Genomic DNA, 141066 nt, shown 5'->3' on the forward strand with positions numbered 1-141066 from the left:
CTAGTTACATACTCAGTGTTTACAGCTTTCCAGGAGTTCACCAGCAAGCATAGCTAATAGATGGTAACAAAATGAATATACTGATGTATATACAGAACCACAAATACACTGTTTTTAATGTGTGTTTGTGTGTATATTCTGAGAATTTTTAACTTGAAAAAATAGTTACCCAATATCTGTTGGCAATGAAGTCAATGTAGACCCTTACACCCATCTAGTGGTTACAAGAAGAACTGTAGGTTTTCACATCCCTCTCAGTCCAGAGCAGATGGTGCCTTCTCTCTCTACATGCAGTTTTCAATTGTGCACCACTCTGGCGAAGTTTCAACAAAGAGGAGGACACCATAATATGGAAACCTGTTAAATAATAAGACTAAAAATCGAATAAGCCTATATTATTTTGTTTACGCCCCTGAGCAAGCAAGATTTGGTTGTTGGTAGGTCTATGTCATATTCTTACACATTTGAAGTCTAACCTTTCCCCTGCAATGTGGCTCTGTGTAATCTTTTTAAGAAATCACATAGAAAATATGTAGAACTTCCCTGTAGAATAATTTTCTGCAGAAAAAAACAGAAACAATATTCATTTAGTCATCATAAACATTTGGGGCAAAATATCCCACTATGTTCAATACCAGCGGCATGAATCAGTTTTGGGCAGGCAAAATAGCCTTTTACATTGTAATGTCCCTTTATGCATTTTTGGTGGTAAAAAGGTCAAATCTTGTAAATCTTACGCTGCGGAGTGATATAAAGTCATTTTGGGGCAACATATCCCTCTATGTTCAATAGGCAGACAGTGTATGTCCCTTTACATGTTTTTCAAGTGGTAAAAAGTACTGGTTGAGGTCAAATCTTGTAAATCTTACTCTGCTGAGTGATATAAAGTCATTTTGGGGCAAAATATCCCTCTATGTACAATACCAGAGGCATGAATCCGTTTTTGGCAGGCGAAATAGCCAGATTTTTACATTGTAATGTGCCTTTACTCATTTTTCAAGTGGTAAAAAGTACTGGTTGAGGTCAAGTCTTGTAAATCTTACTCTTCTGAGTGATATAATGTCATTTTGGGGCAACATATCCCTGTATGTACCACACCAGAGGCATGAATCAGTTTTTGGCAGGCGAAATAGCCAGATTTTTTTACATTGTAATACGCGTTTTTCAAGTGGTAAAAAGTAGCCTACTGGTTGAGGTCAAATCTTGTAAATATTACTCTGCTGAGTGATATAAAGTCATTTTGGGGCAACATATCCGTCTATGTACAATACCAGGGACTGGAATCATTTTTTGGCAGGCAAAATAGATTTTTACATTGTAATGTGCCTTTACTCATTTTCCAAGTGGTAAAAAAGTACTGGTTGAGGTCAAATCTTGTAAACCTTACTCTGCTGAGTGATATAAAGTCATTTTGGTTCAATACCAGAGGCATGAATCAGTTTTTGGCAGGCGAAATAGCCAGATTTTTACATTGTAATGTTTCAGGTGGTTAAAAGCACTGGTTGAGGTCAAACCTTGTAAATCTTACTCTGCTGAGTGATATAAAGTCATTTTGGGGCAACATATCCCACAATGCCAGGGACTGAAATATTTTTTTGCCAGGCAAAATAGCCTGGTTTTTACATTGTAATGTCCCTTACGCATTTTTCAAGTGGTAAAAAGTCCAAGTCGTTTGTGTTCTAGTTTTATCAGCAAGGTTTTGCAAAGTGGCTCGTCTATCAAAATAAATGATTTAACCTGTATAGCCTACGTGTTATTCAACGCACTATTCACTACACTGAGAATTGAGGACGTATAGGAAAACCGAGGCAAGCATTTGTGTTACTAAAACTTGACATATAGCCTAGGCAGAGCGATAGATAGAACAGTTATATCTATCGCTCTGGGCCTAGGCTATATGTCAAGTTTTAGTAACACAAATACGTGCTTGCCTCGGTTTTTTTAATGCGCTATGATGCACTAGGCTATTTTTTGAATAAAATAAACTCCCCTTTTCAAAATCAAGATCGCTGTAATCATTTGCTGGCCTCAATTGGATCAACATGATTTGTTTCTTCTTTTCCATTCAAAGTTACAGGGGTTCTGACCATCAAATCATTTATTCTGTGTATTACTATCATAGACTGTAAACAGTCACTCCTCTGTGGCGACAAGTAGGGCGGAACCAAGTATCCGTACTTGTTTCTGTCGGCTCACTGAAGCGGCGTACAGGCGGGGACCTCAAAAACCGGACGCTTCTCATCCTGTCATGTTTGTGTTCACACTCAGCTGAAAGAAGCAGCAGTCTTTACTAAACGGTACTGTAAACAGCGAAAGGGACGAACTGCTCTGCGACAGAAAGAGGGTTGCTTCACACATTATGGCGTCGAGAAGAACATCAACGATGCCAAGTGGTCTGAAAAATCCCACCACCGGCGCCAAAAGGTAGTCCTTATCCCTCTTGGTTTGTTTTTGTTATATCGGCTGCTGGCCTGTCTTTTGCCGATTTGCGGACAGTTTACTTTTTGGGATCATTTGACTCTGGACCAAATAAATGGCCAACGAGAAACCTAAACGGTGAAGTGTACAACTAAAGGTCTACTGTTGTAAATTGTAGCAATAAAGTATCTTAAGGCTGGCCAAGAAAATGTCACGTCTGTTTGCTAACTTACTGTTGTTACTTTCAGCTCGAAAAGTGGGAACAATGCAAGTGAAGCCAACAACAGTGGAGCTGGGAAAAAAGTTGTTAAACGTAAGTTCATTTCATTTCATTCAACTTTTTCATACTATTTATACTTTTTAAAATATTTTAATTTTTTTGTCCTTTGGAAATACATTGAAACAATCAAAGTCCTTCTAGGTGTTCATATTAGAACGTCTCTGAAACAATCTTCAAACTCTTCAAATCTTGTGCTTCTTTGAACCTCTTAAACTTCAGCATAGTTTCTGCTACAGACTTCATTCGACTTTTAGCTGTAGACAAACTTTTAATTTATTCCTCTTTTACTCAGCGTATTTATATCTTAAACAGTTTCAGATTTTTGGCAGTTTTTAAATCCTTCAACTTTTTAATAAACTCTTTTCCTGTCTTCATTAAAGAAGGGACAAACAAGTACATCAGTATCATATTCATTCTGTACCTGCGCAACTTGTGGTTTCCACAACACAATGTAGACATACCAAACCTTTTAGCAGATCTAAACACAGTTAAATATGGTTCAAAAATAAAATAATCTTCAAGAATTGTACTTTAAATGCTCAACACTTCCAAAGGGGAGTTCCTCATATTTGTAACATTATCAGTACCATAGATATAGAAACGTTTCTATATCTATGATCAGTACCACCTGCTTTTCTATTTTTTAGTCTTTTAATTATTCGCTGTATCTCATCCAAAGTAAACAGATCAGTTAGCCTATGTGTTCATTTGTAGGGAGGATGACTTGTCTAGGGTTGAATTGCTGTTCTTCTGGTGTACAATTAAAACTTGAGTTTTGGCTCAGTTTCTTAAAATATTCAGCAAAAGTTTCTAGTTTCTATACATGCACTAAGTTGCCCTGTATGTATTAAACTTAAAATTGCATCTGTTAAGAGCTCTACATTTAGGCTAATAGCACAAATAGCTTTGCTGGAGACTTCTTGATAAATGCTCACATCTTGATTCACTTTTTGGACCTTGTTGGACTTCTAAAACTTTTTTTTAATGATCAATATTTAATTATTTTTGTTGTGAAATTTCAGCAAGTGGAACAATAGTCAAGTCTCGATATATGCAGGCTGCTGAGAAGACATCACTTTCAAAGGTATAGCTTCTGTTTTTGAATTTCTTTAAATTGTTTTTACAGTTCATGTGTTCGTTACTCGTGGTAATCAAAGCACATTAGGTATTGTTACTCAGGAAGTGGACCTGGAAATGTTTAAACGATGAGTTAATATTTTTCTTTCTGGCCATCTTGTAGATGCAGTTCATATGATTGAATTTTTCTTTGTATGTTACTGTCAACCTTTTGACATTACATGTTTGTATCTTATTGCTTCCTATAACCAATAACAGAGTAACTCACTTACAAATGAGTCTGTTGCTGTGCCACCGAGACCCTCCTCACCTAAACCCAGTGCGATCAGACCAAAGGTGGGCATTCCACCAAGACGCTCAATGGCCCCACAGGCTCCATCATGTAAGCACTCCCTATTCCCTATTCAAAGGGTCTCTTATTTTAGGTGTAGAGGCTTTGTTGTTGATATTTGGCTTGTGTCGTGGTTCAGTCAGTTGTTGATATCTGGCATATCTCCATCTCAAGAGTCTTAACTGAACCTGTAATCTATATCTAAATGGGCTTTAACATATACCATTTGTCTGTTCTTGTTTTCTTCCTTACAGCAATGTCACGCGAATCAGTGCTTGGAAAAAGTATTCTGCAGTCTACGTTCTCAGATGGACACTGTTTTCGACCAGATTTTGATATTTCAGTCATTAAAGGTAAAATTACTTGAACTTCTGGATGTGAGAAGTTAATATAATGTGACAATATGATAACTATTTTCTTTTGAATCTCTTTAAGAAAAAACGATTTCAGAAAATGCCACTGAATCCGAGAGGGACCCAGAAATCGAGAAGCTGGATATAAAAATGCAAACTTTACTACTGACATACTTAACGGCTAAGGTGAGTTAATCAGTTGTAGCAGATGTGCTGAAAACTGCTGTTCGAGATTTTATCTTAAATAAAACTAGCAGTTTTCACTGACTTGTCCACCATGTTGTGTGAAAAATAAACTAATTTCCATAGTCGTGAATGATCTGGTTCTGTCTCTCATGTTTGAAGATGGAGCACAATACTGCAAAGCTTAAAGCAGAGGCAGAAAAGGGGATTCTGCAGGTGATGGAGGAAAAAGAGGCTCTGCGTAATGAGGTCCATGAGAAGAAGCGTTGCTACCTGCTCGCAGAAAAGAACAGGCTTGGGAATGAGCTGCTGGATTTGCAGGTCAGAAAAACTTCTTTGTTGTGACCTCTTTTTTTCAGTGTTATTACATTTTCAATCCAATTTGTGATTATAATGACAGGCAGATGTCACATGAATGCAACCTACTTGCCCAGCAGCAACAATCATAGCATAAAATAGCAAAGTGTCTCATCCACGAACCTGCTTTTTTTTCTTGGATATTATAGACAATTAAAAATTAGTATTGCAACCACTGCTGGAGACATTTTGCTGTTTTTTTTTACTCTACTGAGGCTTGTTAGGCCACAACTGTACTGACTGGATGAGGCCCCATCAAAACTGGTAGAACTTCATAATTGCACAAATAAATGTACTGTATGTGATTCACATCCTAATTGTCATCATAACTGTGTACTAGATTGCCGCTCTGACTCCTGTAGTAGAAGCCATCAAGCCGTTCACAGAGGACTACAAGTGTTTTGGTGCTGCTGTGGACGCCACCCGACATGAGCTGCCTGTCAAGAATTTCTACATTGATGGAGACAGAAGAGAATTTCTAGGTTCGAGATGCTATGTTTAGTTCCCGTAAAAATCTAATGAGATTTGAGTTTTTGTGTCTTACGCTAGAACTGATGATAAATGTTATTGTAATCATATCCACCTGCATCTACCCATTATAGATAAAGCTGAAGCTTCCCTCAAGGAGAGTGAGAAGTTGCTGATGGAGTGCACAGAGGGAGATCATAAAGACAACAGCACCTCCCTAGAGTGCCTTAGGGACATGAAAATTACATCAAAGGACATCAGTCAGCAGATGTCAGGGTAGGCATATGCAGTATATAGAGAATACTGTGTATATATATGTACACAGTGTTTTGATTTGTTCTTTTCAGATGATTTTGCTGCATCTAATGTCAGTTATCTGTCAGAACTGTCTCCTTTAAATGGCTTAAATCTGTGGTTGAAAAGGGATAAAAGTTACTTGATTTTGAAAGAATCAAACCCTGGCTTCACCTAAAAATCCATTTTGCTACTGATTAGGTTACTCAGACATTGGTCTTTTCCATCTTTTTTCCCAGTGCAACCTCAGAGCTGCTGGAACTGTCGTCATTGGTTTGCCGCCACAAGATCCATGTCCAGCAGGTCATTGAGGAGGAGTGTCTCGGCACCGCAAGAACCCATGAGCTCTACTGCTCCAAGCCGTGAAAGATGACACACAGCAAGGGATATGCAAGATATGCACTTTGATAACCCACTCTCCATTTACTCCAATGTGAACACATTTGTCCCATTTGTCTTTTACGTGTACTGTCTCGTTTCTTTGCAACTGTATATTAAGAATTTGAAATGTGGAATAATGACTGATGTGCTTCTAACGAGAAAGCAATAAATGGTATTCTAGTTTGATGTTTTGAGTATTGCAAAGGAAACTGAGTCTTACTGCAGGATGAGACAAGTTTCAATGAAATCTAAATAAAAGGTGAAGTGAGGATGCTTAGTAAAAACATAGCACAGTGACTAGTACAGGGTTCCCACGGGTCCTTAAAAAGTCTTAAAAAGTCTTAAATTAAAATCTGGGTAATTAAGGTCTTAAATTGTCTTAAATTTACTGTAAATTTGCTATTGGTATTAAATTTCCAGATGGCGCATTTAATGCCGACGGAAAAGCACAGTAGTCGCCCGTAAAACGTCTATTTGTTTGATCCCTGTTTGGTCCGTGTTTTTTTTTCTCTCCGACTTTTTATGCATTTATTTTGAAAATACAGCTGGCGAGAGACAGGGAAGGGGGGGGGGGATAAGGAGGATTGACAAGTCAGGGTTGGAAATTCTCACCCGTTACTGGATTAAAAAAAAAAAATCGGTATCGTAACTAGGGATGTCCCGATCCGATATTGATATCGGATTTATGTCCGATATCAGCCAAAAAAACGAATATCGGATTATATCGGACTGCATCTAAAATCTCCGATATAAACGCTCCGATAAAAGCAGTCCATTATTCCGCTCCAGCACTTCTGTCCCATATGAATAGGTGACTCGTTCACACTCCAACACAGTAGGTGGCGGTAATGCACCTTAATGTTGGTGCGCCGCTGCAGCATGCAGAGATCACGTGATCACAACAACAACAGCGTGTGTGCGATTCATCAAGGAGAAGTGATGTCGACTGTGTGGCACGTACGTGTACACACACACATACACACAGACACGGGTGCGTGGACAGGTCATAAACGGTAAATGCGCTATATTGCTCTAAATGTACAGTTCACATTAACTACCGACGGGGTCGGTGGTCGGATTCTTATGGAGGAAGACCAGCTGGTCCACATGTTGTGCCGTGTTAACAGTGCTGAAGCCAGAATTAAATTAACGATGCTAATTTCTGTTAGCCCGTCTGGCGTTTCACATTATACGTTAGCATTAAGCTAGCAGGATTTATGCTTAGTTACTGGCTGTGTGTTTTGAACGTTGTTTCAAACGACGTGGGTTTGATTAAACATCTTTGATGCTTAAATATTGCTGCTTAAATATTGCTTTACTCCTCTTTTTATTTTATGTATGCCATTTTTACTGTAGGGCAGGCTAGCCTATAATCTTCAATTTGGAGTGACAAATAAAACGTTGAAGCAAGAAGATTTTGCCTTTTGTTTGACACTTATGTAATTCAATAACAGTTGTAAATAAGGTTTATTTTTTAATATTTTACAGTTCAAAAGTAAGCTCACTACTGTCTGTCCCATAGAAGAACATGACAGCAGCAGCCTGTCAGTCAGCAACAGGAGGACTCTCCTTTGTATTAGAATTTGAAAAATATAAATAATCGTTTTTTTTCACCACCCCTAATATCGGATCAATATCGGTATCGGGCCGATATTGAAGGCTGCAATATCGGTATCGTATCGGAAGTGAAAAAGTGGTATCGGGACATCCCTAATCGTAACGACACGTAGGCCCAATATGAAATGAGCGTGAGAGACAATCGTCCGTGTGTCACCGTGTCAGCTGTTTAGTGACTGTGTGTGGCTGGCTGCGTTGTGTTTCACTGCTGACTTCCAAGCAGCTAGCCTATAGCTATAGCTTGTTGATGTTTAGCGCTACCTGGAGCAACAACAACAGTCGCTGCAGCTTCTACTGAGAGCGAGTCAGTAACGCACGTGAGACACACCAACCGACCGCGCACATGTCGCGGACATCGTCAAACTTCTCACACTGTTAAAAAAAACGACTGTTGTGTTGTGTGACGGCAGATACAGAACCAGGTATTTATTTAAAGTTAGAGAGGGAGAAGGAGCGAGGTGAGCCGGGGGAGGGAGGGAGGGAGGGAGGGTTGTGTGTGTGTGTGTGTGTGTGTGTGTGTTGTTGACTTATGCAGAGTGGAATAAAGAGCTACTGTGGTATTATCATACAGTGAGCAGGGCCGTTGCTAGGAATTCTGGGCCCCCTGAAAGAATACTAAAGTGGGCCCCTGACTTTTCCACTTTTTTTTAGACTACGTATTATCATTTTTTACTTAGCCTACTTTGTTTTGATGCAGCATTACTATGAGTATTAGTCAGGGTCTTATGCAGAAAAATTCAGTCATAAAGATTAGAATACTGGGGGTTTTTTGTGGGCCCTATACATGGGCGCTGGCCCCCTAGAATTATCATCACCTTTCTACCTATACAACGGCCCTGACAGTGAGAGTTTGATGTTATGATATGTCTTACAATACTGCAGTGAATATCACAGGCTTGTTATTGAGGTATTGTAATACTAGGGATGTAATGATATGAAAATCTCACAATTGCAAGGTTTTCATATCAGAAAAATAGTGGGGTGATACAGTTACTCTACAGTAAAATTAAATGTGAGTGAAGAAATAGAGCATTTTCTAAATATTTTATGTGGTGGTACCGTTCCGTTCAAAATCAAACAAATTACAGTACAAATACCACAATTGTAGGCTACACTTGCAAAATGGTGGCGGATAAAAACATTGAGTGGCAGGTAGAATTTAGGAACCCCCCCCCATCGTTCATGTTGCAGTCACTTTACCTTGGACCATGTGGGAATGTGGGTAAAACCCATTTTTCGATTTGCATTTTGGTCTTAAATTTCATTTCAAGTGGCATTAAAAAAGTCTTAAAAAGTCTTAAATTTAACTTTACTTAAGCTGCAGGAACCCTGTAGTATTTATTCATTAATTCCATCCAAAGTGTAGAGTAAAAAAACTGAATTAAATCAGTATTTGATGATAAAATGCGTTGTCTTTAAACATAATTTGTTATACAACAGACTGAGTGTTTTGGGTCATTGCCTGGTTTGATGTTGTTCAGTCCAAACTTTGCATTATGTGGAATCATGTAGACCCCAAGAGGAATAGCTACTGCTAGACAAATAGTAATGGGGATTGTAATCACTAAACACCTGAGGCAAGAATCACAAATCAATTTACTTATCATTTTCAGAGAAGGGTGAAGTCCAATTTTAAATGTTACATTGTAACTCCAATTTGTGTTACCATTATTATACACTCAGATAATACTTTATTAGGAACACCTTATTCAAGCAATTATCATCATGGAGCAGCAGTGCAGTGCATGTAAATAAACAAGTTGGCACCATGAATGAATAGTTTACAAATCTGCAAAAAATAATGTGACATTGAAGACGGATCTCAAAAAAGTGTTTCCAACATCTTGTGAAATCAGGACAAGGAAGATTTGCGGCGGTTAGTAGACGATGTCTCTCAAGTGCCCCTCTCCAGCTGTGACCAAAAAAAAAAAAAAAACACAACACCGGACGTGACGTTAAAGCAAAACAAGCAGGACAGATTCCCATTGGCTGATGTGCTGAGGAGCCCAATGAACCGCAGGAGAGCGCCTCGTCGCATGTGAGTGCAAACATGAGCATTTTCATATAAATTCAAGGTTTTATAGTAACTATATTGAAAGCCAACGCTTTTATTATAGTTTTGACAACTTGCTCAGCGGAACATGTGAGTTACATCTGTATGTTGACGCGGTGTCGGCAGCGCGTCATGTGTCGTCGTTAGCTAGCTAACTGTCGGCCACCGCTAATGGCTTCACATCAACATTAGCTCTACTACAACTACACAGTGACTAGCAACATCATCACTGCTGTCATCACCGATTATGGGCTATCACAGTTAACTGAACAGTTTGCAATTTGAGCTTAATTAAGCACTTATTGCAATGACAGTAACGTGAGTTACAACTTAGTTCGTAGGAAATAAAACAGGCGTGATCCACAATATATAAACAGACTTAAAAATGTATTTGTGTTTGAGAAATGTCTGATGTATGTGCAAAGGGACCAGATGAACACAGTCAGAGCAGGAGCCACTCATTTCTTTTTCTTTTTTAAAAATTGTAAATATAAAGCCCCCCTCTAACCCTAACCCATTTATCTACTTTGTTTGTAAACTATCTCTTTGAAATGTCAAACCTCATTAAAATATATGGATTTATTTCCTCAAACAGCTCTCACTCACAGAGGAGGGATGCTCCAACAGGAGGAGAGTGGAGGCAGAGGAACCAGGAACAATGGCGAGGCCAAGACAAAGCACAGGTGAGACAGGTGGAGGAGAACGAGAGACTCAGTGATGCACAGGGGAAAGAGACAGTCCCCAGGGGGACTTGCCAGACCATGTGCCCCGCTCACGAGCTGCGAATCCGTGAGACAGATCATCGCCTTCATCATTTTGAGATGTTAGCAGGCACAGAAAGAGATCGACGACCCAGGGGAGACCCCTCACGTTCTGTCAAGGAATACTCCAGACCGGCAGCTGGGAAAGACTCGACGAGACCCAGCGACCTACGTCCACCTGCCGTGTTACTGAAAACTGTGCGTTATCTCATTGACGACATCGCTGCCAACCCTAGTCTGCACCCATGGACTGAGGCTAGTATTTACATTTCTGTTTTGCACTCCTCCATCCACGCCTGTAATGACTGTTAAAACATAAGTGAAGTTTGAGTTTATATCTAGCTTTATGTTTACACAACACAAGCTATTGGTATGTGTTGCCCCCCACGTGAATACTCTCTGTGATGGTACTCGGGTCAGCTAGAAAATTGTGAGTGACTGCCAATTAAATGTGAAGGAATTAAATACCTAGTTAGGAACATCAAGCATTTCAAATTTAGCCCTCATGGCTCATGTGTGACTAGCAGAGGAAGGGATTTGTGGTGTTAAGGTATAATCTAACCGTAACTCTAATTTCATAAAAATCAAACTTTCTAATGCACATATTCTTTTATTGTGAAAATATACGCACATCCCTTGCTTGGGGTGCTGGGCCAAAGGGACAATAGAAAAGAGAAGAAATAGCCCGCACAACCTTTACTGACGTCAGTAAAATATTCTGGAGCAAAACTAGGTTGTGCGGGCTATTTCTTCTCTTTCTTCTTTCTTCTTTCTTCTCTTTTCATATTCTTTTATTAAAATGAATCTTCTCTCATGCCTTAGGTGTACGGCTTTGTTTTTGATCGGCTGCGTGCTGTGAAGCAGGACATGATCATCCAGAGGGTGTCTGGGTTGGACTGTGTGGCCATTTTAGAGCAGACAGTACGCTTCCTCATCTATGCCTCTTATCGTCTCTGTGGCGAGCAGCTGCGGCTCTACGACCCACGCATTAACGACACGCACCTACAGGAGAATCTGAGCTGGCTGTTGGATTGCTATGCAACTGGAACAGAACTGTATCCCAACCAGGAAGAGTTTCAGGCTCTTGGTCTCCTATACAACTTGGGTTGGTTGCTTTAAATAATGGTTAAAATGATTTTTTGCATTTATAGATTTGTATCTGAATTCAAGTGTTGTATTTAAAAGCACAAAGATGAGTAGGTTAATTTTGAAGACAAATACTACTAGTCTGATTTTTCACACAAAAAAAGAAGAGATTGTGTTACTGAGATAACTTATACAGAGGTAGGTACACTACCAGTCAAAAGACACCTTCTCATTCAATGCCTTGTCTTTATTTTCATTACTTTCTACATTGTAGATTCCTACTGAAGCCATCAAAACTATGAAGGAACACATGGACTTATGTAGTAAACACCAAAGTGTTAAAGCAGAATGTGTTTTAGATTTTTCAAAGACAGCTTTGTACACTCATCCCAAACCACTTCAGTTGGGTTTAGTGTTATGAACACTTACTTTTGTTTTTATTAGCGTTTTTGTGTTTACAACATAACTCCATATGTGTTCCTTAATTGTTTTGATGTCTTCAGTAAGAATCTACGATGTAGAAAGTAATGAAAGAAAAACCATTGAATGAGAAGGTATGTCCAAACTTTCGACTGGTAGTTTATATGTAATTGCAAATTACAGTCTCTTTTGTGCGCAGCAGATTCATAACGCCTACTCTTGATGTGTTCTTACAAGTTTGTCTCCTAAAAGTTTTTTTCTGGGATCATCTCTCCATGTTTGCTCCTGCAGGTTCAGCCCGCGCAGCTCAGCACATCATGGAGCTCCCTGAGCGGCTCCGCAGCACTCCTACCATCAAGCTCGCTCTGTCAATCAACCAGGCCTTTCTGGAGCGTAACCCTGTACGACTGCTGCGTTTGGCACAGAAGCTGACCTTCCTGCAGTGCTGTGCGCTCCACCGGCACCTGGTGACGTGCCGTCGAGATCTCCTGCTAATATTCAGCCACGGATACAGCAGCCGTAACTGTCGCTTTCCCCTCGACAGACTGGCTCAGCTCTTGTCTCTAGATGCATCACTGACAGCCCGACTCTGTCAGGCTTACGGACAGGAGGTCAACCAGGACAACCAGGTGGTTTTCTCCAAAGCTGCTTTCACTGAGCCTGAACAAGGGAAGCTGAACTGTAAACTCTATCACAGCATGGTGGATGAGAAACAGAGAGACCTCACTGTTGTGAGTATCATTCACGGCTGTGCGTGAGACAAAGCAGTACATGAATTAGTCATACGAGCAGTGCTTTATAATTAAATGTTTAAACCTCTCCACAGGGAATTCACAATGCTACTGACAGGGATTTAAAGACATGTTCAAGGACACTTCAGCAGTGCAGCTGTTTTGTGATCAAGTACTTTCATTCTTCTCTTGTTATCTTGTTTGATTTGAGCCTCGGGGGTTCCTTTCAAGTTACCCAATGCCAGTATGCTTTACACATGAAATGCTTCAGATTCTACATGTTCAGGTCAGGGATTTGGGGTCAGGGTTGTGTTGTTGCTGAGCCAAGGATGTACCCTAACTGAGAAAAAGTTCCCTCATGGAAATACTTTTTCTGTCTTTACTTTTTCATCATGCGATGTTCTTTGTTTTAATATTGTTGTTCACTGGTTTTATTCATTTTGATCAGTATTACAGAAAACATGCTGGACCTCTACTGTGCAACAGTGTTCATTTTTTCTTTTTGATGCAGTACCTCAGAAACATTTCAATAAATTTTGTTACCTGAAAGAGAAATGCTTTGGTCTGGAAATTCCTTGGTAAAAGCGCATTGAAGCCCGTTTACCAGGTGAGGGCAGCAGATATCTGTACAGGATGTCGGCGAACTGCAACTGCTACAAAAATAAGAGACTAAACAAGAGAATCCTGCTTCAGGTGTTTTGTGTTGTGATACTATCAGAAGTTATTTTCCTTATAACAGATTTTTGATGATTTCCAACGCAAAAAGAAGCCGGTTGCATCCGGTAGATCTCTTTTTCTTTTACTTCTTTTCTTCTTTTCTTTTTTTTCTGAGATGTCAAACTGAACCAGAAGTAGGCTATGAGACGTGCAGGTATCTTGCAGTGGTCTGAACCGCAGACTCCTTTACACTGGGGTTAGTCATGCTCTCTGCAGCAGAGACGTGAGAGGAGGTATTGAAGTGAATGAATCGCAGCCTGACGCTGATCTCCTCCTGACTCGCTGCTGTTTGTAGGAGCGGAATTAAAAGAATAAGAGGAAAAAGAAAAAAGATCGACCGTTTGGGGGGAAAAAAAGTTACCAGCAGGAAGAAGCGAGGGAAGCGAAGAGTTGCACGGAGTTAACATGACAAACACTTCTTTACAGTGACATTTTCTGCGCGCTGGAGTGGGAGGACGCTTACAATTTGTAATGCTGAAATATGAGAGAACGGAACCGGGGCGGGTGAAGGCACATGGGAGAGGACTATCCGTGTACTCTGGGCTCTAAAAGAAAGAAAAAACACACACACATACACGGTTTGCTTGGAACTGGATTTGGCGAAGTGGGATGATTATTACAAAAAAAGTAGATCTTTGTGATCTGGAAGAAGCTCTGCACACCTATCACGGCAACCAAATCTTCAATGGATAGATACAGATAGACTGGGAGGGCTGTAGGCGCACGCAGACTGTTAAACTTTCATTTATCTTTTCATTAAGAGTCAAACGCTCCAGCCTCCTTCAGAGGAGAGAGACGGATTTCCTTGCAGGATCTCGGTTACTGGGGCCAAAATGTTGCGGTTGTCTTTGACAGCTTTGAGCCTTTCATGGACTTTGTTGATCTGCAACGTGAGCAGAAGTTCTGCACAAGAGAGACAGTAAGTAAAGCCAGTGTTGAATGTGCTGCAGTGCTTTGTGCTGGGGCTACTACAAGCATCGGAAATTCACTTCAGCTACACTCCTCCAGCTATGCAAGAAAAATACTGATACTGCTCTAGATGTGACCTGTTGTCATAGCAGCGTTATCCTTTTCATTGAGATACACGCAACAAGCATCTTGATCATTGATCTGTGCTATTTGCTGCATCTGCCCTTATCTGTCACTGTAGTGTTTCCCATCATTGTGCTATCACACCATATTTTTAATCATGTTTTTCCAGATTTTTCACTCCAATAACATGTTGTGATGTTGGACTTGAGAGCATAGAGGAAGCTTGTTGCTGCATTTCATGTTGTGATTGCTGAATATAGGCTACACTGATACTGACAAATATTACAGGTAAATTCATGGGCTTTGACAATGGTAGGTTTTATTAGGTTTATTATTCCTGCAGAGCCAGGGGCAAAAAGGGTTAAAATTGACTTTTTGCCACTTCCATGCCATCAGTCAGGGCCCTGTTTGTTTAATCCTGACCTTGAGAATTGAGTTAATAGTGAGGATTTGTAAACACTTCTTCCAGGATCTCCAGGGGGAGGTAAGGAATGCAGCTAAATGTAGAAAATAAACAAAAAATGACCAGATTACTGACAAATGCAGGCTTGAGTGAAAGTGGCTTATATCAATGTTATTTATTGATATATTCTCAGCTGAGGGTGAATTTCGAGTGCAAAGCAAAAGGCTGAGGACACGAAACCATGTGATTGAAGTAAAAAAAAAAAAAGAGCAAACTGTTAAGGACTTCACCTACAAAGGAGAACACAAATCCTTCTCAGGCACTGACCAACTCTCAGCTGAGGACAAAAGTTGGGCAAAAACAACGAGAAGTTGAGTACATTAAGCCATGTGACTGAAATAAGCATGGTCTCCACCACCTGATCCGGGCTCATCCAAGAGCTGGTTAAACTCACTGTAGATCAAACGCACAGAGTCAATTTCCTCGTATTATCTTCCTTCTCCCGAAGCCTTATTTTCCAGGGGATTTTCTCATGACTTTCTCTCTCAGGAACTGCAGTTGCCTCCGGCTGTAATGCAGTAGTGCTGTAATGCCAACCACCTGATCTTTCTCTCAGGCATGCAATTGGGTTTGTGCTAGAGGCTTTGCTCACTCCTAATTTGTGTGATCTTCAGTTAAGTTTTCAGTGAGTGAGTAGGCCTGTTTGCCTCAAGAACTAGAGTTGGAATGACCGATTTAGTATTGGTGTTTCTCAAATCGGCACATGCTCACAAATAGTAGAAGTAACTGAACACAACACATCATTTGGAGAATGCTTATATCATCTGCTCCACACCGAACACCTACCATACCACACACTCTTGAGTTGGTTGTGCAGGAGGACTCTGGATGTTAACAAGAGCTCCTATTATTCTACCTTTGTTACCTGGGAGATATAGCCCCTCCATGCCAGATGATGATATTCTTTCATCCAAATAAAACTTAAATTGGGCTTTTTTTCCCAGACTGTTTATAATCATCAAAGAATGACCTTTGCTCTGTGACCTCAGTGACAGGCTCCTTCCCTCAATTAAATGTCAGAGTGGCTGTGTGGAATCTCAGTCGTTATTTTTCAAAACAGACGCCAAGGCTCTGTCAGAGGTGCCAGACCACCCAAAGAAAACACTAGAGCAGAAAGCTCATTGGCCAACAGGTACCGTGTCCCTGGTAACCGTTGCAATTAAACCTGATCTCGCTGCACAAATCCACGTGGAATGTCCCTGTTTGTATGTGTGATTTGTTGTGTATGCGTGCATGTGCAAGTGTGTGTCTGTGTGGGGTGAGAAAGAAATGTGAACTCAACACTTAATTCACCTGTATTATTTGCGGAAAGCCATTGTTACAATTACACAGCCGTATTCACCGACAGTCAGGAGTGGTAAGTGATATTTGTGAGGATTTGCTTCTAAAACGAAACCAGTGATGCAGGACATGTTCATCCATATTCCTCTTCTTGTCCCTCTGTGACCTCTGACCTTTCCTTTATCACTTGACCACCTCTCTCACTGCTTTGCCACTTCTGCTTTTCCTCCTCTGTGTGCACTCATATGTCCTCTGTTCTCCTTTACCATGTTCTCTCTCTTCTCTCTACCTCTATCCCCCCGCTCACATCTTTCCTATCATTTTCAGGGGATATTTGGTTGCTGCGCCCTCGGTGTTTCGAGCGGGCGTGGAGGAGAGCGTGAGCATAACCATCTTCAATGCAAAAGCAGAAACCCGCGTCCAGGTGCAGCTGTCGGTGAAAGGACAGACGGTGGCACACGGCCACGGCTCAGTGCTAGGTGAGGACACACTCTGAAGCTAAGGTTACACTGGCACAATGCATCACTTTTGGAAAGAAAATTTGCAGTAACAAATTGAGTTATGATACGCCTCCTTTGTGTGATTTATTCAAGAGGACGTTGAGATCATACAGGCATTGATGCTGACAGAAGCATGCAGAGGAGCACACACACAGCTTGAGCCTAATTGACCTTTGCCCTTGCTGTGTGCTCCTGACCAGCCGGGCTTTTCGTAGATATTTTTCTATGATTGGAGGCATCAGTTCAGCCCATCCCACCAGCCACTTAGTATATACAGTGTGTGATTTGTTTGACAGCACCGTGAATAGATGGTGCTAGCTCTGTCTCAGAGTGGCATGGAGACAGGTTGCAGCTGGATGTCCTGCTAACCCAGGGCAAGAACCTCCAGGGGAAAGTGGGCCACAGTGCAGTATCTCTACTGAATATTGATAGCATTATAATGATGATTACACGGATATGAGTGTGTGGCAACCTCTGAGGAAATACCACAACATTAAACAATGTCATTGTTTCTATTTTAGACAAAGGCAGCGTCAAACTAAAGGTGAGTCTGTCTGTGCAACTTAGTTTGCAGTGTCCTACAGTGTGTGTGCATGCTGCTTTCCAGAAACGTTTAAAATGCACTTCGCTGTTTAGCGGTGACAGCTGCACAGTAGTGAGAACCTCTTGTCCGTTGAGTGCACATTCCTCAGGCAACATGCAAATCAACACTAACATTATTTGCAATGCAACATCTGTCTCTGCTCATTCAATGGGAATAAGGTAACAGCCTCAATATAATATGCAACAGCTGTTGACGTGCATGTATGGTCCGCCGCCCCCGAAGGCTGGAATAGATCAATCTAGTATGCACGACTCGATTCTTCCCCTCTGTCTCTCTCTCTCTCTCTCTCTTCCTTGCCTGCTCTCCCCTCCCTGTAACCTCCACCCTCATTCTCGTGAAATACAGTCATGTGTAGTGTGCAGTGTTATAGCTTGGCATCTTCCTCTGTTGTTTAAATGTAGCTCTTTTGTTATTCTGTCGCTTTTGTTCCCCTTAAAAATATTTAAAATGTGAAATCAAGGGGAATATTTTTTTGTAATTGTGTGTTACTACAACAGCCGAGAGTAAACATTTCAATCTGTCCCCCATTGACCTAATTTTACTTCTGGTAAATTCAGATCTGATTCCGCCTGTGTTTGCTTTTATGGTTGCGTGTGTGTGTATGTGTGTGTGTGTGTGTGTATATATCACCAGGTTCCCTCTGGGCTGAGAGGCCAGGCCCATCTAAAGGTGTGGGGGAACCGTCACCTCACAGAGGGAGGCTACATCTTCCACAACTTCACCACCGTCACAGTGGAGAGCAAGGGCACAGCTGTCTTCATCCAGACGGACAAGCCTGTCTACAAACCCAAACATAAAGGTTCCCTCATAGTGCACCTGGTAGTTAATCAGTTAATTCCTGCACAGAAAGCAGAGAATTTAGGCTCATATTTAGGGTTTTGTAAACAGAAAAAATTCAGTCAGTTTGAAATGCTGCACTACTATCACTATTATACCATGTCTTGCCTGGGATGTAACTTTGCTTGCATTAGATTTGTTGATCTGAGGGGCTGACAAAAATAAACAGCTTTCATGTTGAAATGATGTAAACCGGCTATATTTTACAGTATCATGTTTCTTTTTCTGTCTATAGTGCTGATTAATGTCTACACAGTCACCCCTGACCTGAGGCCAGTCAATGACAAGGTAAATAAAAAACTGCTTCTTGCAAATAAAATCTGCACATTCGCTACATGCACTCCAGTACACTGTAAACGTTACACACCAATCAATAGCAAACAGACACACAAACAATAAACAAATGAATACCAAACTTTACCCAAACTGCATAGCTGTATAATCTTTATCACATCTCTAGCCTTTACGACAACTCAATATTTAGTAAAAACACACTTTTCATCTCTAATTGCTGAAATTAAGAAGAGAAACTTCTGAGTGTGGAGAAATGTACAGTCACTTATTTACAGAAGCCGAGCCAGAGTCATTTCACTTGGAATGTTAGCAATGGCTCCAAATATACTGTGCAACTGTGCAGACAGATGGTTTATTGATGTTTGCAGCTATAAAGGTCTGCTGCTGGTAAAGGGCAGTATTCACTTTCACAGATGGATGATTGTTGGATAAGGAAGGAGTGAAGTGAAGCACTGGGAAGAAGCATAGGGTCCTCTCTAGGCTTTACATTTCTGTTATCTAATTCATAACATTCACCCCTCTCCACTTCTTTCTTTTTTTTTGCAGATTGAAGCTTATATTTTGGTGAGTGGAGGCTGGCAGGACCACCCAGGGTTGGCAGAGCCACGTCCGGGAGGGGACAGTGGCAATTTTAGTTCCCAGTCTGGCTGGAGATTACAGAGCAGAAATCAAGGCAGCTCACCTAGATAACAGGGTGCTCTTTGGAACAGTGCAAGGATAAACAACATGAAAAGAACCTCTTCTCTTCTCTTCTCTTCTCTTCTCTTCTCTTCTCTTCTCTTCTCTTCTCTTCTCTTCTCTTCTCTTCTCTTCTCTTCTCTTCTCTTCTCTCTTCAGCCCCCCCCCTTAACCCCACCACCCACATACAGGTCAAATAACAAGCTTCTGCTTCATAAGACATTTTTTAGGATGCCCATACGTGCTTTATAGTTGGCGACAAACACATGCAACCTCTTACCTGCGTCACATGTCACATGAGGAGCAGCAGTACACGTATTTTGGAGTCAAGTCTCTGGGTCAAGATCAAGATCAGTTTAATGACTCAAACTATTTCAAACATAATGACAATATAAAAATGTACAATGTCAAGTCAATTTATTTTGAAATAGCACCAATTTACAACAGCACTTTACAGTGCCTGGATCTTTTCACAACAGTAATTACAGAGACCCAACAGATCCCAACAAGAGCAAGTGCCCATGACAATGTGTAATCTTAATACTGTTTTTTTTTGTTTACCCCAATTTGATCTTTCAGGATCCAAGAGGATCCAGGATGATCCAGTGGAAGAGTCTTAAATCTGTCTGCTGTGGTAAGCCACATGCTCTGCAGTATTTATGCACCATCATTGTATATTAGCCTGTATCTTGTGTCATTGCAGTGTTTCTCTAGGTAATAATAATTTCCATTTTTAACTTATGATTATTGTAAGGTGATAGGTAATTAGTTCATCCTGCATGATTCATGGCTGGACAGTGATTGTTACCGTCATATCAGGAGCGCTAGTCGGTACATGGTAAACGGCTATCAAGCACACAGGCACTGAATGTGTTAAATACATTTTTCTCTCTTGTAGGGGTTGTGAACATGAGTTTCCCTCTGTCTGACCAGCCAATGTTTGGAGAATGGTTTATCTTTGTGGAGGTGCAGGGCCACACCTATAACAAATCATTTGAAGTGCAGAAATACGGTGAGAACCTGCACATGGACAGTTGTTTGCATAACAAAGAACGAACGTCACCGTTTGGATGCTCATTGTCGTCACAGTTGTGGTTTTTTTTACATCTAGAGGTCAAATGTGAATGTACTATGTTTTTGTATTTAGTTCCTTTCTGCAGGCGACCTACAAAAAGTTAATATTTGACATAAGAGGACTGCCTTTGTAGAATAACATTATTTTATGCATCCAGCAAAAAGCCATTGATAAGCAATACAGATATAATGCAGGAAACATCCATTAAAGAAAGTAGATCATGTAACTCAAATGTAATATTCTGTTGCCTCCTTCACAGTGATGCCAAAGTTTGAGTTGGTGATAGATCCACCACGCTACATCCGTGACCTGAACTCATGCGAGCAGGCCACTGTCAGGGCCAGGCAAGTCACTGAAACTTCACCATAGATTAGATCAAACAAAAGTCCATGTGGTCTTTTGGGAGGGGAGACTGCTGTTTGGCTGACCATCCACAAAATGTAGCTTAGCACCTGTAACTCTGTTATATTGCATTCATTATGCTTTTTTAATGTTCCATTATCTGTTGACCTTAGCTGTCTGACATGTCAATGTTGCAGGTATACCTTTGGGAAACCAGTGACAGGGAAGTTAACGGTGAATATGACAGTGAATGGAGTGGGCTACTATCGTCATGAGATGGGCCATCCTGTGATTAAAAACATGGAGGTCAGTTTATTTATTCCTTGAACAACAGAATTGATCTGGTTATAAATTCATTAGAGATTGATATTGAAACCTTTTTTGTTGATTGGGCCCCAGGCACATTCACAATACCAGATCACTCCTCTGCTCTTCTCAGATCAAAGGCTCTGCGAACTTCAGCATATGTGTCAAAGACATGATGCCTTTGGATGTAGCAGACCACTTCAGGGGCACAGTAAGCATTTGGGCGTCGGTGAGCAGCATAGACGGAAGCAGGCAAACCACGTTTGACGATTCAACACCCGTCCACAAACAGCTCATCGACATCAAGTACTCCAAGGACACACGCAAACAGTTCAAGCCTGGTCTGCCTTACAAAGGGAAGGTGAGACCACAAAAAAGTCTCTGTAACTTGTTTCATTTGATAAATCAGGATAAACCAAGTCATTGCTGACTTGTCTGATTTGTGCCTTTCCACCACCCACCCCTTACACTCTCCTTGTAGATTGAGGTGACCTACCCTGACGGGAGCCCAGCTGACGGGGTGAGGGTGCGTGTTAAGGCTGAGCTCACCCCCAAGGACAACGTCTACACCAGTGAACTAATCTCTAAGGACGGCCAGGCCAGCTTTGAGATCCCTTCCATCCCCACTGCTGCCCAGTATGTCTGGCTAGAGGTCAGTGGTTGTAGTGGCAGTCGTTTTTACATGCATGCAATATAAACAGGGTGAAGTGAGAAGCTAATTTCAAGCAAATATTATGAAGAGTTAGAATGTTTTGTCTTTGTTTGGCATAGACCAAGGTGACATCTATCAATGGAAAGGCAGTAGGAGACCAGTACCTGCCCAGCTACCTGTCAATCAGCAGCTGGTATTCTCCAAGCAGGTGCCACATCCAAATCCAGAGCCCCAGCGCTGCATTCAAGGTAAGTGTTGTCCATTTGAATGTGGTGTGTTCTATATCACCGCCACCACCACCATCAGGTGTTGAGTTTGTGTTGGGTTCAAACTTTTTGATACATTGCAGTGCTACAGTGTATTGTCCATGAAATAGTCACAACAGTACAATTGTATCTTTCTGTGTGCGTAGGTCGGCCAAGAGGCAGAAGTGGCTCTCAAATCTACCTGTCCCTGTAACTTCACTCTGCACTATGAGGTGACATCCAGGGGGAACATCATCGTATCGGGCCAACAGCCGGCCAACCTGACAGCCTCACATCGAGAAAAAAGGGCGACAGTCACCTTTGACAAAAACGTTCACACCACCCACCTGCCTCCTCCTGCCTCCGGTAAGTACTTAGATCATTTCCTTGGATCATTTAACAGCTGCATGTCAGTAGAAAAATAGATGCATAGCAAACCCCTGCTCTGAGCAACATCAGGTGATCTCATGAAGATTTTACCCTCACCTCACTGTGCCTGGTGTTGCAGGCTCCTCCTCCCAGGCCGAGATGGACAGCTGTGTGACCTATCTACATTTCCCTATTAGCCACAGCATGGCACCACTCAGCCGTCTGCTGGTCTTCTATGTGAGAGAAAACGGGGAGGGAGTCACAGACAGCCTGCAAATCCCTATCCAGCCCGACTTTGAAAACCAGGTTTGGAAAAAGAATAAAACAGATTCTCTTTTTAGCTATCTCATTTATCCAGAAGCATTTCTGTATTACCTAGGTATCTGGTTTATTAACACAAACTGAGATATTAATGATTAACTGGCAACAAGTTTCCAAACATTGATGTTGTTGGATATGTAGTTAAGATTTTTTTTATATACAGTGTATATATAAAACTTACAGCATTGTATAACACTCATTAAAAACCTGGGGGGGAAACGTTGCAGGCACTGTATACATTTTGGAGCTGAGTGCAAGTATCCATGCACCAGCTCTGTCCACAGTGTAATGTCTGTAAACAAACAGCTGTGTTGGCCTGGGAGAGATCCCCAGTTCCTGCCTGCATTAGGTGGAGTTAACTCCCTGAAGTATTTACAGCTCCCTGGTATGCCATTACAACACTGTGTGTGCGTGTGTGTGTCGGAGGAGGGGGTTGTGAGGGCATGATGAGACAGAGGCCATGCGGGCCGCAGGCAGATGAGTGGGGTCGTGACAGGAGAGGATGACAGGTTACGGAGTGGTGAAAGGAGGGCAGCGGAACCGATTAACGGGGCTAATTTGTGACTGCGCATTACTGAAAAACTGTTTTGAAGTGTGAAAGTTTATGGCCGACTCTCACCATCCCTCCTCTTTCATAGGCTGTAGTTTTCCACTCCCTGTCCTGTCGTTTCCCACCATATCTTACTACTCAGCAATACTGAACTGATGTTGTTCCAAGTGACACACAAATTGCCTCTTAGGCACTGTCAGGCAACACTGCCAACTAGTGCTGAAACTATTTGGTAAATTTGAGGGACAGAAAATGAATGACAACACTTATTAATTAACTGGTAATTCATCAGGTGCTCGGTTCAGCTTTTTAAATGTAGAGTTCTGTACCTTTTTTTGGTCCTGTATATCATTCTGTTGAGCAGCCTTTGTCAGACAAACAAGCCTTTTGAAAAAGACTATTAAGCTATGCCGTGATAGGCAATGAACTAATAAATCCAAAAATAAAATTTTAAATAGAAATACATGAGTAGGAACCCTGGTGTCTAAGACTGGTTGAACATCTATGTACAGTTTTATGGCTTAGAGAAAGTGCATGCTTGCCTTTACACTGTTTTCTTGCATATCAGTTGTGTATCCTTTGTTGGCTGGATTGCAGGTGTCTGTTTCCTTGTCAACGAATGAGTCCATGCCAGGCGACCCGGTGACCCTGCATGTACGGGGAGAGAGGGGCTCCTGTGTTTGTGTGGCCACTGTGGATAAGAGTCTTTACCTGTTAAAGCCTGACTTCCAGCTCAGTCCTGACAAGGTTGGTTGTACTTTTAGTTTATGGTGATGATGCACTATGATAATGTCCACTTTAGAAGAGTGGTTTATCTGAGGGACTTGACCTTCATCCAAAAATGTATTGTTTCTGTGTTGTTATATTCTACTATTGTGTGTGCAACTGTGTGTGTGCTAACATGGACGTGTTTCTTTTGTGCAGGTGTTCAAGGAGCTGTCAGATTTTGATGTTTCAGATGCCTTTGGCATTCCTAAAGATGACGGACACTTCTGGTGGCCCGGGCTGTCATCAAAGAGACGAAGACGCTCCTCTGTGTTTCCATGGCACTGGGACATCACCAAAGACGCACGCTTTGCTTTCACAGTGAGAACACACACTTACCTAAAAGGCCCACTGTGATGGTACAGGGATAAAGAATAATAATCTTAATTTGTGTGTGCGTGTGTGTTTTTATTTCTCTGTATGTTTAACACAGGAATCAGGGCTGGTTGTGATGACAGATATGGTGAGTCTAAACCACCGGCAGAGTGGAGGCATGTACACAGACGAGGCTGTTCCTGCCTTTCAGCCACACACCTCCACCTTAGTGGCTGCCATGCACTCTCGCCCCACAACCAGGTAAAGGTCCTGCTACACAGATATTGTTTTAGCAAAAAATCTACATCAACATCAAAGGCAGTTTCTGCCTCCCAACTAGCAACTCTAAGATGCCTAAAAGTCCAAATATTGTCTTGTTCCAGCTGCCTTAATTGTGGCTTTTCGAAAGTTTTCTTAACTGATATAAAAACCCTAAAAGGTAAAAAAAAATCGCTGCGGGTAAATATTTTCTTTAATCAGAAAGTTGCTAGCAAAACTTATCAGATATAACAAAGTTAACTATGTGCGATTGAACCTTAACAGAGGGTGAGCTTGGTTGGATTTAGAGGATATACAGTTATTGATGTTCATGTATCCATTGTTTGGTTTAGTCATTGATGTGAATGCACTGTGATGATCTTTGACTGGACCACACACAGTTTCATGGTCATGTACTTCTCTAAAAACAATGAATTTGAAACCAAGCCCATGAGAAACCAATAATTACTTCATGATTCAAACAATTATAAATTCGTAATACACATTTCAATATGTGTCATGCTCGGGTTAAATGAGGTCTCAGAGTTTAGCAACGGACAAACAGAGAAAACATGACAAAATAAATGAGTTTTGTCAGTTTGTGCGTATTTTAGGTCTACTCTCAGCAATGTTACGAATACTTCTCATTCAAGAGATGAACATTAAACACATAACATGATTCAGAGAATGTCAGTGTGGAATTCAGGATAATACATTTTCCAATTATGGTGTTGTTTTATTGTGAGCAGCTGAAGGCTTTTATTGATGTCAGCTTGTGTTTTGGTTGCAGAGCAGAGAAGCGGAGGCGTACATTTTTCCCAGAGACTTGGGTGTGGCACTGCCTCAACGTCAGGTATTTAAATCTTCATATAAATATTTCAGTCTCATATGTGTGTCACATGCCTGTGGCTACGTGGATGAGGTGCACCACACTGTCTTAATCTGTCACAATCTAAAATATTTAGAAGAGTTGAACAAGGCAAGAGTACATGTACAATAAACTGGAAGAGTAAAAGGGCAAAGGATACACAAGTACAAGAAAAGATGGGAAGTGGGGATAAAAAAATGAATGCTGCAAAAGAGAAAGTGAAGATGAGATGACAGATTGTTGGGGGACGAAAGGAATGAGAGAGAGGAGAGGAAAGGTGCTAGTAAATCTGTATGCGAGAAGATGGATGATCCATCATGTAGCAGCATCCAAGATTTCCCCCCTCTGGGTGTGAATGTGCCTCATTTAAATTGGGCGATCTTGGAACGGACTGTCACTTTCTCAACAGCTCCTTCCATTCATTTTCAGCCAATATAAATGAGTTGCCCATAGATTTCCATATGCTTGATTCCTTTGGATGGGACTCCAGCTCTGCCTAATTTCCTGTGAAGTCCAAAGCTCTGATTTCCCTTAAATGTCTATTGAAGTGGATTTTGGGCAACTTTGATCAAAAGGAATGGGCGTACATGCAGTTTTTCAAGTTTATTACACCCTGTGACCCTTTGCCAAGACCAACATTAAATATGTGTTGCCAATAATGATCTCAGCTCATTCATTCAAAGAAGCAGATTGGGTCAACACCTGACTGTCCCTCACACCTATCTGTTTTTAGAGTGTTTGCTGTAGTTACACCGGTGCAGGTGTTGGTGTTGACCCAGGTGTTGCCAACATAAAAGAAATCCACAGTGTTTCATCAAGTCCAGCTTTGTAGTCTGCAACCTTTATTGCTTAAATTAAACCATGAAAGGATGTTAAACTCTTTTTACTTCCCTGACACTCAAGTTGTATCTCAACATGTGTCACCGACAGCTCTGAAAGCGGGGAAGCGGAGCTGCGACTGGATGTGCCGGATTCAATCACCACCTGGGTGACAGAAGCCGTTGGCCTATCTGAGGAGAAGGGGCTGGGCTTAGCAAAGAGAGTGGAGCTTCGTACCTTTAAGCCCTTCTTTGTCGACTTCACGTTGCCCTACAGCTTAATCAGAGGGGAGCAGACCAAAGTTCCCCTCACCGTCTACAACTACCTGCCAATGTGCGCTGAGGTAAGATGATGAATGAGGGGCCAAATGGACAGGAAGCAAACTTGTCCAGCCTTCACAAACAAACTCAACTGAGTTGTAGGGTTGGGGCAGTTTTGGTTTACTAATTTGTCGCAGTTTAAAGGGCCTTATCGGAGCTTTTACATGTTTCAGCTCAGACACTTCAAATTGTGTATAATCCATTGAAATGTCAATTAAAATCTTCTTTTTTTTTTTTTTTTAAAGTATATTTTTTGGCTTTTTGCCTTTATTATAGCACAGTGAGATAGACAGGAAAGGGGGAGGCAGAGAGAGGGGGAATGACATGCAGGAAAGGTCTGCCCGACGCGGGATTCGAACTGGGGACGCCTGCGTTGAGGACTGTAGCCTCTACATGGGGCGGCCGCTTTAACCACTGCGCCACGCACCGCCCCATTAAAATCTTATTTTTCACAAAAAAAATAACAGAGATGAGTTATGACTGTTTTGTAAAGTTGTACTGTACAGCTGCTTTTCAGTTGGAAAAATGAATATGTGCTGCTGACTCTACTGTGAGTAATCTCAGCAGGTCTTGTTGTGGCAACAGATAGAAATAGATATTATACTTACAGCACTGAAGATTTGTTGATGTCCACTCACTTTTACGTCATTTCACTTGTGACACTTTTGACCCGGGGTAACATCTGGCAGGATAGTGTTAAACTGTGTGTGCGTTACAGTGGTCCTAGAGTGTTATTGGCCATTGTCAGTTGAAAGGAAACAGTTAGCAACTCCCAATGTGTCGCAGGAGACACATTCAGAGTCAACATCCTTCCTGGAGCAAGAAGCAAAGTAGTACATGGTAAACAGACCATTTGAAATTGGCAGAGAGGGTGTTGAAAATGATAAAGAAAAGGTCTTCAAGTTGGAAAAATGGGATATAGTATGTGGCATTAAGAGAGTAGACAGTAGTAGAAGAAGAATAATATTAAATATTAAAGTAAGTTTAAGAGTTTCTTTTTAGGTTTGTTAAGTACAAAGGTGTTGGAAATAAAGATTGTGGATCACAGAGAAGACTGAGCATCTTTGTTGGGGCTAAAACATCCACACCACTGTTTTTATTTATTTTGTATTAAGCAAAATCGGTGTGGTCGAAACATAGTGAAGAATGAAGCTAAAGGGTTGTTGATTAGATAACTGTAGGTAAGAGGTACTGGAAACTGTGTTCAAAGGAAGCGCAGGTTTGTAATGTGAAGATGTGAGATTAGCCCAGAAGTATGTTTCAGCACTCACTTTGAAGAGCCTTCTGAGCTCTATCTTGGCCTTAAATGGGTCCATCCTGCGCTCCACACAGATGACATCATGATGTTTGCAGATGAGCCTGTTAAATGGCTTGTGCGTGTGCTGCCCTGATGTCATGTTAGGTGAATATGCAAACCAGAATAGCCCTTCTTTTGATGTCCAGCCTAACAACATGTGATTCCTATATTTTCTGCCGTGTTATTTACGACTTGTGGATAAAGAACAGTTAAAAGATCCCTCTGCTTTACTGAGCCCTCTGTGAAAATTGGACGATGAGTGGAACTTAATCCTTCAGGGAGCTTGAGAAGCATGAGTCAGTCAGCATGGAAAATTCACAATGTGATTTAAAAATTCTCCCTTGCTTTCAGAGCTTTGAGGGGAACACGCTATATGAGGGAGGGGGGTGCCTGGCAGAGATGATGTCACTGTAGCCCTGTCAGACTCTCCTCTCCTCTCCTCTCCTCTCCTCTCCTCTCCTCTCCTCTCCTCTCCTCTCCTCTCCTCTCCTCTCCTCTCCTCTCCTCTCCTCTCCTCTCCTCTCTCACAGGTTCATGTTAAAGTATCAATTCCAAAGGGCATCAAGTTTGTTGGCCATCCTGGAAGGCACCACCTTACCAGGAAGAAGTGTGTTGCACCAGGAGAGGCTACTCCCACATCGATTGTTTTGTCTTTCTCTGAACTGGGATCTGCTAACATCACAGGTACCCCAGCAAAATGAACAGTTATTCATGACATTTGTCACCTTTTGTATTGAGTGGAAAAAAAAACACTTCGCTGCAGCTATGATTGCTTATTTTGTCTCTATGTCATGCAAAGAAGTAGATTATTATTTAAATTAAGCAAACAAACAACATGTCCCAAATTTCTTTGTTTTAGCTTTAAAGAGAATGGCACGGCTCAGTGTTTGTTGTGAATGAACAATTGTTCATGTAAACAATTCAGATTAGTGCATTCTGCATGGCGAAAGTAGCATTATTTGAATTCTTAAGTGGTGTGGCACTTTGACCAGGCCGTCGGTCCCCTCAGTGTGATGCCTTACAAAGAGCCAAGCCTTTGACTCAGGAGAGCTCTGCTGGCCAAGGAGCTGAGCTGTGTGTGATCTGGTCACCCACCCAGAGTTACAAACAGTCCACTCCAAAGCGCATGTGAGAACAAAGCAGGCCGGCAGTGGGGGAGCAAACCAGAGCCGTGCTGTGGCACTGAGTGGCATGTTGATGAGTTTGCAGGTCACTGGCGGTCAATGGGCCCCCCATGGCCCCACTCCTAGTCCCCTGGCCCCTTGTGTTTCCCTCTCAGTACACACACACAAAGAGACGCCATTGGCACAGGGCCACATTTCCAATGTGCTCCTCAGCAAGAGAACTGGGAGTCCTCTTACAGACGTGTTTGTCCCGTGTAATGTATGTTATGAGCGATGACCACAAAGACAGTAGAGACGAGGCCTCGTGACTTCACAATCATGTTTTAAGGAAAACCCTAAATAATTTCACTTTTAATGATAATTTGTTGCCATGGTGATATTTTCATCCACCTATAAAGGGTGACTTATACAGCCTGTGCTATTAGATGGATGCTCCTTCAGATTCAAATTGGCAAATATGGAATCATTAGTGCACAATCGTCTCCAGCTGAAATGTAGGTTTGAAATCTCCAGTAACATTGTCAACCGTAGTGTGTCAAGAAGCTAGCAAGTGGCTTGCGCTGACACTCCACAGACACTCAAACACAATCAAATTTGGTGATACTGTTCCATGACAGAAATGAAAGAAGAAACACTGATTCTGTTCTGCGTTGCCCGATAGCTCGTGCCATTGCCTATAGTGAACCAAGCTGCTGCTCAGATGGACTCCAGACAGGGAAAACAAGCAACGATGTGGAGGAAAGAAGGATCCCAACGGGCCTGGACTATGTTCGCAGGACAGTCCTAGTGGAGGTATGAGGGCTGATGTTGATCAATGTCATTTGCTTTATGTATTTTATTTAAAGATTAAAGTTTAAAGTTAGAATTTATTTCCCTTATTCCCTTAATGTACAGTATGTCACTTGTCCTTACTTATCCTCATCCTTTCTCTTCTCCTCATCCTCCTTACAGCCAGAAGGCCTGCCTAGAGAATACACATACAGTGTCTTCTTCTGTCCCAATGGTCAGTGCAGACACAGTCTTCTATCATATATTGATATAGTATTGCACAGTTGGCTACATTTTAATAACCCTGTGTGCCTGAGTCTATTTTGTATTTCCATTGTCAGAGAGGATCCACATTTCCACTCCCAACAAATATGAGTATCAGTATGTGAAAAAGCCGGCCAGGATGAACCAGTTCCAGGTTGCAGTGAAGACCCACAACGATGCCCATTTTGCTCTCTCTGCCAGCCCCCACGACAGTGCAGAGATGCTAGAGATCGTACTTGGGGGAAGGCAAAACACTCGTTCCTGGATCTCCTTGGGCAAGATGGGCGAGCCCCTGGTCAGTGCTTCCACACCAGGCATCCTTTCCTGGGACGAGTTCCGAAGTTTCTGGATCAGTTGGAAAGGAGGCGTGGTACAGGTAAGAAAATAAAGGGACTGTAGAGGAAAATATTCTCCTCAAAGTGTAGAAACATATAAAGGTTTTGCACCAACAAGTGCAGCAGATTTGTGTTAGATCATGAGTGGACTCTCTGACAGAAAAAGAGGAGGGTGAAAAACACTCAGCAGGCCATGGGGTCTGTGTGTTAGGAGGACTGGCGCCACTTTTACTGGCGTGCCTTCCGGTAAGGTCACGCTTAACGGGCTGATGTCACTGAGGACACTCGTTGATCCATGGCCTGGTGCTCGCATGGCCCTCTCTGGCTGGCACGCTGCCTCCCGGCCCCAGCCCTGGCATTAGCTTTGCACCATTCACCAAAGGCAGCAATTAAAAGCCTGCAGAAGAGCAATGCACATTACAGTCCAATAGGATTCATTTATTTTCTTGGGGACGATGGCATTTTAGGGTTAATGAGCTGTGGGGCTTGGCCATGCATGGTCTTTGGTTTAATGTGATTATGAAGTTAAACTCCAGTACCAGGGAGGAAATGCTCTCTACATGGGTCTGTTTGTATGTTTGTGTTTGTGATTGTGTGTGGGAGGTGAGTGAATCACACTGGCGTCACTAACACTTGGCAGAGGGACGTTATTAGTGCTCAGTGTGAGGGAGTCCAAAAACAGCACCAGTTGCTTTCTAAAGTGGGTTCACTGATTCGTAATGTTTTCTTGTTGACTGCTGTCTGTTTGTGTACAGTTCTACTTGTGTTCTGATCCTTACAGGGTGCAGCTGTGGCATCACAATTGAATACAAACAAAACAATATGATGGGCTTTTAATTACAAATGTTTATTTCTCCAGAGGTGTTTTTTGCTTTAGCCTGTCTGCATTACTCTCTTCAGGTCGGACATGGTTTACATCCATCCAATGAGTCAGTGATCCTCCACTGGGCAGGCCAGATCCCTGGACAGGTTTGACTCTTTTATGACATTTATACACTACTTTACTTTACTTTCTGTTTGTTTTTTTTGTTTGTAATGTTTATTTTGAATATGAAAATAGTAAAAGGCTTCCTGATTTGCTACTAAGCAAATTCTTATCCAGCACAATATAAAGTGAACACTGAGGAAGCAAAAAAAAGAAAAAAAAGGAAAATAAGTGACATATTCGAAAAGGAGTGAGAAGAAGCATAGCTTGTTAGCTCTCACCCCTATGTCTAGTTAAAATATACATGCATATCAACACATATACACATACATACACATATACACACGCATACATGTACATACATACATACATACATACATACATACATACATATACATCATCACCATGCCGTATCAATTAAGGAGTAATGCAATAGTCATTAATGATCACTATCCACTGTACCTGCTAAGCACCATATCTTTGTACATTTTCATAAACCGGCTGATATTTGGACTTTGCCTGAGGTCTTCAGTTAGATTGTTCCATAATTTGACACCAGTGATAGATATACAGAAACTTTTCAGAATTGTTCCTGTTTTTAAGATTTTTAATTTATGTTCCCCTCTCAGTTGATAACTTCTCTCCCAATTCCTAAATAAATTCTGAATATTTTCTGGTAATTGTCTATTTTTTGCCTGTAACTTCCCTTCATGTGATTGAGATAATGATCTGTTTGTTTGTCCATCCAGGTGCGCCACATTGGCTTCTCAACAGGCTGGGGCTCAGTCGGAGAATTTAAGATCTGGAGGAAAGAGGACTCTGATGAGAACCACAATGAGGCCTTCACTCTGGGGGTCCCTCACAACATGGTTCCGGGATCTGAGAAGGCCACTGCATTTATGATTGGTATTATTTCTATGTTCTGAGACACACTGACTATTATTTCCATCATTTGCTGTCTTTGAGTGGAACTAAAATCCAGTTCATTGTGTCTGTGCGTGTCTCTGTGCACCTGCATCAGGTGATGTCATGGGGCCAACTCTAAATAACCTTGACAAGCTGTTGCGGCTGCCCTTTGGATGCGGGGAGCAGAACATGATCCACTTTGCCCCTAATGTCTTTGTTCTCAAGTACCTACAGAAGACGAGGCAGCTCAGCCCTGAGGTTGAGAATGAAGCAACCGACTATTTACTGCAAGGTAAAGGAAATACAACCCGAGAGCATTCAGGTTTTCATATTACACTCTACCCTTAAAATGTAGGCCTACTGTTACGCAAATGTATCCTTGTGGATTATACACGATTCCCATACACACACACACAAGCACGCACACTTTCTGTTGCTCTCTGTATTTCTTATTCTGTGTTTGGGACACTTAACTATTGATCACTCGTAATTTAAACAAATTGTCTATAGTCTGTGAGTGAATTGTTTTCCTTGTTTTTCCACCATACTTTGGATATTTGGATTTGATTGCAAGCAAAATAGTTTGAAAGTTGAATATTTGCTGTAAATGTTATTTATTTGAAGCTCAGTATCAGTCGTGCTAATTGAGATATCAGATGTTTACCCAAAGATACGCTGCATTCCCAAATCCCTGCTAACACTTAGCTAGCAGCAGTTAGCTAGCAGCTGTTTGAGCAGAGGAACCAAGAGCGTCAATGAAACTCTCAGATTGTGCCATGATTCTCAACGAGTAAAACCCCCTCTTAGCCCAGCTGTGCACCAAGTGGGTTCATGCCGAGAGGAAGGAATGTCCTCTAATTGCTGGCACAGTGTATACTGTTGTTGGGTTTTCTGGAAACTATTGGAGTCAAGTTTACCTTGGATAATGGATTTTGTTTGTGGAAGTGTGGATTTCTTGACAGAGGAGTCTTGGCCTGGCTGGAACTCAATACTCCAGATCATGGATCGGAAAGAAGCTGGATGTTTTTACTCAGTTACCCAGACCAGGCTTTCCTCCACCCCCTCTGTTTTCTCCGCTTACCCATTGTAAAGATGACTCACCTTCAGAAACTTTCATTTTTCCTAGTGTGCTATACAAGGGGCAGGCCACCCCGCGGAGTTGTGTTCATGCCTCAAATGGCAAAAGTCGAAGAGTTATTATCTATCATCCAGGTATTGGGAAAAAAACTGTTAAGGTGACCTCAAGTTGACAGAATTGACTAATCCAAAACACTCATGGAGCAAATTTCTAAAGTGGAAATTCATAAAATATGGGAACAAATGCATTATTATTTCCATATTAGCCATATTGTTTTGTTTAAGTGGCTTGTGCTTGAATCGCCGTCTTTGATCACAGCGTGGAGCACCTGGACACCTTTGTATAGTTAGTCTGTTATAATTGCATAATCACAATGATGAACACAAAGTGCTTCATCGTGTGCACAACAACAACAACAAGGCCATATATTTAGGTGCAGCTCAATGCAATGAAATGAGAATGAAGTTCTCATTATTTGCATTCAGTTTATTGCATCTCTGTTCCTATGTTTGCACTTATAAAAATACCGACCCAAAGTGTGCAGCCTTTAGTGCTTCATTCTTCAGCCCAGGAGGTTGCCTCTTGGTTTACTCTGAGTATATCATCATTCTTTTCCTGCAGTTAGTGTATGTTTATCCCATAACACACAGAGTGCAAGAATTGTTTGGAATGTTTTTTTAGTCTATTATTTTAACCCAGTGTCTGGGGTGATGGATAAAAAAAATATGTTGAGCTGAATTGCCTACAGTCTTTGCAGGGTCTCTAAAATCTGACAAAGTGTATAAACGGTTTAGGTAATTTCTCATTTCCTTTTCTTTTTTTAAAACTATTCTTGCTCTCCAATCACCTCTCCTATTCGTTATTCTTATCCAGGCTACCAGAGACAACTTACCTACAAACGGCAGGATGGATCCTACAGTGCCTTTGGAGAGAGGGATTCCTCTGGTAGCATGTGGTAAGTCATTGTCGGGGTAACCGTTCAAGTTTACACGACTCATACCAGCCAACTACGTTTAGCTGTAGTCACATTCTTCAACTTTAACTAGGACATAGACTACAAGCCAAGGCAATGAAGTTTTTATCAGCATCTCAGTACGCTGTGCTCAAATGAATCTATTCATGTTGGTGTGTTTAATTCACTGGTGAGTTTTTATTTCATGTTTACACTCCCTGGGGGTAGGCAGGCAGACAGAATCATCTCATAATATTTATAAAACTGAAATCAATGCTCTCAATGGGGAACTCCACTGCTTGGATTTTAAGGCCCATGCACAATGTGCATACCTTGGGTTGATTTATGAGCTGAGGTGGGTATTATGATATTTAATAGAGCTAATACTGTGAAACAGCAGGTTACATAAACGGCAGAGAATCGTAAACAAACTGCATAATTGGATCCCTGAGGTAGGAAAAGCTGTCAAGATTTATTTTCAGTTAATCAGGGTTCATATCCGTCTCACTGAGTGGACCCATGCTGTTTTGGCCCCACAGACATGCTCTTAATGCCACTATTGGAGACACTGTTGTAAGTTGTCTGGAGCCACTTCACCAAATGGCTCTCTGCTCTTTTTTTGACATGGCCTACAAAATGTGAAAAGAGGTAGTGCATGCCTCTTAATGACTCACTACCTGGGTGTAATTGGTAACATTAAACTGCCATGGAAACCTTGAACTCTTCCCCCGATGACTGTGAGAGGATATGAGGATGTAACAAGCAGTGGTTTGGAGTTTTCCTTGGCGCCCGGGGCAACAAGTGTGGGTTGTGGGCACAACACAGATGGTGAACCTTCAGTAAACCTGCATCAGACACTTTATGAATCCATCAGCAACATGTTTGCATCCAAAACAAGCCCAGCTTTTGTTTTGGTTCCAGAGTTCACAAGTAGAGCAGCACATTTACTGCCTGCTTAAAAGCTCCCGTAATGCAGTGTTAATGTATTCCAGCTTGTAAAAATGTATCTGAGAGGAAATTGACAGGATGTGTCGAAAAGATTGAACATAATGACAAGGGCTGGCAGTAATTGTTCGGTGTACAGTGCTGGCCATCTCTGCTGCAAAGGCTGCTAAGAGTGCACAGAGTGGGCTGAAAGTTCACTGGCTTGATGTAATTCAGGAGCAGGCAGACACTGACTAATAATGGGAGTTATAGAGTAGGTCCTCATCCCCACGCCCCCTTTTAATGTTGGTTTGAATGAAAACTGACGGCCATTCTGCAGACATAGCAATGCAGACTGAAGGGAATGTCGTGGTTGGGTGTGTATTTGTGCATACAGTGCATACATAGGTTATTGCCCTTCTTGTGAATAGCTTTTATTTACTGTTTGCTTCCTTATCCCCAACTGTACTGTAGCACTTTAAACCCCATAATTTACAGTAAACCTAATCCTAATTACTTTATTTTTGAAAGTATCGATTTAATCTTTGGATTAACTAGTCATTTCATCTTCTGCTATTATCCTAATGAGCTTTTTACACACAAACAACATCCCAGCCCCAGGTGCATAAACTCTATCACTGCACCTAAAGACAAAAAGGAAGGACTGTCTGTTCTTCCATATTATCCAACAGAGAAATATGTGGTCAAAACTAAACAAAAACAACTAACATTTAACAAACTTGTTAAGTTTTGCTCCTTCTTTATATGATTATCTTTAAAAGTGGGGCAGTATATTTTTTCATTTTCTCTGAAGTCTCAGTCCTGGGCTCTCTACATGTTGAGGCTGGCATGGCATTTGTGTCTGCCCAAAGACTGATCTGACAGCATTAGCGGGGTTGGGGGCTGAATACCAGAGATTGAAAGAACTGATATCTGCTGCAGTATTAACCTAATATCTATTTCCAGTCCTGTGCCAAACTGAAAAAAGCCACTGTGTCTTCCTTTCTTTTGGTATCGCCTGGCTATAGAGATGCATTCCTAAAACTAAAGCTCTCTGTGTGTTCACTAAAAATATTATCATCTAAATGTGTCACTAAGCAATTTGGAAACATAAACACATCCACCAAAGGATCTGCCACATTCTACTAATGTTTTGATTTTATTTCCCCATTTTGGTTACAATAGTAGCATAAGTAGCACCTGATCCATGATGTCATCCCTAACTCTAACCCCTTGTTAGTAATACATTGTTGTAATGCACCTCTGGGTGCTTTCTGAAACAACACATCAGCGACATCTCGATAGTTGAATGCAAAAAAAGAAACAGGAGTCGGGAACACTTTCTCAAAGTCCAACTCATAACATTCCCCTTTAAGCTTATCAACCTAGGCTTTATCATGGAGCACAAAATACTTCAGATCTCCCCTTTGAAGTGTGGAGCTGGATATGGGTAGCTCAGAGAGGGGATCTGGGAATGAGAAGTAAGAAAACGGGAGAAAGAAGAGATGGCGGGGTGTGTGGGGGGGGTCTGGAGAGCATGACCCCAGTCAGAGGCCGAGTGGTGGAAGTAAGCCTGTCTATTGCTTCCTTCCTTCCCCAAACTAAATCATATTTACACTTTCCAGTACCTTTCCTTGGGGCCCGACATTTAAAGCCTGTGACACGATATTACTTAACATTATAAAAATTCCAACAGGCTTGCGGCTTCATCCCTATTTTTGTCTCTGGGGAGGAATAACATCCAGGTTTCAGCCAGGGAAGATTTAATGTTTTGCTTTATGAGAGCAAAGTTCTTTTTTTCCTACTCATCTCCCCTGGTGCTCTAACTTGGATCGCACACTTACTTACGAGCTGCGTTGAGAAACCAGAGCATGACCTGTTTGTTTATTTCTTCATTTCCATCTTGTGTTTCTGTCTTTTTATGGCAAGCAGCTTTGCCTCATCCTATAAGTGCATTGTAGTCAGGAGTGCTGTAATGGAATGTCTTGCTGTCACTGAGGAGTTGTTGTTCAAAGACAGCAGCCTTCGACCACTACCAGGAGGTCTGTTGTTTATGGATGAGTGTGTGTTTATTAGCTCAGCCTCGTCCCCTAGGGCTGACCTTGGCCTTTCCCCGTGATTCCCCTGGTTCTTCTCTACCGTGGCCCACTAAAACCATGCCTCATAAACTTTCAGTTGCACTCCCAGGCCAGCCAGATTCACAACCTTCGTCCCTGGGATCCGTGTTTGTATAAGTTGCGGAATGCTTTTGGGGAATCTCCAACTCACATGCAGAAACATACTTGATTGGCCCGTGTGAGATTTCACATCCTCAAGAGCACAGCTGCCGTATCCTGTAGCGGTGATCAAACCCTGCCGCACCCATCTCCTCCCCTCCTCCCTTCCTCTCTTTTTTTCCCCATTTCATCAGATCTGTCTATACATACCAGTGCTCTTGACAAAAACATCCCTCCATCTAAACCTAACACTATCGCCCCCCATCTGTTGACAGACTTGAAAGAGTGTGTTTGGTTGAAAAACCTTGTCACTCCGTTGCTTTCAAACTCTTGATATTTAAGTATTTTTCAGGATGTGCCAGCGCATGGTTTAAAGAATCTTTGACTGTCACTCCTTTCTTACCCTCACCTGTCTTTGTCTACCTCACCCCCCATCCCCCTCCACCTCTCGTTCCTCTAGGTTGACAGCGTTTGTGCTCAAGTCCTTTGCTCAGTCTCGAGGTTTCATCTTCATTGACCCAGAGGAGCTTCGAGCGGCCAAGTCCTGGCTCATCAAGCATCAGCGCGATGATGGCTCCTTCCCTGCCATGGGACGCATCCTCAACAAGGACCTGCAGGTAGGCCGGTGTCTAATTGGATGGAGATCTTGTTTTTCTCTTGTTTTTTTCAAAGATTCTTTAACTTAATTGTATGAACCTGGCTGCATATCACTGGATATTGATGTTTCCTGTGTGTACTGTCAGACATATACACTCAGGACAAGTGAGCGCTGAGATGTTTACAAAGTTTCCTTATCTGGGGAAGCCACTTTTAAACTGCCTTGCAATTTACATGGTTTCATTAAATGTATGTTAATGTTTGGATGAAATATTCTAAAGACTTGCATGAATTTTGCAAGATGGAAACCCGTACCATTTGTGAGAACAGCTGAAAACTAATGTGTGTTTTTATCCACAGGGTGGGATCCATGGGAAGATCTCACTCACAGCCTATGTGGTCGCAGCTCTCCTGGAGACGGGGATAACCACAGAGGTAAGCACACAGACAAAAACAGTTTGTCAGTGTAACCACAGACACTCCTTAGAGTTGAGCTTTTGATGGACCAAATAGTGTTTTATTTGGCAGCAGTTAAACCCATGTAAAACAAAACAAATCAAAACAAAAAAAAAGTTCCACTCTGCCTTATTTGTCTGTGCTGTAAAATTTGATTCATGGTTTCAGTGGATTAACAGGGGAAAGTCTTTTAACACGCAACACGTAGTGAGCTACTTGTCCCACTTTAACTACTCACTCCTGTACCCCATCCTACCAGACTGGGTCATGTGTGGACATATCACTGCATTCCTGATAGTTGTGAAGATGGATGTGCTGGCAGTCAGCCTACTCATATTTGTTATGCCCCGGTGCTGCTAATCTAATATCTAATCACGTTTTGGACTACATCAAAAGATTTAGGATGACATGTAGAGACAATTGAGTCCCCTGAGAGACACCCAGGTTACATTCCTCTCTTTATCCTCCCAGTTTTCTCCCTTGTTGATCTACTTTCCTCTCTTTTGGCTTGTTTTTTTCTTTACTCTCTTACTAATCACAATCCTTAACTATTTAACAACTTCACCGTGAGAGCCGCTCAGTCGTAAAATGTTTTGAGGCATTCTGCTCAGATTGTCCACAGCTTGTGTTGGAAATCCCTGCAACATAAAAGGCGCTAAACATCTGATTGTTTTTGTCTTTGCGCTCAATTTGTCTGCATAGTTGACTCTTTATTTAGCATTTCCTCCCCCTGGCTCCTCTCCATCCATCTGTCTCTCCTTGTTTCCTCTGCTATCTATCCCAAAGGGCCTCTTCTGAGAATCTATCCTTTTACAACTGATAAAAACTGAAAAGGTATCCTTCACATCAAAGCAGAACCTCCACCCCCCCTCCCATTTCACTTAATTAAAAGATGACTGCTGCAATTACAGTGAGTGGCTCTGGAGGCCTATCATCTCATGGATGAGAGGGAAGGTCACATCTGCATGAGATGAAAGTCGACTCTCAACTTTTTAATGGCCAAAATGAATGTTTATTGAATAACTGTATCTCAGCAGAGGAGTGGGTTTGTGAGTTTGGACAGTTTAGCCTCTAAACGGCTGAACACTGACAGAGATGATGTTGACGGTGTGTGTGTGTGTGTGTGTGTGTGTGTGTGTGTGTGTGTGTGTGTGTGTGTGTGTTTTGAAAATGTATGCCAAAGGTCATGCCATGTCAGAAGCATATCCACTGATCCCTGCAGGGAAATTACAGTAGATTGCTGCAGCAGATAAAACAGAATAGGATAAAAGGAGAAAGTCATTACTGTACAGATATGAAACACACTGCATCTTTTCATTCACTTATACCATAATGTTGACAGTTTGAATGTAGCAAAATTTTGGTCAGGTTTAAAGTCAAATTTTAAACTTCACAGCCGTTTGTATTGTGTTTTACTACACTGCCCATGGAGCAATACACTATCACAATAGGATTCACAATTTTCAGCTTTATCAGCTGAGTGTGACTGCTTTATTTCAGCTGTGTATTGCATTGCAGAACTTTATCTATCAACACCACAAATTAAATAATATTTAGCATGGGTATTTACTTAAACTTAACTTAAAAGACCTTTATTGTCCTTGCGGAAAATAAAGTTTTTTAATAATCCCTGTATAAATATTCTCCTGTTCTCTTGTATGCACAGTAGTTTGCAAACAGGGCAAAAGGATCACAAAAATAAACCATCTTTGTAGTTTTATTTCTATGTAGTTTGGCACCTTGATAATAGGGCTAACTGTAAGTGAAGTTTTGAATGATTTTTTATTATTTTAACCAGTCAAAAATGGAGTAATTGTGAATTTCAAAAGCTTAAACAGCACTTGTGGGACAAGAAATGTACATAAATAAGTTTCTCCAGGCCTGCAAGTTTGCCAGCAAATAATACTATTTCCCAGAAATGTCTTTTATTTGGAACAATACCCAAACTCTGTCTCTGACATGTCGTATAAGTTGTTGATCACCACTACGACCACATCTGTGTTTGTCTTACATGCTGTCCCATCTGATCCAGGAAGAGAAGGTGGCAGTAGCCAAAGCCAAGGATTTCCTGGAGAGCAACACCTACTCTGCCGATGACCCATACACCACGGCCCTGTCTGCATACGCCTTGGCTCTGCTACGAAGCCCTTACGCCCCGCTGGCCTTGCGCCGCCTCAACCACATGGCCATCACTCAAGGTACCGACACACTCATCACTGTGAGCAACATGATTAACAAGCCACCAGAGGCTCTTTCATTCAGAGCTAAGCAGTGGACAACAGATGTATGAAAAAGGTGACAAGCAAACACCAGATGTTGAATGTAAGTGGTGTGTAACAACAAGACTAATGCACCGTTTAAAAGATCAGAGTGAGAATATGCAGAAATGTTCTTCTATCAGGTCTTGACCACAACACAAAGGTGGTACTGTTTTACAGTTTCATTACTGCTGTAAGGCTGCACAACACAAGATGTAGGCCACAAACTGTTGTGAAAGTAGCCGCTGTAGTGCTCAGTAGTTCAATCCACTCCTCCCTTTTCCTTTCGTTTTCTTATCTCACTGTTGGTTTCCTTTGGCCATTTCCTCCTCTTCCTCTTGACTGAAACTTTCTGCGAGTTTTTGCAGATTTGACCGTGTTGAGGGGAATACAAAAATGTTCTTAGTTGATCATAATCATTTTATGTGCCAAGTACAATGAAGGCACAGGGCTTGGTTGCATAGTTGCTGAAAGATTCAGACAATTAGGATAATGATACAGTGAGTCATATGATACGGGATGTTCCCCTTGCACCCTCTCTGTGTTAATCTCCCTTTGTTTGTCTGGGTAGATGGACTCACCCACTGGAGTCTGACAGGCAGCACTATGACAGATGAGGACACTTTCATGGGCTTCAGTGATGGCCTCTCTCAGTCAGGTACCGTACATCCATTATTATTACCTCTTCATTGGAAATACTTGGTACCCATCTGTAATTCCCCAAAATGAATTAAATAAGAGTTTTCATATTTTCTGTTATTACTCCAGTGGTGTCAGCAGAGGTGGAGATGACAGCCTATGGTCTCCTGACCTACACTCTCCTGGGCGATGTGGCTTCTGCCTTGCCTGTGGTCAAATGGCTCTCCCAGCAGAGGAATGCCCTGGGTGGCTTCTCCTCCACACAGGTAGCCCCGTATCTCAGGCTACACCTCTTTCTCTTTCTTGAATCAAACACTTGTAGCGGCATCAATAAAAACTTGATTTTTATTTCACCCACTTGTGGCAGGACACGTGTGTGGCACTGCAGGCCCTGTCAGAGTACGCCATCCTGTCGTATGTGGGAGGCGTCAACCTCACCATCTCACTGGCCTCCACCAACCTCGACTTCCAGGAGACCTTTGAACTCAACAGGGACAACAAGAAACTCCTCCAGAGTGCCAAGGTAATCACATCCATGGAAACAGTGAATAGTGTACATACTTGGTGGTGTTGTGTTTTTTTTTTATGGCTGGGCTGCTCCCTAGTATTTTCTATGCAGATGAGGAACACTTCAGTTTGTTGAGGCGGACAGCATTGTTTCAGCATTCATTGCCAATTCTACCATTGATTGCTGTTACTTCAAAGAGGACATGTCACTTTAGTGAATCCCTTGAACACTAATGCAATTTAGAAATGTTTCCCTCTTGATTACAGTGATTGATGAGCAACCATGTAACAGAGCCACACTCTGGCCCTGCACATTAATCTGTGTTTTCATAACCAGCTGTTTGGTTGCCAGAACCTTTTCACACTGCCAAACTAAATCAAGCTGGATTTCCCAAAAGCACCTAGTTGGTCTGTTGATTTAATGGCTGTGTTTTATTGCCCTGTTTGCCCACACGTTACAAACTTGACAGTGTGTGCACAAACCAACTTTTACCCAGGGCACTGTGGTGCTAGGTTAGCACTGCGCTGTGTGTAAAAGTGCTCCGCGAGCTGGAGTGGTTCAGGTGAGAGTGCAGTATGTTCTCTCTGCCGGGCATGTTCCTCCGCTGTGATTAGTGGTGTCAGCTTAATTGGGGGCAATTAAGCCTGCTGGTTAGTAGCCAGGGAACCACTAGTGGCAGTGCAGCAGCCTACAGCATTCATTCACTTGATAAATGACTCACTCACCTCTCCTTGCCCCCTCTGACTCTCTTTGTTTCTTCTCTTTCTTCTGTCTCTCTCTTTTTTTCAGATCCCCAGTATCCCCACAGGCCTTTTTGTGAGCGCTAAAGGAGAGGGCTGCTGCCTCATGCAGGTATTGTAGTGCTACACACACAGGCTTACACAAACAGACACATTTTCAGTCTTAAAAATTGCTCAAAAAGGAATTGTAATGTTATGCTTACTTCTCTGGCTCACAGCAAGAATCCCCGGCAGGGGAGAGTCAGTTGCCGTCACCTCATAATGCCCAAATTCCTCCCTGTAAATTGGAGTAATCTGGTAGAGTTTAGCCAGTTGTTTTGGAATGTGTTGATCATTCCTGTTGATTCCTGTGGTCCCCCGGACAGGATGCTGTTTACTTCTACCTTGTCACTGACAAACAAAAAACCCTTTCATAAACAGTGGGAGTCATTTTTCCTCTTTGTTGGCTGACACTCTGCCCCCTCATCCTGTCACCCATGTTTAAATGCTTTCTTTAAATCTAAATAAGGCATAAATGAAAAAGCATGCCTGATTAAAGTGGGATGTTTACAATCCTGTTGTTGGAAACCAGTGTGTGAGATATGAGTTGATTCGACTGAGGCAGAGCCAAAGAGAGCAGCGGATGTTGTCTTTTGCGCCTGAAATGTCTTCCAAGTCGTTCTCCTCAGTGTTTCTCACTCGCAAACACACAGTTTTTTCCTTCACACCTTGCTCCCTCTCTACTTCCCTTCCATCCACACCTCTTTGTGCGTCAACACACATCTCTGACAGACCCTCGGGCCAGCAGCACCTGGGCTCTAATGAAATACAAGAGTGGGGCTATCAAAGAGACCTGTATGTGTATGTGTTTGTAGACAAACTGTACGTGATGAGTATATGTCCTGTGCCTCCGGATGATTATGGGTGATTATTTAGTAGCTTTGCGAAGGATTCAAATCACACTGGATGATTTATTCAAAATTTGTAGAGTTCTGGCAGTAATAATCCTCTGTGAAATTAAAAAGAGCGTCAAAGCAGCAAGTTGTCCTCAGGCTGAAATAGTAGTCTGCTGAATGCATGTCTTGTGTCCAGTGAATATGATTTGTGGTTTATGCTTTAAAGTGCTGCCTAAGTCTTTTTTTTTTCTTCCTGCTTTCCTCGTCTCTTCAAGGCCGGAGGTCCTAAATATTTGAACTCTAAGTAGTTTGTTGCCAATCTTTGATGCCAAAACTTGTGTCTTTCACACAACTGTCAAGAAGTTATTTAATTTGTTTTCCTCCGTACGAAAATATTATTTTATGAAATAGCTTCTTCTAACACATACCAAATATTTGGCAAACAAATGAAGACCTGCTTTGATAGCAGACACTGTGACAAACCGTCTACACAAGGCGTTTGCTTGTTATCAGCCATATCTACACAGGACAAAGTAGAACCAAAACCAGTGTAAATGGAATACCTTAAGTGGAAGACCTAATAGGGAAATGTTAACAGGACTCAGTTACACTAATTACCTTCACCAACACCAAACCTTGTAGCAGAAGTAGAGGGTAAATTGGTAGGATTCATTCTCTGTGGACCATGAATGTTGAGCCAGATCCTATGGTATTCTGTCCAATAGGAATATTTAGCTTAAAGCCAAAAATGTCAGCCTGCAGGTGGTGCTAAAGAAAAAGTTGGGGAATCAGCAAAGTCAGTAGTAGTTGCTCTGTTTGAGAATCTGAAGTCTTGTCGAGAACATTCGTAAACACTGTGGTCCCTCTGCTCTCTGTGTGTCTGTAGATTGATGTGTCGTACAACGTACCTGACCCAGTGTCTAAACCAGCCTTCCAGCTCAAAGTGGACCTGAAAGAACCATTTCAGAAGCGTCACCCGCAGCCCCCCTCCTCCTCATCATCATCATCATCATCTTCCCGTCATCCTTCCTCACGTTCCAGGAGCCGCGCAGACAACCGCTCTGAACTCAACCGAAAGCGCCGGGCACCCATCGACGACGATGATCCAGCAGCTCACCAGGACAAAATGGACTTCCATATCTCCCTTGAAGTTTGTGCCAGGTAGAACATGCTGTCAGTACAACAGATAAAGATGTGGGCCTGTGTGCACAGCTCAACTGCTCACAACAACAAACCCTATCTTCATCCCAACCCCCAACTCTCTTGTCTAGGTGGCTCCACTCAGGCTCCTCCAACATGGCCGTCATAGAAGTACCTATGATTTCTGGTTTCCGAGCAGATGTGGAAAGTCTAGAAAGGGTAAGTAATTGCATTAATGCACACACAATGTGTTTGTCATACTGGCTCAGAGATTGTTCGGTCCTGCAATACAAGTAGTCAGGTAGGTGGCTAAACTGAAAGAAAGGTAGAAAGAAAGACAGATGCATCCACATCTGGAGGCCATTTGATGGGAAGCAGTACGTCATGGAATTTATCTGACTCCGCCTGTTTCCTTTGGAGACCCCAGACACATGTGTACATGTTCACACCCTTACAGGATGCGTCCTTAAACAAACACACACATACTTTGGATATGAACATTATTTCTGCAGCACAGTGGAAAATGTTCTCATGTAAATATTTATCAGAGCAGGAAGCAGTCAAGTGTTTACCTGACATTCCCATCATTGTTGTTTAAAGTTGTTGTAGAAAAGAGCTCCAGCAGACATCCTTCAAACGGGGACATGTCTTATCCCTCTACATTGGCAATGTGAAGCTCTTTCAAATGTCTGACTGGATGTATATGTCTTCGTAACATTTGCGGTCATGAGAGTGGTCATTAAGATGAAGGTCCTTTTTATGGAGGTTTTTTAGGTATGATGAGATAAAGGCCAGCCAGCTCAGTCCCTGTGGAGTTACAATGTCTCAGGGTTGGAGGTCATCGGGCCTCTCTGGGTCCACAAGACCAAACACACTCACCTCACTGGGCCTCATGAGGTGCAGGCTTAGATACAACTTGCTTTAGTTTACAAAATACAGACGAAAGAAACAGATACTGTAATAAATATGGGGCTAAATTAAAACACTGGGAATGGTAGGATATATGAGTGAGTTTAAAAATGGATACACTGATGCAGAGTGAGTTAAAAAAAAGAAAAAAAAAGAAGGTACATTTAGGGGCTGGATCCAGGTCAGCTCCCCAGCCACCCATCAGAAGCTTGTCCCTCATTACCAGACAGTTATAGGGTCTTAGTCTGCAGGCTTCCACCTCTAAAAAAGCCACCTCTCTGGCTACCTGGGGAGATGTTAAACATGCACACACATACATGCACACATATACTGCTGTGAGTGTGTCAGTCTAGGCTGACCTGAGATGTAGTGGCTAACAAGCTCAGTTTACACCCCTGCTGGCCTCCCTTGGAGTTTTACTGCTGCCTGCCCGACTGCCACTTACATTCCTCAATTTATGGTGGCAAGCTTGGCTTCTACAGTCATGTCTAGTTGCTTTCACGGATGCTGTAGTCATGAATGATTAGCCCAGTGACTGACTGGGAGCTACCACAGCCATGGCTTCTTATCACCCAATATAATGAGCTTTGTTTAACGACCCAGAACGCACCGTGGGTATAACATTTGAGCTATGGGAGTTCGTTGGCAATTTTTAGTTGCTAGATCGACAAACAATGCTTTTGTAAACAGAGACCAATTGTATAGTGTGTGTGTGTGTGTGTGTGTGTGTGTGTGTGTGTGTGTGTGTGTGTGTGTGTGTGTGTGTGTGTTTGAGAGAGAATGCGTGTGTGTGTGTGTGTGTGTGTGTGTGTCTCGGTGGCGCCAGCTCAGGCTGAGCACCTCATAAACCACTGCTGTCCAAAGGCTACCACCTTTGACAGAATGAGAAATCCCCCTTTGGGAGGAATTAACTCTGCTGGCTCTCTATGTACACACCCAAATTTGTATTAAACAGCATTCTCATTACTCATTCATACAATCATATTTACTAGAAATGGTTATACATGTCTAATGCACGCATACTTTAGGGTACAAGGTTAACGAAATAGCATAACCTCATTTAGTATTTACCTTTTGGTAAGCTATGAGCACTTGTTGATTTCAGCTAACTGAAGTCCAGTATAACGTAAGTCCATGATTGGAATCATCATTTCATGGTAGATTGCAGTTTGCATTCCAGTCGCGGTCGACAGAGCACGTTCAAATGAAGACCATGTGGATCTGACACTGTACAACAGAGTGTGTTTAGTTACACCTCAGTTATGAACTGTACATGTAGGTAAAGGGAAGTACACGAGTTGAAGGATCTATGACAGCTGGCATCCAGGACTGTGTAAAAAAAGGGATGCTTTTTAGAATCAGCATGTCCAAATGGCTGGTGGAACCATGAGGACGTGTTAACCCAGCTCTGCTTCTATCAACTTGGGGATTTTGTTCTGTTTAACATGTTAGATTTAATACTTTCGTGAATAGTAAACCCTGATTAGCATGGGGTGGAGCTGTCCAGTCTACTGTGGTGCTGATTAGTGTTCATGTGCATGTCCATGGAAGTACACTCAGGTGGCAGTTTATTAGGTACACCCAGCTAAATCTAATGCAGTGCAATAACTCCCCCCTTCATGAAGATATAATGTTTGGCGTTTCTTAAATTTGTTTCAGATAAATCAGCCAATGAAGATGTGTGTTACATATTGTCATGAGTCTTTAAAAAGGATAACTCCCACCATGAAGGAAATAAATAACACACGCACAATACAATGTTCCAAACTAATTCCAGGGCCAAGGGAAGTTAAAATCAAGTGTGAGACAGCTACACAGCAGATTAGCTTTTGTCCAGTTCTGTTTGTGTGTTTTTCTACATACTGAGCCTGATGTACTTGTGTCTTCCTCAACAGCTGCTGATGGATAAGAGAGTGGGTCTAAAGAGATATGAGCTCAATGGAAGAAAAGTCTTGTTCTACTTTGATGAGGTGAGTTCAATCCTGATTCCTCACTGCTGCTGTCAGTCACAGGTGGGCACAAAGTCTACTGAAGTGACGGTGGATGATGAGAAAATAACTCATCAATGTTTGCGCAGGGTTGTGGGGGTATTTTTTAGCACGTGTGAAAGTGTTTTAATGTCCACATTTTTGTATATTGTACAGATTCCCAGCCAGTGTATGACGTGTGTGGCCTTCCAAGCTGTCAGGGAATACATTGTGGGCAAGACAGCACCTGTTCTGGTCAAGATCTACGACTACTACGAACCAGGTGTGCCTCTGATGAATATTTTAAGTACTACTCTTTAAAGAGTTACAGAGCAGGAAAAACGTCTAGCTCAGCATGGCCTCTTTTTTTTGTGGAAATTCGAATTTTCGTTTTAAGTTTATGACCTAGTTATGGTGAGCGTCATCATTGTTTTGTGTGTGTGGATGTGTGAATGTGCCGGTGTGGGTCTCTGCTTGTCGTGCAGCCTTCGAGGCCACCCGCTTCTACAACGTCAGCGAGAGCAGTCCGCTAGCACGGGAGCTGTGTGACGGACCTACTTGCAATGAGGTGGAGAGTTCAACCAATCAGTGGATAGGTGAGATGTATTCAACACCCTCAATAATACCCAGACTCCTTTGCTTCCTTCAGTCTCTAATTTATGTTTGTTTGTTTGTGTGTGTGTGTAGGTTTTGTGCAGGCAAACCAGTGCAACAATGTGTTTGGCTGTCTGGAGGAGGAGCAGTTTGAGCGTTGCACTTGCTACAGGGACTGTGGTTATGATGGGGAGCCAGTTTGTGGGTCAGATGGGCAGCTTTACCAGAACCAGTGTCAGATGGAGGTGTTTGCCTGTCGAAATGGGACACGCATCAAGCAGGTTCCACTGTCCCAGTGTCCTCACAGTAAGCGCCCTCTAATCGCACAACACCTGACACAATCTGGATTTTGATCCCACCTCAGTCAGACTGCATAATTCTCTCACACTGTCCCTTGCACTACTGCAGCCTAGACATCTCAATCTTCACCCTTCTGTCTATCTCACACAGGGTCAGATAGATGATGCTCTGCATGATACAGTACAATTAATCACTGTTCTTATTGAAACACCAGCAGGATGAACAGTCTTTGTGACCGAAACTTCTGTCATCAGAGCCCCAACAATGAACCCGTATTGAAAGTATCTTTTCCTCTTTGCCATCTTGTGGTAACATCAAAAACAACTGGGCCTGCTTAGCATGTTTATACCTGGCACAGATTGGATGTTAACTGCTTAAAGGGACTTTTAGATCTATGAGAAAGACATCAGTAAACAGTCAAGTCTGGTTAGTTTTATTTAGATAGCGCCAATTCACAACACAAGTTATCTCAATAGTGTCAGATGATGTGGATGACTGTTCGGCTCATGCATTAGTGTAGGAAAGATGGAAAAAAAATAAGGAGCAAGTGTTCCTCAGGTGACAGAGAATGTAAATGCAGGATGTGATCGCAGCGTGTCAGCAAGAAAAGTCTGTCGACAATTACATAGAGAGGGATATTATAGTAGGGCTGCAAGTGCATAAACCCGTCATTACAACGATGATTGCACAGTTGAGAGTTGAGTGTTGCCAAAACCATAGACACATTGAAACGTGGAAAAAGGAAATGTGGTCAGATGATTTGCTCTTCAACATATTTTTCAAGAGGAGAGCATGTGTGGAAGACACTGACGCAGGGGTAAGAATCATGATAAGTCCACATGCGCAAAGAACCATTCTTAAATCAATATAATAGTCGACTAGCTTGGATGAAATGGTTTCTCTGACTTTATTGTGAAACAACCCCAAATTTCAGAAGAAGTAAGTGTTTGGGTCTCTTCAGGAACTCTTGAGGCCGTGTGTATCTCACTGGACAGTTAGTACATTTCGTCTGTTCGTGTCTTTGCTCATCTGTGTGTGCCATGATCTGAGCTGTGGAAACAGCTGTTCAGGTGTTGAGCTGATTACTGGATGAGTTTTCTGAGGAGAGCCACCCCCACACCGCAACCCCCACGCCCCCCCACCCACCCCCACCCTCTCTCGCTCTCTGCTGTATTACAGGGCTCTGTCCAAATGACAGAGTGCTTTTGTCCAGCCCTTTGAAATCCTTGTCACATTCCTTTCCGACGCACAGCCCAACAACAAAGGAGCCTTCATGTTGTGGAGCAGATTGGGAAAGGACATAGACAAAACTTTGGTGGGAAAAGACCTTGGTTTGTGCCAAGTGGTTCATGCTGTGTAGATTATCAAAAGAATTGTATTTTTGTTTAGCCTTGTTTGTTTGTGTATGCTTGTGTGGGGGACATTCATGCCACCATTTCCCCGTTCTGAAAAGGAAAAAGATATAATTTGTTTCCACACATGGCCCCTGTGGCCATGGTTTGGCCCCTGCTATTTTTGGAAAGATTTTAATGCAGGCCTCTGTTGAGACAGAGTGTACATCATTGTTTTGCCAAGAAGTGTTGCTCAGTGGGGTGGATAATGCTTCTAGGCAGTATTTAGATTATGTAACACTGAAACTCTGTTTACTTCATTACTATTTTTTTATTTTATTTTGTAGGTACCGTGGCAGCCACATAAACGTGAATAATCAAACATGTGTGTGTTTGTATTTCCAGTGAAGACCACAGTGGAGGCGAAGGAACCAACAGCGAGCCAGGAAACTGAGCAGCCCTCAGTGCCTGTGCACACAGGTAACTCCATCCACCACACCTTTACCTGCTTATACTGCACACAGCGTTGCTTTACCTCCCTCCACCATACACTCTTCTCATAGGCTTCTCCGTATTACCTCTCCCCGCCTGTCACTCCCTCTGCCAGCTGAGGCCAATTGTACCCAGCAGGAGAAACAGGACTTTAATATGCGAGCTACAAAGAGTCTGTAGCATGTTACATCTGTCTCTGAATCCTTGATACCTTTTGTCAGTTATTTATCATGTGGAGAATGGGAATTCAGGAGGGCAGGGGGAAAAAAGAATGAGAAACAAAGAGATGAAAGGATGTGTTGGGGGTCTAAACAAGGAAAGGGAGTCAGCTAGTGACAGAGGGATGAGTGGGAGACAGGATGAAAGAAGAAAGAGAAGAAAAGTGCAGGGTCGAGTGGGAGAAGGGATGAAATGAAGAAAGTAGAGACATAGATGGGGTGTGTGGCAGCGCATTCCCCCGCCGCCACATCATGTCTACAATCAGTGTGATAAATAGGTGGATAGGTTTCACACTGCAGGCTCAATTGTTGCCGTGCCATGAGCTTAGATCAGCTGCCACTTCCAGAGAGGCAGCCAGAGAATTCCTGATAGGATGTTTGGCTGCGTGTGGAGGGAGGATGTAGCTGTGTTACATTTGGCAATGGAAACACAAAAAGGCAATGCAGTCGTTCAATTGTTGTGTACGCTGTGCATGCGTGCTGTGGGTGGATGTGCATGGATTGCATGCGGTAAATGCTTGAGCTATTGCTGATATATAACATTAAAGTCTGCCTATGTGACTGTCTGAGTTGTGTACAAGTGTGTGTCTGTGTGTGATGTGGCACAGCCTGCACTGACTTGTTTCCCAGCCTGCAGCTCCCAGTAGCTGCAGCTCACAAAGCGGCTCTCAGTGAAGCAGCTCTCAGTTAAAGGTCTCCTTAGTACAAAAGCTAACACTCATCACAGGAATGCTCTTGTGCACGCACGCACACACACACACACACACACACACACACATGTATATATCCATAATATATATTACATTTTATACAGTGGGGTTCAAAAGCCTTAGACCACTTTAGGGGCCAAGACAATTTAGACCCCACTGTTCATACATATATATGCATATATACTATATATATTTATATATATATATATATATGTTTGTATGTGTATATATATTTATATGTCATGGATATTTGCAAACATGTATACAAACACACATACAGTGAATACACCCTCAGACTGGTACACTCTGACCTACAATATGATAACCGCATGGGTGATTAGATTGAATAAGCACTGTAAAAACACTGTCATTGTAAACCATTACAATGTTGACGACATGCCCGCTGAGTGCACCCAGAGTGTAATAGGTGAAGGTGGGTTGTGCCAAGGAACTGACAGTTTCCACTGAAACAGTGGAGGAAGCTGAAGCTCTGGAATTAGCTTCCATGTGCAGACTTGTCTTATTAGTGAACTTGTACTAAAGGACAACATACGGTATAATGGATACTCGCAGACTTGCAGGCTTCAGCTGAGCTGGATTCTCCCTATCTCGTGCATGCTTTTGGTCATGCCTAAATTGCCCACTTTAAGAATCAAATGTTTACATAATCTTTTTGGTTGTGTGTTGGAACTCATCATAAAGTCTAATGTTTACCACAACCTTTTGAAGAAGCAAAATCTGATTGTCTGTGGTTTTTATTGAACGCAAATCTAAAGTGAACATTTAATAAAGCCATACATTTGTGCAACAGGGTGATTTTGAAGTAGCATGTTTTGAGTTTCCTCAGCATTTTAGGGATGGAAGGACCCCTACTGTCAGAGATGGGGTACTGCTGCTGAAGATGTTAAGATGTGCAGTCTCCATTCAGATATTAAATCAAGTGGCTGTCATTGCATCCTATCAGATATTGCAATCAGCCTTTCTACGGCTGGCTACGTTATCAGGGCCTTATGTCATTCTGTTTCATGTGTTTTGTATTTGTCACCTTTACAACCGATTTATCTCCAGGCGAAGAGGAGCAGGGATCCATGGCAGAAGTGTCCTACTACTCCTATGAATACGACCCAGATTCAGAGCCTTTCCTTGCCGATGCAGAGGGAAGGGACCATTTTGACCTTCCTGATGGTGCGGAGGACGTTGAGCAGAAGGTGCTCTTGCCAGCAGATACCCAGCTACCGACACTGGACACAAAAAACACCCCTGAACGATGGTACGAGTAGCGGCATCCTTGTTTGTGTTTGTCTCACTGAGTCACTGGAATTCTGTTATCTTATCATGGTTTTTAGACTGGAACTCATGTAGATCAGAACATGTGAGGAATCGGATCTATGGCCCAGAGTAAGACTAAAATATACATACACCGTTGCCCATAAAGTTTTAATAATATTCTTTTTACCTCTTCTCATGAAATGATTGTGACAACGTGATTTATTCTTGATATATAAATTGTATGTCTTCTCAAAACGTTATTGATCAATCTCTTCCAAACATATCACTGTGAAAATTAAACCCCAATAAACCTTTACAATAGGAATAAAAAGAGTAATGTGTCTGAAAACAAAATTATTCCAATTTATGGGCAATAGTGTATATATATTTGTGTATAAATTTATACACAAATATATATTTGTATATAAGATAATTATATATAACTGAACTGAATCTCTGATGTGAATGGACACTCTTTTGGTGCTCTGTTAAGCATTTATGGACGCAGGACACTGACTCTGGGACCAAATCAAAATAAACTATAGTTCAGTGTTGAGTTCAAGTTGATTTTGATATGAGAAGCAGTGCAACAATGTGGCTCAGTGGTGTGTGGATTAGTACTTGTTGGGAAAAAACTGTGGAGGTCAAATGGCACAGAGGAATGACGCACACAGCAGATCACACAGGAAGTACTTAAGATACTTCCTGTATTCCATTGTTGGGTTTATTATTTTCATGGAAATAACTGGGATCTCTAAATGGTAACATCACTGGGTTGGAGGTAGACTTATGGATCTAGTCAGGTATGACATTTGGTTATTGATAATAATCTTAAAGAAGGAGCTGTTTGCTGTTGGACTGTTGAGTACCACTGTCCCTCCACAGGTTTTAACTACAGATCAGAGAAACACATTTTAATAAGATAATCTTTAACTGAAAGATTGTTCTTTTTCCTGTCGTCCACAGAAACCCTCACAGAGTGAAGCCATACCCACCTCCAAATTGTACATTATTTGTGAATATGCTAGTGAATGGAAAGAGAAGAGAGAGACTTGGGACTTGCTCAGCCTGAGAGGAAGAGATGGTGGGGTCTGGAGAATGAGAGTGTGACTTTGTATGCGAGTGCATGTCATTAGGTTTTAGATTGTTCTGAATAGTAAAGCGGATGCATTTATGTGTGCGTGTGTCTATGTGTGATTGGACGTGAGAGTGTGTGTGTGTGTGTGTGTGTGCTTGTTATTAAGATAGTGTCCTCCAGACCTTTATTTTTCTTCCTGCAGACTCCTGTCCCAATAGGCACCATAGCGTCTTTGTTATTCACTGTACTGCCTTTATAATCACTAGAAGAAATAATCAAGTATTTATGTTTGTAATTACACCTGACTTTAAGCAAAATATTTTGTTATATTTTCTATCTGTGGTATTTATTTGTAGTTAGAGGTCATATCATTTTATTTTTATTTTTTTTTCTGTCATTGCCTGCCCATACATTCGACTTTTCACCCTTGTAGTTCTTTCAGTTCAAACAAGAGATACAGTATGTGCTATCAAAGGCATTTTTTTTCTTTCATAGCAAGCTTTAACCCAATTATTGAAATGTTTGCTGAAATTCTTGTGCTGGTATCCTGCTGGAAGAAGACATATGCTAACCATATGCTTTACAGAAACATAAGCTGAAATGTTTTTCATTTTTGAGATTTTTGGGGGCTTTTTGCCTTTATTAGACAGCACAGTAGAGATTGACAGGAAACTTGCAGACACACAGAGAAAAAGAGAGAGGGGGGGAGGACTCACATGCAACAAAGGCCTCTGGCCGACTCAAACCATGGACTTTACACTTACAAGAGGTGCGTCTTTTGACCAACGGTGCACAGGGAGGCACCAGCTGAAATGTGTCAGGAACTATTGTATCAAGACATGAACATCATCTACTCTCAAGTCACCTTTCACCTTTACCTACCTTGAGATTTGATTGTACAGTTCATAAGCTATTGTGTTGTTGTTTTTTCTTGTTAAATTTTTATTCGTGAAGCAATCAACTAAAAAATAAAAAATCAAGAATGAAGTTCTGAATTCCTGTAAATGTACAAAATTTGATTATAAATGTAGCCCCGATTCATATCATGATTGTTCTTTTTCAAACAAACGAGAATAAAATTTGTATACAACCCAGGGTTTTCATTTTTTTGGGATTCATTCCGTGGTCAGTTAGCACAGAAGACTGTTTCTGCACTTTGCTATCACACTTCCTCCTCCTGTTGTTTTCTCTTTGTGTAACTGTAGCAAAGCAAAACCTCTTCTCTGCAGATGCATGCAGCACAGTTCATTCCCCTGCTCCCACTAGCACGGGAGCTCCATGCAGTTGTTTATGAAGGCTGTGTTGCTCCATTTCCTTTGAAAGGCTAGTTAAGTCTGGAGATAATTTCCTGCCAGCAGTGAGCTGTATTACAACCCCGCTGCTTCAGAAGGCCCTCTGCTTTGATAACTGACTGTCTGACTCCTGGCAAGCTCCTGTGTGAAGAGACAGAAAGCATACACATGTGCATATCAGTCTGCACTGTACACACGTCTTAAACTTGGAACGTGCATCGTGTGTGTTTGTGTTAGATTTGGGTTACCAAAGCAGCCGCTGCAAGAGAGTTCAGGCCTGTTAAAGTTTAATGTTTGTTTTCTGCACATGTCACTTGTCGACCCTCTCGGTTTCTTTGGCCTCTGGCAGCCGGCAGCTCAGGCCTTACTGTAAAATGAGTCCTTCAAATCCCAACTACAAATTATTGCTGGGATTAGAGAAGATCAAAGAGAGCTACAGTGTAGTAGCATCTGGGTAATTGCTTTGACTTTTTAAGGTTGCTAGTTTAATTTCCAGCGGTTTATTCCAGCTGTGTTAGCAGTTTATGACTACATCAATGAGGCCTGCTGAATGAAGGCAGTCAGCCTGTAACTGCTCCATGTGTGCTGCACTGCATCTAATCCTGGAGGAGAATGCACACAGGCAGCACTGTGCATGCAGGAAGATAAACATGTATTCTCTCTACATTCCTACTTTCATAGATGTAAAGAAGTGAGTGTTCACCATCTAAGGTCAAATTTGAGGTAAAGGTTATGGAACTTCTTCACAACAAACACACTTCTCTGAGGGACAGTGCGGTTTACCCATCCAGTCTGAATGGAAAAACTTTGTTGCTGTTGTGACAATGAGCCAGCAGTGCAGGGGACCTGGCAGCAGCAAGCTATCCGCAGCAGTCTCCGTAGCAACTACATGCATGGCTGAAGAGTGATACTGCAACTCCACGCTGTGATGAGCAGAAAGAGTGAAAAGAGAAAGGCGGGAGAGGAGGATCTTGGTTTCATGGTTTGCAGGGGGGGTGGGAGGAGAGGAGGTTGGGGGTGGGGGTGGGGGGGGTTGCGTTACATGAGATTGAATCGGAGTGATGACATTGTTCCTAAGGAGCAGCTGAGTGCACCTATACATCTACCTCTGTGGAGAAAGGGCCATTCACCTGTCAGAGCCACCACGGATGGAGCGTTTGGATAAAAGGACAAACTGGCAGATGAGAAAAAACCCGATCCAGTGTGGAGACGGCTCTGCTGCTGACACTTTGATGTCTGTTATAGGTCTCATGTTTCTTCATTGTTTCAGAGGAAATTAGGGATTGATTCTGGATCAGCCAGTGTTCTGGGTTTCACTGTTTGCCAGGGCGTAAGTGATGCTGGAAGCTGGAGCTACGAGACTGTGATGAAGTTAAAGAAAGCCCACCAAGTAGAGCATGGATTAAGGAGTGGAGGTGCTCCTCTGATGACTTTCCAAGTATGTAACCCACCTCATGTCTGGCTGAAAGAGGGAATTACCTGTGGTAAGGTGCAATAAAGATTATACCTTTGAGTGTGTTTTAACCATAAGTTTAGCACTGGTCAATCTATATTTTCTTGTGTCTGATTGTTTCTGTAGTTTTGCTACCATTGAGCGATTCTTGAAGCATTCATCACTTCTACACAGAATCAAATGGAGAAAAAATATCCAGCAATTGCAGGAAGAGAAAAAGGTAACTACTTTTCCTGATTGCATAAGTTCCCTTGAGTAAAATTTGAAACCTTGTTATAAAGACATGATGAGTATCCTTACCTGTGTCCCATCTCACTGTTGGTCGTTTGGTATCTTCAATCTAAATTCAAAGGGAAACAGCCACGTGAACAGAGTGGAGAGTTTCTCAGTGTGCAAACCTGCCAGGACTCGTTTTCATTCTGTGAAAATATGCTACCACTCGCTCTTCATGTGCACATGCCACTGAGCACTTGTATGCTGATGTAATGTTTTTCCCCCAGGTTGTGTAGTGATGTTGTGTGCTGCTGCCTGCAGCACCCTCCTGCTCTCTGGTAGATGTTTGTCAGACCCTGAATGCATAACAAATGACAAAAATCAGACGCAGTCGTTTCATTACCAACAGCTCCAGGCTAATTGGCTGACAGGTGTCTCTGAAGGCAGAATGATGATGCAGCAGCTCAGTTTTGGTCATGTAAAATGTCAATTGTTTTATAAATCGTGTTCTTCTACAACTGATAAAGACATTGAAACACACTGCTTACACTGATCCTCACCTCTGTAGCACATGAATCTGCAGTAGGACCACAGCTGCATACATACATTACATTATTCTCCCTTTCTGTAGATCTGTCATTTGTAGGCATGTAATGTGTATGTAAACATTGTGTGAGTAAGTGTGATATTTCCCCCTCCGTCTCTAGGGCCAGGTCCTGGTCGCTATGGGCTTCCTCCAACCATTGGATTTATTGGTCATGACTTCACCAAGCCAACAAGCCCTGCCTATTCTTTCCATGGGAGGACAAGTGACCACAGTGAGACAGATTTTCTCTTACTTCTAGATTTGCTTCAGTGAAATCCTTTATTATTAATCCTTGATGTAATTAATACCTGTAAGAACTTTGATATCAACACTATATATATGGTAAGAGCTAAGAAAGCTAACAAATAAAAATAATTTCTCTTTTCAAGAAAGGCATTAAGTCAGAGTAGGGTCAGATGAGAACCAGTAGGGGGAGACAACGCTACATTATTCTGTACTTATTTCTCCCCTTGGGTTTATCAAGCAATTTAGGGCCATTGCAGGATCAAACCAAACTGACAGACTTTATGTTGAATTTAAAATAAATGTTTACTTTCCCCAGTGTACTGTGTTGACTCCAGTCCAGGCCCTCAATACCATGTTGATGCAAAATTCACTCGCTTTGGAAAGGATGGCACACCTGCATACTCAATGTTGGGTAGAATGAAAGCACAGCGTAAGTTCCTACTCATGCAATTAAAAGCAAATATTTAGTTTTAGTACACATTTCTTTACTAAATGTTTAAATAAAAGGGATTTTTACTGTCAGTTGTGGCTCTGCAGCCATTAGAGTACAAAAACCAGTTGTTCTTGACACTTCTTGAGATTCAGTCAGCTGCTGCAACTGAAAACTTTGACCCTACTAAGTGCACTCAGCCACATGGTGTTAACGGTTTCTATCATTCAACTGCTCTCCCTTCTCCAGAGGAGTTATTCCAAACACCTGGACCTGGTGCATACAGCCCTGAGAAAGCCCCACCCGGCAACGTCCAGCGGAGACCCCCATCCTACACGATGGGCTCTCGCACACCGTACCGCAGCACTGACGCAGTACCTGCTCCTAACAAGTACTGTCTTCCTCCGCTCATGGGCCCTCGAGTCCCAAACAAACCAGCCAGTGCAAGCTACACAATATCAGGTAGCTATAGCACGGGCGGGCCATCTGTGGATTTAGCCAAGACACCAGGGCCTTGCAGGTATAACAGTACAGACCCAGGTGTGTATTTACGGAGACAACCTGCATTTTCCATGCTGGGACGGCACAACTTACCCAGAGACGCCACTGAGAAGCCTGGTCCAGGGACGTACAACCCAGAGAAAGTGACGGCTCACAAGGCGCGGGCCCCTGCCTTCTCTCTGGGAATCAGACACTCAGAGTTTGTCACCCCACTTGTCGTCAATGTTTCTGACTGAACATCATTCACTTGAAGAAAATGACAAACAATCATGTAATGGTTGGACAATATGCATGAACCCTTGAGAAGAAAGTACATTTTATTTTGTTCTTTTAGCAACAAATAGCTTGTTGAATCAACCATGACTCAAAATGTATAATATCTAGAAATAATATACCGGTATGTACATAACACAAACATAAAGAGCAGAGAATAGGAGCATCATGGGCTTAAGATAAATAAAATCCTATGCCTATATGACAACACAATACATAAATCCAATGAAATGACATCAAAACACATTAAAAAATAACAATACGGGTTTGACCAAAAACAAACAAACAAAAAAATATACAATTGACAGGCAAATTTTCACCTTCATGTAATTTATAATCATTCACAGTGGAATCAAGATATATGCCTCTCATTACCTCTGAAAATTGAGGGAATTTGAAAGAACAAAAACAACAATATGACTAAGGGTTTTTCCTACACAATACATTAGAACAAATGTAAAGATGTATATAGGAGAGATGTATGGTCCCACGAAGACAATACATGTCGGCAAAGATGATAGCAGGCATTTTACAGATGCTTCCCATTTAATCCTTTGGGAGAGGCCTTCTGAAAAGCAGTATATGTGGCTCTGGAGAGGAAAGCAAAGATGTATATAGTTCAGTGGTTTTGCCTGGCACACAGCTCCATGCCCATTTAAGTTTCAGCACAGTCTAATGGGACATGGGAAGAGCTATTAGGTAAAGCTCTTATTTCTCATGCTTGTAAAATAATAGTGGACTACAATGTAAGAGATGACTTAAGTTGAACAAAAGGCTCTAACTGTCTGATTTTGACCAAAATGTGTCTAAGTCTTTTATGTACAACATGTCCTTGCTGCATTTCTCCAAGTGTATTTCCTTGCTGAGCTGCATTGGGTTGATTGTAATATAAAATGTCATTTTATAATAATAAAGTGAAAATACCCAACAGATTGCATTAATGCAGACCGACCATGTGGTAGCTTTGACAAATTTATGAGACTTTTGTTCCCTCTTTTTCCTGGTCCAAATGCTGAAAAAACATTTCTTCATGATAATAAACTAAAGGGATGATTACAGCCAGCATGTTTCCTACTCACTGTACAGGTTTGAGGGTGTTGTTTTAATATACATTTTCATGGTCACTTACCTGGTTTGTGGATCATGTAGTGAATCCAGCCCTTGCTCTGTTGCACCCCGAGTCCCCTCCACTCCTCCTCTGTCATCAGGTGGGAGGAGGGCACCAGTTTAGATAGCTGCTTTGGAAGCACTACATGCCTACGTGAAGACAAATAACAAAAACGTTAATATTACGTCTAACGTATTATAGGACGGACGGCAAAGTAGTAAGTTAACTTAGCGTCTATTTCAGCTAACTTTAACGCAATGTTGACACCCGAAGCCAGTTTACAGTGATGGTGAATTACTTGTTTATGCATTCATTTCTTACATAAACCTTCTGCAGTAACTTAAGTTAACTTAGCTTAACGTCGTCCCCTCAACGTTCAAGCCTAGTAGCCACCTGTAACACGGGCAGCTGATAAGTGGACCAGGTTGTTGTTTTGATTATCAGTGAGATGCTAACGCTAAGCTTAGCTAGGTTATATACTTGAGGGTGACTTGTAACAAATTACCCATAGTACAAGACGTTACCAACTGTAATACAAGCAGCATATCTTACTAAATCTTACTGTAGTTTGACACAAGCTAACTTAACTAACAAGCCCCTCGACAAAAAATAACGGACCTCTGAAAACGTTGACGTTATCAAATGTTAGCAGTCATACATACCTGTACTCGAACTCCTCGTCGTTGTACTTGTCAGAATAGTGAATTTGCTTTTTCGACATCTTCAGGCGACGGTAGCGGTCACAGTTGGAGTCCAGAAAGCTGTTTTTTAGGTGATATTGAACAGTTTAGCTTACTTCTCCAGACGCTTACGAGCGCAACAAGCTGCTGTCATCTGCCGCTGTTTTCAGACAACGATTCAAACCCCAACGGCTCCCCGCAGTCCCCGGATTGGTCGAGGCAGGATCCCGCCCTCTCCTAGATCGTCTACGTTGAAGACGGTGAGGCACTCCCCAAGACGGAGATACGTTACTCCGTTGCAGAAGTACAAAGAGGAAACATTATTCCTTTTAAAACTTACATTTCACGTGTCATCTCAAGTTTAGATTCTGTGCAAATTGAGTTCTAGGTGTTCGGACGGAAGATATTTAATGTATTTGAAAAAGGTTTCTGGTCTTTGCAAGAAGTTTTTCGACAGCGAAGAGAGGCTGAGTGAGTGGTCTTCATCTATTTATACTCTCTGCTACGCTGCAACTCTGGCCGCCCTCGACGTTGGGGATGAGCACGTGGTGTTTAGTGTTTAGCAGCAGAGCGATTGATGACTCTCGTGTCTAGTGAAAGCTGTGGATTTGTTTTCCAAACATAATGCTGATTTTCACACGGTGTTTACTGGAGGCCACCAGTTTCTCCTTCATGTTGGTTTACACAGCAATAGAGAACACAGCCACCGCTAAAGAAGTTTTATTACAGAAGTGTGTGCTCTGTTACCAAGCATGAACCAGGTAACTCTGAGAAAGGTGTCAGTTTAATAAATATTGCACTTATTGCGGTGTTATGTTTGTGAAATTATTGTGGCATATATGAGAAATTGTTGCCACATTTAATTGTCAGCCTATGTCCTTATTTAGAAATTTGACACAATTGAGTTGCAGTGTTGCATGTAGAAATAAATAAATAAATAAAAAGATCTGAGTATCTAAACTACAGTCCTGACTTCAAGTATGTGGACAGTTATTTTTTGTTTGTTTATGTCCACACATTCAATTTCAAATAAGATAATGGATAGATAGGCTACATTGAAGGGTTAAGTCTCATCTTTGATTTGTAGGTCTGCAGAATTATGGAGCTCTGTGGCACAGAAAAACTTCCATATTGTGGGGCATTAATATGTGGTGTCTAAAGTTAAGGAGTTCAAAAATGAATGGACTCATACACATGAAATCAAACTTCTCTTTTGTAATCTTTTGCAATGACAGCCTGAAGTGCACAGACATCAGCTGATGCCTTATCTTCCCCGGTGATGTTCTTCAAAACTTCAGGCTCGTCCTTGTTGTGAGGATTCTGTCTTCAGAAGATTATGTAAGTAATTAAAAACCTTCTTTGATAGTGATAATTTCTTGTTGGAGTGTCTTAAAATCACATTTTTGTCATTAATTGTGGCTGATGAAGCAAAGAAATATTAGAACCTCTCAGTTACACTTTGTGATAACATTTTGTGATGCCATATCTTAAGGATTTTGATTTTATGGATCTTTTATTCAGAGACGGGAGAGGGATTTGTTTCCTTATTTTACATTTTATTAGACCATAATCTAGATAATCTAGAATTAGACTTCTCTTATTGGAAACATTTTTGACCTAGGTTTTCTAAAAAAATGTCATCATTATTGTTGTGACATAACATTCAGTGAAAAACGTAGTCATTGTTTATTTTCTCTAAACCTTACATGAATATAGATTTACTTTTCTCTGTCAATGATTTTGTAAGTACAAACCCTTTTTATATTTTAACCAGACTCTTTAGGTTGAGGTTTATGCGCTGCAAGTGACATGTGTTGTTGCTCTAAGTTGTAATCACTGTTGTCTGGGTAACAGCTGCTAATGAGTTGTGGTGTATTCGCAGTGTGATTTGTTCCACTTGTATATGCAAAGTAGCCTACTAAATCATGGGCTAAACAGGTTAACTCTTAACACGCAGAGAGAAACGCAGTGTGTAACATCAAGTGCAGTCGAATAACCGCTGTTACTCATAAAAAAGGGGGCAATGAGGAAGGCCGGTTACATTTGTCAACATGTATCGATTGCATCTGGTATATCAGTAACTTATTATAATCTGTAGTAAACAAACAAGAAGGGACTGGCTGCCTGGGCGAAGGTGGGATGGCAGTGGTAGTGTCATAGTGTTTCTGAGTGTGGTTTATGTGAGTGAGTTTTTTTTAGCTGTATTAGAGTTTCCTGACTAGTGAAATTGAATTGTCATTTTTAACAATAACTGCAGCTTTTTTTATTAGTAAAGTCATACACAGTTTATCCCTGAAAGAAGTCATTGGACATTTATTGGGCTGGATCTCATTTTCATCCATTTACTCTTCAGACCCTGACATACAGGTGAGCATCGTGTCTCTATATATTTTTGAAAACATTACAGTAGAATTTGGTTTTGTTCTGTTCAATACTGTTCTGAATCATATTTTTCAAGCGAGATGTTCTTGAGCCACATTTTGTTGGACAGAAAACAAGACACTGCTGTCCAGACTGGTTATGGGCCTAAACAAATAGTAATGACTTGCTTGATTGAATTTAAGCTATTGACAGGAACATAATGAGCCTTTCCTTGTCTGTGTAGGTGGCATTATTTAGTCAGTACATTACCCCCTCCTTTGCGAGTAACAGATCACCCTGTCTATTGAGTTATGTCACAATCACTGCAGACATTGTTTTCTCTTGTGTCCTTATTACATTTAATATCAGTTTCTGTTTATTTATTTCCCCAACAAACGGAGTAACCTTTGTTGTCCTCATGGATCATTCTCTAACATTGGTGTCCTTTTTTAATACCTTCTGCTCACTCTTACCTGGCTGTGTGCATGATTTGACCACTGCAAAATGGAGGGAAAAAAACTGTACAGTGCAAATCCCCGCTTAACCCGCTTTGTGCTTCACACTCAGAACCTTGACCACTGATGCATACCTTATGTCGCCTTTGTGCAAGATGGGGAAATACATTTGTGAGAGAAATAGAAAAAATGAGCAAAAATTATTTGATTGGGACTGAGGAAAAAGGCATGAAGGAGGGTGCTGTCGTGTCGAGGGGCTAAAAGGATCGTGCTGAGATGGCTGATTGCTCTCTGGAGGCGCTGGTGGGAGGGAAGTTGGGAAGAGGATTCAGACAGATGGGACAGGGTGGATGTTTTCAGACATGTAGTCCCTTATGAGTGTGGCTGCACTGTGTCTTTTGTTTAAAAAAATGTGTGTGTTGCTATGACAAATGGAATTCCACACCCACTGACTCACACTTAAACTAAGTGGATGGCATTCATCCCTGTATTTATTCTGAATAAACATTAATTAACATTTATTTTTTTTAATATAGCCAACATTTATTTTTTTTAATATACTGTAGCCATCTGAGTGTACTGCTGTAGTATATTGTGTTAATTTTTGTGCACATTACTATAGAACCAAAATATATAATGTTTATTGCTTTGATTGAAAAGTCAGTCAAACACAATGCAACCTTAGATATGACTCAGTCTGTGTCAGTCCGAGAAATTACAGTTTAACGTACACATTTTTCAAAGTGATACTATAGACATTAATAATTTACTGAATGTCCCTTGTGCACAAAAATAGGTGCTCTGCAGTGTGTGAATGTGTGTGTGTCTGAGAGCAGGGTGGTTCAGGCAGATGTGTTTTAGCTAATAGAGTCTGAGAGCAGCTGGGCAGGGCAGGGCTAATAGACCAAATGACATCATCCAAAGAGAGAGAGAGAGAGAGAGACTGGGAGCGTAAGAGCCTAAGGCAGTGAAAGGAGGCAGGCCAGCTCAGATAGAGAGGAGAGCGGCATGCGAGTGGGACAGTGTGTGCGCGTGAATGGGAGAGGACCAGACAGCGTTCAGTTGCCTTTACAAGGATATAGGACCCCGCCTGGAAGATTTTGCATCTAGTTTTCCCTCCTCCTTCCATCACACCTCCCCCCTACCCTCCCCTTCCCCTTTTCCCCTTTCCCCCCTTCATCCTGTGGCAGTTATCCCCCCTCTCAGGTCCTGCTTCAGGCGGCTCCTCCGGGCATGCTCCTTAAGCCAAAGTATGGCCGCTTTCGCAACGAGTCTGTGACCTCCTCCGACGACCTGATGCAGAGCTTAGCCATGAGCGGCAAAGTTGTGGCCACGCCGGTAGTCCCTTCCTCCACCCCGAGCCTTCCTCTGCCTCCCCTGCCTCCTCTGGATCCCAGTACCAGGACCTCCTCCTCTGCCGGGGCTGCAGCCCTGGCTGACTCCCCTTGCCTGGATGGGGAACAGGATGCCACCACGACCTTCTGCATGCTCATCCCTAAGATGCCCCAGTGGAAGTTCTCCAACTCCCTGCTCAGCCGGAGCCCGTCCAACTCCAGCTCCAGCTCCAGCTCCAGCAAGGACTCGGGCAAGGCAGCAGCGGCTCCTTCCCAGGCCTCTGGGTCGCCGTCTTCGACGTCACACAGGCCCAGTGGGACCTCAGCCAGTGGCCCAGTGGCCAGTCTCGCAGCAGTGCTCAACTCCTGTGACCCTGTGTGTGTCACCCCCTGTTCCCTACAGGCCATCCGGGGGCAGAGAGCGGTCTCAGCAGCAAACTCTTCCAGTCCAGGGGGGCACGGATTTGGGGCCGCAGAGGTCATGGCGAGCCCTGGTGGTTCCAGCAGCTCCAGGTCAGGACTGAGCCGCAGGACAAGGGTGGAGGGCATGTGGCTGGGAGGAGAAGACTTCAACCAGAAGGGCAGCTTCATCCACAAACCCTCCCAGGGCTGGCTGCACCCTGACAAGAAGATAGCAGGACCAGGAGCCTCTTACATTGTTAGGGTGAGTCAGTGGCCAGCTTTTATTTTTCAAATGTATGTTATATTTCAATTGCAAAGGAATTTAAGCATCCACTTCATTCAGAATTGTGTTGTTTTGTAGCTATTTAAAAGAAAGAAACTGAAGAACTTTTTTTTTCCAGGTGCTCATTTATAAACAAGTGCCTTCTCACAGGCACCAGTGAATGCCAGATATTGATGACCCTCATTTAGGTTTCTATGTTTGGGAGGGAAACAAAAGGACACCACAGTGCCAGGCAGTTTGTTATGCAGCTCATGTGGCAAGGGCTGGGGAATACATAATTTAATCCAGATAGATAGCCCGGTGTGGCTGGTAGGAGACTGCGTCAGGAGGATAATACACAGGCAGCATATGGGGAAAAAAGATAAACCACAAATTATGCGTTATGTGTCCGCTGCACTGTTTGCCATAGGTTTATACAGCAAACACTACCTCAAACAATATCCATCTGTTTAGTACATGTAACCTGTGTCTGCTGGTAAGCTCCCACCTTAAGCGTGTGGGAGTGGTGCTCTTTGTGTGGCTTTGTGATTGTTTACATTCATTTTGTGTGTGCAATGAATGAGATATTATCCTAAAATTTGATTTACAACCTCTCAGCAGAGTCAACCCTGCATAGTTGGCATGATTACAGTCAGTTTGAGTAAAGCTTGTATATATTACACTAACTCTCTGTGTTTTGAATAAGATCGGTCTACATAAAGAAATGAATGGCGAGTTAGTTTATCCCAACCCAAATAGATAACGCTGTGTTATTAGGAGACATCTTCATGTGTGCTTGTGATTTGTGTTTACAAAGGGGTTACCATCCCAAGCAGACTGCTTGACGTCAATGTCAATAATCTCCCCTCAGCGATCCCCCTCACTCCAGTTCCTCTCCGCCCACCCCCCACCTCCAACTCTCTCCCACCCCCACCCACCCAAACTAATGACATGCTCTTGATTAGCGCAGTCTGGGGCCCGAGCACGCTTTCTAATGGCATTATACAGGCACCATTCATTCCTATATTCAATTACATTTAATCACAGTCATCTGCATCATGTGATGTGGAAGAGGACGGTCAGTTCGGTTTGGGAGGGGTCCAATGATGAGCGTGTATGAGCTCTCATCACCACACAGAGCTTTCCTCGATTCATAACAAGTGCTCCGCTCATAGGTGATTGATACGTCAGCTAATTATCAGACTAATCTTTCAACAGCTTGTTGTTGTCATCCCTGAATGTGCACTGCAGTTGTTTTAGGTGGCTAATGTTGAGAAGCATTTTCACCACAACCACAGTGGTGCTGTATGTGCAATCCAGTGGTAAGTCTATGCAGGGAGGAGTAGTTGCTGCATATATTAGTGTCAAAGTGACAGTAGATTTCTGCTGTGCTGTGCCATTTTTAATCAGCATAGCTACCATAGCGCCAGTTCTCTCTCCCTCTATTTCTGTCCTCTCGCTCTCTCTCACTCTTTCACATACTCGCACTCATCCACATCCACATCCACATCCACATCCACACACACACACACACACACACACACACACACTGCTGGGAAAGACACAAATATGATTCTTAGTATTGGTTTCCTCTTTACACTTTGTCTCTGTCCTCACGGTCATGTCAGGCTCTGTGCCTGGCCGGCATCTGCCATCTCTGACAGCCAGGACACTGCAGCAACCATCAAACAAAGAACTGCAGCTGCCAAAGAGCTATATTAAAACCAGACTGCTGTCCTTTTATTCAGCTCCCTTACAACCTGGTGCACTTTATTTCCACATCAAATTATAAATATCTGTAATCTGTAACATGATTTTCTGTCACTACGGATGCAGGTGCCAAGACAGGATTTGTACTGAAGTTTAAATACGTACATACAGTATATGTGTTTACCTGCCCACTCTCTGCTCATTGTACTATTGTTGTATTATTGTACTATAATGTTACATATTATATGTTTCTTATTTTGGCTTTGCCTTCATGGTTGAATGGAAGGTATTTAAAAATGAAATTAGACCGGGACATACTCTACACTAGCAAACTACTGTATGAACTGATGCTGATTTATCACAAGGTAGGCAGGCATGATGCAAGAAGGTTTGAGAGAGTTTGAGATGCCAGTGTTATTAGATTTCTTATGCATGCTTCTTGGAAAGCCAGAGTTTGGATAGTCCAGAAAGGATAAAAGTGCAGATAGGGAGATGGAGGAGGGGATGCATTGCATCAGCAGATGGGTGAGTGACAATGAAGGCATTGGCAGAGAGCGGGAAAGAAAAAAGAGAGAGACAATTTTCTTGATGGAAGACATCCCCTGTCTCCAAATCTGGTTAGAAAGCTCATTAAGCTCTCAGGCTCAAAGGTTGCTCTCTCTCTCTCTCTCCCTCTCTCTCTGGTGTGTGTGTGTGTTTGTTTGTGTGTCTGTCATGTGGTCTGTCTGCTCAGTAATAACCCAGGAAAATACAGTAAACACAACACTGATTGAGCCAACACACTGTATGGTGGACAGTATGTGAGATGTACGTAGCACTAGTTATTAGGCTATGCATTATATTAAGCTATAATTACACATTTTGTATGATATTTTTTATTTATTTATCATTGATACATAGGTATAAACAACTGACAGTGGACATGCCACGATAGACATTTTTGCATTAATGTATAAAGATTTACATTTACTGATTGCAATTAAACCATTTTACAAACATAAATGTTAACTTACAGATTTCCCACACCATTAAATCTGACGATTTATACACCCATCTCAAAGAGCTGCAAAGCATCCCTAATGTGCAATGATTGTTTGCAGTACACACTCACACCCTTAGCATCCCCCAGAGGACCCAAGGAGCTACAGCTTGTCCATGATTTGGAGCTCTTAGTGCTGCTAATCTAGTCAAGGTGCCATTAGCACCTCAACCTGGCTGCCATTAGGAAGCAGCTCAGCTGGCTGCTACTCACTGCATCACACTTTAATGGCCTTTAATGTTGGTTAGAGCCAGATTATTATGTTGTTGTCATGTTTGCCAACAGAAGATTTGCATTACTTCTGAAAAACAGGTTTAAAAGGTTTTGTGGTGGACACTGGAAACAGAATTATGCATTCAATCCAGAACAAGATCCATTTGCAGACATATCTGAAAACTCATTGTAACTATTTTTTATTTCTAACACTTGTTATTTTTCTTTGCAGTATATGGGCTGCATTGAAGTATTGAAGTCAATGCGCTCACTGGACTTCAACACACGAACTCAGGTGACGAGGTAAGCTGGTAACCGCCTATACTGGTAGTGATGACTCAGGAGAATTTGATCCAAGATGTATAGGATTAACCAAAGCACCAGCCACTATGCTATCAAATTGCTGTCAGCGGTCTGTCAATGCTGGGCACTTACAGATTGAGTGCCTCTTTTAATTTGTCACTTTGACTTGAATGATTCTTAAGTACGAGGCTGTTGCTGTAACAAGTAAAATAAAAAGTCTCACTTCCAGCTTTGATATTAAACTGTTACTTTTTGGTAATGTTGAACTTCATTTTTTAAGTGACAAAAGCAGGTTGTTTTACCATATCTAACACCAATGCAAAATTTAAGAAAACCAACACCAACTAAAGTCATATAAGATTCTCCATGATAGCAGCATTGCAGTGTTGTGTGTCCCTGTTAAAAGAGAAACACAACTACTGTGCATATATACTTATATACGTATGTATAAAACTATACCTTAGGGTCTTAATAATATGCCTGTGTCTTTGTGTTTTTATACCCAACACGTGATGTTATTTTTATAAAAACAGCTTTTTGCAATCCTCAACCACCCTCCTCTCTCTCCTCCACCATCGATCGGTAGTAATCGGAGCCCACCATGCTTCCAAGGCTTAAGTGCAGGGGGGAGGAGGTGGCAGAGATGGAGTGATAGGGAGAGAGAGAGAAAGAGAGAGAGAGAGAGAGATCTATTATTGATGATGTTCGCTAATGACTGTGGAAAGCTGCAGTGGTCCCCATGAACGCACCCTGCTGGATAATGTCTGCGGCTGTAACTTCTTGAGGAAAGGGAGGCGGCTGTTCAAAACAAAACATTAGCGAAAGGGAGGGACCGTAGGAAGCACAAGCTGTGTGCGTCAGGTTTTGTTGTTGTTGTGTGACTAAACTGCATGACATCATTTTAATCATGATTGTTTTCATGCATTGATAATGAATCTGTTCCGTGTTTGTGTCCTTGTGGTTGTTGACTTTTTGGTTTACCTTCAGTCAAGTGCTCTATGACCTTTGTTAGTGACTCGTATTTGCTTTAAAATGGAAATCCAAATTCTCCAGTGGCTTGTGTCTCTGATTTCTTGGGTAACATGTTATGGTTATGTCCTTAATGCTTTTTAGTCTATGAAGTGTATGGAACTTATTGTTACTTCAGATTCAACTGAGCATTTGAAAGTCAGAGTCTGTATTTTCCAACAAGAGCTGATCGTACATAACTTAACTGTGTCCTGGAAAACTAGTGCAAATCATTCAGGGGTTGTCAGACTTTAAACAACGCACTTCAGCTCCAGGATGTGAAAAGGGTGCATTCTCCCAAAAGCACATTGTGTGTCATGGTGTTAACAGCAACACCAGTGATAATGATCCTTGGCATTTTATTGCAGGAAAGATACCGAGGCTGCAGACAAAAACAACAACAACATCAGCCCATCTCTCCCTCTCTCTCTCTCTCCCTCCTCCTCCTTCTCCTCCCCCCTCTGCCCTCTCATCAGCATGAGTCATTCGAACATTGTGGTGTTTGTCAAAAATCCCTGAGAAGACCTTTACTCGAGATGGGGCCCGGGACGCTGCTTTTTAAATATTTACGAGCCACTTGATAGGGGCAGCTGGCTTCTTGACTGCTGTCCCCGCTGTCCCCTGGCAGAGAGAGTGTGTGCGCTCCAGCCTCTAATCCACATTATGGCTCACTCCCGCCCACAAGGGACAGGAGCTTTAAATGCCCATTAGACGGCCGTTCCCAGGAGTTACAGCAGCCTCACTGCAAAGTTGTTATAAATCTGCAAAAAGAATTGCACTGTGGAAAATAAATGTGAATAAAGATACTGTAACGAAAAACAATACACACCCACTTTATTCAGATTATACTGATTCTTCTCTAAATAAGAGGGTTTATGAGTTTGATTATCATTCACTGATGCTGATTGTTGTTTTTCTAAGATCCTTATAAATCAGCGGTAAAAGGTAGTCTAGTGAATTGTGAGCAGCCCTACTTGAAACCTTTTTTTGACCTTTGAACTGTGACGGGTCTGTGACCTATGACTTTAGCCTCAAGGGAGGGAACACAAAGCTTCTGTTCATGTTTAACCTCAGGGTTTTACCAACATCGTGACGCAGCAAATCTGTGCAGCCCTGAACACGAGCTGAACATTTAAAATTTTTCATAGAATCAATACTCATAGAACAATCCAGCATCCATACTGTATTTGGGTGCACAACATGCATCATAAATCTACATGATGTGGAGATCATAAACATGTCTGAATGGTAGCCAGCGTTTCCCATCGTGTTTTGACTTTTGACCTTTCTTCATTTCGTTAATTAGGGAAGCCATCAACAGGCTCTGTGAAGCTGTGCCAGGAGGAAAGGGGCCTTGGAGGAAGAAGGTTAATAGAAAATGTTTAATCCTACTGTGCATGCTTTATTTGCTGTTTGCAAAGATTTGCCGCTACAGTATTCTTGCTTATACTTAAAATGTAGCTGCTGCAGAGCTACTACATGTGTGGCGTTTGCCATGCAGGGGAGAGTGTATGTGACAGTCACTCTGGTTCACATGACAGGTTGTGTGATGCTTTCTGAATCACTGAATATGACAAAACAAACTTGTAATCACTGTTTAAAATGTGTGATGATGATTTTCACTGTATCCTTTCCAATGCAGGCCCTGAACAAAGCTCTCCAGTCCATTATGGGGAAGAGTAACCTGCGATTTGCAGGCATGAGTATCGCAGTCAATATTTCAATTGACGGACTTGGTCTACTCATCCCTACCACACGACAGGTTAGAGGATACAATAACACAACAAATATATTCACTTTTATTTCCTTAAATATCCACATCTGATATTCTGTTAGTAAGGATCCTCTGTGACCTTAAACTACTTTAACCTTTGTATTCCTTCGATTTTTCACAAGGATATCCTTGTGAAAAATTGAAGGAATACAAAGTAATTCGTATTTAGTCAATGCCTGAGATTCATGAGCAAATGAAGTAAGTCATTTGCACTTGAGAGTAAAATGTTGAGGTAAATATAGAATTCATCAAATCATGACAAATGTTTCGTTAGTTGCCAACTGCTTCACTTTGTCAAACCCTTGACCTTAACGTCATTAGATTGTGGCCTCTCGTGTCTCCTTGTCCATTTATGTTGTTATATATATCCACATAAATCAATTTAAAAAAAAGAAGAAAGAAAAAAAATTGGTTGGCAAGCCTTTGCCTCTGATTTATCTACTTGTCTCTTTCAGGTGATAGCGCATCATCCCATGCAGTCCATCTCATTTGCCTCTGGGGGAGACACAGTGAGTGCAGCATTTTACTCCCAGCTCTCCTTCATGATGTTGTTACTGCAATGGACAGATTGGCAGACAGCACGTACTGTATCTCACTGGCTTGTATTTTGCTGTTTTCCAATCTCATGATCCAAGAGTCAATGAAGGCTTCTAATTAATCAGGACTGATTTAATTTTCCCTCTTGTTTGTTGCAGGATACGCCTGATTATGTGGCGTATGTGGCCAAAGACCCAGTGAATCAAAGAGGTGTGTCCTGAAAAACTTCTTTTTCACTCAGAAACAAAATAGTTAATCCATTAAGTCATTCTGGATATGAGAGCAGACCTTACCGTACTGTAACTGCAGTTCTTGTTTTATTATAAATTGATAATAATTTTGAGCAAGATAACATCCCCATTTAGATATAAAAAAAGGCTATATCTATGTACAAAGGGTTAACATGGTGGCATTAATCTGAAGTCATGCTTTTCTCCCTGTATGTGGCAACTTCTCTTTTTTTCAGCCTGTCATATCCTGGAGTGCTCTGATGGTTTGGCCCAGAGTGTCATCAGCACCATTGGCCAGGCCTTCGAGCTACAGTTCAAACAGTATCTACACAGTCCTCCCAAAACTATGGCATCTGTGGAGAGGTAACACAGTCCTCCTGCCAGTCATAACCTTTTAGAAAAAATTAAAACTCTCAGCTCTTTCAAATCGGTGTTGGTCTACGGAGTTGTGGCATGCCATCAAAGGCTCTCACAATCCAAAGACACACACACTGGGCTGATTGACAACTCTAAATTGCCTGTAGGTTTGAATATGAGTGTGTGAGGACGTTTGTCTCTATATGTCAGTGCTGTGATGGACTTGTGACTTATTGAGGATGTACCCTGCCCTCCCAGCTATGTGATGTGGCTCTAACCCCCTAAAAGCAGTATAGCTAATGGGTGTCTCGCCTATTTACAGTAACCAGAGCCAAGTTGCTAAGAAACATCTGGAAAAACTTCCACAAGTAAACACAAGTATATAAATGTATAATATTTATATAACATTTAACATTTTACTATACAAGCCCAGTATTGACTGTAATATAATATAAAGAAAGTAAAAAACAGTAACATCCTGCATAAAGAAATCTTAGTTGCAATTTTCAGCACAATAACCTGATCTACTGTAGAACTCTTGGATTCCTTTGCGATTTATTTCAGAGAGACACGATAGTTTGTTCTTGTGTTACCTCAAAAATCCATCTTTTCATATTGATCCTCACAGATCTTCTCACCCAGTGACCAAACCTCAGGTGTTGCAGTGATGCCACTGTCGGCCTTTCTGTTCTGGTCTCATGTGAACATCAGCAGCGTCTCTAGTGATCTATATAAAACTCTAGCTGATTTATATGGATTACTTTCGGATGTGGAGATGTCATCTGATCTGAGCTGGTTGATATGAGAAGCCGGATTTCCTTATTGTTGTCTTTACTTATTAACATCAAGAAGTAACATGAAATAAAACAATAGGTCAACATCGTTATTGTAGTAGTTTAGTACTAATAATACTGTTATTATGTGTAATAGAAAACGTACTTACTTTCACTTCCGGGTATGTTTCTCTTCAGGTCTGTCAGGCCAGAGGAGCCACTGTGGGGGGAGGATGAGGACTTCTCTGAGCATGACTACTACAACAGTATCCCAGGGAAGGAGCCACCTGTTGGGGGTATCGTGGATTCCAGGCTCAGGCCCAGTGCAGCCCTCCTGGGTCACATCCACACCCAGCCACAGAGCAAGACAGCAGCACAGGTGAGTGGATGGATCAGGTTCTGGATTCTGGTATGGTAGACGTAACTGTGCAATACAGCAGTGGTGGATTATCATGAACTACACAGTTTTGAGGTACTTCTTAATTCTTCCACTACACTACATTTCCAGGTAAAATATTATACATGCAACCAACTTTTATTTGATTTTTATTAATTTATTATCATTCTCTCATTACATACAATACAACATATAATATTGTAATACACACTACTTTTGTCAGTGATACACAAAACAGTAAAGTACTGTAAGATTTTAAGATGAGTAAAGGGCAATAACCGAATATTACCGAGAATATCAATATCAATAATATGAATATCAATTTTCAAGGCGTATCTTATTTAGTCCACACTATTCTAAGTCTTGGTTTTTCTACGAGGGCAGCCAAGAATCATACAGTAGGTAACACAAAATTCCCAAATTCCCAAATTCCCAATCTTATGTTATTACAGATATGTTATTACAGATGTATTTAAAGCAACATCTGGTCTTTTTCCAAACTATGAAAGACAGATCTCCTTAACAATTTTGTGACAATTGTGTTTTGCCTCTCCTTCCCTGCATTGTTTTACCAGGGGGTTAGGTAGCAGGAGCAAGAAAATATATTCCATAACCATCTTCCTGATATGCCTGCACCATAATTGCTAAAGGCAGATATGATTACATTTAGAGCCTCGGCTCCTGTGTTGCTCACCGGGTGAGAGAAGTCATGTCTCTCTCTCTGCTGCTTGTTCAAAACATGGTGACATGCTATAGCTAATGTTTCAAATAGAGTGCTTCAAAACAACATTAGGTGGGGACAACAAGATGAGACAGTTGTCCATAAAGAGACATAAATGTACTTGGGATGTGTGTATGTGTGTTTGCAGATGAGCTCACCAGCCAGGAGAGAGCAAACATCTTATCCCCCTGGTCAGTTGTGTTATGAGCTTCACTGGGACACTGAGACTTGCAGCAGCTCAGGTGAGACACCATGTGGCCAGGAGCAGGTATAACAGCAAGACGCAAAAAAAAAAAGCTTTTATTCTTTTACACCAGATTGTTATAAAGGGCATTGATCGTAATCTTTTATTTTTGAAATGCCATATTATATAATATGACCCTATTATAGCTAATATTAGACAAGATTAAAGGGGGGAATTCATTCAAATCAAATCTATATAAGATTTCTTTTAATCTGATTGGGGGTGACAGTGTTCTTTATTCACTTGGTGATGTGACCCAGTGACCCTTAATAGAGAATAAGTTTAGGGATTGTTCATTGCTCTTGTAAGATATTTATGGACCTGTAATTAAATTGTCTCTCTACATAGAGGCTGTCCCTCAGCTCTCTCATTGATCATTTCCCTCTGCCCTTTGGCCTGAATGAAATTGACTTAGACTCTGGCACAGGTCCAGTGTTTGGACTCTTCTTAGAATCACCTGATTGTTGGAACTTTTAATCAGGATGACCTATAGGCTTTAACCCGTGGTTCAGGTTGTCTGTCAGCTTTGATAGTACAGCTCAGAGTGTCCTCAAGATTCTCTGAATTCCTCTTGAATTATAACAACAGTTAATCTTGTGATATGATTAATTAACTCTGTGGAGGACTGTATTGAGCACGGTGTTCTTTCCAGGAAACATGTAGTATTTGTTTCCAGAAATATCTGTAGTGCTTTTAGAACTGTCTGAGAAAGTCTTAGTAAACTAAAACACTGAAAGGCATGTGTGCTTTGCTGCAAGTTATTTGTATCGACCCTTTTCTGTTGATTTTGAAAACCATAATTACAATGAAACTATTCCTATCAGCTAGCCAGCCTGTAATATTACATTTTTTTATGATTACCAACATGTATACACACACACACAAAGAAAAAAACATTTCAAGCACTCATTTCTAATTGTCTACTCTAAATAATAATATTGTGAAAAGATATTTTTTTTATGGGCCAGTCTAGTGAAGAAGCACTCAGGAACCAATGGAAGAGAGAAAGGGAAGTAATATGTAATTCAGGAGGCAAGCTAGATTTAAACTATGAATTGTTGTGTTTCGTGGTGTACACTGTCCACTCGTCTAAAGCTGCCTTTTCATTAGTTGCTACACACAGTTGGTCAGAAATAATGACATTAATGATACACGTCAATGTCAGTACATTTTGCAACTTGTCTTAATTAACTGTGGAAATATTAGATAGATATAGATTGTGATGTCTACCAATAGAGGTGGACCAAAAAACAAGAAACAAATGATTTTTACACACACACACACACACACACACTTCTACATGTTTCACCATAAGTCAGAAATGTACTAAACGCACAGTCTGTCTCTCTCAGGTCTGACGTCAGATGGTTACCTGTGTGCTGATGGGCACCCACCCAACAGCAGAGACTATGAGGAGCATCAGTATGTCAACACTCAGAGTCTGGAGAACCTGGATTCACTGGCACAGGGGCCGAGTGGACACAGAGGAGGCAGGCCACCCGACAGTCCTAAGAAAGATCTCTTTGACATGAGTAAGTCCTGAGATTTAGAATGACATGTTCTGGCAGCCATAGCGTGGATAACAAAAAGAAAAAAGAAAAAAAAAAGAACAAAATTACAGTAATAAGCTGACACATCATCAAATCAGGGGAAAAATGAAATGAACTCACAGTGACAGGAATAGAAAAGTGAAAAAAAAAAGCAAAAATTTAATAGACAAAATTAGGCAATTTGAAAGTGAAAGTTGCAAAGCCGTAGCATATATGGTTGATCTGTTATGAATTTATTCTCAAAATTTTGAAATTTAGATGTGTGCTGCAACGCCACCATCAGGACTATTGTCTTGTGTTATTAATTGAGGACATCTGTTATTTTGATATGTCATCATCATCACCCTTGCTGGGGCTTGAACCCACATCCTCTGACACCAAGAACCAGCTCCTGACTCACTGAGCTAATTTTACTTACTTAATAATTTGTAATGAGGGGCGGTGTTTAGCTCAGTTGGTAGAGCACCCGCCCCATGTGTTGAGGCTATAGTCCTTACTGCAGGTGGCCCTGGTTCGAAACCCACGTCAAGCGGCCCTATCCTGCGTGTCGCCCCCCCCCTCTCTGCCTCCCATTTCCTGTCTCTCTCTCTCAACTGTCTTGTCCATTAAAGGCGGAAAAGCCTGTAATGAGTTTAATTGGACAAAAGTTTCAGCAGTATTGGGGCGACATTTTGGTGAAGTTTCAAAACTGTAGCATGTACCGTTGGTTTGGTAGGAATTTTCAACGTTTTTTAATTTAAACACTTATGTCCTTGGAGTTCAGTAAATCTGGCATTGGGTCAGACATTTCTGTGAAGTGTTTTTCACATGGGAAGTAGGATTTCCTCGGAAAAAGAAAGAAAGAAAGAAAGAAAGAAAGAAAGAAAGAAAGAAAGAAAGAAAGAAAGAAAGAAAGAAAGAAAGAAAGAACATTGAGGAAAACAATAGGGTCCTGGCAGCTGATGCTGCCTGGCCCCTAATGATGACAGTAATAAATGAATGAATGAATAAAGTACATTATACAATAATCAAAGATACTGAGAGAGACATGGGGTAGCATCACTTTTCATAATTCATACCAAGTCAAGATCCAATACAGAGAGATTAGTCTACCTGGTGTGCTGGTAGATGTGCTGGTAAAAATGGTTGCCATATTTTGTAAAAGGTCTTACTGTACTTCTTGTCTGCATCCAATAAGTTATTTTCTCTAGGGGCACAAAACTATTGACTTCACCAAGCTACATTTTGTGTAAATATTTTTTTTTTTATCACTGTTCTTGTAGGGCCCTTTGAAGATGCCCTGAAGCTCCACGAGGCCAGTGGTGGAGCTGTTGGTTCCAGTATGTCCCACGCAGCTGCTGGTGCTCAGGCTGGTGTCCGGATCCTGGAGGACCAGTGGCCCAGCCCTCCACGCCGCCGAGCCCCTGTGGCCCCAAATGAGGATCAGCTCCGCAGGGAGAACTGGTATCACAGTCGAATGAGCCGCCGAGATGCAGAGAAACTTCTGGTCCAAGACGGAGATTTCCTGGTCCGGGAGAGCACCACCAACCTGGGACAGTATGTGCTGACAGGCATGCACTGTGGCCTGCCCAAACACTTACTGCTAGTGGACCCTGAGGGAGTGGTAAGTCTAGGAGCATTATGGCAAACACGCTTTATAAAAGTGCCATCATAAGCTTTGTGGTCTACATGTGTACTTATACCAAATATCTCCGGCTTTCCTCTCTACACATGCAGGTCCGAACCAAAGACATGTTATTCGAGAGCATCAGCCACCTTATCGCATATCACCTGAAGAACGAGCTGCCTATTGTCGCAGCAGAGAGTGAGCTCCACCTTAAACAGGTGGTCAGGAGGAAACTGTGAGCCACCCTCCCCTGCATGGGACGGTAAGAACACAGGACAAAAACAAGGGATGATGAAAATTGTTTATAAAGATTATGATTGGAAATGCATAAGATCGGTAACGCAGAAAGATAACTAGCAGTATTCTAAATGGTAAGAAGTGAATGTGCTTTTTTATCAAAGCTGCATGTTTTCAAGACAACATAGTAGTTGTTCTTAACATTGTGGGGCATCAATTACAACTTATTTCCTGTCAGACTGCAACTGTTTCATCTCCATCACCAAACTATGATTTCATTGACCTTAAGTCCGTACCTAAAGTTATGCTATCTTTCTCCACCTTACACCAGAGCAGAATTGCTGTGTCCATGCAGCTACAGGACTAAAAAACTGGAAAACAGTTATCCCTGATGGATACTCATCTAGAACAAAGGATTTGACTCTTTGTTCTTTCCATGAAGAACTCTACCAAGGAGAGTAGGGCACCTGACTTCTCCTTGTACTTTCTCCGCCTGTTGTCCTACCAGGATCCACCAAACTATCCCTTGTCTGTCGTGAATTCCTCAGCATGCAGCTATTAAGCTAACAAACCAACAAGAATCCACAGTTTGACTCAACCCTGAGCTGGAAAACTGTCAACCATTTAGACTGTTTGGAGGACGACCCCACTTCAGGAAGTCACATAAGGATTCGTTGCACAACGAAGAAATGTCCTACAATGCCTGTAATAGTCATGTGCTTCCAGTTGACATCAGCCACAGAACAAAACTGTCATGTGAAGATCCACTCACCATGAACATAACTGTCACTGGTTATTGGATGCAGATATTTAAAAAAGGAAAAAACACAAAAGACATCAGGTTCCATATTTAGTAGGTAATTTCAGTGTAAATGAAAGAAATGAAAATAATGCAATTACAACAGACAGCTGAAGAAATATCTGTTTCATTGGACTGTAAAGAGTGTTGTTACATTGTTCACAGGGCTGCAGTAGCTGACTCTGAGATGGCACAATGGAAATGCACTGAACATGATTCAGTGCCGGATTTATAAAATAGCCACACAGTCCTCTGTCTTTTGTTTTTCCATAATAATCAAAGCAACAAATCTGAATTTTTAAAAAGTCATGCAGTCGTACGATGTCTTAATGCAGACAGCCAACTGAACATAAAATGCATTGTGTTGAAAACTGTTTTAACACATTTACCACAAATATCAGTCATTTGCGTTGTGTTTGTAAGGGCTGTTAAAATTTGTTAACGACAAACTGTATGTGTTGTATAGTCCTGTGGAAACCATTTGTCAGACTGTACTCTGAGGTCAAATGAATACTACATCCCATTGTTCACACACACACACACACACACACACACACACACACACTCAGTATATCCTTGCCTGTACGTCCCCAGCCCCTCCAACTTCAGTGCCTTAATAACTACAGAGACAGGCCTTTGTGTCAGAGTGTATATAATGTGCATTTATGCTCCTAATGCAAAAGACTAGTTTTCTTGCCATGCCAATGAATGACTGAACAACCTTCAGGATGATTAAGCTCTTATACTTGTGAACAGTAACCTAAGCTGCTCTTGTTTTGGGGTGAATAATGTTTAATATTGTCTAATTGTGGTCCTAATTGTCTTCGTCTTTATGTGTACCCCCTAGAACGTTCCCCTGGATTAATCTTTTTGTTTTGTCTTCTTCGAAGCAAGCCATAGATGCTCAACAGTGATATTAAAGACAGGGGATTTAGACTTGAAATTAAATCCTTAATTTGTCCCGGCTCAGGGAAATACATCAGTTTATTGCTTGTCCTTATCCCATGTGTGTCTGTAGTACATCTCAATGACTTGCTTGTCTTTTTTCTGTTCTTTGGTTACGCTGACAGCAAATTTTTTACCCTATTTTTTGCCAATCTAGTACTTTTAAATGTTACAAGAGGCAGGTCTTTTCTTTTTTCTTATTTTGCATTTCTCTTTGTCATTTGCAGCATCTTTAATCAAATCCTCCGCTGTTCTTAGCGACATCCTCATGAATGCACATAGACATGAGATGAGCAACACGGTTTATGGTGAGGTTCAAATAATGTCTGTCAGTTTTTCTCCAATCTCTCCCCTTTTGCGTTCTCAGGAATTTCTTGAATATTTCCTTCTTTGATTAACCTTATTGGCTTTTTGTCAAAAAATGTAATTGAAGAGTTAATTAAAGATAAATGGTAGAAATGTGTGTGGTATCTTGTTTGTGAATCTTTGTATCTTCTAGCTAATGCAGCAGCTGTATAGTGAACCCAGCTGTCCCACTTCCCATGCACACATGCCATAGCCAAATTGAGACCTCAAATTTCCCTCATCCAATAATAGATGAGAGGCGCAGTGTGAAAGCTGTGGCTTTCAAAAGCTATTTTGTGCTCAACCAACAGTATTTGCGCATGCAATGAATTAAAAAGAATGAGAACAACAGGAGAACAATTTCATTTGTTTTTCTTTTTATTATATCAATGTAATATAAAATCATTCAGCTTGTCACACAATCAGTGTACCCGATTCTATCTTCTAAACAAACACTCTGTATCCACATTAACTTTCTGCCACCACAAACCCCTGACATGTAATGAAGGCACTCCACAGCTCTGTTTTTTTCACTGCTTGGTCATCAGTTAGTCCTTAAGGCTGTTGTTTAGATTACTGTATTGTATGCATGCAGCTACGTCTGATCACAGATCTGCTGTATTTGGCCTTCTGAACGAAATCTTTATGATACAGGTTCCCACAGGTCGCTGTGCAGGATCTGCTTTGTTCACTTCTGACCTGCACTGGGACTGCAGGTGTGAAGAGATGTACAGATGTTTTAAGGTTCAGTGTCCCTGCTGTGTCATCCTCAGAATTTGGAGTAGCAGACCCTGCACCTCTTCATCCATTCGGCCCTGAAAACGATGTCAGGATGCAAAGGTACAGTTTAATCCGTGTTGCATGAGCACAGACAGAACCAACATAAAAGGCTTTATAGGAAAGACTCATAAGCAGCTCACAGGTTTTTAGAAGTGGACAATCATTGTAGATATCAAGCTAAACTCCACCCATCATATACATACAGTATATATATATGTGTGTGTATGTGTATATATGTATGTATATACTGTATAGAGGATGCAATGACTGCTTCTATCTGCCGAAATCATTAAGAAGGTCAATTACATCAACAATCCTCATTACAGCCAACATAACAAAAAGAAGTAGCTAATGTATATGCCCTAGTGTATGATGAAACTGATAGAGGAGAGTGAGTTGAGCCCCCTTTCCCTCACACCTCTTCTGAAATTTCATCCACCGTCTGGTAAGCAGAGATGGTGGACTGTGCCTGACCGCTCTTTATTGTTTGCACCACAAAGGGAGACAAATTCAGCCATCAGTCACAGTCCAGGTCATAAGTGGCTGTTCAGCCAGTCACACATAGAAGATTGAACCGATCAAATCTCACCCAGTCTTCAATCATGTCATGTGCACTCATATTCAAACACACACCAACATTGAAATCCTCAACAAAAAAAGTCTCATAACAAAAGTGTAAGTCTCTGGTGTGCATGTGTGCTTTCAACTGACCTGTACAGCTGCCAATAAATGGGAACGGTATACTGTCACCACCTGTTTGTGCTTTCTCTCCCAATCCTGCAAAACAATGTTACTGGAACATTGAACATTTTTTCTTTTTTGCAGATGATGGTGTCTTATAGATGGTGATATGTTAAGTGTCTCCTCACCTGGAGCTGCTGGGTGAGTATAGAGATCCTGTTCTGCAGTGCCACTTGCTGCCCGGGGTTACCATGATGAGTGGATGAGGAGGAGGAGGATGTGATGCCGAGAGGAGGCGAGAGAGCTCCCAGTGCCTCCTTTAGCCGGAACACCTCCTTGGACAGCTCTGTTATCTGCACAAAGACAGACAAACTATTTTTGGTTGCTTCGTAGTTTCCTCAACAGCAGTTTGTTTGATCAAACGCTAAAATCTTTCACCTTACGGTCCTTCTCCTTGACCAGGCCCTGGGATTCCTGGATGTCCTTGTGCAACTCCTGGATGTGGCTGGATTGCGCCTGTAGTTCAGCAAGCTGCTGCTGCACTGTGGTCAGCTGCGACTCTGCGACCTGCCGCTCACTCTTGTTAAAGAGCGCCTCCCTCTGCACCTGGAACACCTAGACCAGTAAAACCACCAGTGGCACAAACACATTGAATATTTGGTCATATTACCAGTTTTTTTTAAGTATATATTTTTTAGCTTTTTTGCCTTTATTTGATTGCACAGTTGAGAGAGACAGGAAATGGGTAGGCAGAGAGAGGGGGAGAGACATGCAGTAAAGGGCTGCTCGATGCAGGATTCGAACTGCAGCTGACTGCATGGGGCGCCTGCTCAACCCACTGCGCCACACGGTGCCCCTAGTTCAGATATTTTCCGCATAACACTGTTGTGTTTGATTTAAAATGGATATTTAAATTGTTGTTTGACATAATTAATTCATCTTCACTTTGCTTTGAATTGTTTTGGTTTTCTCTGTAAAATCTAAAATATCTTAAACTCAAAACAACTATTCCCACACCAGTTTCTGTCTGAGCTTTTGATCACGGGAATTCCCCATGGTAACGGTTCCTCCTTTTATCTTGGTACACTCACGCTGGGGTTGCACCGCAGTGAACCAAGCCACAGAAAATTTGCCTTGGGTATCATATTTAATGTGTTTCTGTTTCAGGGAAGTCACATACGAGGATGTGTGAAGAACCAGCCAGCACTAAACCGGTTGGGTGCCAAACAGATCATGTTTCTGTGATTAAATGCCCTCTACTTTCAGCTACTTTACAATTTATCAAATACATAACATCCCATTAAAGATGGCATTCTCTGATTGGAAAGGCAATGATTCAGTTTACAAAGTGAGGGTATTTCTATTTGAATGCTGCTACACAGGTGAAAGTAGAAATTGCATTTGGACATCAGGAGCCTATAGTGCACATGTACTGTAACCCTACTTCAGCGCATCAGTAAGCACATAGAGAGAGGGATCAATGAAACGGAGTAAGGTAGTGAATGAAGAAAGTAGCACACATGAATAATGTAGACACAGGAAAGAGGACTTCATGGAACATGGGGCTCACTTAGTGGCAGACACAATAACATCTAATGTGGCTTTAAGATACTGTAGCATAAGAAGGGATTGGAGAAGCCAGAAGCACTAACACACTTGCATTGCACGCACGCACGCACACACACACCTCGGTGCAGGTCTTCTCATGTTTGCGTGTGAGATCGTTGAAGCGTGCGGTGATGGCGTTGATCTCAGCTTGCAAAGAGAGCCGCAGGCCCTCGTGGTCCTCCTTAGAGATCAGACCCTGTTCTGCGGCCTTCTGGGACTTCAGTTCTCTCAGCTCCATCTCTTTCTCAGTCAGAGCATCCTGTGCTGCTGCTGCACTGCTCTCACTGGCCTGCAGAGAGCACTGCAGCTCTGCCTGTGAGTTGAGAAGCACAGGTGGGATGGAGATTACTCAACAATATTTAGTGAACCCTATTACCATCATAGCCAATTACAAATGACCTTCCCCCTTCCCCCGATCCACTACGTTTGTGAGTGTCCTTGCAAACCTTGATTTTCTCATGCTCCTCTTTAGGCACAGCGTCCTGCATGTTTGTCAATTTGGCCTCTAGTGCAGCGGCCTGCTCCTCAACCTGGCTCCGGACGCTCTTCTCCTCCTGGAGCTCCTGCAGTGTCTGAGCTAACTGTTCTGAGACTGCAGACAGCGCCTCCTTGTGTTTTGAGAGCGGCACAACGTCTTTAAGCTGCAGGATGTCCTGTGCCCGGCCCTCTCGCTCTGCACACAGACAATCCAGAGCCTGGGCTGCTTCCTGTCTCGCCACCTCCAGCTCTTCTCTCACTGCCGCCAAGGTGCGTCTGCCGTGCTCTGATTGGAGAGAGGTCGATCACAAAATTAATAGAACAGTTCAAGACGGGCAACTAAATACACATGATATTTAATATTTTGGAAAAAAAATTGCTACACACCTGATATGACTGAAGGCTCTGAGCTCTCGGAGTGTTCCTCCTCTTCCTCCTCCTCCTCCTCATCACCACGTGGAGGAGGTCTGAGCCTCTCCAGCTCCAGGAGAGCATCGTTGAGCCTTCTAGCCACATCTGCTCTCTCTCTGGCCAGCTGCTCACACTGGAGCCCTAGAGTCACCTGCACCTCCTCCAAATCAGAGCGGGGCACACTCTTCCTCAGCTGCCCCTCCAGCTCTGCCATACGCTCCTGAAGGCGACGGATCTGATCTCCATCTCTTGTTGCTCCTCCCTCTTTCCCTGATATCCTGCTCTCTGCCAGGGCTGCCTGCAACTCAGCCACTTTGTCATGGAGGCACTTCACCGTTTCCAGCTCCTCTCCTTCGCCGCCTTTCTCCTCCTCTTTATTCATAGACTCTTTCTGGGCCAGAGCAGCCTGAAGTTCCTTGACTTTCTCTGTCAGCTGTTTGACTGTGTCACTGTCCTGGCTTTGCAGACCCCCTTCTCCGCCCTCTCTCTTCGCCAGCTCCGCCTCTAACTCTTTCACCCTTGCTTTCAGCTGTTGTTGTGCCTCCTGGCTCGGACCCTCCTCCGAAGCCCGCGACCCGCCTTCTGTCCCAGCACCTGCCACGGCAGTATCCCCCTCAGCACACTCCACAGAAAGCACCCCGAGCCGCATCTGCTCCTTCATCTCCTCCAGCTCAGACTGGGAGGAGGCCAACTGCTCTTCCAACCCACGCAGCTTCTCCTTCAAAGCGTCTGTGCTCTCTGCATCTCCTTCCTGATGCTTGTCATCACCACTGCAGAGCAAGAATTATCAATCACTCAAACATCTCAAACGCAACTGAACAAATCAATCACATCAACGAAAAAGGGAACACATTTGGCATCAAACTAATTTTACAATTAATTTGTTCCATTTGAGTAGTAACCTGTGATGTGTTTTAATACAAATATATTTCATCCCTTAGAATAGGAGATAAACAACAAAGATGATGGAGAAACAACAAATATCATGAAAAACAATACATCCACATAAGTATACATTTTGCAACTAAGCTCTCTCAGTCTCCAGCTTGCTGCAGAAAAAATAGAAAAATTTAGCACTTTTAAAAATGGCCGCAACCAGACATTGACATTAGCAATGGGTACACACCTCAGAATGAAGATCTCACAACAGTGAAGTTCAAGTGACTGCAAGCCACATTGGCTATTTCAATTTAGTCTTACCACTGCTCTGCCAAGCTGGAGGACTCTTCTGAAGCTTGGGCCTGAGAGAGGCGCTCCTGTAGGGCTTCAAACTCCTTCCTCAAGGTCTCATACTGAACTAAGGGGACAGCGTCCAGGCTTGAGGTCTGCATGTCTGTGTCATCCTTCTCAAACATCTCCAGCATCTGTTTACAACACAGAGGAGGTTTTATATGAAATTATATCATAATATTATATGGATTTTGTCACCATTCATACTGGATTCTTCATTCCTCATGATGATAACAATAATATCATTTCATTACATCTTTCCAGCAAAATCTTCTTGACTCCCAACCCCTAGTTCGTATTTTAAAGGTAGGGGTGATCCTACTCTGGAGCATTTTTTTCTAAATTGTTTGAAATCCTCTTCGCACTTTGATTGCAACCTATTAACTGAATGCTTTTTCACAAAAATGAAAAAAGTCAGTCACCTGTGGGACGGACAATCCTGTAAAAACAGCATCCATTCATCTTTAACGTCAAATCAATTGGATCGTGATGTGTCAATGAAGCAAGCTGCCGTCTCCCTCCCTCCTCTGCTCGTACCGCTCTACCGCACTAATCGAGTGTGCGTTCAGAGTCACCTACGTCCGCGGAAAAGACAGCGACACAGTGATACAATGTACCACACTCCAGTCTGGTGGATGGCAATGTAGTTCTGAGTTTGATGCTGGGTGGTTTATTATGATGTTAGGTGTTTTCTTTCACGTGAATGAGCAATGAGAAAAAGATGAAAGATTGCTCACATTGGGATTACACTGGGTCCATGGATGTATATTAATAGATCCATGATTGGGTCGCATCGTGAGGGCGACACCTTCGCGGCTTGACCTCGATGTGAACCCAAGGCTGAACAAGCGGTGCGTGTTCCTGAGCTCCAGAGGCGTGGCTGCGGAGAGAAGTCTGAGGAAAGGGGCTGGGACTTTTGACTATTTTCAAAATGTGGTCTGCTAGAACCAGGATCTTCAACCCTACCTTTGAATGTATAACTCTAGCCTAAAGTCCATGCAAACACAATGCTCATGAAATTATCCCATAATTTTTCTCAGGCCTGACAAAGCTCCTCCAGGGTGAAAGAGAAAACATTCTGCTTTTCACAGCCTTCATAAACTAGTGACTAGTAAACTGACCTTTATGGATAAAATTACTGGACCTGCCTTTATGTTAACTTAAGTCTCCATATCTACCATATACAGAAAATAACAGATGGCGTTTTCTCTAGTTTGATTCTAACCTTTTGCACAAACACCATCCTCCTCCCATCAGACCTTATAATTTCGCACTTCCCTGTGAATGGTTCTTTGTCAGTCTGCAGGGCAGAACTCAACATCTTGGCCTAGTTTTCTGCCAACCACACCAGAACAGGATCCTTCACACAGACTTCAGCAACATCTGAAGCAGCATGACGCAGTTAGTGAAGAATGACTACTAAAAGCCCCCATGTCTGCATCTGATGTTGTGTTGTTTTATTTATACTTGTATGAGCAACACTGCCTCGGTGCATTACTGTACCAGAGCACACAACGTCATAAAGTTTAAGTGGTCATGACTAATGTTCCATCCAGGGACACTCAAGCTACCCTTGAAACTGCATCTTCATCCTCTGCTAGGGAACCATCATCTGACTATCAATTTATCCTCTAAAGACGCTTGAGTGTGTGTGTGCAACTGTGTATTTATTGTGAGACGTGCCAGTTGATTTGTACTTTTTCTCTGCATGTGTATCAGTAGGCTAGTGCGTATTTGTGCACTCCCGAGCCTTACCTGTACTTTGAGAACAAGTTCAGAGTTCTGTGAGGCAAGTTCCTCTATTTGTTTACGCAACTCAGCAACAGTCCCTGGGTCTCCAGGGGCAGGAGAGGGGCTGGCTGAGTCACTTTCTGTTTGAGAAGTGGCCTCATCCTGAGCAGGCGAGGCTCTGGAGCGCTTGGAGAGCAGCTTCTCTAGAGGGAAAGTTTAAGAGAGACCACGACATAAATCAATCAGCGTACTTCCTGACACCATAGACACAGGAATACTCATGTGGTATAACAGGGACACATGCATGGAAGTGCATGCATGCTCTGTGCCAGGGCCAGGGGAGCTACAACATACACACATATTGCATACCTGGGAAATCCAACATTTCATCCATGTCGTCAGAGTCACTGACCCCTATTGCATGGCCTCCCTTTAGCTCCTCAAGCAGCCTGTCCCTCTCTGCCTCTGCCTCCTCCAGACGCTGCTTCAGTTGGGACAACTGCAGTTAACATGCAAATGCACACACACAAAAGAAAAAGAAGAAGAAGAGAAAAAGAAACCCTTAGTCTTCATAAATATGTCATTTCTGATAAAGACAGGGGTTCCCAAATAAACCCCCAAAATACCGGTGCCATAGACTGCGACCCCCACTATCCCTGCTGGAGGTGACATGTGCACAGAGCACACGCACTAATATCCAAACACGGGTATAACGACTACACAAGAAAACAGAACAGCCTTACAACAAGGATATGATTTTACATATAGCTATTCACTCAAAATACCTAGCAGAATACCTCAGTCCAAGTAATATCCATGTAACTTGTAAGTGAACATTGTTGCTGTCATGTGCAAACTTAATTTTGACACATTACTTTAGAAGAAGAATATCTCAGTCGAAGTAACATGCAAACTTACATTTTGGGAATTACTTTGGGAATTACTTTGGGAATAACCTTGGGAATTACTTTGTTTCAGTGTTAATCTCTCCTAAAGAGATGGTTCAAATTTGGGGATGGCCACTTGGAGATCATATTCCAGGTTTAGACGCAATTCTGTGATGAGGAGGAACATGTATTTGCATGGTTTTATTTTAAATTTTAACTACTACTTTTATCCCCTTACAATTACAGCTAAAATGCGGTATTTCTAATAATTTTCAAATGTTCTGGAAATTATCTCACAACCCCAGTCTCGGTGCCTCGCAACCCCCCACGGGTGTCCCGACCCCCACTTTGGGAACCCCTGGATTAAGATACAACCAAACAGAGATACAGGTTTCAATGCAAATGAAAAAACATTATTTTATTGGTGACTTTGTGCTGCCTGCAGTCTGCAGTACCTCCTCCAAAGCAGAGATGGCGCTCTGCTGCTGCTGCTCCAAGGCTTTGATCTTCTGGAGCAGACGACCTCTCTCCAGACGGAGCCGTCTGATCTCCTCAAACACCTCCTCGTCCTCTGCCTTACACAGACGGCCACAAAACACTGTGACGCACTGACAATGTTCGCATTTTATGTAATATGAAAGGTGAGCTTCTATGACTAGACAACTATCAAACGCCAACCTGAGATGATGGCTGTGCTTCTGCAGGCTGGGGAGAAGGAGATGGAGACTGGGTCTGAGGTTTAGGGGACTGGGCAGGGGGGGCAGGACTCCGGGGTTGTGGAGAAGGTGGCAAAACCTGCATCTTTGTGATGGAAAAACAATCAAGTGCATTTTCATTAGTCATTAGAGAGATTATATTTCCGATTAATTATAGTAAAATTGTCCAAAATGGGGGTCACAAAATAATAGGTTAGAGTCAGCCCTTCTAAAATTACACCATCTGATGAAGAAAACTGACTTCACATAATTATGCAACATGCGATGGAGCCTGACAGTTCAGTATTGCAGACGTTGCTCCCATTGGTACAGGTTAATAATGTGATGACAATACTGGAAGGCTGGCCTCCAAATGTGGTTAAAAATGTGTTTCCCATCCACTGAGATGGTTCTTACAGTACCTGAAGAGGCGAGCGAGGTGGTGGAGGAGCTTTCCGTTTGCGGGGGGTAGTCCCCCCTTGCACTGATGAGGCGCCTGAGGGAACTTGGGGAGGCTGTGTGGGGGTTGGGGAGGGGGATCAGGGGAGGTAAAGCTCAACTTAAAATGGGAAAATGGAGCAACAAAAGGGGAATGAAAACCAAGAAAAAGAAAGAAGCACACAAAAACAATGACCTCATATTGGAAAACATGCACAATATGATCGGCCAAAGTGGGCCGTGATCTCATTGATGGAGGGAGTGATGAAGTACACAGCTATGCAACATTACCTCCTCGCCCGTGCCCTCAGAAGCTACGTATGCAGAGGGAAAAGGCACACACAGCAAAACAATTAAACCTCTATAGCAGCGAGATTCATCAAACAGCCAGAGGCGCATGAGAATATGCGCACATGCTTACACTCACTTCTTCACATGTAGTTTCTAGTCGTGGCTTTCATGTTTCTACCAAAATCTCCAATTAAAGAATAAAAGTAATGTGTTGAGGCATCATATGCACACCAAATTTGCTCATTCATCTCCTTTTCCAACCAGTCACACATCTGTTTTTTATATTACAGCTATGTCTTTGTTGGGAGATAAAAATGGAACAAGCCTTTTGTCTCCTTTTTTTCTCAAAACCGGCTTTGCAATCACACCCAGCTGTCCTCCTGATCCACTTTATTACAGTTTTACAGCTCAAGAGCCAGGATCCAGAGAAGCAAAGCCACAAACCGAAGCCATACACTTGGCATGATGGTCTGCAGGTTGCTGCTACCACATGTCAGGCTATCATGAGCTGTTTCATTTATTCAATTGAAAAATATAAGAATTCAATCCCCTCTATCGCTGCAAATCAAAAAATGCCTCAAGGCCTCATACTGTACCTGGGGGTACTCCGTCCTGCAACATCTGTATGATACGCTGGTTGCCTGTGGTCGCACTGTAGTCAGCAGCTTTGTGTCCAAGGGCGTCATCCAGTTGTGTGTTAGCACCGCCTCTCAGCAGAGCTTCTACAGTTTCAGCACTGTCACTCTCACAGGCCAGCATTAATGCAGATCTGGGATTCACAAACATTATCATTATATAGCAGGGAAATACTAAATCAATAACATTCAGAAAATATGTAATCAAAACTATAGAGTATCACACTGAGTATTTATTTTAAACCTGTATAATTGCTGATGTGATGTTGAAGTCTGAAAAAACGACATATTTAAGCTTATTAATGTTAACCTTGGTGAAATGCCAATAATCATCTTTTCCAAAACCCAATCTAAGTCAAATTAAAAGTTGATGCTTCCTGCTAGAGGTCGTGACCTTCATCCCTCCAAATCTCTTCAAAGTACTTCCAAATACTGGAGATCTTCTATGGGAATCATTCCTGTATCCTGATCCAGACTTCCCTACTGCTGTGAGAGTAATCCTCTCTAGGATCTAGCTTAGCTGAAAAATCTGCATCGAGTTCCAGTCTACCTCAACAGGCCTTCCACTGTATCTCCCTCTCAGTCATTTCGTCTGTCAACTAACTAACTAACTACAAGTGCAAAAGAACTCTCCAACCATTACATTACCTTCCTTGGTTGTCCTGTATGTTTGCATTGGCATCTCGTCCCAACAGGAACACACAAATCTCCACTCTGCTCATCTGGGCTGCTAAGATCAGAGCTGTGGCTCCATCCTGACAGAGACACACATAGTAAATCCAAACATCATGAACCAACAGTAAACACAGATATTTGACAGTGCTGTGAAATGGAATATATGAGAGCACAAGTAAACAACAGGTAAAACCCCCAATAGTCTTTTTCATTTAACACATCAATTCAAAAGCAGCAGCAGAATAGATTTCATGTAGAAATGTAATCATCAACTTACACTGTCTTGGATATCCAGATTGGCTTTAAAGTCCCACAGGGTCTCAGTGCAAGACAAGCAGCCACTGACAGCTGTGGAATAAAGTCAGACCCATGAATGATATCAAAGGTTAACATAAAACATATCCTGCACTTAGGATTTTTCATAAACTCACCTACAGTCTTAAATGCTTCTAAATGCCTGTGTGGTTCCAGCACTTACATGAGGTTGAGTGGGATCTAAGAGAGGAGTATGTATGTAAATATTGTGGTTGCGTAACTGTTACCTGCATGATGAAGTGGTGTCCTGCCAATGCCGTCTGTACAATCTACTGCCAACCTTTCCTGTCACAGAATACACAAGAGAAAATCACAAAAATTCATTTGCGAAAGTCATTAATCCATTTGCAGTATGTTTTCCAGTATTTACTGGTTGACCAGATAGTGGTGTCACTTTGGGTTTTACCTGTAAGAGTCTCTTTAAACACTCTGATTGGCCATTTTTGGCTGCAAGGTGAAGGGCGTTGAAGCCTGAAGGCAGTCAGTTATAAACAGAGATTTATAAACAACCCACAACATGCTGATTCAACAACCTTGGGTTATGAGATTGAACTGTTATTTGGTAAATTAAGTGCCGTACCAGCACCATCAAGAACGTTGAGATCTGCTCCATGAGCGATGATCACTTCCAGACAGTCTAGCCTGCCTCGGGATCCACAGAGGTGAAGACTGTGAGAGGAAAGGATTAGAGATGAGAAATGAAAATGGGTTTTCATTTCAAATGTCTAAGAATAGTTCAGCTCCAACTATGGTGGTTTCTGTCATTATTAGTTTTAATTCAAGATGAAGCAGGATTATTTCAAAACATTTGTCAAAAAATGGTCCATACTGTAGACAAGATTTTGCTTGATCCAAATACTCTGTTGGGTTGGTCGTGCTACTTTAGGGAATTTTAATTTTACAAGCGATTGTTTAATTTCCAAAGTTAATTTGAAGGGTAAAAACTTAGATGATCAACTTACGCTGACTTGCCCTCAGCATCCAGCTTGGTGGGACAGAGACCTTTTTTGACGATGAGAGCGGAGACCTTGTCAGGTTCATTCTGCTCCACAGCTTGGAGGAGCCTCTCATCACTCTTACTCCAGTCCTGACTCTGGAGGGTGGGGGTGGGGGGTTTGACAAGTCAGAGAACAGGTCATCACCCTGTACTGTTCCTTGATACCGATACCACACATATCTCATAGCGTACAAAACAAAGCATGGGTAGCCTAAAGAAATATGATTAGTAAGACCAACAACCAATGTTGAGCTCATAGACAGATCATATATAGTTTCATAAGTCATAAAACTATGTTCAAGACAGAAATATCATAAACAGAGGGTAAAATGTATCAATTTTCTTTCCTACTCGGATGTTTATTGGGTGTAGAGAGAGGATACCTACTGGCAGTGGCAGCAGACTGAGACAAGGACAGAACCGCTTCATCAGGCTAAAAACAGGCTGCTGTGGATCCATAGGGCTAGCAGGGCGTCACGCTCTCAACTAAATACAGCTACAAGGTACTAGGCTGCCACTGCGTGTCCTGAATGACAATACACACTGTCGCCTGGCTACAAAACAAGCCCAGACTAACAACTGATCATGTCGAGAACTTGGCTAATCCCAAGTTTCTATCACATACCCTTCAAAGGTCACAGCAACATCACAACAGGGACGTTTGCTGTATGCTACACTAAAAAAGAAATCACAAATCCTATATCAGAGAGCAGCTCGTCGAACATAAATTCTGACACACACACATGCAGTAACGCTACTATTCTCTCTCCTCACAACATCCCCCAGTCAGAGACAGCATCCTCTCGTCCTGTTCCAGCTGCTAGCAGTCACATAGTCAGTCCTACCTTTGCATCACACACACACACACACACATACTCTCTGCCACCTCCTTCCTTTTTTCACTGTCCTCCTTTCTCTGACCCAGTAATGTCTCCGCTGCCTTCTTCTCCGTATCAGCCTTGCTCCCTCTTTCTTTCTCTCCATTAGTTTTTGTCAGGTCCTGCACAGTTCCTCCGTGGCAGCGTCACAGGTCTGTTTCTCTGCAGCTACAGAGCAGGGGCCTGTGTGATGTGAGTGAGGACTCAGCAAAAAGAGGAGGAACAAGCTGGAGAAGCTGCACTCTGCTCTGCTCATTTGGATGGTCATTTACAGAGCTGAGGGGACATTGTGAGGCAGACTATCTATCTATCTATCTATCTATCTATCTATCTATCTATCTATCTATCTATCTATCTATCTATCTATCTATCTATCTATCTATCTATCTATCTATCTATCGCCAAATAGAAGGATACAAACAGGGAAAAAACAGCACACATTCAATCACACAGTCCAACATTAAAGCTCCAGGCACCAGTGCCTCGGGCAGTCTGGGGACAGGCTCACAGTAACTTTGTCTCAATGTTGTGGTGATCACTAAGTGAGCTAGAATTTCTCCTTAAGGCGCCTGACAGTAACAAGCTGTAATTGTGTTCATCAGCTTCATCGGGATCCAAATACTCAGATCACATTTTGCAGCCAGCCATTGCTTGTTTATCTGCTTGTGCCCCACTGCTGCAGAGGTGCAAGGGTTCTGACACAGGCTACATGGAGCAGGCAAGGAAAAAATGCAGAACATCCAAGAGCAAGTTTAACCCCCACAATACAGAGCCCCTCAGAGTGACACGGTGATAACAGCTGGAAAGTGAAAAAGTAAGGAATTCTTTGTGTGTGCGTTAGTGTGTGTGTGTTTGTGTGTGTCCATGTGAATAATTGAAGGCTACCTGAGATCCCTGGTTATAGCAGCAGTCTGGAGCCCTGCTCCCCTGCTGCTGCTCAGTGACACTGAATCCCAGAGCTTGCCCCCTACCCTCCATACGTGAGAACCCCCCATTGGACCTATATAGCCTATAAATGGCTATTTAATGTAGAGCACTGTAATATTAGGCTAAAACTCATCTTGTGCTGGCTTACATCTCAAAATAGCTTGTACACAAAGTAGTGCACTACTTTTAATCACACCCAATTCCAAAGCTCCACAATCCCTTCAACAGATGGCTCTTACCTCATTCTTTTTAAACTTTGCCTTCAGACTCTTCATAATGGCTTGATACCCACTGTCTCAACAGGAATCCTGAAAAAAGAAAAATGTAAATAAATGAAAACATGTGTTTCTGATGGGATTTTATTTCCCCCCAGTGATCAGTGATCAAGGGGTCTCAGAGATAATCCAACATTCAGGTGCACCAAAATGTTACAAATTGCACTAATGCAGTTAACATAGAAGCAGAGACACATAGCCTACCTGTGGAGGACAATCCTGGTCCAGGTGGGTCTTTCCTCTGTCCCATCAGCTACTGCTCCCAGTAAAAAAAAAAAACACTGGAGTCACTGCTGCCTGGCGGCCAGCAGGACTGCACCCGCCCCCGTCGTAAATCAACCAATCAGCAATGCGCAAAACGCCGAATTAGCATTTGATTAGAAATGATGAATGGCATTTTGTGCCTGTCGCGTGCAGCGCAGCCAACAACATCGTGGGGCAGTTTCCGTGTGGCTGCAAGCTGAAATACACACACAACAGACTGTGGAAAGTGTACAGTAGCATATCCCGTCGTGTAGTTTCAATGTGTTGTTGTTTTTATTGGTGCTCTCCATTTCAGCAGCCCCTCGAGTTCCTTGTTTTGCTAATTTTGGCCAATCATTTGAAACGTAAGACGGCGAATTTAACCAATTACAACACCGGAGGAGCTGAACCCGGAAGTGCACTATTTAAAAGAAAATGTGAGGTGAGTGAAAATTGAATATTTGAAACGTTATTATTTAAGCTAAAGCGTACTCCATTTTTAGGGTGACACTGATTTTTTGTGTTTAATTTTACTATAAACACCTGCAGTTCCTGGTTGTTGGTCATAAATGGATAGGACTAATGAATATCAAAATGAATGAATTTCACAAACTATGAAGTTATGCAGCCAACCCACCTCTTGTTTCTAAAGAAGACATGCAGTACACATGAGCCGTCAGATGAGGGCAGTAAATGTAAGGCAGATAAAACCATGGCTATCACTCCCTCCTACAAGTCTGTGCAGCATCTTTCCCAGCCCATTAATTCAGTGATTACTCAGAATGAAATTTGTGGCTTTGAAAGATAACCTTTGTTGGTGTGTCAGGCTTGTAGGCTACGTGAATGTATGCAGCCACTGATCTGCCATAGAAGCAACAGCTTGTTTTGTATAGCCTACCTTTTCATATTTCATAAACAATGGCATTGAGCCAGGGAAAGAGCAACATCTGAGTGGAGCGTGAAGTTCAGAGAAAATGTCACATCCATATTTAGCCCTTTATAATGAGGGAATCTTATTAATTCTCTGAGCTACTCCACAGCATCTTCCTGTTTCTGTTTGATTCAATTAAATCTCTGGCTCCTACGCAACAGTGTTTATTTTGCATGAAAAAACACAATGGCTTTGTACCTGTCTGTCTGCTTTTGATTATCTCTCACAGTGAGAAACCCCCATTTTCCACTTTCCTCCATGCTCTCCATGTGTCTTCCTCTATACAGCTTGCCTGTCTCTCTGTCTCTTTATTTTCCATTTCTTGCTCAGTTTCAATCTTTTCTTCCATATAAACTCGGCTCTCTCACCCCAGGCCAGGATGGAAAGAAAAATGAAATGTATGTTCAATATGTTACTGGCATGTAGGGGGATCAGAAGAGGTGTTGGACTGAGACGCGTGTGCAGATGAAAAACAGGAACGTTTGGCTGAGAGGAGGCAGAAGAGAGGGAAGATTACTGCCATTCCGAAATAACGAGGGACAGAAATGCAAAGGTAGAAAAGAATTGCAGAAATAGAGGGAACGGGGTAGGAGATGGTGGGGGTTTGTCATGTGAGAAAAAAGATAGCAACTGTGTGGGAAAAGGATCACACCACATATATTGTGCAAACAAATTATCTTGAAGTATCAAGGTCCGTTTGTTGTGCCAACAAGATCTCTATCAACTTAATGAATTAATAGATCTCATTCCCAGAAGATAAGACCTTTAGACCAGAGTATTGATTGTGCTCTCACATGATAATGATGTTGAGATTTTGTTTTTCCCACAACCTTGTTCTGTGAAGATTTTTTTGAAAACCTTTTGGGGGGAACTGTTGAACTGAGAATGAGACATGAAACACTGGTAAAAAGAAAACAAATAGGCTATATACATTGGATGCTTTCTTGGAATCGATCCTGTCTTCAAGGTAACTACTTCAACACAGCAACTAATTGAAACTGGACTGCCGGGACCTAAAAGATTCAGCATGCAACCGCATACACACTCAGAGGTGCTGACAGACCGTAGGCAGGAAGGAGGAGGAAGATGTGAAAGTCCTGATGGGGATACTGTTGATGGTTGTGGTGGGGTTGGATTCTAGCACGATGACCTCATCTAGTCTCCCACCCCTGGGAGAAAGTGAGCTCATGAGTGTCGTAAAGAAAGAGGCATTTACGGTCTTTTAACAGACTTAGATGGGCCTTACCCACTGTAGCACATAATCCAATTTACAAGCCTGGACCTTGGATAATGGGACATCTGTAAGAGGATGAAACACACTCAGAGAGAGCAAGGGGGATGAAACAAAAGGAATGAATCTGAACAAAGTGCTCCATTTTTTGGGTCAGAGTTGACAAGCTCAGTGCCTTTTTTTCCCATAGTTTTGTGTCTCCACCTTTATCTAAACTTTACTACACCGTTCATGTCGCCTGGAGGGTGACAGGATTTCCCTATTCCACCAAATCCCCTCAGAGAGAGGGAGGGGAGCAGAAAACTGTTGTGTTCCACTCTCAGGCTTTTTGCAGTTTGATGCTCTTTTAGGGGAAACTGTAATTTCATAATACACACACACAAAATGCCTTCACTGGAGCTACAACATAAAAACTCTGAGTGATTTCATGACAATAAATAATGCACATCTTTGGAGCACATTCGTGAGAGCTGATTTTTTTTTTTTTTTTGCTCCCTCAGTTTCTGCTTGTTTTCCCCATGCAGCGACTGAGGGAGTAGTAGATGTGATGTGCAGATATTTCAATGAATGAACGGTCGGCTGACTGCAAAAGGGAATAGGATGATATTCCCCTGGGAATGAAGCACCTCCCCTTTAATCGCTCCGTTGACTCTGTCGGAGCTCCAGTCACTCTCTTCACTCGCGCATTTGCCGTCAGCGGGTTGAGGAACTCCGGTGGATATCAGTGCGCTTGTTTTTGTTCCAGAAAAGCTGCTGCGCGATCCTCTTTTTTGTGGGAGAACACAAGGTTTTGGAAGGTTTTGTCTCTTCTCTGTGCCGTTTTATCGTCATCGACATGAAGAAGCGCGGAATAAAGCATCCAAAGTGGCTGAAGGACTGAATAGAATTGGTAAGTGAGTGTGCCATGCAGCGCAGAGCTCAGTGCTGTTTAAATCCACTGTTTTTGGCGAGAAGTTGAAGAAGAAAATGAAATTAGAGAATGCATTTAACGTCACCAGCCTGTCTATATTTGACTAATTCTGAACTTATTGGATGATATGCTGGTTAACAAAGCAAGTCCGATTGAATTGAATTTAAAACATGTTATATTTCTTTGATTCCACATTACTTTTTAATGTCTCTTGCACTTTTTCCTCTTTCCTTTTTTATCAGCGTGTTAACGTCGGACTTTTATTGCAGGGGTGTGAAATGTAATTGCAGCCTTTGGGCAAAGTCCAGATGCCAGACGTTATTGCTCCCTGCGTAAAACAAAAGGGCTGCGCAGAGCCCAGCTGTTGGTGCCGTTTAATGTCACTTGAGTGCATGTAAACGCACAGCTATTGTGGGTCTGCCATCACTAGTTAAAAAAAAAAAAAAAAAGTTGTCCAGCACAGACACAAACTAGAGTGGACCCCTCACTTAGCCACAGCTCACACAGTATCGCCAGAAATCAGGTCAGGCAGTAACCCTGTTGTTCTGTCCCTGTGTGCCCTCTTGCAGCCTCCCTCTCTCCACTACACACCAGCACGTTTGGAAGCTGAGCTGTTATGGCCAAGTGGCTGAAAGACTACCTGAGCTTTGGCAGCAGGAAGGTGCCTCCACAGCCACCCACACCAGACTACACAGAGAGCGAGATCCTCAAAGCTTACCGACTCCAGAGGGACCTGGACTTTGAGGATCCCTATGAGGAGTCTGAGAGCCGGTCCAGGTGCGAGTCTGCAGCTTCTGACCCTGCCACGCCGGTGTATGGCTCCCCCATGAAGTCGTCCAATGTGGATACCAAGTCTCCGAAGCACAGACTGATCAAAGTGGACTCTCAGGAGCTGGGGCGCACCAAGATTCTCCTCAGTGCCATCTCTTTAGAGGATCAACAAGAGCCCGTAAGAGCTTCCGCCTCTTCATTATCATTGCAGGTGTTCAGAGCAAAGAAGCGAGGGGTGATGAATTTAGATTTTAAGTATCTTGAAGGAGGGATGCAAGGAAGGGGAGAAAAAAACTCCGGCCCTCTTCACTCTCATCTCATTTCCATCACAGTGACAGCTTTATTGATCAGACTCCATAAGCAAGTGACTGGTAATGTGTGTCACAAATATGTATTGTTTACATAAATCACATTACATCCCACGCGCCACATAAATTTGCTCTACTGTAGATGGGAGAAAGAATTATTGATGGCTTGAGCGGACCATTGAGTAGGAGAGGGTCACAGTCCCCTGGGTTTATGTCCTTCTATAAATAATAAATGGGGTTTGGTTTTGCAAGCTGAGAGAGACCCCCGCATCAACACGTCAGGGGCCATATACAGTGCGCTGTATGCTGACGTGTCAAGGGCCACAGGGAGGTATAATTTATGCTCCGGTGTTGTTTGTGTCGTCGGGACTGCAGTGCCTTCCTGACTATGTACTCTGCGTGTTGTGCTGCTGAAAACATACACGGCTACAGTGAGTGGGGGGAAAAAAAGGGCAAACAGATGTTGAGAGAGCGACTGGAGCAGAGGCAAATGTTTCACAAGGAAACGATCCACACATTAATTCAGATCACATATGCCGAGTAAGTTCAGGGGTATTTCAGGGTTTTCATTGCTGCAGTTAAATCCATGACTCCACTCATGGAAAATGCTACAAGTGCAAAAGGCCTGAAGTGAATTGAAGTAATAGCCTTAACTGAAGTCAATAGCTTTCCCCCCTCTTCCCAACTCTTCTCCTGCTCTCGTTAATTTCCCAGGGTCTGTGGGAACATCCGCACGCTAATTAACATTGCAGATTCCTGCGCATCGATAGATAACCTGTTACAGAACCAACATGGGATTAGGATGTAATTTTGTAAAGTGTGCGTGTTGAGCAGGAATTTGTGAAGCAAGCCTTGGTGGAGCGATTTTCTTTGTCAGAGGGAGAGCGTGAAAGGACGAGAGCACTTTGCCGAGGGGTCTATGTGTTTGTAGGAATGTGCACATGTGTGTGTTTGTGTATTTGTATACATGTGTGTGTTAGGGAGAGAGAGAGAGACCATATGGCTGCCTTTGTAGCTGTCAGTGTGCCAGCTGACCACTGTTTTCCTCCTGTGCTTGCATAAAAGAACAAATGCTTCCGACTGGCCAACCAACTCCCTCTGTACTCTCTCCCTCAACCCCCCCCCCTCCAAAAAGAAAAAAGAATTGATCATCCGCTTTCTTGCTGTTTTGTGTTGTGTTGTCCATATAGTTCCTCGCTCAAGGCTGTAAAGAGGGAGCGTTGTGTAGCTTCTACACAGCTCTGGTGTGTTATTGTGATGTTGTTCACTAATGGTGTAATTTTACTGTCTTGGAGATGCTCAAAAAGCATTTTTGTCTGTAACCAAACATGTATTTAACGTGCCATTCACTGAGGACCTGATTGCTTGTTAAAAGTGCTGCGCTGCTCTCTCCGTCTTGGGTTGATGAGCTATTGTCTGCGCAACACTTCCTATTCAGCATTTGTATATATCCAACCAAATTTCTCTAATTATCAGAAAACATGCATGCCCCAGGATGTTTTTATTCAAATGTTTGATTCAAATGAGGGTGCTTTTAGAAAACGCAGATAATGAAAATGCTGGATGAAATTCATTACAGCCTATGATTGGGATTGTAGCTGTCTTTGCATATTTGCCTGCAAGACAAAAACATATTTAAAGTATTTCTTATTTCTATACCAAGTGAAAAAAGTCTAGGGGCATTGTTTTGCTAAGGGAACAAATTAATTCTCTGTGGTAAACCTAAATTTTCTATGTGTGTGTGTGTTTTATTCATTAGGTGGTGCCCTCTGCTCCCCTGGCTGGGGACACTGATTATTCTGACCCGTTCGATGCTCGTCTGGACCGCCGACCGGAGCCAGATCACGGGCCTGTTCCCTGTGAGAACAACGGCTACATGGAGCCATATGAGGCCCAGAGAGTCATAACAGGTCAGAGGACTCTTACTGCTCAGTATCTTATCAGTAGTACAGTGTTTTCATAGGTCACTATCAAAGGAGGTGTGGTTGTCTAATTTTGTTCTTTGTCCCGCCTCCTTTTGCTGCTTCTTTCTTGCGTTACAGCTTCTCATTTTTAGCTATCTCTGATGGTTATCTTCACATAGTAAAACCATACATCCACATAAAAAATGAATCAGAACCGGCCTCATAATATATATAATAATAAGAGTTTAATTTGACATCCTCAAAGGTTAAATCAGATCACATCATAAAAATCAGTCAGGCATCACATGTAATCTGTCAGCAATGTCAGTTGATTTCAGATGATCAGTGACATTATCATTCTTTATTAGACTTTGTCTTCCCTGTTCCAAAGTATTTTTTCCGTTACAGAATAATCTGTATTTATTTTCACCTTTTCCACTTCTTTGTCCTGAAGACACTGGTGTTAAATGCAGGACTGCGCCGTATTTCTCATTTAATTGCTTCATCGTTGGTGGCGGCTTGGCTATAGAGTGCTGTAACTGTCCGCTCCCCTGTGCTTTCACTTCATCTCAGATGAGTCTACCCTTTGGAGATGCCTATCCAGTCTCAAACCCTCCCGCCCCCTTTCTATTTTCTCCCACACCGTCTAACTCGCATCTATCGTTTTCCATTTGTCTCTCCTTCCGTAACATCTCTGTCTGCCCCTTCCCCATGCGCTCTCCCTGGTCTGTCCCAGTCATTTAGTGTAAAAGCCTCCCCCTCCTCTTTTGTCCATTTCTCTATCTCTCATCATCTCGAGGGCTCTCCCCAGCCCCTGAGGGGAGTCTGGCTGTCCCTCTTATTTGTTCTTGAGCAAATTCTACGTCCCGCTCATTCTCCGTTGTCACTTGTGCTATCCCTTTTGGTGGTCAAATGAAGTCCATAATCTCAGGTTTAACTGAATGGAGCATCCTCTTCTTCTCCCCAAACGGAGGACCCTCCACGGCAGCTGGATGGAGCCATTGGAGAGATTAGATTCCCGGTGGTGATGGCAGAGCGTTTGGCAAAGCATTGTCACAGCTCTTTCATTGACTTTGAATTGAGCCTGTCACTCCAGGGCTGTCTGTCTGCCTGCTTTTGTCTGTCTGTCTCCCTGTCTGCTTTTGCTCATTAAAAAACACAGCGGAGCGTCAAAGACATTGAGATCGGAATAGTAATTATCTTTCACAAAGACCGTCCTGAAAAGACACCTGTGTGCTTTTTAGGCTGTACTTTTAGGCAGGAAAAAAAACATCTTTTATCCTTATGTCTACACTCAAGCTGTTTGTTGTGTTTTAACTCTGTCATGATGCTTGAGTCTTGTTTATGAGGATGAAGGCAGGTCTCAGTTTCCAGGTCCAGTATGCCTAAACAGCGCCCAGCCCTCCCTGTTTTCACTCCTCTCAATCTTCTACAGTATCTTTGTCACCTTTCTGGCAAATTGCTATTGCCCCCTCCCCCTTGCCCCCCACGTGTGTTTTTTCCTCCATCATGTTACCTATGAATTTCTCATTTTATTTCCTCCATGCCTGTTTTTATCTCTTCCCCTTCATCTTCTCCATCTCCGGGCTGCCACTGACACTGCGGGTTCCCAGCGCAGGTAGAGCAGCATTCGTCCCCGCTGCGCTTCTGTCTCAATGACTTTACATCAAACGATGACAGACATCCACCCCTCACCCGAGCCCACCCTCCCTTGTCCTTCCCTCCTGTGCTGTCGCCCTCCTCCTCCTCCCTCTTGCTTCTTCGCTGCTTCCCCTTCCTCTTCCTTCTCCTCCTGCTCCTCACCCCGCCACATCTCTCCTCCTCTCTCTCCCTCCTTCCCCAGCTTGCTCCTCCTCTCCCTCCATTTCCCCTCCACCCTCTCCTTCATAACCTCAGGGACTTTCCCCAGGGTCTCCACTCGGTTACCATGGTGACTGCAGGGCCGCCCAATAGCGGTGTCTTGTCGTGTGAAGGTTAAAGTTTTCTGTTTTTCACCAGTGAATCCTTCCATTTAGTCCCTCCCATGTGAGCCATTGCAAGGCTGTTGGCTGTGGACACAAAAGATGCCCATTCCTTAATTTGTCCCTGATTTTTTACCCCCCTTCTACACCACCTAGTTTTTAAAGGTCACATTTTCGAGGTCAACAAAGCACCATTGCTGATTGCTGCTGTTGCTGATGCTGCTATGGCTCAGAGGCTCCTATTGAAATCAGATTTCATCCTCTAGCTTGCATCAATAACCTTAAAGCCTTTTATCTCATGGCTATATTTGACTCCACATAAAAGCTGCAGGTACTGAGAAGCATTTCTAGGTTGGAACCCACTGAGAAAGTGATGAAAATGTTAACAAGGGGCCGTGGATGATGTTGTGAGCTAGGCTAGATTGCTGCTGGGATTCAGGATGGACAAGAGGAGGGGGGTGGGTTTTCAACCGTGTTGCAACTCAGCATCTAGCCCGAGGCCTCGTTAAGCCCCCCCATATGAGATTCTGAGCCCACGGCAAGCTGTGCAAACATAATTTGTCTCACTTCTCTAATTCTAGTCATGTCAGAGCTCAACAGGCTTTCTGTTTTACTTTATAGTACGGAATAATATCAGTGTTGTCTTGAGGCGAACCTCATTGCTGCTGGTTAATATTGTTTCGTAATGTAATCTGTTTTTCTTGCGGAGTGGTTAAAGGCGACACAGGAGACAAATCTCTGAACCCCCACACACATGTCCTTGCATCTGTGTTTGAATATACGTATATTTTTTTGCATACAGAGCTGCAGCGTGGCCCAGGAGGAGGTCATATGCGTGGTGGGGTGCAGCTCTACGATACCCCCTATGAAGATGAGCGAGGTCAGCGCCTGGGCCTGATGTATGGAGAACCTCAGGAAGAAGGCAAAGAGAGCAGCAGGCTGCCGCAAGATGATGAGAGGCCGGCCGATGAGTATGACCAACCCTGGGAGTGGAAAAAGGACAACATCTCCAAAGCTTTTGCAGGTGACTAGAAACATGATGGTATTCTGGCAGTTTAGTTAACAAAAACAACATTGGAGCATAGTTGGGCAAAGCCCAACAACAAATTTCCGTTCAGCTCAAATCGGACTGTACAATAGATGTGGAATTTCTGAAAACATTTGAGACATCATTGTCTTAACAACTCCTCAGTTTGTTGGCCCCTCTGAATTCAAGCTGCTGGGGGCTCAATCAATACTCAGAGCTTGCCAAAAGTAAAGTTTTGGCATCCTAAGCCGCATTTAGGAAAAACACTTTCAAGCCAGCAAACTGGGAATCTGTCTATTGTTTTTGATGAAAACAATACATCTGTATCACTTTGTGGAGCTTCTATGTTGCAAACATGAACAATAAGGTATTACACAGAATATATTGTAATCACCCTAATAGAAATTTGTGGAAATGGTTAAAACTGGAGAAAAAAATCTTCAAAAAAAATTGAAAGGTCATAAAACCCATCCAGGAGCACACTGAGAGCCCTGCTGCTGATACCACTTCCACTGCAAAATACTTATCTAACTGTCCTGACCTTTAATGTGGTTCCTGCCCCCTCATCATTACAGCTCCAAAGCCTTTCTTTGCAGGGAATGGAAGCTGCTGTGACCTTCACCATCTCAGCTCAAATGACACACGTCTTTCCATCTCTTTTACTTAAACACCTTCTGGTGACTATTGATTTCTCGCTCTCATACATGTGGAAAAAAAACCACGGTCACAACAAGCTCTGAGATGGTCATGAGAAGTGACAGAGATGTCTTGTGTGTGTTTTGGTGTGAGGGGGACACAGTTGACATCATATAAAGAAGATCTGCAGTGGAGGAGAGCACCGAAGAAAACATTAATTTTCTTGGACAAGGCAGTATTTTTAATTGATACAGCACTCATTAAGTTAGTTACGTTTGGTTAGCTAGCCATAGTGCATTTTTAAAGTTGCACTGACAGTACATGTCATATCCCATCCTGTTTAGTTCCATCTATTGAATATAATTGGAGGGAGAGAGTGAAGTGAAAGTAGGAGAGATATAGAGCGGTACAGAGAAACAGAGGCAGACTGATAGGTCATTTAGGAGTGGATCAGTGGATGGCATGCCAGGCCAAGTCAGCTTAATTGAGCTGCATCTCCAAGTCACCAAGGTCAAGGTGATGGGATAATAAATCAACCTTGCCTCATGTGCACTCCCATTCCCGCTCTCTTACTCTCTTCCCCTCTTGTGTGCCCCTCCTTTCTTCTCGGTTAATTACATGCCTACATGTGCGTGACTGATCCAGTGCTAATAAGAGAGTCATGGTCAGCAGCACACAATTGTCTGAATATACACACGTACACACATGCAGGCAAATCCGTTCACACCATGTTCGTTCTCTAATCACGTTAATCAGAGGAGCAGCAAAGAGACAAAATTGGTTATTTGAGAGTGAAGTTTCAAAAGGATGTGCGGACTAGTTAATTTACAAGCCAGCATCACCTTTCACCTACTAAATGCTCATTCCTGCTTCATCTGTTGTTTTCAAGCTTTTCCTCTCCGTGCCACATACAGTGTGCAGCCCTGCAGAGGAGCGCTTACAGCACCATTAGAGAGTGCAGTGGAGGAAAACGCTTGCGAGACTTGAGTTGTCTGACCCCTTGTTTTTTCCATTTGGAGTCAGCACTCTGAGCTGGCGTGCTGTCTGTCTGAGCAGACCAAAGCACTGAAGTGTAAACACACAAACAGTATTTTCCATTCTCACATTTAATCCATATTCCCAGACCCTCTCAGTGTTGCTAGGCACGGCCCACATGAGAGGGAGGGGAGATGGGAAGGACAAGGACAGAGCTGAAAAAGAGAGAGATGGAAAAGATGGACTGTGGAAAAAAAAAAGAGATGAGGAGGTTTGAGAGACAGAGAGATGGAAAATGGATAGAGAGTCTGTAGAGAAAGCTAGCAGTGGAGGAACAATGGTATGTTTGGTGGCAGCTCAATGGATGTTTGTGCAGGCCCCAGTGCTTCAGAGGGGAGGGGCGTCGAGGAGAATTAATGGTCGGGGGCTGTGGCGAGGTGAGGAGAACGGAGAGGAGTGGGAGTCAGGGCCATTGTAGCCGGGTAGCAATCAGTCATCCGCTAACACAGGCACACTCTCTCACACATACACACGCCAGCACAGCAGCAGTGACAGGGCTGTCCCCGCAGCCCTCCCTCCCTGTGGATGTGACACACTCACTCAGATAACCCGCTGCGGGGGGCAAAGGGGGGCATCACGATCTGCCAGCAGCCCCTCATCATCACCTCCACACAGACACCGTATGCACACACACACACACACACACACACACACACACACACATGTGGATTCTCAGATCAGGTTTTCCAGCTGTGATTATCACTAGGCTCCTAATTCAAGGGTGAGAAGGGTTTGTGTGCATGTTGGCACAAATGAGTGTGAATGTTGCAGAGTGGGGAGGGATATGGAGCACTGCTGGAGTATATTGTATCGGATTTGCGTGCATTGCAGCGAGCGCTGCTAAACAGACTCTCTCTGATTATGATTTTCACAGATTATCCATGCTTAAATGTAATCGGGTGAATGTTGCATGTGGCTATTTTGTCAAATGGCAGAAAAATAAGGGCGCATTTGAAGCGTTTTTATTATTTTCCATTGGATATGGACAGTGGGTCCTCTTCGTCCAGCTGTGTGAGGGTGCCTGAGGGGTCGGACGTGACAGGCCTCTCTCAGGCTGGTGGGTTTTAATTACAACGTTCGAAAGCTGTCACCAGTCACCACCGTCCAGCTCAAATTACAGCATTCATTAATTCCTGGAAGTCAATAGACAGTCCAGCAGTGAGAGATTGGCCCTGCAGCCATTCAGCACCAATTAGTGAGCTAATGAAAGGCACCATCTCATTACCTCTCTGATGGCCACACCTAATGAACAGATGAATGGGTGTTTCAGGTGTTTTATTTTTTGTTTTTTTTTTAGATTTTATAGTCCACAAAAGGAGCTTTGAGCCATCTCATTTGAGCCAGATGATGGCTGAACACTGCAGGAGTGGACACATTATGAGAGAAACTCAAATCAGCTGGAAATCTGGAAGGGGAAGGTGAATGAATAACATTGCCGCATCTAGCAATTACTATCATGGTGCCAGTGAGCAAAGCACTTATCCTCCACTTATTTCCATCCAGCTGCTCATTAGGCAACAGGAAAAGATGGGGGACTATAGAGAGAAGCTCCTCACTATACACGTGTGCCCTAAAAACAAAAGGGGGGTGAAGACTTTAGCTAGGTTAACTCTTTGCACTAAATAAATGTATCATATCATCATCATCATCATCATCAGGTCAGTGTTGTAGTTTGTCCAATGCTTTGCTTTATGACCACATACCTTCATAGCTTACAGCCATATCAGTTAAGCCAATATGCTTAACTGATATGCTAAATATGGCAAATATTCAACCTGTTAAACCTGTCATTGACATTAGCATTTAGCCCAAAGAGCCGCCTTGCCTTATTAGCCTTATAGAGCCGTTAGCGTGTGTGTGTGTGTGTGTGTGTGTGTGTGTGTGAACAGCAAACAAGAACTATTTATTTAGTAATTATAATTACAGAGATAATCTGCCAAAATTGAAGATACATTTTAAAGCAGAAGTAAGCAGAATGTTTGTGTTAATATAAGTCTTAAATAGTTATATCTTCCGACAGCAATCACTTATATAGAGTGTTTGGTCTGAAACACGGGTCTCTCAGTCACTCTGCTCTGCTGTAAGCCGAGGAGAAAACTTTCCTTGTATCCTACAACCTTTATCCAATGAGGAGAGAGAACGGCATAAAGGGGCGGTCCTCTCTGTGTGTGCAGCCAAGGGATGCGCGTGAATGTGGTGACGTAGGGACGATCCATCGGCTGACAGAAAGTTAGCCAAAACGACCGGATCGCTTACTTCTGCTTTAACAGTCATCAAAAGAAGTCTAGTTGCCTTCGATTTTAGAACATAATGAAAAGTTATCAAGACCGTTTAATTGCTTTATTCACTCTTGACGAACTAGCACTGTTTGCAAGATGCTGAAGGGTGCTTTAAAGTGTTAATGAATACCGAAGTAAAAGTGCAGTTTAGCAAAGCTTACAAAGACAGATGGTCTGTGTACGTTTGTGCTGTGTCTGGAAATGTGCACTGACAGGACAGGACAAGGTTTCCAGGGCTATTCTGAGCATGTGCATGTCCCTCTAGGAGGCTACAAATGTAGGTTTGTGTGTGTGTGTGTGTGTACATGCAGACAATCGCACAAGCAAGAAAAAAGGAAAAAAACACAAATGTGATTTCCATTTCTGGTGCGATTCTGCTCTCTGTTGCTCTAAGCAGACCCTGGGGGCATCTGACCAGTCTCTTCATCAATTTACCGGCACAGTGGAAGGAGACTCTTATCTTGCCCTCTCTCTCTTTCACTCCTGCCTCCTTTTTGTCACACTTCCTCTCTCTTGCCCCCTCTCTTCACTGATTTTCTTTCTCCTTCAGCGTGAACCTTTACTGACATTAATGAAAAGGCATTGCCTTCGTGATTCCGTCTCGCCGAGATGGGGAGAGAGAAGTAGAGTAGGGCAATAGGGGAGAGGTGCGGGGGGATATGGAAAGAGAGATAATGCCCCACTTAGAGATGATGGGTAAAAAGGGAGAGATGAAGAAAGAGGTATGTTCAATACAGAGAGAAAGACAGGGAGGGCAGTTTGAAGCCATAGGGGAGTAAGTGTAATGAATTTCTGGAGAATGGATGCACAGTTGTGGATCTTTGATGAAAGAGGAAGATTTTCCCCCACACTGGCATAATGGCGTAAGGTGTTAATGGTCTGTCCTTATGGGGGCCATTTTTGCCCAGCAGAAGGTCTTTGTGGGAAGAGAAAAGACGTGATGCAGGGGCTGTTTGAAAAACAGATGTCTTCATTAATGGACTTAATGAAGCTGCTCTATTGTCTTTGTCGGCTCCTCCTTTATTACGCGGACACAGAAAACAGCTGGTGTGCTCGAAAAGTCAGTTATCCATCACCTGAGGCAATGAGTGCTCTGCAACACAGAAAGAAAAACTAAGTGTGGTCACTCCCTCCCCCTTAGATAATTTCTGGTAATTGTTAACAGGTAGTTGAGGCACCAGGCACGTGAGACCACAAATGACTGAATTGCTGTCACCTGTTTCATCCCTTTGGAAAATGTGGCAGAGAGAACGGATTAAGAAACACACTCTATTGTTTTCACACGCAGCATATAATGTATACAGTGTAGTAGACTTTAAGTACAAGTCACAAACAGCGCAGATGTGGCCAGGGCCTTTATTCGCACACCACTTAGTGTGTCTCGTTGTCTTGTTTCAGCAAATGAACAAAGCAGAGCACTAAAAGCCTTCTATGTATGGCAGATCCACAGGTTCCTGTTAGACGAGAATGGAAGCCAGATGTTCCCTGTTAGTCAATGAGTGACATGGTGTGATAGTGTGTCTGTGTGTGCGTAAGCTTGGCATTCAACCTTTTGTTATCACAGCGAGGAACTCAGATGAGGTTTCTGTGTGTATGTCGGTGTGATGGAAACATAATATTCCTGGTTAGCTGTGTAGAGTCTGCACATTTAGGAAAGGCTCCTCTCAAATCAGAGGAAATATGTGATTTTATGTAAACCTATGTGAAAATTACGTGTTGATGCAGCTCTCCCATATTCTCAGATATGCAGAATAATCCACAATGTTAATGAGTGAGGTCTGTGAATTAAATCGCAGCATAATTATCAGTACAACTTCACACCAACTTTCTGTCTAATTAGGAGCCGATTCACAGTTTATTTGGGAAGAGACTGGGTTCTGGCACTTGCTTTGACAAGACTGTATCTAAAAGACCAGGGTTTGAAACTCCTGTAGTCAAATGACCTGGTCCATTTCACTTAGTCTGAGTCAATCAAGAAAATGGATTGGATGAAACAGTGTGTTCCTCAAAACATATGTTCAGGCACACAGTTCATCGACAGTTTCCTTTAAACAGCGGAAACAACTCAAATCATCTCACACTCTTTGTATTATACTGAAGAGTACCAGACAATATAACTTGTTCAGAGGGACAACAGCTTCCACCAGAGTCTTAATGGAATTTTCTCCTAAGTCTACAATACGCCACTACCTGAGCTTATCTCTTGCTCATATGCCTGAGCACATTTCTGATCTCTAATAAATTATCTTGGCTGTTTCCGCTCCGTCTCTCTCCATTCTTGTCACCCTTCACTTGTTTTTGTGTGCTGCTCATTTACACCCCTCCTTCTCTCCATGCGTCTCTTTCAGTTTTACTTGAGAATTAGAGGTGTGAATGTGATGTGGGGGAGAGCGGACAGGCAGCAGAGTGTGGCAGTGGTGGTGTTTCTAAGTGTCAGGTGTGTGTGTGTGTGCGCGTGTGTACATGTATGTGTGTGTGTGTGTGTGTGTGACTGTGGACCTGTGTGTTTGCGTGCATGTCCTCCATTGAGGGATGCCAGGCCACTCTTTAATCCTGGCTTCAGCGGAGGTGCGGCCTGCTCCAGATGGGGCCATTGTACTGCGCCATGCATCAATAATTCATGGAGAGCCAGAGAAAGTGGCGGAGTGTGTCTGCCTGCTCAATAATTAACCAGGGAGGGAGAGAGGCATGTATGTACAGCCTGGGTCTCTCTCCAAACGCCCGTTCAAATGGCCTTTGATGTCGCAGGCCTGGGGGGTCTTTGGATTTGTCGGCTCATTAAGACGTCACCCCTCTTTTCCTTTTATTTGTTTTGTAATCCGTTTTTTGCTGTGAGCAGGAGCTGAATGTATGGTGTGAAACTGGCAAATCGCATAATGTACGTGTGTCAGTGCGTATGTGTGTGTGTGTGTGTAAGGCTACCATGATGACTGGTACAGTAGATGGTTGCCTTCCATGGTAGATAATGAGCTATTTTCAGTTCTTTCTCACAGTGCACCTTCTGCTGCTCTCCTGTTGTAGGTAGGACAGTGAAGGAGCATTATTCTGCCCCCACGCTCCTCAGTTCCGCTGTCACACTGTGCTGAGGGTGGCATTGCACACGAAGTCACATTACATTTTCACTGCAGTTACTGCCAAGAGATAATTCCCCACAGTGGATCAGTTCGGATCACTTTAAGTACTGTAATGCAGCTTCTGAACTCCTCCTGTCTGTCGGATCTTCTTTGCTTTCTTCCATCTCATCTCACACAATAAATTACTGTAAATATAGAGTCTGAGCCACCAAGATTATGTCCTTCCACAAGTGTGATGAAGCAAGGAGGCAGGAGGTAGAGTATGTTGCTTCTCTTCACACAGGAAGTAGACCAAACCACATTTTCATAACACCACATCCCTGTCATAAGCACACACGCTAGGCTTCCCTGTCTTTCACCTCTTTCACATCACAATTCTCACATACGCTCTCCACCTCATATTAAAAAATCTTGCACCTGATTTCAGTCTCACTTCTGTATCATCGCTGCTGCTCTCACATATCTTCACTTTGGTTAACTTTGTTCAAACCCCCATCTGCTGTTTTCTCACTCCTTTTTCTCTCGCCTCCCTTCCGCTTCTCCCCCTCCTCTATTAGAAATGAGGGAGTTGTCGGAGTTGCCCTGGCCTGCCCCCGTGGGTCAGCTGGAGGAGGAGCCCCCCGTCAGAGAGCAAGGTGACCTCTCACCCCGAACACCACCAATCCCCCCCCCCCCCTACCTCCTGCCTTGCCATCTATTATCAACCCAAACGCAAACATATGCAGTCATGCTGACCTCCCTGACCCAAGCCGTTGTCCTACATCTGTCTCTACCTCCTCCCTGAACTCCCAGCCACCTTCATCTGCGCCACCTGCATCTATCCGTGCCTGTTGCAGTCATTATGGTTTTGAGTTTGAAGCTTATTATTACAAACCCCCCTCCCACCCCCCCACTCCTTGCATCAACCACGAATAGCTCCCTGTAAATTGGAATGTCTGCCTTGTTCATATCAGTGAGCTCTGTAGAGCTGCAGCACACTTAATGCTCAATTACAAGTATTGTAGATTGGATTTCACAAAAACCAGACACAAAAGTGGTAAATAACACTTCAGCCTGTGTGTGTGTAATTTGCCTCAGAATGGAGTTCATATCATCAATATCTAGACTACTGGAAGATGCACACGACGGAGCCCGGCAAAGAAGACGCCAACTTCCTGTCTCTATCTGTCATTGGAGACTCATAAATGTGTTGATGATGGTAATAATTGTGATGATGCTGATGATTCTGCAGTCTGCCAGTCCCAGACCTGGTGTCCTCTAGTGCAAGAGAGGTCCTTCTGCTGCATGCGTGGTTTCCCAATAGCCGGATGTTTGATGTTTACCCAAGTCTGGCTTTGAGGTTTAATCCCTTTTGATCACATCACTGTGTAAATACCGTGACTCACTTTTTCTGTCCCTGTCTGCCAACAGTGCAGTTTGACGGCGCAGAGTGGGACTGCTCCTCGTCGCCCACAGAGCGCTTGCGTCCTCCCGGGCCCAGGTCCAGCCCGCTGGCAGGTGGGGGGATGAAGTTTCGAATGCCGCAGGAAGGCCTTTCGTTGGTGGGGGAGAGAGTGGACCCTACGCTGCCTCTGGAGAAGCAGGTGTATGTGTGAAATCCTCTGTTAAACACAGCTACATACACATACTAGATCATTGGCTATGGAACAGAGTGTAGGCCACACTCTTAGGTTTAATCAGATTAAGAGGCTTACATGCTTAGATGGTTAATGATTGAGTGCCCCTGTTGCCATTAATTTAATTACCTTAAATATAACAGAGGATAAAGAAATTGCACTGTCTTAGAAGAAAAATAGCTGTATTAATAGAGGTAACATAGTTGACACTAACCAACGTCAAAATCTGCCCACGGTGCTTTGCAAGATGAATATGTGCACATGGTGTAATCCAAGCAGAGTAATGAAAAAGATGTCCACATATCATCGAAATATGCGATTAAGCTAGGCACCTTGTGAAGGGCATTATTCTGAATTATGATGTTTATGTGCATCAAACCAAACAGAGTTATACAATAATTTGTGCGTGTAAATGAAATTAGCACGCACTATTAATCTCTGTAGGTTGTAAATGTCTTGGCTCAGATGTTATGTACATGCATTTATTCATGCATACACTATTCTGATAGTGATTTTGAATATTTGTGGGACAATGGGTTTGGCCAGTCCACAAATAAAGCCAAAATCTATTTTAATGCACCGCTCTGATGGTGTGGAGAAATTAAAGCAAAACACTTATGTCTTTTGACTAAGCAGCGCTCACCAGAGCTTACACAACTGCGAAAGGTTAGAATGAGAACTAATTAAGTCAGAGCATTAAAAACACACATTTACTTTGGTCTTGTAGTTTCAGACATCATTGGTGTAATTTATGTGATGCTTCTGTGCATTAAATGGCTGTTTTACTAATGAAATCTGTGCATATGACCTTAAGCACACATGCACACACACAACACACACACACAAGAAACAATATTGTACTCATACATGTGCACAAATTCACATGAGGATAGTAGTTGATTATTTTGCTCCATTACTCCTTGATGATCTCTGTTGGGGGGCTGTTTTGTGTGTTGTGGTTTCCTACTGTTGTAAACAGAGAAACAGAATTGCTGTCAACGCTAGCTACTGGCTATGTCATGTCCAAGAATATCTAATGATTGTGACAGAAGAAATAAGTTCATTTACAGGCCGTGATGATCTGCTTGTTCGTCCTTTAGCATCAACATGAGGTTTCATTTGTAGTTTCACTGAAATGTCTCTACAACTATAGAACAGGCTGCAGTCAAATTTGATTCAAACATCCATGTTGTTGAAATAATTATGATGATTTCTAAACCAAAGTTAGAATTTTTAATCCTTTGCTTTATGGCCAACAGTGTTGAGCAGTAACGCATAACTGTAATTTGATTACTTTTTTTACTAACGGAGTCATTTAATGTGTTATAACTTCTGAAATAGTAATTAGATCATAGTTACGGCCAGGTAAATTTACGTTACCATTGCCAGTCTCTCTGCTCCTCTTACCCACACTTAAACACGCGCCCTTGAATACATAGTGTTGGCCCACTCCGCCCCCCTGCTCTCACCCACACTATAGCACTCATCCTGGGATATACACCGTCGGCCCGCCCCGTCTGACCTCCGGGGTCCTAATGCGCTACAGTCACTTTATGCTCCAGCCAGTCTCTCCACTGCTCTCACCCACACTTGAGCACCTGTCCAGGGCTATACTGTACAGTGTTGGCTCTGCTTTCCTGCTAGAGTTTGTTCTGTTTTTTTTTTGTTTTTTTTGTTTTTTTGAGGGAATGGAGTAACTAATAATGTAACATGTAAATGTCATTAACATAATGAATTGCTTTTTGAAAAAAAGTAATCAGAACAGTAATGATTACTTTTAAAAGAAGTAATCAGTAATTTAATTACTTTTCCAGAGTAATTCCCTTCTTACCGTGCTCCCTGTCTTCATGTTGTATAGCTACTGTAGATAAGGTGTAGGCTACAGTTATATAAATATCTATTTTTCTTTTATAAAGAAGTATTTTATGGAGCTAATTTATTCCCTCATTCTGGGACAGATGTACTGGTGTGGGCGGAGTTGTGTTTTGTTTAGTGATGGCCAAATACCTAGATTGTAGCATTGTAACCTTGACCACATTAGCATGCTAATATCAAGTGTCAGCTCAAAGCACTGCTGTGCCATACTGCAACTTCATATACAGTATCTGCTAGAATGCTGCTATGTCTCATTAAAGCGCATGCTCAAGTCTAAAGTTCAAGACAGTGGCATTTAAAGTATGCATGACCGACAGCAGTGTGTACCAACACAAATGTCATACCAGACTCCACCATGATGGAATTTACTGCTTTGAAAACAGAGGAGTTACTCATTCTTCTGTTTGATAACCATTACACTGTCGAGGGTGAATCTTGAGATGTATTTATATTTATCAACAACAACATGTCATGAACCAACAGTAAAAGATGTTATGCTGAAATCAAACTGCATGTCACCACTTTTACCATATCTTGTTGTATGTGTGTGTGTGTGTGTGTGTATGTGTGGCAGGTGGTACCACGGATCACTGTCTCGCTCTGAGGCAGAGTCGCTGCTAACGCTGTGTAAAGAGTGTAGCTACCTTGTGAGGAACAGTCAGACCAATCGCTCCGACTACTCCCTGTCTCTACGGTAAGACTCACACACACACAAACACACATGTGCGCAATGATGTGCCACATCAATCGGTGAGAGACCTGAACACTTCTGATATTCAGTGCACAATGTAATTGAACACTTCTCATATTTTCTGCTGTGCAACTGAAGAGTGTGTGTGAAGTGTCTGTGAAGCCACCTGAGCTACCAATCTCATATCGCAGTCTCCCACACCTCTCCATCTGTCTCTTGCTCCTGTCTCTCTCCCTCCCTCCCCTCCACCATCACCCCCACTTAAGATCACTGCCATGCTGATTCCTTTCCCGATACTCATTTGCAGGGCACAATACTGCTTATCTGGTCAAATCTCTCCCTTGTAATTACGACCATGATCCATCGTCCCAGCCTCACACTGCTCTCCCATCATCACTCTGTGCTCACCCCATCCTTGGCCCCTCTCTGTGGCCTTCCCCCTTGGCCCCATTGGGCCCTCTAAGTGGTAATCAGGCAGGTAGAGCACACTTCACTGCACACATCATCCTCCCCATAATCACTAATGAATATGAATTACCTTCTGTGGGCCACACAAGAAGGGAATTAGGGAGAGAAGAGGGAAAGAGTGTGGGGAGGGGGTAGGCACAGAGTGTCACTGTGTTGTGCTGACATATAAACAAGCTCATGCATTACTCATTTACATGAGTAGAGTGGGTTTGACACACACACGCATGCACACACACGCACATTTGCTCAAGCAACAAGGTCACCAGTAGCACTGGTTCCCCAGCTGGTGCATGTGAGGGTGGGAGACAATAATGTCTTTCTATGAAACTATAAAATCTATCAACCTTGCATTCTTTTGCTTGTTTAGAAAGAGAAACTGACCTTCACTGAAGTAGACCTCCACAGTCTAAAACATGGTACAATCTATTATGTCATGCTCTAAAAGGAGTAAGCCTAGGTTTCCAATCTGAGCAAAATGAGCTAACCTTTTATTTTCTCAATTCCTATCAGTAATAATGTTGTATTTACAAAGTAAATAACTAAAATCAGGGACAATAGGTCAATAGGGAAAATAAATACAAACAGTTGATCTGTCTGATTTCGAACACAGCTTCTGGTTAGTTAAAGCAGAAGTAAGTGGTCCGGTCGTTTTGGCTAATGCTGCGTTCCAGGCAGGCTTTTGAAATCGTAAATTACAGCTTCAAGTCACAACTTACGACTTTGTAGCGTTCCAGGCAACCCACTTGTGTTTCTCCGACCTGTTTTACCGGTGAAAGTCACTATAACGGCCACTCGTAACTTCCGACCGGTGAACTCGTACCAGATCGAACTGGTACGACTTCACGGTCGGAAAAATACGAGTTTCCTTGAACGCACCATAACAGTCCTCGTCCCTACGTCGCCACATTCACGGCGTCCCTTGGCTGCACACACAGCCCTGCATGCCGTTCTCTCTCCTCATTGGATAAAAACTGTAGGATACGATAAATGTTTTCTCCTCGGCTCAGAGCAGAGCAGAGTGACTGACAGACCCGTGTTTCGGTCCAAACACTCTATGTAAGTGAACGCTGTCGGAAGATATAACTATTTAAGACTTATATTAACACAAATATATCACTTACTTCTGCTTTAAATGTAACCATGTACTGTAATAATGTTAATGTAAAAAAAGTAACACAAAGCCAAAGGGTAAAGTCATACTCAAACACACCCACCACCCCTATCACAGCTTCAAGTCTTTGACCTACATTGGTCGTCCTTACTTTTCACAGTTGTACAGTTTTCAGTGCAATAGCATTATTGCCATTGTGACTGATGAGCTCACCTTTGGTTTTAACCCCAAATCTGCCTTACATTTCTCATAGCACCATTATCTATCGAGAATGAAAATGCCTTCATGTCTCAGTGTTGCCTGTTATTTAGTCTCATACATAAGTGTCGTCCTCCATTTTTGTGGTCCACATGCAGATGCAGATGTTTTGCATTTAAGGCTTCCTCTTGTGTTGGATCCCTGAGGATCAGTGAAAGCCATTCTACGTAAATAGAGTAGAGTGTGCAGATTCTAGGGTGTGCTTCTTTTTTTTTTTTGCACCACACATTATTGTCCAGCCAGCATGATGAAAAGCCTTTCAGCAAGGTTAGAGGTGGTGGACACTTTAATCCTTTGGGTTTTACCTTCAAGCACAGTGGTTTAGATAATCTGTCTTATCGCTTGATAAACACCAACTCATTGTGTTTTCTACCCTATTGTTATCAGCACTGATAGAAAAGATAGCCAGAACTCTGAAAATAAGGTCCAAGTGGTAGAAAACAAGTGTCTTCCCCCAGTCTCTATCGACGTGTTGTGACTAGTTTTTAGATTGGGTCAGATCAGACACACACTGGGATAATGTCAGCACACCCTTTGGGGGAGGACCAAACAATTTCAGTTCTGTGGAACATTGCAGCATCTGAATGTCTTTGTCCTTATGCCAATATCATTCCTAGCCACACCTTAAGATAGCACTGAAATGTGAACAATGGCAGGAATGACAAAAGTTGTTAAATGGAGACAAAATGAAGAGACTCAGCGCGGAAACAGACAGACCTGCAACATTTAAACCAACATTAATATTTATGAAGCAGCACTGGTAGGTTCTAATGCAGCGTGAGATACAAAGTGTCCCCATAAACAAACAGGAGTGGATGAAAGCACACTGTCAACTCTGAGCTCTGATGTGATCACGAGTCTGGGCTCAAGTGGGATGATGGTGACCTGCCTGTTGTTTGGCTGTTTGTAGCCACAGAGAGTGTTTTTGGTTTCACGGCTCTTCAAAATTTAATTTGGTTTACTAGAACAATGACAGTTATGGTGACCGGTTTCAGCCCTTGTCTTTCCCTCTGATTCTATAATTAGACGTACATCATGACTGTCTGGCTCTTAAAGGGGAAGTCCTGTCGTAGCTGCCTGGATTTTAAAGGGGAGGCACTCGTGTGGTTTTCTCGCCACTTTCACAGTCCAGTGCCTTTCCTCTTTCTCACTCACTCTGGCTTTGTCTTTCCCATCATGTACGATTATACCACGCGTTCATCCATCAAAATGTCCTTCCCTTCCTAATTTGTGACATGGTGTTAAATCTTGGTTAGGATCGCGTCCTCAAAGCTCAGCAAGAAGAAGTGAACATAAATCCAGGCTGTCATTTCCACCGTGTCATTATGTGACAAAATATGTGGAAGGCTGCGTGATGCATGACGTTTTATATGCCCCACATTTCATGTCATCGTCCTTTTTTCCCCAATACATTTCTTTCTCCCTTTCATATTGGGTCACTTTCATTGGCCTTTGTCTATTTTCTTCTTCCATTCACAATACGTCCTTCCTGTTTTTCCCCCTTCTTCCCAGGAGCTGCCAGGGTTTCATGCACATGAAGTTCACTCAGTATAAAGACGGCAAGTACGTGCTGGGACAGAACAGCCCCCCCTTCGACACCATCCCAGAGGTGATAAACTTCTACACCACACACAAACTCCCCATCCGAGGTGCTGAGCACCTGTCCCTGCTGTTCCCTGTGCTGGTGCAGACGCTCTGACTGACTCGGGCCCTTTCATGCTGCTCGGACACTTAAAACTTGAATGTTTGACGGGATCTTCCCAGCGGAGGGGCCGGTGTTCTCTTCTTGTTGGACTGGACTACTTCTGATGACTCAACACACCATGGGGATAATGCCCTCTCACACCACTGCTGTTGTACCTGTGCCAAGTGTCTCTAACATCCGGAGAGATCGATTCACATGAAATGCAATACCTGAACTTAAGGCCACACTTGCTGTAACTCCTCTCTCTCTCTCTCTCTCTCTCTCTCTCTCTCTCTCTCTCTCTCTCTCTCTCTCTCTCTCTCTCTCTCTCTCTCTCTCTCTCTCTCTCTCTCTCTCTCTCTCTCTCTCTCTCTCTCTAACATCTCCTCGCTGAATCAAGGGGGGTAACATCAGGGCATCTGAAATTCTCTCTTTCCTTATTCCTCTCTCACGGCTGAAAGAAGTGCAGAGTAACTTAGCTAAAGTGGAGATGGGAGGAAGTCTGTCTGTTCCTAACCAAGACCTGCAGAGGACTGAGATTATATTACTGCTGTTCCACAAAATAACACCTCATCAACACTGGTCAATATTGCTGTTGTCAGGTGAAAACCTTGCACGTTATATTTTGCTTATTTTTCATGTTTATACCAGAATCAAGAAATTGAATTGTACTGTATAGGGCTCAGACAGCCCTTTTGTATATGTTCAAAAACAAAAAAACAAACAAAAAACAGCTATTTTTAATGATAAAAGGTTTTTACCAGCAACAGTGATATTTCAGATGCTTTTCTACACAAAGCCACACCTGTTCATTTCCATCTGGTCTGTCCCGTGCTGTCATGCTGCTGTATGTTGAGGACTTGCTTGACACATCTCCATGTTACTTGTTGATTGTTCATTGTAAGTAACAGAGAAGCTGTGTTGTATTGGTACTTGCTGTTGTATTGGACCTTGCTAACCTGTATCTCACGTTGGTTGCCTACATTGCATTTGGTAGACAATGTTGGATTTGTTTGTTCTTTTTTTAAAGAAAAAAGCAACCCACCTATAGTCTGTCTTTTCCTTGATAGTTTGGAGCCTGAGCTGCAGGCTGCATCTGATGCTGGACGCTCTCAGACAAACTGTTAAAGTCTGTGAACGTTGGCCATGTTCTCACACTTCCTACATGCTTCATCACGGATATTTCTCCTGGCCAAGTCCTTACATTCTGGTTGGTGAGTGTGTATTTGAGTTACATACTTGCCATCTGGAATGGGTTTTCATGTCTGCTGTCTGGTTCCAGGGTTACGTGGCAAAAAACACATTTTAGATTAAAGCCAATTTTTACCAAACACATATGAGCATTGGAGATGGGGAAAAATGGGGAAGAAAAAAAAAAGTTGAAATCATTATTTTTTAATCCAAATCCTGTATTGTCTGTGCAGCATTATTACTGCTGTGGCTATTTTGTGTTGATGGCAGGGTGCATAATTTGCCTGCTGTTTTCTCCTCTCATCTGTACTCAAAACAAATGTTCCTCTAGAGCGTTCAATACATGTGTTGATTATCATGTAGATCAGTGGTTCCTAACCTGAGGGCCAGGACCCCCACAAGCAGTTTGGAGATGAAATTTTGATTTGATTGATTTTTACCTCTCTCAGCCTAAAAAAATGAATGAAAATAAATTGGAGGAGGGACAATAACTGTTGAACTGCTCTCAGCTCATAACCACAGAACCTGAGTGCTCACAAATAGATTGGCATTGTGGGGTCATATGCAGTAGCCACTAATGTAGATGGAAAAATATTCTATGCTTGAAGAAAACACCCCAAAAATATTCTGATTACAAGCATTGCTGATCAAATTTCATACAATAGACTCATTTGCAGCTCAGACGGAAGAAAAAGAGGCAAAAAAGACTTGGCATGATTGCGTGCTTCACATGCTCAAACACAGACAGACACACACACACATTTGCTCTCCCCCATCCATTAACAGCAGGGTTGGGAGGGAGAGAGTGAGGACTGGGGGTGAGGTGTGGCTGAGGAGGGGTGAGGCAGCCCTCATTATTTGGGCTGCGCAGCAGTGAAAAGCACTGGGATTGCTTTCATTACTGAGCCAAATGAAAAAGCAGAGGCTGATTACCCGCGTGACGGAGAGAGGAGACGAGCTGGATCACTCTCTATTGGGGGGAAAGAGCGAAGGAAGAGGGGGGAAAAAAAGTGAAGGAAAAGAAAAAAAGGGGATGGAGGGAGATGAGGGATATGAGGGGGGTGGGGGGCAGGAGGGAGGAGGAGGGGGGGAACCGCCGCCTGGCTGTACTTCCCCAACGAGGCTCCAAACAAGTGTGTGTATGTGTGCGCAAGTGGGTGTTTGTGAATGTAAGAGAGAGGCATGATGACATGGAAGGGGGGGCGGGAGGGGGGCTGCCATAGTCCCATTTTTCAAACAAAGTTCCCTGGGGAGGGATATGAATAATAACGACAGTGGCAATGCAGCATGTAAAAATCAAACAAATATCACGCTCACATTTCTCTGGCTCTTGTCTGGCTCTTACCTTGTGTCTCAGCTTAGGAGAGTTTGTAGTGCGACTACTTTCTTATACAACTAAAGGATGCTTGTTATAACACCAAATTTTTATGAGCACATTTGCGTAGGTTGAAACAAATGGCACCATCCTCTCAGCATCATACAATGATTTTTGCTGTGTGTACAATTGCATGTGCCCATGTGCTCGAATGTGTGTCTACTCGGCCTGTCATACTATCCATGTGGGGTCGAACAATTTTGTGAGGACTAAGGGGCTTGAGAATGCTTTTTGTTAATATTAGGTCCCCACAAAGATAGGTGTACAAGGATTTGTGTGTGTGTGTGTGTGTGTGCGTGCGTGCAGCTGTCGTTTCGGAATCACAATGTGTGTAATATCATATCAGGGGGGTGTCGACGATAACGCGGTGACGGCAGCTGTTAATCCATCAGACAGGCTCACAGGAATGAACACCTGTGATCGCCACAAAGCCAAAGAACATGTTAGGAAAGCACATGCACACACACACACACACACACATGGCTGGGCAGTCATGATATAAAGAAAATGTCAGCGAAGGTGCACATTGGATAGAAGACAATTGGCATTAATAAATTAAAAAATCACAGATATGAATGATGGGGCGGCTGAGTTCCATTTAGCTTCTCCAGTTCAGTGTATTGGCTGACTGGGTCACACAGAGCGGAGCCATCCTTAGTGTTATCAGTAGCACCTGACCTCCTTCTGCTGTATGTCAAGTGGAGTGGAGTGGCCCTTTGATATTTTCCTCCAAACATGCTATATAGTACAACATTCACACACGTTGGCCTTTAAAAGCTTTCAAAACCTATTTCCAATCAGAGTTCTTCAACATTTGAGTCAAATGATGATTTTGCAAACCCAACTATCAATCACATGAATTCACACCACACCCACACAGTCCTGATGACTCAGATTCGCTGTTGTGCTTTTGAGATGCACATTGAGGTCACTGAACTGTTTAACACTTGATGCATAACAGGACTTGCAGATGTTTCTTGTAAATCGCCACTTTTAATATTGACTTTTTTGAATCCATGAGTCATTTTACAAGAACATACAGTACTTAACATTTGATGCTAAGTTTTCAGGGACTTTAACTCTTGCGTGAGATGCGCACTTGAAGTCTATGAGGACTGTCTCCGCCTCCGGTTACTCTTTCACACAACTCACACATGCACAGAAACCTCCGGGCTGCATGCATGCACAGAGGCAGGGAATCAGCCAGCTGTGCACACACGCTCAACACCACAAGTGAGAGATGAAACGCACATGTCAGACTAAGAGGCTGTCGTCCTCCCTCTCTCTTATCCCTTATCCCAGACATGCTAATCCCTGCAGTTGTAGCAGGCAGGCGTGGAAGAGATGGATTGGAGGTCAGTGTGAGCAGGTGTGCGCATGGCGTCAGGCGCTGCTGGGCGACTGCAATCGGAGAAGGTTTGGAGACGTAGCAGCTGCTGCTTTGGGGGATTTTGGGAAGACGGGGATAATTGTAGGGTAGATTGTAGAGGAGATTGCCTATCCACTTCTGCCACCTATCTGTTATAATTAGACAGTACTCCTGTTTGCAGAGGCTGATTATATACAAATATATATATCTAATGTCACTGAGTGTAAGATCTCCTGCTATAGAAACTTTATTGCAGCAGAAAGATTTGAGATTAGAGCCAAAATACAAGTACATACAGACACAATATCTCCAACAGGCATTTTTAAAAATGTTCCATAGAAAAAGAAATCCACCCATTGAGATGACACTTTCAGAGTTTGGTCCCCTTTGAAGTTCATTTCATTAGCATGGTGCAAAGTGCTGTAAAACTGTCTCCCCAATACACCCCAGCCAGTCCTGACATCTGCTCAGTTGTAGTAGTTTGATTTGATTTATTTCACACACGCACACGTCATCATAAGAAATCTTACAAACATACTGACATGACTACAGTAGCTGGGTGTGTAAAAAAGGGGTCACCCCAAGGAAGCTACTTAAAGGTCATAGTATCGGTCCCAATTTCTCACATCTTTAGTGTAGCTTTAGTAGGAGACAGTTATACAAAACAAACTGTGCCTTTGTTTCTTTATGTTCCTTTGAAGGATAGCATTCAGTCTTTCAGAAGAAAAATGCAAGTTGCTTCAAGGTGTTTAAGGTGGAGTGAAAGGATCGACTCCAAGATCAAGCACCAGCATGTGGTGATCGATTGCACAAATGCTTTTCCTGTTCTCAAGAGAAAAACAAGCTTTAATCTAATATATAAGTTAATAATAATAATAATAATAAGTAAACTCATTTTGAGATTTCTAGAGATCGTGAATGAGTTTTCATGTAGTCAGACAGACTAATTTCTGAAACAATTTATATGAATCAATTAATCAGTTGTTCACCTGAGAGAGAAAACATTTTGGACAAGATACCAGTCCTGTAATTTATCAGGAAAAATGGCACAGTTGCAGGTTGAAGCTTCTCAAAGGATTTGAGGAGGATTTACTGCTTTTCTCAAACAATAGTAAACTGAACATCTTGAAATGTGAGCAAGACAAAAAAAATCAATTTGAAGCCATCACCCTAGGCTCTGGGACATTGGAGTGGGCATTTTCCAATATCTGACATTCTGAAAGAGAAATAAAATATGTGGAAAAAGAATACAGAGATGGATCAATCATGAAAATAAATGTTTCAGTGTAAGGTGCACATTTAGGATCTGGGCTCTGATATGAAAAAATACTCGAGAAGGGATGTTTTTGTTGTCGCGTCAAGAGAAAGAAAATGGGGATGAAATGATTGAATTTGCAATGTTAAAATGACTGTCAGATCAAAACATTCAATTTTTTCTCTAGCTCTCCTGCTCTATCTCAAATTGAGTCTACTTGATCGCCACTAGACAGGAGAATTAATGGCAATGGGGTGTGGAAAGGGATGCTGGGAAGAGTATCCACCAATCCAAATCTCAGCCAGCTATCCTCCTACGAAGTGACCTTTGCCTCGGCTCTCCCAGCTACTCCCCAGCTGCTCCCTGGATAAAGCCCTCTGATCCCGCGGAGCTTATCACCAAAGTCTGCCTGAGTCTTCACTCTCTTTGTTCCACATGTAATTGCACTGTATTGAATCGCAGAGCTGTGGAGGCGTAGGCAGCGGAGGGGAGTCATCACACATCAGATGAATGCGCGTGTCGTCTCTGCTGAGAGTGGTACAACTAAGCCTTAGAGGAGAGACTGGCTTCAGTTGGAGGCTCCCTGCGTGAGCGGTCGCCTCAAATGGGACCCCTTGCCGTTATGTTCCTGGCCCCACTCCACCTCCGAGCTGCTTCAAAAAGGAACTCGAGAATGACAGAAGTGTTTCATACTGGCACATTCAGCGGCTCGGACCAGATGGAGTCTTTGTTCTTTCTCTCAAACACACACACACACGGCACATACACCTCACAAAAACTGTGACACATGCAAACGCACACACACACATACACATACACACATGCATGGACATTTTCTCGCCACGTTGCAGTCTAAAGCCAGGATCACGATGACAGAGGGTGGTGTGATTCTCTTGTCCTCTGTCGTGTTCACATTAGTCATATGCAAATAAGCATTGTGCACAGAGAATGACACAAATCCACCGTGTCTAAATCCTCAAAGAGGACTGGTGACGGCTATTTAGTTAACATGATTTATTAAGGTGTTTGACCCAGATAGCTCATACAGCCATTAAATGGTGTTTGTTTCAGGTGTTTGAACAAATTGAATGTGTCATTGCTGGAATTTGAGGAAACAAAGAAGATTTCAATGTAAATTCAGTTATCAATTTCACTGAACATGTTTCAGATGGGGTTTTTTTAACTAGACAGATGGAAGGCAAAGATGGTGAAGCGTAGGAGTGAATCATTGTGTGATTTCTAAATTATTTTTCCTTCTTAATAACTGTAAACTCGAAACAATTTATTGTTTGTTTTTTGTCAGCTCAGTCGAATGTAGAGTTACTCAGAACTGGGATATTGTTGCAGTTTCATGCTGCAGGTTTTACTTTAAATCATTATCAGTAACAGCGAGTGTTGTCATGAAACAGCTAATTAACATGCTGCAGTGACTAAGGACCAGAATATTAACACATATCCATCACCCGGAGTGCTAGACATTGTGTAAAGAAAAAAGGTTTATATCCGCTCATGGCAAATGATTCATAAGAGACGTGATGCCCCAATTATTCGTGTTTTGTTTTTTGTTTTTTTTCCCGTCCCTAGATTCATGTCTTTTTCAAGAGTTACCTCCATCTCTTTATTTTCATTTGTCAAGTCTTTACCTCTGTGGTTAGGTACTCTTTATTGTAATCTTGAAGGTTTTACAAATACAATTTCATCTTACCAGGAGATCTAGGAGATAATGTTTTTTCAATTACCCTAATTTTCTTATTGATGTAAATGAGCTATCACACCATCATCAGTTCTTCCTGCAACAACGCATTTTCAGAGCAATTCTACCATATTACAACATTAAGAGAACAAAAACATTTAATCAAACAAAATCTAATGAGGCTTTGAATCAGGATGATGATAATGATAGCAGTGAGCAGGAAGAAGACCGACTACAAATAACCACACAGCTCAACATTTTGGCATTTTCTAATGTTCCATGTGGCACAAGGTCACGATCATCCCAGGCTAATTCAGGAAAGAGAGTGTTCAAACATTTCTGACAGGAAGCAGTCAGTGACCTTTAAGCTGGAATTGCGTGGCTGGTATTACGTACTCGCTGTCTTTTTTCATCAGAAAATGGAGTTGCAGAGCAGAGACACATCCTTTAGCTGAGGTGAGTATGAAATGCCAGTCTGTCAGCTCCTGTCTGGTCTTTGCTGTGCAACGTGGTATGAACAGCAAACTTTATCAGCTCAATCTATCAGTTACCTTCACTGCAGCAGTTGAATGTCGTCAATTATCAGCAGCTTGAAAATAAACTTATACCCACTTCTGTGTTCTCCAAGTTAGCTAAAACCTTTTCAGAGTTGTAACCCTCTTTGTTCATACACATCCTGTTAATGAGTGTGACCTAATAATCCTCATACACAGTGGACTTCCATGTAAATCAAAGAGTGATGGGACAAATTTCACAATAAGAGGAGGCTATTCAATGCGAGATTCATGACTAATACCTACCTGACCTCACCCAACCCAATCCAGCTGAAAACCTCAGAGTTAAAATACATATCAAGAATTTCAATGTATTATTCATCAGCTCCTGACCCAGGTCTGTCTAAGAATGGGGATAAGAGAGCATCAATCAGCTCCCCATTAGGACATTAAATGAGTCCAGCAGGTTAAGTCGGATGACATTTATCTTCTCCTGTCTGAATAGGAAATGCTAAACTGACAAATCAGAGCATTTCTACATGAATATATGTATGGCTTCAGCTTGAGCCTTGACTACAAGTGAATATGAGTCACATCAGTGTAAAACAGACATGGACAAAATCTCAGTCACTGATTTTCTTCCATGTTCTTTGACAATTTATACAATTTTAGATGGGAAGCAGTGTGAAGGTGAGCCATTGATTTAATATAACACTATGAGTCATGACACATGTGGAAAATCTCATAAAAGGGAATAGGATTTTATTTGCTATATAATAACATTAGGCACTACATCACCCCAGGCAGAATCGTCATTTACAGTCTACCTTAAATTATTCACGTCCAACACTCTTATTCACTAGTGGTTAGTTGATGTGTGAGTGGTTTCTAGATGTGCTGATGAGAAGCCAAACTGTCCATGAGTGTAGTTATTAGCCATGCTAATTCACAGCTGCACTCACAGTGCAGCTCATGCAGACACAATAGAGCTTAAGAGTGATGAAAGATAAACCAACTGTGGTACCACAGTTATTTCGTGGCCAAAAATGATCACGTAATAAAACTTGAACTCAGTGATTTATCTGAAAACATCTCTTTTCCTGTAGCACCACCATCAGGACAAAACGGATGTTCTAGCCAACTGGTGATAATGCTCTAATAATAGAAATGTCACCCATCCATCCAACGAGTTCTGTTTGCTGGTGTGTAATGAGCATCACAGCCTCATGAGGCCGCTAGTCTGACATACAGTGCATCTCAAATCATAACAAAATTAATAATACTGTCCTAGTACCGTGATGGGTTTTATGCACACAAAGCAAAAATAATAGTTTATAGTGTAAAGATGCCAAATGTTTTCATAGAAAATAATATTTACCAAGTCAAACTGTGATGGAATATGCTGGTGTTTAAAAAAAGAAAAGAAAAACCTGCATGAAGCACATGCAAAAAAAGTGCCCCAATTTGTTTTTTTTGTTTTTGCATATAATGACAAAATGACATAAACATACTTACAAACACAACACTAACAAAGTTAATAATACTCTCTTATTGTTAGAAATATTACATAGACTTGTTTCATTTACAGAAACTAATACTTATTTGGGGGCTTCATCTATATCCAAGACAATGGCCTGTTATTTTCATGGATTAAATGTTCAATTTGATCACTTTGTAAGACAAATTCAGTCCTTCTGGGGCTGTGAATATTGTTGAATTGTTGTAAATAGTGGTTTTAAGTGATTTTGATTGTACTCTCGTCTACAATCTCAATTTATTTAGTTCAAATGGAATATTTTTCACATCCATGCTACACTGGCCATAGTGCATAAACAGAAAGTGGCTGATAGCAGGACTATGTCAGTTCTTCTTCTATGTGGCTGTAAGGCCTCATTAAGGTGCTTCCACTCAGAACTTGCTGAGCGGTGGCAGTGCCCCCGCCTTCACCAGCACAGCTGACAGCAGGTCTGCGGGCCCAGAGGGGTGGGGCACAGCAGTGGCAGAGGGATCTCCATGCTTGTTTTCAGAGTTCATAGGTGTGGGAACCTTCCCTTTATTCAGCGTGGACTTGCCAGCACCATTGCCTCCTCCTCCACCAAAACTAGTTTTGCTGTTCTCTGCTGTTGGGATAACTGTGCCCAAGTGAGGGTTGCCCGCCACAGGAGTCCCCGTGGACTCCATGCTGGTCTGACAGCAGCACAGTAGCCGGAAGAATGCGGCCCTCATCTCCCTGCTGGACAGAGTGTATATCAGAGGATTGAGAGCAGAGTTGAGCACAGCCAGGGCAATAAACCAGTCCACCTGGTAGAGCACAGGGCACTTAGCTGGGCTACAGCCTACATCCAGCAGCAGGAGCAGGAAGAGGGGGGCCCAGCACATGACAAACACGCCGAGAACAATAACCACTGTCCGCAGCAGGGCCAGTGAGCGCTCTGAAGGACGACTGCTCACCCTGCGGCCACTAGAGGTCACCAGGCGGTAGATCCTGATGTAGAGGATGATGATGGCCACCAACAGGGCACTGAAGACACTGATGCAGAAAGCCACATAACTCTTAGCGTAGAGCGGCAGCACTGTGGAGCAGGAGGTCAGATTGTCCAAGCAGTTCCACCCCAGGCTGGGCAGGGCACTGAGCAGCACTGACACAAACCAGCAGGCCGCCAGCAGTCCCAGCAGCCTCCCACGACCTGCCGTCTCACATGGACGCAGGCGCACCATAGTCATGTGCCTCTCAATACCAATGGCCAGAAGGCTGAACGTAGAGGCACTGAGGGCCACAAACATGCTGCCCTCCCTGGCGAGCCACTGCACTGGCGTCAGGAAGAAGGTGTTACGTCCAGAGGTAAAGATGTTTACTACATAGGCCACACCAGCCAGAAGGTCTGACAGTGCCAGGTTTCCAATGAGGAAATACATGCGGCTGTGGAAGCGCTTGTTCCTCCAGAGAGCGAGCAGGACCGTGACATTTTCCAGGACAATCAGCACGCAGATGAAGAGCAGCACAGCCATCTTGCATGCCCCGCCGCTGCGAGGCCGATCCCACTTTCCTGAGTGGTTGTAGTGGCTGACGATGACAGTGTTCATCCCTTCCTCCAGTATGTTCTCCGTACTGCCTGCCATTGTTGCCCTTCCTCAGTTACACAGCAGAGGGAGCCGTGGTACTGGACACAGAGGGAGGTCAGGCTGCTCAGCCCGGTAGGGTTATGGTGGTCATTTTACCTGCAAAGGACCTGCCAATCAGAAACATTCAAATGTCACAAAAGTTATATTCACCAGTAGTATGGATGAATTCTTTAAGAAAAAAGGCAACTGGACTTGTTCAGTTTAGAAGAAGCCTCTTCGATTACAACTGAAAACGCCTTCAAGTTTCTACAAGTTCAGTTGCCTTTGATGACTCTTAAATTTTATGTACTTTTTTAGGCTCTACTAAATCTAAGCAAATGTGATGACGTAAATTAAACTTGGTATTAAATCTTTTTTTTAAAGGTAAGCATTAGTCCCTGTGCATCACTGACATTGAAAACCCCAGGTACAAAGATCAGCAGCACTTCTAAATTGCACAAAACACAATGTAAAACAGACATGTAGAGAAACAATTAAAATGAATTAAACAACAACCTAAGTTAGGACATGCCAAGTATTAGTGTTGACTCATGTTGCACTCATAAACTGTTTAGATTCATTTCTGGTGAAAGCACTGAGTCAGAGAAAAAACACTATAAACAGAAAGATTTAATCCAATCAGATCCAATCCTTGCACAGACTAATTATGAGGTTTGGCAAACAGGTTGCAAACAGGTCAAAGATGTGTTTGCCTTTCCCATTGTACATTATGTATATATTCCCTTCTATCAATTAAAATAAATTGTGTTTAGCAACACTTAAACACATTTTAGTTGAATCGAGATACTCCTGGAGGTCTACCTCCACCCATCCTCCCCTGTTTTGGAAAAGAAGCCCAATTCATTTGGAAAGAGAAGTTTCGAGACCTGTACAGTAGTAAAATAAAAGTGTCCGTTTAAGTACAGTCTCTGCACTGTTGGTGTTTTTCTCGTCGCTACAGCCACAGTTAATTTGTCGTACCTTTTGGAGTTATTCCCCTCATCTGCGCATCCTGGCGGTGTGATGGAGTTCGTAAGGTTATTTCCTCCCCTCCTGTGTAAAGGCTTGTGATCGCTGATGATCAAATATAGTCGATGTATAGTCAAATGTCCTTTTATTTGTCCACAAGTTTCTTCTTCAAATATCCTCTCAACTTTTTCTCGTGTCGTCTCCGAGCTCTGCCTCTCCAACTGCCCCGCTCTCACCCCTCCCGTAGCGGGGCGGGATCTTTCCTTTTCCATTTGGGATACCGAGGAGAGACTGTGGTTCATTATCCCATATGTTAAAATGATGTTTAAATGTGTGTGTTCATATGTTGTGTTCACCAGATCATTCAAAGCCATAGGTCTCAACGCTATTTTACATCAAGATCCATACATTATTTCCTGAGGAATTCAGGAAATGTCTAATCTGGAAATGTTGGGGAAAATGTCCTGGATCCGCCCCATTAATTTAATGGCTTCTTGCCTGGCCCATACCCCATCCCTCAATCAAAAATTCAAACAAACAAACAAACAAACACATCAGAGGGGCGTTCAGAAAGCCATCCGCTAAGGTTGATGTCAAACAACATTCACCAGACTTCAGAGAAGTAAATAAATTTAAAGTAAATAATGCAGATCTGGCCCCATGACACATACAGTACCTTCTTCTTCCACTGTCCATGTCCCATCCCTCAACAAACAAAAATTAGTACAGTAGGCCTACTTTTTGCATAGATCATTCTGACAAGCAAACAGACACAAGTGACAGCAAAACACAGCATAGGAGCCCGGTTGACTTTGCCTGGTCGTGGTTGATTTTGACTTTGTGTAGGCTGTAGTGAAGAGTTTTGTTTTTGTTCTCCATGGACAGAAAGCAGCTGACTGTGTCAGAGAGACATTTTGTGTGCTGAAATGTCTCATTAAATTGCTGCAGTTAACTTGTCCCAACACATGTTACAGTTTCTTGCCCCAAGGGCTTTTTGTGTTCTGTGGAGTTGTGTCATCAAATAGCCTTTCACCTAATGTTTTGTTCTTGTTGGCACTGGTTCCACTGTCAACTTAATATTTTCATTTTGATAATTAAAGATTCTCACCCAACCCTTGTCTTTAACTCATTTTATTGGAGCAAAATAGAGAAAATTCATTCCAAAAATTAATTTGGAGTCATATCCAATAATTTGTTTATTTGCTTTGCTTTGCTTAAGGAATTCATCTCCTCCACCAGAGGCCAAGAAGTTGCAGCCCTTTTTATATCTGTGACTTGATGAGTCATTGTTTTTCATGTTCAAATAAAAGTCCCTTTTCTCCTCCGCAGTGTGAGATAGGTCAGACCTCTCTTTTTGGGGCCAAGTTTAATGGATGGGAAGGGAAAAGTCACACTTTGTGTCTCCTTTTTTGCACTTTTTTTCTGGTTTTATTCTGCTGCCCATGGAGGGACTAGTTTTAGTTATTGCACAAAGAATTAAAAGCAACAATCAAAGTTTCAACAACCATCGTCGATATGTCTGAGCCTCAAAAAACCCCTGACACCGACTACCAACAGTTGCCAGAAACAGAAAGACTACAAATACACCGGGTGGCCTATACTCATTGTATCCCAGGAAAGACTGCTATGTTGTCATACTGCAAATATAAAACTTGTCATCTCATTCCATACAGGAGCCATAGAGGTTGCACTCAGTTAGTCTTGAGAAGCCAACCGCCTGACAGTACCATCACAAGAGAGGAAACCACAGCTGGATGTGGAAGTTGTGGGTCATACGGAGGACTGTGTCTGAGCCGCTAACACCTACTCTTCAACCCTGCTAATCCACCACACAACAACATCATCCTGCCCCTCTGCTGCTGGTTGCTTGTGATTTGTGTTAAAAATAAATAAACAGAACACACATTCCCTTCAAATACCCCAAAAGCCATTATTCCAGTCACTGGATGGTTTACTGTGTGTAGGAGTAGGCGCTGGTGCGTCTCATTGACTGTTTACACTGACCATTTACATGCATTTTACGACAGTTTTCCCACATGCCGGTCACTGACTGCGAGTGCCATGGTTTCACGTTCAGTCTGGGAGAGTGAAAAAGCAAGAGAGATAAAGAGGCTGGGAGAGAGTTCATCAGACAGCTGCCCAGGAGGCAGAGCGAAGCAGGATGGTTGACGGAAAGTTTCATGTGGGAAAAATGCTGAGGAGAGAAATTAGGCTTGAATTTAGGAGGTCAGATGTAGGCATGGTGGGATCTCGATTAAATCCCTACTTATTTTCCCCAAAAATCTTTTTATTGAGATTTTCCAACAAAATGACATATTGTGGTATCTAACAGTGTGGAAAAAATACATTTACAACAGTAGTATGTCAACAAATCCCCTGAACCCAGTCCCTGCATCCAGGAGAACCAACAAACTCCAAGAAGGGGTGCCAGATGTCATGAAATCTCTTGGTGGAGCCACTGAGTGAAAAAGTATTTCAAGTTTCAGGTTATAAAGAACTTCATTAACCCAATGATTATATGATGGAGGGCGGGTGAGCTTCCAATCAAGCAGAACTAGCCAGCAAGGTTGAGAAAGTCAGGGCGTGTCTCACCACAGCAGAGGTCACTGTCAGGACGGGAGCCAAAAATAGCTGATATTGAGTTAGGGGGAATAATCTGGCCATAAGCGCCATGGTATCAAAAATACTTTGCCAAAAGGTCGTCAATTCAGGGCACGACCAGAACATATGACAATAAGTAGCATTGGATTGATTACTAATCGTGGGATAAATTGTGGCCAATTTTGCATTCGTGTAATGGATTCTGTGCAGAACTTTACATTGAATCAGGCCATGACGGGCGCAGATTTTTTTATTTTTTTTTTATTTAAAGGTTTAAGGATCAGGGACATTGCACATTAATAAAAACATTTAAACAAATGTAAACATGCCAGAATTAGGCGAAAGGCTATTTTGCATCTGTTGTCCCTGGACTGGTGTTAAAAGTCACCCTAAAAGAAATAAATGAAATAGATGGAAGAGGTGTGGAAGTTCAGAGCAAAGGTCCAAAGTCTCTAATTTGGAAAAAACAAAAGAGGTGGGAGCCTGGCAAATGACATTTTGATGAGAGAAACCATCTGTGTACAGATCCTTAATGCTGATGGTACCTTTACTGTGCCAAATTGCTGGGTCTGTGGTAGAGGGTCTGAAGGCATGGTTTTTAAAGAGTGGGGAAAGGATGGATGAGCCCTGCAGGCCAAAGTTCTTCCTAAATTGGCTCCATATTTTCTGAGGCAGACACAATTGGATTTGCTCTCAGAAATGTTAAAGGGAGAGAAAGCTGGAAACATAGGACAGAGCATAAAGAGAGGTGTGGGGTTGCCCTTTCCAACTGTATCCAGGCAGGGAATCACGTGCATCATCCATCCAGTATAAGATTTTCTGCACATTAGCAGCCCAATAATATCGCCTAAGGTTAGGGAGTGCAAGGCCTCCATCCCTTTTGGGAGATTGCAATATTCAGCCAAAATCAGCCCCAACTGTAAATCCAGGTTAAAAACATACAATATAGCTGAGCTCTTTTTTAAGAGCTTTAAACTTAATCTATTTTCTTTTATTCTACTTTTTTATTCTTCTTTGCTCCTGCTTTTAACTCTGTGTTTTAAAAAAAAAAGATTGTTTATTTTTATGCTGTTTTATGCTGTTCTTTTCAAATATTTTGTCATGTAAAGCACATTGAGTTGCCTTGGTATGAAATGCGCTATACTGTAAATAAAGATGCCTGCCTATGTCTTTCAAATTTGAGTCAGCTTTTTTCCCCATAAAAATTTGGATATTATCCCATCTAATTTGTCAAAAAATGATTTAGTAATGTACATGGGGATGTGCTGGAAAAGGTAGAGAAATTTGGGCATGACAACCATCTTGATCAGATTTATTCGACCTGCAAGAGATAGTGGTAAAGCAGACCAGCAGCCAAAGTCTCTCTCAGTCTTCTCAACCAAAGACAGAAAGTTATTACTGAACATATCGGACATTCTGTGATTAAAACGCCTATAGCGAAAGCTGTTGTCAGCCCACTTAAATGGTGTTCAGTCAGACATCTCTGGAACAAATAATTTATTGAGCGTAAGCATGGCAAGCTGAAGCATACTGTAGCATAGTTAGCATATTCTTGTTGCGGCAGGATTGAGTGAAGCACAGCATGGGTGTCTCGGTTTTTTGTTCCCTGAATGATCTGCTTGCCAGACATTACAGGGAATGAAGCAGACCCTTGCAGGGGATCATAGAGACAGAGCCCACGGGTGGATGCTGGGGAGGAGGTGGGTTTGCAAAACCCCATCGGCAGCAGGAGCAGCAGCAGCAGCAGCAACAGCAAGATATAAGCAGTAGCAGCACAGCAGCAGCAGCGGTAGCGGTAGCATAGCCGGGGAACTGTTTGCTCTTTTGATAATTTAGTTTGTAGCCAGGATGTGCATGAAACCATTGCAGAATGTTAAAAAATCAGGGGTAGAGAGGTAGTTGGATTTGAGATGTACAGAAGCAAATCGTCAGCATATAGTGAGACCTTATGTGTTGTGTCCATCCGGGCGATATCCTCAAAGCCTTTCTCTGAGCGCAGAAAGAGCGCCAGGGGTTCTATAGCAATAGCGAACAAGAGTGGTGACAAGGGGCAGCCTTGACTTGTGCCTCTCTGGAGAGGGGGTCGATAGTGTATCATTCATTTGCACTGAGGCCATAGGAGAAGAATAAAGGAAGACAACGTTTTTCATTGTAGGCTACAGCACAAACTTCAGCTGATGGGGTTGTCAAGGAAATTGCATTGTGTTGAGTTTTTTGACAAGTGCTTCTTAAGTCAAAAAAGAACTTTCAGTCTCAGCTTAATGCCAAGAAGCTTCAGACATGTTTTAAACTACAGAAAAATACTTTGATAAAATTAATTAAATGTTATTTACCAGGGATTTTCTCACATAAAGAAAACATGAAAAAAACATAACAAACAAGCACATAGTTCCTCATTAAGAAATTCTGGATCAGGCCTCATGCTCCACCCACCACCGCTGCTTGTGTTAGCCTTACTGGTGAGAGACCAGAAGATAGATAGTGTCACTAGGACACATAAAGAGACTCAACGACACATGTTTGACTCAGTCTGTTGCACACCAAAACCTGCCACAGGCAGGACTTTAAAAGGGGTCATTGTGGTTATGCCGTCTTGGTACCCCTCACCCACATTTCTGTTGTGTTGTAGGACTAAATCTGCAGCATGGTTGTGCATGTACTTTGATGTTTTGTGGCACACACATTGTGAAACTGATGAAGAGCACATCTGTGTATTTGCATTTGCTGTAATCTGTTTCAGTGCATCGAGCTCTGAGGCCCATGGACACGTTAAAAAGGTAAAAAAAATATTTTTTTTTTGAAGGGGTCTTTAAATAGGTCAGAAATTAGTGGAATTTAAAATGATTGAAACATCTATACTATGCAACTGGAACACTTTATTCCCTGAGGACGATTTTGAAGCTTCAGTGTGGTATCTTAGGTACCAATTAATTATTGCTAGAGGACATACAAAAATTCCTATATTGTAGTAAAATCTTAGTGAGGAACACAGGACCTCTTTCCACAGGCACAGGTGTTAGCATCGATTCTGCCTTGATCTGCACAGTAGGAAAACAATGCCCATGTAAGGAAGCAATCAATGTCTGATTTTTTTTTGTTGTAAAAAAAAAAGCACCGAAACTGCTACTTAGTTTATTTTCTTCTGTTTTGCCAATGTATGCTCTGTTTTTCAAACCATCCTTCTATTCTGTTTTGTTTTTGCTTTATTTGCTTTTAATGGACCAAATAGGTTAAAATAGCATAGGGCAGGCCAGAATTGAGACTGTGATGGATGACAGTACTGGCTAACAGAATCTGACAGCATAACAAATGTTGAAAAAAACAAACAGAAGGGTAGATGGAGAGAGATAAGAAAAATAAGAGCAAAGGAGCAGCAGAAAAGACAGTTTTCTTTTATTTTATCTCTATTTCTCACAGGCCCTGTGGTATCACAGACTGTGAAAGGTTACAGGCAGTCTGGCCCCCTTGAACATGTCAACCCAGGCATTGCAGATTAATGAATGACCCCCAGAGCTGTTGACTTTACCCTGAGCAGCAAGAGATGTGCAGACTCTCTGACAACCCATTTATAACCGTATGAAAACACCCCAGAGGTCCTGGCTCCATGTTGTTGCAACACACTTCCTGGATGTTTGGTGCTGTGGTCAAAAAAAGGAAATGTAGCTACAGGTCACCAGATCAGGAAAAATGGCATTGTTGCCAAGTCCCGTAAAGTTCATGCCATAGAGTGTGCATCTCTCTGTGTTTGTGTGGCCTTTGTGTGTGTGTGTGTGTGCACAGCAGCATTGTGAGTCAGGGCACACTGACGCAGGCTGGGGTGGTGAGTTAGATGTTTGGGAATGCAAAGTGGAGTGGGAAAGAAGGAGGAGTGATGGTGGTGGAAAAGGAAGGCCTCTTGGGCCGTCACCTCACTTCCCTCCATTCCTGCAGTTTACCCAGACCCGCTGAAGAATTATACAAGAATTATTGCACAATTATTGAAATATACTGTTTCAATATGATGTAGATATGTATAGTTCATATATAGTATGTGTACATGTAATGGAAGTTCAGAACTTAAATGTTTTTGGACAAGACACAACTGATGGTGATGAGGTTTTTCTGCCTCATCTCTTGCCATTGTAGCGCAACATGCTATACCACTCCTACAATACCAGGCATCATCAAGAAATTATGTTTAGGATATACAGCTAACTTGGAGCAGTAAATATTTTTAAAGGAAACATGATGATAATTTGATCAAGTTCTATCCACATAAAGAGGGAAGATGCTGGCAACAAGTTAGAAACGGAATAAATGAGTGACATAACAAGTGGGAATACTCCCACACAGGTGCACTGCATGTTGCAATTAAAGGTGTTCAGAAATGGCTGTTTGTCCTGTTTGTCACGCTGAGTTTTCACGAGTTGCCGCACGAGTTTACCCGAATAAGGAAAACGAATTTGGTTGGTCGTTATCGAGCGGGTGGGATATTCAATGTTTGGGGCGAGACCGAGCTCGGTGTGTGTGTGTGTGTCTCAGACGTTTGATTGACGGATGAGGGATCCAATATCAGTGGCTGATGAATCATGTGCAGCGCGACGCATAATTTGTGTGCCTGCATTATCCAATGCGAAAAAGAAATACCACACTTTCATCCCGGATTTACTCGAAAATAGAATTTTGCACAAAGTTTGGGCTCCATCGTCTGATAGATGAGTTATTACACTAATGTTAAGAGACCCACAGTGGGCTCAAATTCAATTTTCTTTTCTGTACACCTTTAAGCAATCAACATCCCATGATACCCTGTGATGGGTATAAACATGCTCAACAGGCCCAGTTGATCCTGATTTTATATCAGGAAGTTCAGAGGAAAAGATGTAAATTACTTTGAAAGAGAATGAGTTGTCAGTGTGCAGAGTGTGGGAGCTTTCGTCACAAAGACAAAGGAGCGACACATTTATATCTATGGGAGATACTTAGGTAAATATTCAGTAAATTGTAGTAGAATGCCTAGGTCAGAGTTCAGTGGTGCATATCCATATACGTAAGCAAGTGTGTACATCAAGATTGCTTGACCCCTCCCCTGCAGTGAGGAGATCTGTTGGCTCTGTTTTGGACATTTTGACAGTTGTTCCTTAGAGGGAGACATCCGTGCAAATCACTACAAAGATGCTCAGAGTGATCACCTTTTTCTCATGATAAATAATTTACTTTTAATTTAATGACAATATTGGCATTAATCGGGCACAAGATTGTTCACCAAAACATCTATAACTAACCCTATCTTTTTATAATGTTATCTCTTGTATCTGTCTTTTTATGTGTTCGTCCATCTTTTCTGAAGAACACTGTACTTAATGAATCTCAGTAGGATTTTGCAAAAAGCTAAGCAAATCCAATTAAACTATTACTGTGCAACACTGTCTGCATTGCCAGGACCATCTCCTATCTTGCACTAAACATAGGTTATGTCTCTGCAGGATGTTGGGAGCTCTGAGGACTGATAATAGAACAGTGGTGGTGCCGGTGGGTTATCAGTGGGGGTCTGAGGTCTTTAAGGGCACGACGTGACTGCGTGTCTGAGGACCTGCAGTGCTGCCTCTTTTAGATAACCTTCTTTATCTGCATCCAGCTCAAAATACCAACATCAAAAGATGCACAGATGGAGGCATGAATGGGTGGATGGAGGACAGATGGATGTGCAGTGTATTTTCATGGTAGGTTGGGCATATTGTTGACTGTTCCGTGCAGATAAATGATGCCATTATTCTCTGTTTTATTCACTCACTTTTATAGAGATACCCATGAGATGATCAACATCAGTAGATGAAAGGCAAAGAGACGAAAATTGATAAAGACTTCATCCTGGTTGTGAGCTGTTGGCAGGAAGAAGGAAGAAAGGGAAATTATCAGTAAGAATCGTGTGGACACGGAAACCTTTGCTCTGTATCTTTCAGTGAGGCTTTTGCAGTCCTTTGTAATATAGTCTCATTTTGCACATTATAAGAAACCTGAAAGATGAGAGTCATATTACTTAGGTTAGAGAAATTATGGTTGAGAAGCTCTATGACCTCACTATATAACCTCATATAATTTAGGACTTTGGTCTGTAGCAAGACACAATGGAAAAGTTCTGTATCTCAAAAAAAAAAGTGCTGGTAAACATGGCACCATATCTGAACTCTTCATCATGGCTCCCTCATCTTGAAAATGTCCCAATCTGTTCTCACATAATCACCACAGAGCATACGACGTCAAGATCTTTACGGCATTATTTATTTTCTTTACGACAGGGGCCTTAGACTCTAAGTAGACTTGAAGACTTTGCTTTGCCAAAATATGTTAAAAATAACTCGGACCTCAGTCATGTAAACAGTCATGCCCGATGTTCTCAGAACTGCTTCGTGATGTCTGGGAAAACTTGTATAAGAATACTTTGTGTGTGTGTGTGTGTGTGTGCTTGTTAGTGTGTATGAGTGTGTGTGAGAACGCAAGATGAATTACTTAGTGCTGAACATGACTTGATCGTGGGCATGGTGCATGTCTGTGCCTGTTCACTTGCATGTGTTTGTGTTTGTGTGCTTTCTTATCATTTCTCCTTCACACCAGAACCATGACTTTTTACAGTATTTGCTAAACACACACACATCAAGGGGCTGACTGACACTCAAAGAAAACACATGCATCCTTTACTTGCAGGAATTATGCACCCTATTTTTGGAAGTTTGTATATCTTGGCTGTGTTTTGTCTGTCTGCTGTTCTATAAGAAAGGGTCAAAGGTACATTTCCCTTGAGATGAGTATTAATGGTCATGCAGCCCAGTCTGTGGTGTTCCACATATGTTCAACCACAACGTTACACCATCTACTACCCCCACTTCAGCTACCAATCTCCATGAGCCCAAAGACCCCCCTTTTGCCCTCGTCCAAGCCCCACACCCTAGGCTCTCCAAAGACATGCGGCAGGAGCCTGAGAAAGAACTAACCCACTGACAGAAACAGACCAGACTCCATCTCCAAATTCCATCAGTACAGATTTAGAATCCCTTTAACCTCTCAAAGTCATGCTCATGTAATTTTTTCTCTCTTTGTATCGTTTTGGTTCTATGTCACAGCGTTTTGTAATAAGTAATGAGGCTATAGGAACAGAGCCTCACAAACATTGGAAAAAAAAACAAAGAAACAAATACATTCAGTTGACTTTTGACTTTGATTGTTCACAGAAAAAGCTCTGTACAGTCTTTGGGCATAATAATAATAAACTTTATTTATAGAGCACTTAGCATAGCTAAGCTAACCAGCTGCTAGTCGTCAAACTAATCTTTTAATTTGAATATAACTTAAGAATCAGTGTTACATGTAAACAACAAGTATTTAAAAACAGTGACCACATGAATATCTCAAACCTTTTCACCGATTCATCATGTTCCTAATCAGAATCAGGCCCCACTACCCATAATTTGAAAATAGCTTATATTTTCATGTTTCTTGTTCTTCTCTCGCTCTTAGGATGCTATTAAAACTTCAAACTCACTAAAGCTAAATAGATCTAAAGTTGGATTATTTTTCTTTTCTGTGCCAGTACAGTATGATTTGTGCTGTTATGTGGCTTATACATTTTTCAGACATCAAACTTTTCCCAGGCAAAACTACTCAAATTATGGCCAGAGGGAAACTCGTTCCTACCGTACATTATAAAGTGCTCAAACAAAGAAATTAAATGGATGAATAACATTTCGGGGAAGAGAGTCATTATAGCAAAATGTTACCAAATAAACACAGTGAAGCCTTTCAGTAATCTGAGCGGGTAAGAGTACGTAGGCATGCTAGTGCGGAGGTATTTTCCCAGCATGTGACCCTGCCATAATGGCTGTGTCAAGTGAATGGTGTATGTTTGTGAATGAATGACTGTGTGAATGGCAATCAGTCACAGCGAGGCTAACAGACTTTCACCAACAGTGGGCTCTGTGGCCAGAGTGACGTGGCGATGCTTCACATAAAGAAAGATTCGATAGAGATCTGCAGAGGTAGTAAAGGCTGCCATGGTGACCGCTCAACCAGCAAGAACAATAAGACAGGCCGGCCATCGGGCACGGCCATCCTAAAGCTCCCTGGCTCCAGAGACAGGCTAGACAAAATAAAGGCTAAAAACACACACTTCACATCTCATTAGACAGCCCCACTGTGACAGCTGACTAGGAATCCACCAAGTAAACCACTCAAAGTGTATATGAATGAATGAAAAACATAAATTAGAATGAAGTTTGCCTGCCAGAGCCCTTTCTGGCGAATTATTATGTCCTGTCAATTAAAGCATAATCCTGTTTTCATTTAGTAAAGAAACTAATTCAACAACTAGAGGATGAAGATACTTCACAGTTTACAAACAATACATATCTTTTTATCAAAAATGATTAACAACTGAAGAGAATATGAAAGAGTTAGGTAAGCATTGACCATGAGAGGTGGAAATGGACCTGTTAGCTTAGTCCACAGGGAAACATTTCACATTCAAGCTGACATTTAATCAATGCAGGCGCAGGCAAACATTATTAGCATCATTATTTCTTAAAAGAATAAATCAATTATCACTGCCCCTGTCTGGTATCAGGTCCCACAGATGCAGGCTCAGCAGCTCTGCCTCACCATCTCCATATCCCGACCAATGAGCCAGGTCTACTTCCATCAGGAGAAGGACGTGGTATAATTGGAGGGCGCCAAAAGTGATGTTCTCGTGTGGCCCCAAATCCCTGGCAGTGCTACATCTGATAGGGAAATGCATCAAAATGCACCAAAAAATGTCTTTCATGTCATTTGGGGAAATGTAAGGTCCCTAGCTAATAAAACAGGCAGGCTTGATGCACAGACAAAGGCCCTTAGGGAATATCAGGAATGCAGTAATATGCTTTTTACTGAGAGACGGCTGCAGGGACATATTCCAGACACAAACACCATCAGTGCAGCGACTGTAGGCAGTAACGTTTCCCATATAGAATTATCAGTCATGGTTCGTCCTGTTTTCAGACTGTACACTTGATATTTCAGAGAGGCTCCGGGCACCTGTGGGGCATATGTGGTTGGAGTTAGTCATTGTCACACATACTCCCTGGCCCGCAGTGCTACGGTCCACCTGTGTTTATAAGTCTAATACATCACAGTCCAGCACGCTGCTGCGATCACAGCAGTCTGCTCCACCTCCCCACCAGCCAACCCCATCATTCCAACATCTGTCGGTCGGCTCCAGTCAGTGTCCTGTGGCAGCTCTGGTGGTGCAAATCGGCCTGAAGGGGTCCAGCAGCGGCACGCTTCAGCGGTGGGAGAGAAAGAGCGGCTGTGATGGTCATGGATTGTCTATTGATGGGGTGTGTGTGCAGTGAACATAGGAGCAGAGAGGGGTGAACAGGGGTTACATG

At 42.5% G+C, this 141066-nt stretch overlaps 9 protein-coding genes and 1 long non-coding RNA gene across 15 annotated transcripts; 6 read left to right on the forward strand and 4 right to left on the reverse strand.

Annotated features, from left to right (window-relative positions):
- Positions 1-2205: 2205 nt before the first annotated feature.
- On the forward strand, positions 2206-6365 carry haus8 (HAUS augmin like complex subunit 8). The gene is made up of 10 exons (XM_085775411.1): positions 2206-2424; positions 2667-2731; positions 3721-3782; positions 4034-4157; positions 4361-4459; positions 4542-4645; positions 4805-4963; positions 5340-5481; positions 5602-5743; positions 6001-6365. The coding sequence occupies exons 1-10, from the start codon at positions 2360-2362 to the stop codon at positions 6125-6127; spliced, it is 1089 nt and encodes a 362-aa protein (XP_085631537.1). The 5' UTR covers positions 2206-2359; the 3' UTR covers positions 6128-6365.
- Positions 6366-9713: 3348 nt separating this feature from the next.
- Positions 9714-13356, forward strand: sac3d1 (SAC3 domain containing 1). Its single transcript, XM_085774175.1, has 4 exons — positions 9714-9797; positions 10408-10828; positions 11396-11678; positions 12371-13356. The coding sequence occupies exons 1-4, from the start codon at positions 9769-9771 to the stop codon at positions 12835-12837; spliced, it is 1200 nt and encodes a 399-aa protein (XP_085630301.1). The 5' UTR covers positions 9714-9768; the 3' UTR covers positions 12838-13356.
- A 593-nt stretch (positions 13357-13949) lies between these two features.
- Positions 13950-54381, forward strand: cpamd8 (C3 and PZP like alpha-2-macroglobulin domain containing 8). Its single transcript, XM_085774176.1, has 44 exons — positions 13950-14446; positions 16631-16782; positions 17325-17347; positions 18041-18206; positions 18480-18532; positions 19085-19102; positions 19796-19850; positions 20115-20228; positions 20551-20635; positions 20831-20939; positions 21073-21300; positions 21421-21591; positions 21711-21839; positions 22004-22202; positions 22345-22511; positions 23674-23823; positions 24001-24162; positions 24275-24417; positions 25205-25267; positions 26213-26444; positions 28249-28402; positions 29504-29634; positions 29794-29845; positions 29952-30250; positions 31110-31178; positions 31884-32040; positions 32156-32332; positions 33992-34073; positions 37671-37827; positions 38168-38242; positions 40296-40461; positions 41093-41179; positions 41290-41426; positions 41528-41683; positions 42458-42520; positions 44170-44444; positions 44555-44642; positions 47228-47302; positions 47477-47582; positions 47785-47895; positions 47987-48199; positions 49930-50004; positions 52013-52214; positions 53180-54381. Coding segments are annotated over exons 1-44 (5613 nt in total). The 5' UTR covers positions 13950-14360; the 3' UTR covers positions 53181-54381.
- A 1780-nt stretch (positions 54382-56161) lies between these two features.
- cimap1d (CIMAP1 family member D) lies at positions 56162-58592 on the forward strand. The gene is made up of 4 exons (XM_085775412.1): positions 56162-56256; positions 56957-57067; positions 57398-57511; positions 57761-58592. The coding sequence occupies exons 1-4, from the start codon at positions 56217-56219 to the stop codon at positions 58246-58248; spliced, it is 753 nt and encodes a 250-aa protein (XP_085631538.1). The 5' UTR covers positions 56162-56216; the 3' UTR covers positions 58249-58592.
- cks2 (CDC28 protein kinase regulatory subunit 2) lies at positions 58312-60260 on the reverse strand. The gene is made up of 3 exons (XM_085775413.1): positions 60056-60260; positions 59415-59542; positions 58312-58875 (listed from the first exon to the last, which is right to left on the reverse strand). The coding sequence occupies exons 1-3, from the start codon at positions 60112-60114 to the stop codon at positions 58832-58834; spliced, it is 231 nt and encodes a 76-aa protein (XP_085631539.1). The 5' UTR covers positions 60115-60260; the 3' UTR covers positions 58312-58831.
- A 2085-nt stretch (positions 60261-62345) lies between these two features.
- Positions 62346-64731, reverse strand: LOC146988640 (uncharacterized). The gene is made up of 2 exons (XR_015035708.1): positions 64611-64731; positions 62346-62418 (listed from the first exon to the last, which is right to left on the reverse strand). It is a non-coding gene; the product is annotated as an uncharacterized LOC146988640 (long non-coding RNA).
- shc2 (SHC (Src homology 2 domain containing) transforming protein 2) lies at positions 63359-79793 on the forward strand. 2 transcript variants are annotated; one of them, XM_085774180.1, is made up of 13 exons: positions 63359-64887; positions 68082-68152; positions 70467-70527; positions 70803-70922; positions 71390-71443; positions 71630-71681; positions 71938-72064; positions 73030-73210; positions 74098-74191; positions 75546-75725; positions 77006-77346; positions 77460-77611; positions 77918-79793. In XM_085774180.1, the coding sequence occupies exons 1-12, from the start codon at positions 64123-64125 to the stop codon at positions 77586-77588; spliced, it is 2175 nt and encodes a 724-aa protein (XP_085630306.1). In that variant the 5' UTR covers positions 63359-64122; the 3' UTR covers positions 77589-77611; positions 77918-79793. The 2 variants fall into 2 exon arrangements, with proteins under 2 accessions (XP_085630306.1, XP_085630307.1); XM_085774181.1 differs by having other exon boundaries at positions 63859-64887; positions 77923-79793.
- Positions 79794-80030: 237 nt separating this feature from the next.
- On the reverse strand, positions 80031-93970 carry ankrd24 (ankyrin repeat domain 24). Of its 2 annotated transcripts, XM_085774178.1 has the most exons (23): positions 93811-93970; positions 93571-93639; positions 91492-91622; positions 91110-91198; positions 90936-91000; positions 90757-90814; positions 90492-90562; positions 90188-90294; positions 89501-89673; positions 88905-88927; positions 88598-88690; positions 88159-88281; positions 87936-88055; positions 86963-87092; positions 86618-86796; positions 84833-84996; positions 83609-84402; positions 83191-83507; positions 82824-83057; positions 81575-81751; positions 81325-81489; positions 81167-81232; positions 80041-80490 (listed from the first exon to the last, which is right to left on the reverse strand). In XM_085774178.1, the coding sequence occupies exons 2-23, from the start codon at positions 93604-93606 to the stop codon at positions 80422-80424; spliced, it is 3384 nt and encodes a 1127-aa protein (XP_085630304.1). In that variant the 5' UTR covers positions 93607-93639; positions 93811-93970; the 3' UTR covers positions 80041-80421. The 2 variants fall into 2 exon arrangements, with proteins under 2 accessions (XP_085630303.1, XP_085630304.1); XM_085774177.1 differs by lacking the exons at positions 88905-88927; positions 93571-93639; positions 93811-93970 and having other exon boundaries at positions 80031-80490; positions 91492-92799.
- A 114-nt stretch (positions 93971-94084) lies between these two features.
- shdb (Src homology 2 domain containing transforming protein D, b) lies at positions 94085-117881 on the forward strand. Of its 4 annotated transcripts, none has more exons than XM_085774184.1 (8): positions 94085-94295; positions 97491-97870; positions 99760-99910; positions 102668-102889; positions 110474-110551; positions 111327-111501; positions 113982-114101; positions 117448-117881. In XM_085774184.1, exons 2-8 carry the CDS (start codon positions 97538-97540, stop codon positions 117632-117634), a joined length of 1266 nt encoding a protein of 421 aa, XP_085630310.1. In that variant the 5' UTR covers positions 94085-94295; positions 97491-97537; the 3' UTR covers positions 117635-117881. The 4 variants fall into 4 exon arrangements, with proteins under 4 accessions (XP_085630310.1, XP_085630309.1, XP_085630308.1 ...); XM_085774183.1 differs by lacking the exon at positions 94085-94295 and adding an exon at positions 96763-96900; XM_085774182.1 differs by lacking the exon at positions 94085-94295 and adding an exon at positions 96787-96904.
- A 7857-nt stretch (positions 117882-125738) lies between these two features.
- s1pr3a (sphingosine-1-phosphate receptor 3a) lies at positions 125739-129333 on the reverse strand. The gene is made up of 2 exons (XM_085774186.1): positions 129080-129333; positions 125739-128226 (listed from the first exon to the last, which is right to left on the reverse strand). Exon 2 carries the CDS (start codon positions 128114-128116, stop codon positions 126905-126907), a length of 1212 nt encoding a protein of 403 aa, XP_085630312.1. The 5' UTR covers positions 128117-128226; positions 129080-129333; the 3' UTR covers positions 125739-126904.
- Positions 129334-141066: the final 11733 nt, after the last annotated feature.

This window comes from Trachurus japonicus, chromosome 4, assembly GCF_045865225.1.
Source record: "Trachurus japonicus isolate A0001 chromosome 4, Traja_1.0".
In the NCBI taxonomy this organism is placed as follows: Eukaryota; Metazoa; Chordata; class Actinopteri; order Carangiformes; family Carangidae; genus Trachurus; species Trachurus japonicus.

Bases quoted from the DNA above. Each gene is read 5' to 3' on its own strand.
- haus8 (XM_085775411.1), top strand. From the start codon at position 2,360: ATGGCGTCGAGAAGAACATCAACGATGCCAAGTGGTCTGAAAAATCCC. The intron at 2,732-3,720 runs GTAAGTTCATTT...GTGAAATTTCAG, and splicing joins TGGGAAAAAAGTTGTTAAAC to CAAGTGGAACAATAGTCAAG. The intron at 5,744-6,000 runs GTAGGCATATGC...CTTTTTTCCCAG, and splicing joins ATCAGTCAGCAGATGTCAGG to TGCAACCTCAGAGCTGCTGG.
- sac3d1 (XM_085774175.1), top strand. From the start codon at position 9,769: ATGAACCGCAGGAGAGCGCCTCGTCGCAT. The intron at 10,829-11,395 runs GCTAGTATTTAC...CTCATGCCTTAG, and splicing joins GTCTGCACCCATGGACTGAG to GTGTACGGCTTTGTTTTTGA. The intron at 11,679-12,370 runs GTTGGTTGCTTT...TTGCTCCTGCAG, and splicing joins TGGTCTCCTATACAACTTGG to GTTCAGCCCGCGCAGCTCAG.
- cpamd8 (XM_085774176.1), top strand. From the start codon at position 14,361: ATGTTGCGGTTGTCTTTGACAGCTTTGAGCCTTTCATGGACTTTGTTG. The intron at 22,203-22,344 runs GTAAGTACTTAG...CTGGTGTTGCAG, and splicing joins CCTGCCTCCTCCTGCCTCCG to GCTCCTCCTCCCAGGCCGAG. The intron at 22,512-23,673 runs GTTTGGAAAAAG...GCTGGATTGCAG, and splicing joins AGCCCGACTTTGAAAACCAG to GTGTCTGTTTCCTTGTCAAC.
- cimap1d (XM_085775412.1), top strand. From the start codon at position 56,217: ATGGAGAAAAAATATCCAGCAATTGCAGGAAGAGAAAAAG. The intron at 56,257-56,956 runs GTAACTACTTTT...CTCCGTCTCTAG, and splicing joins AATTGCAGGAAGAGAAAAAG to GGCCAGGTCCTGGTCGCTAT. The intron at 57,068-57,397 runs GTGAGACAGATT...TACTTTCCCCAG, and splicing joins TGGGAGGACAAGTGACCACA to TGTACTGTGTTGACTCCAGT.
- cks2 (XM_085775413.1), bottom strand. From the start codon at position 60,114: ATGTCGAAAAAGCAAATTCACTATTCTGACAAGTACAACGACGAGGAG. The intron at 59,543-60,055 runs GTATGTATGACT...GTCTTCACGTAG, and splicing joins GACGAGGAGTTCGAGTACAG to GCATGTAGTGCTTCCAAAGC. The intron at 58,876-59,414 runs GTAAGTGACCAT...TTTCCTCTCCAG, and splicing joins CTACATGATCCACAAACCAG to AGCCACATATACTGCTTTTC.
- shc2 (XM_085774180.1), top strand. From the start codon at position 64,123: ATGCTCCTTAAGCCAAAGTATGGCCGCTTTCGCAACGAGTCTGTGACC. The intron at 74,192-75,545 runs GTGAGACACCAT...TGTCTCTCTCAG, and splicing joins TGAGACTTGCAGCAGCTCAG to GTCTGACGTCAGATGGTTAC. The intron at 75,726-77,005 runs GTAAGTCCTGAG...CTGTTCTTGTAG, and splicing joins GAAAGATCTCTTTGACATGA to GGCCCTTTGAAGATGCCCTG.
- ankrd24 (XM_085774178.1), bottom strand. From the start codon at position 93,606: ATGAAGAGTCTGAAGGCAAAGTTTAAAAAGAATGAG. The intron at 91,001-91,109 runs GTACGGCACTTA...GACTGCCTTCAG, and splicing joins CAACGTTCTTGATGGTGCTG to GCTTCAACGCCCTTCACCTT. The intron at 84,403-84,832 runs GTAAGACTAAAT...CTTGCTCTGCAG, and splicing joins TCCAGCTTGGCAGAGCAGTG to TGGTGATGACAAGCATCAGG.
- shdb (XM_085774184.1), top strand. From the start codon at position 97,538: ATGGCCAAGTGGCTGAAAGACTACCTGAGCTTTGGCAGCAGGAAGGTG. The intron at 99,911-102,667 runs GTCAGAGGACTC...TTTTGCATACAG, and splicing joins GGCCCAGAGAGTCATAACAG to AGCTGCAGCGTGGCCCAGGA. The intron at 114,102-117,447 runs GTAAGACTCACA...CCTTCTTCCCAG, and splicing joins GACTACTCCCTGTCTCTACG to GAGCTGCCAGGGTTTCATGC.
- s1pr3a (XM_085774186.1), bottom strand. From the start codon at position 128,116: ATGGCAGGCAGTACGGAGAACATACTGGAGGAAGGGATGAACACTGTC.